Raw genomic sequence first — 144179 nt, forward strand, 5'->3', positions numbered from 1 at the left:
ACTAGTGTTCGTGTGGCAGAATTACTACGAAAGCTTTACGCAACAATATCCAAAACAAGAATCGAAGAACATTTTAGTTGTTTTCTGATCCACAGGTTCATGCTATTAGTACTGCAGATGCACACTCGTCATATGTACAATAGGCATCTGCTGAAAAATATGTCCCTTTCTTAAATGAACTAGAGTCATAAATATTCTATTTTAGAAATAAATTTATGTAAGGGATATAGAGTCTCATTCTTACTGTTAGCAGTTACAAGTAAATACGAGGGCCGTTCAGAAAGTAACCTCCGGTTGATTTAAAAAAATACACCAAGTTAAATAAAAATATTTTAATATATACATCTTACAACTACATCTTTGCACTATTTTTCTACATAGTCTCCATAGCGATTGAGGCACTTATCGTATCTCTTCACAAGCTTTGAAATTCCTTCTGCATAAAAATCACCCGCTTGTGCCTGGAGCCAGCCTGTGACCGCATCTTTGAGCTCTTCGTCGTCATCAAACCGCTGTGACCCGAGCCACTTCTTCAAATGCATGAAGAGGTGATAATCACTTGGCGCCAGGTCTGGGCTGTAAGGTGGATGGTTGATAACGTCCCACTTGAAGGACTCAAGAAGGGCCGTTGTTCTGCGAGCAGAGTGAGGACGGGCGTTATCGTGCAAAAAAACGATACCGGAAGTCAGCATACCACGGCGTTTGTTCTGTATAGCCCGTCGTAACTTTTTTATTGTTTCACAGTACACGTCTTGATTAATGGTCGTACCACGTTCCATGAATTCAACCAACAACACCCCTTTGGCATCCCAAAACACCGTTGCCATCAGTTTTCTGGCAGAAAAATCTTGCGAGGCTTTTCTTGGTTTGGTAGGCGAATTTGAATGTGCCCACATCTTTGATTGTTCTTTTGTCTCAGGGTTCACGTACTTAATCCAGGTTTCGTCACCGGTCACGATTCTGTTTAACAATGGTTCTCCTTCGTCCTCATAACGTGACAGAAAGTCTAATGCAGTGGCCATTCTTTGAGTTTTGTGGTGGTCGGTAAGAATTTTGGGCACCCATTGTGCACAGAACTTACGGTAACCCAATCTTGCTGTCACTATCTCGTACAAGAGAGTCTTAGAAATCTGTGGAAAACCAGTAGACAACTCCGACATTGAGAAACGTCGATTTTCACGAACTTTTGCATCAACTGTCTGAACGAGTTCGTCAGTCACCAATGATGGTCTACCACTCCTCTCTTCATCATGAACGTTTTCTCGTCCACTTTTAAATAAACGTACCCATTCACGGACAACTCCTTCACTCATAACTCCTGGTCCGTACACGGCACAAAGCTCACGATGAATAGCTGCTGCAGAATATCCTTTGGCTGTAAAAAACCTTATGACAGCACACACTTCACATTTGGCGGGGTTTTCTATTGCAGCACACATTTCAAACTGCCACAAAAACTAAACTAGCGCAGGTACGACGTCCACTCGACCACGGCTTGATGCCGACTGACCTGTTGAATGCGTGAACGCACAGATGGCGTCGCTACTCCCCCCACAACCCGCACTGTGACCAATCGGAGGTTACTTTCTGAACCGCCCTCGTATCTTTTTGTTATACTTCGGGCTACATCTCTTTGTATCCCTTTTCAGAGTTTAGAAATCGGATCCTTAGTTCGCTGTTTTGTACGTGATAATTTTAACCGACCAAGTTTGCAAACTTATTAAAAAATAGAATTAAGGTTATAAATCTGTTTAAATCTTACGGTCAACAATGTTAAAGAAGACAATTAACATTTTACACTTTCTTCTTTTTCGAGGAAACGGTTTTGTCAATGTTTGGTACAATATTCCCTGAGACTGATAACCTCAAAGAATTAGTCAAATTCTTATCGCCAAGTACTGAACGGGTCTTAGTTTTAGCAAGCTTTAAAAGAGAGAAAAAGCGCTCACAGATATACGTGGAACCAAACATTGAGAGAACTTAGGCCGCGTGCTTGTGCAAAAGAGGATATTTCCCTCATGGAAGACAGCTGTAAAAGTCATCCACAGTTTTACACATGAGGAAGCGGTTCTTCAGGCGGATATTGCACTGCAGGTCAATCAGCTCTAGTTGAAGCACTTGTGAGACGTCCTATGCCGAAGGGAAAACGGGCGAACAAATTTGTCTAAGGCCGATTGAAGCTCTCTTATCTCCAAAAATCTGTTTTCAAACCGTTCTTGTAATTCGCAAATGATTTCAACATAATCTGAAAAATCCACATCTTCTTTAACGCTGTCTAATGCAGGAAAGTGTCCACAATTCTTCTCGCGCAATTGTTTTTCCCATAAAATAAGTTTTTATTTTTGAAATGCTTGAATCGTCTGCACTAAATCAACGACATAGTGATTTTCGCGTTGGAGTGAAATGTTCAAAGTATTTAAATGACCAGTAAGGTCACTCAAAAAAGCCAAATTCGCCACCCACTTAGGATCATAAAGTAATTCTTCTGGACGTCCTTTCATTTCCAAAAAGGTATTTATTTCGCCTCTCAAGGAGAAAAACCGATGAAGGACCTTTCCTCTGCTCAGCCATCTTACTTCCGTGTAGTAGGGGATGTCCAGGTATTCCGCTTCGATATCAGACAGAAATTCTTTAAATTGGCGATGTGTGAGTCCATGTGAGCGAAGATAATTAACCATTCGAAGAACTGTGTCCATAACATTTTTTATGTTGACAATCTTCGCAAGAAGTGCCTCCTGGTGTATCATAAGAAGGAACAGCCAACTTCAGCCATTTTTGACCTCACGTAACTCAGAAATCCGGTGAGTATCTCTTGTAGCGCAGGGGCTCCATCCCATTTACACTGGTCAAGCGTTCCCATTTTAAACCCACTGACTCTAACACGTTTTCCACGGCTAGAAAAATATCCAAACCCGTGGTTGTGTCTAATGTTATAGGATAGAGAAATTCTTCGGTGACACGCAGATTGTCGTCGACACCTGGAATGTATATGACGAGCTGAGATATGTCCACAACGTCCGCGGACTCGTCAAGAGCGATAGAAAGTGAAATGAAGTTTGCCGCTCTCTCCATTCATTGCTGCTCAGTATCTGAGACCATATCTTCGACTCTGTGAGCAACAGTTTGAGGCGAAAGAGCTATTTTTTCAAATTTTTCCGTAAGGTCTGGTGGACAAATACAAGCCGCCGAGTCGACCAGGCAATCCTTGATGAGATTCCCAGCAGAAAAGGGTTTCCCTGCTTTCCCAATCCTCAGCGATCATTTGTAACTTGCGCACAAACTTTGCCCACCTGTTTCCTGCTCGTACCTCGCCAAAAAAGAACATACAATAAATTTTGTACAATCCCGTTTTTAAAACACTTATCACTTTAACAATTAATTGTTTCATTCATTGAAACTCAAATAAGTCCGCAGCTCGTGGTCGTGCGGTAGCGTTCTCGCTTCCCGCGCCCGGGTTCCTGGGTTCAGTTCCCGGCGGGGTCAGGGATTTTCTCTGCCTCGTGATGACTGGGTGTTGTGTGATGTCCTTAGGTTAGTTAGGTTTAAGTAGTTCTAAGTTCTAGGGGACTGATGACCACAGATGTTAAGTCCCATAGTGCTCAGAGCCATTTGACCCATTTGAACTCAAAAAAACTAACAAAAAAGATTGGTTTTAGATGCGTTTTCCCCCAGTTCCGCTGAAAAGGACAGCGATGTTTGTTCGCAAAATAAATTTTTATCTATTTTAATATTTGCATACAGCAGCATAGCGAGGCTCGGCGGGCGGTCTGCACGGCCAGTTGAGCGACACGGCTCGGCCACTGCGACAACATACGAATTCGCCCGGGGCGCTGGTCGCGGGCGATCGCGGGCGCTAGCGCCCCAGGGGCACAGTTTGGACGAGTCTGACCTAGTGTCTCAGCACGTTCCTTTTCCTGGAGCTGATGCACTCTGTAATGTATTCCAGGACCTGTTTTCACTGGGCATTGGCTGCGCCAAGGACTTTGAGGCCTCGCTCCAACTCTGTCCCGCTGCCCGGCCCCGCTACTTCTGGGCACACCAGGTACCAATGGCACTACAACAGCCGCTGAAAGAAGAACTCCATCTTCAAGATGAAGGGGTTCTGCAGCCTGTGCAGAAGCCAGGCAGCCGCCTTCGCCTCTGCGGTGACTTAAGTCTACAGTCAACCCTCAGCTTCTCGTTGACGACTATCGCCTTCCACAACCGGAAGATCTTTTTAGCAAATTGGCAGTGGGCTCCTACTTTACCAAAATCGACCAAGCGGAAGCGTATCTCCAAATTCCTCTTGATCTTCCCTCATGGCAATACACGGTTATAAATACTTCTTTCGGCCTCTTCCAACTAAACCGACTCATGTTCGGTTTAGCCAGTACTCCTGCAATCTTTCAAAGATACCTTGAACAACTTCTCACTGATATCCCGGGCTGTATAAATTACTTAGACGACATAGTCGTCACGGGATCCTCCTCCAAAGAGCACACAGCCAACCTCCGCCTCCTCTTCCTACGCGTTTGAACTGCAGGTCTGAAATGTAATATTTCTAAATGTTCATTTTTCCAACAATCTATTTCCTATCTGGGTCACATCATTTCCCAGAATGGCATTTCTCCATCTTTCTCTTATATCGACGCCATTAACAACCTGCCCTGTCCCTGGGACCTTCATCAGTTGGAATCCTTCTTGGGCAAAATTTCGTATTACAGGAAATTCGTTCCTGTACCACCTCTGCCGCAAAAATGTCCCATTCTGTTGGACCCCAGTCTGTGAAACCGCCCTCCATACCCTCAAACAGCAGCTCCAATTCGCTGCATGCCTCATACCTTATGATCCAAATCTTCCTTTGATACTTGCTATAGACGCCTCTGAGTATGGTGTGGGCGCCATCCTGTCTCACAAACTGCTGGATGGCACAGAGCGCCCCATAGCATACGTCTCAAAAGCTCTCTCCACAGCACAAATCAAATATTCTCAAATCGAGAAAGAAGCGCTTGCCATGGTTTTTGCCTGTTCCAAGTTCTATCCCTCTCTCTATGGCAAGTCCTTTCACATTATTACTGACCAAAAACCGCTCCTCTCTTTATTTGCGCCTCCCGTGCGATTACCGACCAAAACATCCCAACGTCTCCAGCATTGGGCGTTGTTCCTATCCCAATTTCGCTACACCAGGCATTTCTGTACCACCTACCAGCACGCCAATGCGGACGCCTTGTTGGGTCTACCACAAGGTCTGGACCCTGGTTTTGACCAGTTGGACCTCCTCGTTTTTCAGATTGATGATCACAACCAAGACGCCCTGAAGGCATTTCCTGTTACAGCTGTCAAAGTAGCTGCAGCCACCACGACAGATTCCCTCCTCCGAGTCGTCCGACACCGCGTTCTGCATGGTTGGCCATCCTCGCCGCCTCCTCAGGATCAACGCCACCTCCGGTTGTACTATTCCATCCGACACCAGTTTTCGGTGGTGGATGGAGTCCTCCTTCTCTTAGATTCAGCAGAACTGAGGGTCATCATTCCGAGATCCCTGCAGCCGATGATCCTCCACATTCTTCATCAAGGGCATTGGGGGATCGTTCGCACCAAATACCTCACAAGAAGGCATGTTTTTTGGATCAGCCTCACATCTGACATCACAGAGATGGTGCGGCGCTGTACCGTCTGTGCACAACAATTGCCCCATCCCCCCCAAAAAATTACTTCCCTGGCCTATGCCGAACGGTCCCTGGGAACACATCCACTTTGACTTTGTGGGACCATTTCCAGGCCACCAATGGCTTCTAGTCATGGATGCATTTCACCATTTCCCGTACGTCATTCGGTGCTCAGCAATCACCATGCACGTTACCTTATCAGCCCTCACAAAAATATTTTGCTTGGAAGGATTACCGAAAGCCGTAGTCACGGACAATGGACCACAATTTCAAAGCCAGGAATTCCTCTCCTTTTGCACCGACAATGGCATCTAGCATCTTCTTACCCCACCCCTCCATCCCCAATCCAATGGGGAAGTGGAATGCCTGGTCAGAACTTTCAAGACACAAATGCTCAAATATACCAAAGACCACTCCCTTGAAGATGCTCTGGCTCTATTCCTCAGTTCCTATCGAGCCACTCCGATAAGGGACAAAAGCCCAGTGGAAGCACTCCACGGCTGCCAACCCAGGACCCTCCTACATCTTCTCTTGCCCTGTCTGAGAATTAGGATTCCTCCTGGACAGTCCCGGTTCTTCCCTAGCACCTTAGTCTGGACCCGAGGTTTTGGCACTAACGCAGGTTGGCTGCCCACCATCATCCAGCATTCCTGGGGTCGCCAACTTTTTGATGTCACCTTGGATGGCCACATAGTCCGTCGCCATCGAAATCAATTGCGTCCTCGCCACCCTGCGCCACCTGCACTGCACCCTCTGACACAGACCACTGCCACCTCTACAACCCATTCTGCACCATCTACACAGACCCCTTCACTAATGCCGTCTCATTGCATGGTTGACGTTTCAGGGCATCAGTCGCTGCCACCAGCACCACCAACACAGCAGCCGCGGCCTCTTCGGCACCTCCCCAACAGCCAAAGGCCACCGATGAAGACGAACCGATGCCACTGGTCCCACCCATGCCGCCATCACAACCAGTACACCAGTCAGCCCGCATCGCAGTACATACAGCGCCATATTCTCCAAGAGGCAACCCCCACAGACTCCTTCAGGGAGCCACAGCCGCAGAGCTCCGCGACGTAGCAGTTATCGATCTTTTGCGCAGTTCCACCTCCCCCTGCCCCCCCCCCCCCCCGCCCCAGAAGAGAGGTATGTTACGTCTGCCACAGACGACCCCTGCCAGGCAGACTACACTCAAGACACCCCTGTGTACCATATAACATACACAAGCACTTGCAGGCGCAACCAAGAGGAAAATAATTCTTCAAAATAAACAGAACTTGTTAGAGACTAATGCAAACCTTTTTCTGCAGAGGTCGCCTCACAGACACAGGGAAAGTTGGAGTACTCCGCCGACCTCCGCCGGCTTTATAAGGTCAGCGCAGAAGCAGAACAGCTAGTTCCTGACCGAGCTAGGACCAGCTCTGACGGACCTCACCGACGCTCTTGATGAATAGTCGTCTACATGTTATTTGTTTTCATTGTGTGTATATACTGATTGTTAGAGAAGTGTAGTTCAGTTTCAATAAACGACATTATACTGAGTGTTCTACAATACTGAGTAGTCTTCAAATAGTGTCCCATACCCTGTCTATTCTCAGTTCCTTAATACACACGGAAAAAGTTACAGTCCTATTTTGGAATACATTCAGACTTCTAGAAACAGAAAGTCTTTTCAAAACTTGGAGAACTGCAACGGCCGTTCAGTACCCAGATCCTATCACCGACATGACCAAATATCACACCCTACCACAGGCAGGTCTGCCTTCTCCCAGAACAAACCTCTAAGTGTCCAGAATCGCGACCTTGAACTGGAAACTCGAAAAGATGTCTCTCTCCACTTGACTCACACAAAGTTCAACTACTGTCGGCTTTTCCATTGGTTAAAGGCTATCCCCACCTAAAATAAATCGTTCTTAAGTTCTAAAAACATCATTTGACTCAACTTGACCACTTCACAGTGGAAATTAATATATTGCAACAATATTCAAATAAAGAAATGTTATAAACATTCAGTTATATTCAAACCAGTCACAGTAAATACAAATAAACAATTGTCCCTAAATCACAATAAATACGAATAAAGATTTGTTCCTAATTAAATAAAACAGGTTTCTTTTGCAAGTGTGGTCACAATAAATGACAACAGATTCTTGTTAAATATTCTTTAAGCAGTTATTTAGGCTTACTTGTCAGAGGCATCTTTTGGCACTCTTTTATAAAGGTGGTCTCAGCTAGCACATGTGATTCAGATTACCATGATTTTGTATTATCAGTTGTAATTAATATTCAAATACTGGCAAAATAGTAAAATGTTCATTAAATACACTCCTGGAAATTGAAATAAGAACACCGTGAATTCATTGTCCCAGGAAGGGGAAACTTTATTGACACATTCCTGGGGTCAGATACATCACATGATCACACTGACAGAACCACAGGCACATAGACACAGGCAACAGAGCATGTACAATGTCGGCACTAGTACAGTGTATATCCACCTTTCGCAGCAATGCAGGCTGCTATTCTCCCATGGAGACGATCGTAGAGATGCTGGATGTAGTCGTGTGGAACGGCTTGCCATGCCATTTCCACCTGGCGCCTCAGTTGGACCAGCGTTCGTGCTGGACGTGCAGACCGCGTGAGACGACGCTTCATCCAGTCCCAAACATGCTCAATGGGGGACAGATCCGGAGATCTTGCTGGCCAGGGTAGTTGACTTACACCTTCTAGAGCACGTTGGGTGGCACGGGATACATGCGGACGTGCATTGTCCTGTTGTAACAGCAAGTTCCCTTGCCGATCTAGGAATGGTAGAACGATGGGTTCGATGACGGTTTGGATGTACCGTGCACTATTCAGTGTCCCCTCGACGATCACCAGTGGTGTACGGCCAGTGTAGGAGATCGCTCCCCACACCATGATGCCGGGTGTTGGCCCTGTGTGCCTCGGTCGTATGCAGTCCTGATTGTGGCGCTCACCTGCACGGCGCCAAACACGCATACGACCATCATTGGCACCAAGGCAGAAGCGACTCTCATCGCTGAAGACGACACGTCTCCATTCGTCCCTCCATTCATGCCTGTCGCGACACCACTGGAGGCGGGCTGCACGATGTTGGGGCGTGAGCGGAAGACGGCCTAACGGTGTGCGGGACCGTAGCCCAGCTTCATGGAGACGGTTGCGAATGGTCCTCGCCGATACCCCAGGAGCAACAGTGTCCCTAATTTGCTGGGAAGTGGCGGTGCGGTCCCCTACGGCACTGCGTAGGATCCTACGGTCTTGGCGTGCATCCGTGCGTCGCTGCGGTCCGGTCCCAGGTCGACGGGCACGTGCACCTTCCGCCGACCACTGGCGACAACATCGATGTTCTGTGGAGACCTCACGCCCCACGTGTTGAGCAATTCGGCGGTACGTCCACCCGGCCTCCCGCATGCCCACTATACGCCCTCGCTCAAAGTCCGTCAACTGCACATACGGTTCACGTCCACGCTGTCGCGGCATGCTACCAGTGTTAAAGACTGCGATGGAGCTCCGTATGCCACGGCAAACTGGCTGACACTGACGGTGGCGGTGCACAAATGCTGTGCAGCTAGCGCCATTCGACGGCCAACACCGCGGTTCCTGGTGTGTCCGCTGTGCCGTGCGTGTGATCATTGCTTATACAGCCCTCTCGCAGTGTCCGGAGCAAGTATGGTGGGTCTGACACACCGGTGTCAATGTGTTCTTCTTTCCATTTCCAGGAGTGTAAATACAAAAGTTTGACAAAATGTGAGGTATTCATGCTGTATTCATTTGTTGCATAAGTGTGAAGGATACTATGCTCTGACAAAACTTCCATAATTAAAAAACCTGAAACACGTAGCAAATCAAGAAATAAAATTAATTCAGATATGTAGCTTTCAGAAATGGTATCTACAGTGCAGTGCTGCCATCTGAGATGTCGTATGTTGAAATCACATGAAGCTTTCCAAAGTTGTTAATTCAGCGGTTCATTGTGAAAATGTTTATTCACTGTGAAATATTAACTTCTGCAGTTTTAAAGATACTGAAATATTGGTGTGGCATTCGACGCACCTCATTTTTCTTAGTTTGCAGATGTATTCAGATTTGTTGTCGTACTTGACTGTAAACTATTATAGATTACTGAAGAGCTGTAAGAAGCCATCTTTCAGCTTGCCTGATACTTCGGCATTTCTTGGAGCATTGTCTGTCCTCTTAAGCATCAAAGTTCTCCATACTGGGATTTAACCATTTCCCGCCAAGCGCTCCTTGCTTCTGCACCCGAGCTTTCTTGGAACAGCAGCTAGCTGTTCCCGTCCCGTCGACTTATACCCAGTGAAGCAAGTAAATTCAACTCACCTCAATAACTCGCCCACATACTCGTAATGTTACAAGTACCACGAGCTTCGATCATTGCCCCACTACTGTTCTTGGTTTATGCTAATGATCTACCATATTTTTAAATTACGAGACAGAATTAGTTGTGTCTGCAGCAATGTTGTAATACAGAGCAAAGAAGCTTAGACAGATACAATAGTAAATAATGTGTTTGTGTTTGTTACTGACTGGTTTTGCACAAATGGACAAGCTTTAAACTTTGAAAAAACGTAGCTCTTCTAATTCTGTACTGCCAAAAAGATCCCACCTCCTCTTAACCTAGTATACCAACAAGAAATAATAAACAGGGCAGAAAGTTATAACTTCTCCGAAGCGCTTATTGTGAACTTAAACCGAAAAGCCGGCCGTGGTGACCGAGCGGTTCTAGGCGCTACAGTCTGGAACCGCGCGACCGCTACGGTCTCAGGTTCGAATCCTGCCACGCGCATGGATGTGTGTGGTGTCCTTAGGTTAGTTGGGTTTAAGTAGTTCTAAGTTCTAGGGGACTGATGACCTCAGAAGTCCCATAGTGCTCAGAGCCATTTTTTTTTAAACCGAAAAAACCGGTTGCCAGTCTAAAATACTGTGGTCGGTAATTGGAATAAATATAAAAACCCTTTCCTGGGTCACTGTGGATTTTTGCTCTGACTACGCTGCATCGCAACTCGTGATTTACTGTATTGTGGGTAACTCCCCATTTAGGGAAAAAAGTGTTTATTACCCAAAAGAAAGCCGTTAGAATTATATGTGGAGTTCATGCACATATAGCTTCCTGGCACTTTTTTAAGCAGCCTTGCAGCACAGTTATTCTCATATGAAATTTGTCATCAACAATCCATCAGAGTTTAGGAGTAATCGAGACATTTACAAGTACGATATTAGAAGAAAAAATGAACAGCATTACCCTTTAATGAATCTAACTTCCACACAGAAATAATTAGTCATATAAGTAGACAAAGCCTATAAATTGCCAGCATACAGCCGTATAAACAATGTTTTCATTTATAAATTTATAAATTATAGAGCGCAGCAATCAGCCGCCCTTTTTTTTTGCAGGTTTTATTTGGCAAATTCAGATATCGGCTACTGCCTAACCATTATCGATGCATGTCAAGGGTTGTTCAGACGAACTGTGAATGACGCCCGAGCAACAGGGAACTGACATGCACCGAGACTAGAAAATAGAACATTGATAATGGCTGGGCACTAGACGAAATCTGGATTTGCTGCGCTCTATAATTTATAAATCATATCACAGTCGCTCGGTGTACCAACTTTCCTAATGGGAGGTAACCTGATGAATGTTTTCATTTCCGTTCTTAAATGTGCGTTCTGTTTTTGTTTAGTTGACACGTTGCATATCATAAAGTTTAAAACAAATATGATCTATAGATAGTGTAACTAACTAATTAGATAGCTATGTTAGTGCTAAGAATGCTCAGTTACAGTTATCATGATCTTGTCTCGCCTATAATTGCCTCGAATAATTTGTCCCGAGTTCCTCACTATTCGTCTGTTGCACACTATATTCCTTGAGCCTACGTTGGATCTGTGTTCAAGAACGACCTACATCACTGAGAAAAATCACAACTACATCTACCTACGGACAATTTATGTGGCAAAAAAACAAATACGGTCACTGTCATCAGCCCCCTCCCCCCTTCCCCCTACCTGGTCGAAATCGAACAAAGAGTGGTACCCCTGCTCCCAAACATTTATTCGTAGAACTTAAAGTACTGAACACACCGTACGAATATCAGCTCCCATCAATAAGAAAATTATTGGTGGTTTGACGAGACGTTCATTTGGAAGAAGGTCAATGCAGTCGCTTAGCAGTATCATCCAAGCAGACAAGCACCTAATGCCTTTTATGTTGTCAGCTCCCAAATATACGTAAAGGCAACCACAAGATAAGCACATTAGGAAATGTCCCGCTAACGACAGAGACTGTAGGCTGAGGGTTCGGAGAGGCTCGGAGAAAAGAAGAACAACAGCGCGAATGCTTAGAAGCGAATAAAAATAAGTCTGAAATACGGAACTGTATCTGATCTACCATAGATCAATGCAACTGGCCTGTGAAATCTGCTTTTAGCTACAAATGATGTTTGAAGGTTGACAGATCCAAAGATTATAAAAGCAAATTTCACTGGAGAAACAATAACATGTAACAGACAGTTATGACCAGCAGATTCACAAAAGACAGAAATGAAGTATTATTTGCCAGAAAGCTAAACATTTTCTTGAAGCAGTAAACTATAACACTCTCAGCACGTGCAGAGTCACATTACCAAAAAATGGAAGTTGTTTTGTCACAGGCTATTCTCTTATTCCTCATCGAATTACATATATTGAGTTCCAATGAAGTGATCAAAACTAAGAAGAATGGAATAGTACGCACACTTAACAGCGGAATGTAGACATGTTACATCATTTTATTTGCATCCGCGCTACCGTAGTCCAGAATCAAAAGCCACAGTGATTTCATTATCCAGAGTTTTGCGACAAATTGTTCCATTCCGTTGTGTTTTAATCAGTTTTCGGAAACTCCACTTTTGTACTTCGATGACGAATAGGGGAAAATGTAGGACACTACAGCTACTTCCATTTTGGGAAATACTGCTCTGTAAGTACGACATGTGTTAACAAAAATAGTTACAGACCAATCTTTATGCCAAATTATACGTCGTTAATGACTTGTGAATCTGACTGTCATCATTGTATGTTTCGCGGTATTGCTTCCTCGATGACTTCCGCTTCTATAGTCTTTACTTTAATTGATCTTCAAACATCGTTTATAAAAAAAGGCAGAAGTTTTTAGGCAATGACGTTGATTGGTCGTATTTTAACGCCGTTCACAATAGGGTGCTTCCCTTGTTAATGCGGAGTGTAGTAGTAGACAGTTCATAATGCCCATTAATTTTTGATTCCCTATACCGTAGGATTCTCTCCAGCGTGTAAACATGTAGCAGCTGACGGAAACTGTACTCCAGAAATTTCATTTTTTAGCATGACATTTGTAACTGATGACAGAATAACCTTTCCTAAAGAAAAGGTTATCGCAGTTCACTTTCCATGCACTTGGGTGCCGTTATTGGCATAGTGCATTGTTATGTGCAGGCTTTACCGACCTTTAATGCTATTTCTTCTTCTTCTTCTTCTTCTGTCTCCTCACCAATCAGCTACATGCACAGCCCAGTCACATTAATGTGATCACCGCCTTTGTTCGACGTCAACAGGCAATAACCACTCACAGGCAAATAGATAACAGGTGGCAGCACTAGCAGTGGAGGGTATATAAAGCGTGTCGCGAGGACGCGGAAAACACTGCAGACGTTGTCATAATGCGGAAACTCAGTGAGTTATCTGATGTCCAAAAGTGCATGATCATTGGCTTTCGGATAAAAGTGGTAGCATTTCCGAAACGGCTAAGTTTGTAAACTGTTCACGTGCTGCGGTGCTTAAAGTATAACGTGCATGGCAGACTGGCGATATGCCAAACAGGCACCGAGGCAATAAGGTATTCGATTCTTTTCTGGAAATTGCCTTCAATGATTAAGATGTCACTTTATGCTCCTAACATGTTTTTCTTCCTCTTGAATTTCAGTATTCTTATAAAAAAACGGAAAAAATTAAAATAATTTGAAAGACCGCTAAAACGTTCCGTTCGAGTCATGCATATGACGTCACTGGCTGGCTCGCTGCTCCTACCGTCATAATGCTAATTGACAGTGATGTCTTTTTTTGGAATTTACGTTTCGAAAGATGGATTACAAATGATGGGTACAAATACATCTATAAAAACTCCTCAAAGTTGTTTTTGAATGTTCCACGGAATGAGAAGATGCATAAAATGTGGTTGCACTGTACCAGCAAATTGCCACCACGTCGACGAACAAGTCCACTCATTTAATTAAAAATGTGATGCACTGTGAAGTTAACATTACGCTTTACTCTGTTACAAAGAAGGATAGCATCATTTAATGAAATTAAACTCCTAGTGAAAATTGTCGTTTCACCCAACTAGACCTTAATTGTTCGGTAGCTCAGTTGTTAAAGCTGTAGACCATCGATTTTTGCGAGCTGATGTCCGTAGATCGCTAGTTTGAGTCTAACCCAAAAGAACATTTTAAGTTAATTGTAAAACGACTATATAGTCCTTCCATATGATAACCAAATAACGATCACAAAACTTCGCCACACCGATCAAAAAGAGAACGCTATTGTGTTTTCCTTGCTGTTTACATGCGCTTACATTTGCAATCGCTGTTCACACAGATTACGTTCAAAAAAATATTTTCCAGTTAATGTGACCACACACTTTTTACTTTATGTGAAACTGTTTTTATCTTTGTCCTATCCAGCAAGGAGCCTTCTTGCTTAAACTTCTGAAGTTTCATCACCTTACGAAAAGGTGAAAAGTCAGCATCAGACGCCAACTTTATTTTACACTCACAAACACCACAGCCCTTTCGTTTATGTCATCTGCATGTTGTACACGCTTTATATCTCTCCATGTAACCTCATCATCCTACACCTCGTTGTATTGTGGGCGTATGGTGATGTCTTCACAGCTAGCAAAGCTTTCCAAAAAAGTTAATTGTTTGTTCGCAAAATGAAAGCGTTTAGCCTCCGTTGTCCATTTCTCAGACTAAACTAATGTGAAGCACAATCGAAGCAACTGCTACAATCAGTTCTTGTTAATGTTATTATTGTATTTCGTGTAAAACCTTTGAAAAATCGATGACACTTCCATTGGACATGGTACTTTCCTTTTCGTGGACGATGGGGGAAATGTGCGTTTTGATAGAGCTGACGTGGGAATTTTACGCGCTTAGTAAACAGTGTGATTTACGAACTAGAAACATCACGCAACTGCCGCTGGAGTGCGTTGTGATCGCGTATGCCACCTTGGGGCCCACGTACCGTATGTACAAGTCGCATGACCCCTCTCCCTGCGGTAGGATGCATTACCCATTGCGCCATCGATTCTATGCTGAGTGTCTTCTGGAGGAAATCAGCACGAAGTTTTGCCAAGAGTAATTTTATTGTGCTCTGGGTCATAGCTCATGACTGATAGTCGACAATCTACTTATAATATACAAGGCTTCCACTATCAGTGTTCACAAAATTCCTTTCTATTGTTACTTAAAAATTGTAATTGCGTTTTTCATCTCTAAATAGCTAAACTGTTTGCAGAAAAAGTACTTAAAAACCTCGTAACTTCGGCTAACACTCCTGTAACACACGTATAGATCCGTCTTAATCCCAGCCTGTGACGTCACCAGAGCATCAGCCAATAACATAGCGTTTTCGATCACGTGACCAGATCTTGATATTTAATGAGAACATTGACGGTAAATGCTGTTTAAATGTAATAATCAATCAGAATAACAACAATCCGAAACATATTTTTAACATGGGAAGATAGCCTATTGTGATGCACTGTGGGCCATAGACGACAAGAGTGAGCGACGACTGCGGAATGCGTACGGGCGAACAGAAGTGCCGCTGTTGAGCAACTGACTGTCCAGGTGAACCAAGGAGCTACCATCAGTGCAGCGAACGTTAAGCCGTCGGCACACGGACCGTGCATCAGAACGTTGAGCGTTGAGCGTGCTGAGTTTCTGACGTTATAGCGTGCAGAGCAATATATAGCATGTCAGATATTCTGAGCATGCGTCTGAGTGTCGTCCAATGAGATGGCACAACGCCATCTACGTCACATGCACGTCATCTCCCTTCAGCACAGAGTTATGAGGCATTCATTTGAAGCCTATACGTATATATGCCGTTTCTGAGAACGAGCAAATAGAGAATCACTGAAAAACCTGTTGTTAACTGTGTGATTTGTTCCAATGAAATAATGAGAAACATCATATTCGTGGCAAAAGAATTATTGTAACTTGCGTATTATGCGAGTATGCTATTTGAAGGCAGCGACACACTGAAGATCCACCCAAAACCCATTGTTCTTGGTATAATTTGTTACAATTAAATTTCAATTAGTAACATATCTACCATTAAAGTTTTCAGCAAGTGGGAATATGCTATGATTGATTGTCAGCATTGCGTTGTTGGTTTAGCCTAGTGAGTAGCGTGAGTCATCTGCATCAAGATTGGTTCTGATATTTTATTATTAGTTTAATTTAAGTATATACTATAACATTTGATGTTATGTAAATATAAGTGCACCTTTTTTAGAGGGGTGAGTTTGTTCGATTGGCTTAATCTACAGGACAGCTTGCGTTACTTGTATAAAGACATTTTGCTCCTTTCTCTTTTATGCTTCGTCATTCACATGTTGCAAAGATTCTGCCAGTGAGTAGGAACAGTGATCAAGTAAGCCTGACCTTGGGGTTCTACTAAAATGTGGGAATGATGAAATAATGTTTATATTATGTGGAGAAGTATTGCAAATTTGTGTCGCACTGTTTCTAATGGAACTTTTATAAGCCTGTGTTCTTATCGATTGGACATGGTACTTTCCTTTTCGTGGACGATGGAGGAAATGTGCGTTTTGATAGAGCTAACGTGGGAATTTTACGCGCTTAGTAAACAGTGTGATTTACGAACTAGAAACATCTCGCAACTGCCGCTGGAGTGCGTTGTGATCGCATATGCCACGTTGGGGCCCACGTACCGTATGTACAAGTCGCATCATTTTTTAGCGTTCAGCAGCACGTTGAACTTAGCACTCTCAACGTTGACGTTCGACAGCACGGTCCGTGTGCCGACGGCATACTGCGTATGGGCCTCAGTAGCAGGCGCTTGCTTCATGCACCCATGCTGACTGTTGTTCAACGGCGACTAAGACTGGAATTGTCACGCAAATTCCGCAACTGTACGTCCATTGAGCGGCGACAGGTGGCATTTCAAATGAACCACGATTTATACTCCATTGGACAGACGGCCGTTGGGGTGTACGGCGTGGAACGTCTGAAAACACACTACAACAACCGACGGAATGATCCAGGCTGGAGGAGAGAGTGTCATGGTCTGGGGAATGTTTTTGTGGCATTCTCTGGGTGATCTCGTCATTCTGGAAGGTACAATGAATCAACACGAGTTTGGATTCATCTACGTGGCCCATGTCCAACTGTACAAGCATTTTTTTTCCCTCTGCGACACGATAGCATCTGCTGGTAGGACATTGCAGCGTGTCACACGGCTCACAGTGCCGTTCGTGGTTCGAAGACCACTGGGATGAATTTACCATACTCTTCTGGCCACAAAACTTCCCGGATTTAAACCTAACAGAAAATCTGTGGGACCACGTCGATCGGGCTGTTCAGCAGAGAAATCTAGCGCAGCTGCCTACGACACTGGAGTCGACATGGCTCCACATCCTTGTCGTACCTTCCAGAACTTAAGCCATTCTCTCCCTGTACGCCTCGCAGCGGTTCGCGCTGCAGAAGGCGGTTATTTAGGCTTTTGAGAGATGTTCACATTAGTGTGAATGGGCGGTGTGTATAAAGAACAAACTGCCGTAGGAAGGTGAAGCGCAGTTGCTTCAGTGCTGTTAGTAGGAGTCCGTGAAGTCATCTAGTAGATCGCACATCTAATTATTTTACCAAACACAGTCAGAAAGCGGAATGGTGCCAGGTTTTCAAAACTAGACACCCCACACAGCCGAAATTATGCGTTTTCGGACAGGGATTCCCTCTTTACCAATTCGCACAACATTCTGCAGCATAATAAGCGTTGTCGCTGTATTTTTAATACTCCTTGTACTATCACTGTTCATATGACCACGTCAGTCCAACATCAAATTGTATCAAATTCAATGCAGAAATATTAAGACAACAGGCTCATTAATGCTGGAAGTCAACAAAATTTTCTCACACCTAGCAATATTTCCAACCCTTTTGGTGTCATGGGTAGATTATTATGTACCATACTAAAAGGATTTTTACTGCTATTCTAAAGGATGTTTTCAAATTTTAGTTGTAATAGTCTAAAAGTGTAGAGCAGCTTTCGGGTAGTATCAATGATATTTACTTCTGTATTAAAAAACAATAAAACCTGTTACCACACAGGTTATTACAAGTAATTTTTCTGTCAAAAACAACCATTCCAACAAGATTTGTGTTTCTCAAATATTTTTCTTGTGAAGATTTCCTTCACTATGCTGAAGACTTTATTTTTACTGTCAGGTATTTGCTTTTACTGGAACGAAATGGTAATTCAAATTTGCACTACACTCATGCTCATAAATTAAGGATAGTTGCAGGATGTGGTGCCACACAACGTGGCAGTACACAATACTGGCGCCAATAGGATAGGCACATAGGGAACACACACGACACACATCTGTAAGTCCACGGTATTGGTGATAAGTTGAGAAAACCGTCCCGAAACACATGTGCTACAAAACGCCACTGTTTCCTGCGCATGTACGCCGACATCAGTATGGGATATGATCACCATGCACACGTACACAGGCCGTACAACGGGTTGGCATATTCTCGATCAGGTGGTCGGGCAGCTGCTGGGGCATAGCCTCCCATTCTTGCGCCAGTGCCTGTCGGAGCATCTGAAGTGTCCTAGGGGTTTGAAGAGGTGCAGCGATACGTCGACCGAGAGCATCCCAGACTTGCTCGTTGGGGTTTAGGTCTGGACAACAGGCAGGCCACTACATTCGCCTGATATGTTCTGTTTCAAGGTACTCCTCCACGATGGCAGCTCGGTGGGGCCGGGCGTTATCATCCATCAGGAGGAAGGAGGGACCCACTGCACCCCTCAAAAGGCGGACATTCTGGTGCAAAATGACGTCTCGATACACCTGACCTGTTACAGTTCCTCTGTCAAAGACATGCAGGGGAGTACGTGCACCAATCATAACCCCACACCACACCATCAAACCACGACCTCTACACAGGACCTTTCAAGGACATTAAAGGGTTGGTATCTGGTTCCTGGTCCACGCCAGATGAAAACCAGGCGAAAATCACTGTTCAGACTATAGCTGGACTCGTCCATGAACATAACCTGGGACCACTGTTCCAATGACCACGTACTGTGTTCTTGACACCAGGATTTATGGGCTCCCCTGTGAGCAGGGCTCAGTGGAATGCACCTTGCAGGTCTCCGGGCGAATAAACCATGTCTGTTCAGTCGTCTGTAGACTGTGTGTCTGGAGGCAACTGTTGCAGTGGCTGTGGTAAGGTCCCGATCAAGGTTACCTGCAGTACTCTGTGGCCGTCTTCGGGCACTGATGGTGAGATATCAGTCTTCTTGTGGTGTTGTACACTGGTGGCGTCCAGTACTGCAGCGCCTGACACGTTTCCTGTCTGCTGGAATCGTTGACATAATTTTGAAATCACACTTTGTGGCACACAGAGGGCCCATGCTACGACCTGCTGTGTTTGACCAGCCTCCAGTGGCTTTAGTTTTCTACCCCTCATAAAGTCATCAATATGTGTTCTTTGAGCCATTTTCAACACACAGACACCATTAGCACGTCTGAATACGTCTGCACACTTACTCGATGCACCGCACTCTGACATGCACCAACACACCTCTTCGTATGTGGACTGCTGCCAGCGCCACTGTACGACGACTGCAGGTCAAATGCACCGCATGGTCATACCCCGAAGTGATTTAAACCCGCAAACTGCCCACCAGAGCGTTGTTTCACCATGTGTTAACATTATCCAGACAGCGAGGTCATCGGTCTCATCGGATTAAGGAAGGAAGTTGGCCGTGCCCTTTCGGGGGAACCATCCCGGCATTTGCCTGGAGTGATTTAGGGAAATCACGGAAAACCTATATCAGGATGCCCGGACACGGGATTGAACCGTCATCCTCCCGAATGCGTCTTCCTTAATCCTCATGCTCACCTCCAGGGCACTTTTCATCAGAAGAATAGTTCGCAGCTCTGGTCTAGGGGCTATCGTTGCTGCCTCTGGATTACAGGGTGCCGGGTTTGATTCCCGGCCGGGTTGGGGATTTTGGTTGGTTGGTTGTTTGGGGGAAGAGACCAAACAGTGAGGTTATCGGTCTCATAGTATTAGGTAAGGATGGGGAAGGAAGTCGGCCGTGCCCTTTTCAAAGGAACCATCCCGGCATTTGCCTGGAGCGATTTAGGGAAATCACGGAAAACCTAAATCAGGATGGCCGGACGCGGGATTGAACCGTCGTCCTTCCGAATGCGAGTCCAGTGTGCTAACCACTGCGCCACCTCGCTCGGTGGTTGGGGATTTTCTCTGCCCGGGGACTGGGTGTTTGTGTTGACCTCATCATTTCATCATCATCATTTGTGAGAGTGACTAGATTGGATTGTGAAAAGAAAATGGACTGTGTAAAAATTGGGATTTTGTACGGGCGCTGTTGACCGCGCAGTTGAGCACCCCACAACAAACACCATCATCAGAGGAATAAGTTTTCCCTCCTGCAGCTCATCGTGAAAGTTTTGAGGAGGCACCAAGTGCAACACTACCTGCAGCCTGGACAGACCCGACTGGTTTCCTGGAATGAGCATAAATGAACATGTTGTTGTCACTGGAAATGATTTAGATTTTTTGTCGAGTTGACATAGAAGCTAATGTAAATATCCCAACAGTGTCAGGACTATCGTATTTGGTGGAAATATTAAATTTTGGGATGAGTCACATCTCAAATACAAGCACAATACTTAAAAATCATAAAGAAACCTGAATCAAAATTATTCCCAAGTTCATGTGTTGGACCACAGGACAGAAGCATCTCAAAATCGACGGAATTAAAATCAGGGCGCCCAGTTTCAGGTATCCTGTAGAAGAGATTTCACTTGAATTAATTGTGACCGTGAACAGTTTCAGCTCTGGGGGGCAGGTATTCGGGCCATGAGACCCACCGGTGAGGTATGGGAAGGGGGGGTTTGTGGGGAGGGGGGGGGGGGGCGGCAGCAAGCAGCAAGGAGGCGGCAGCAGCAGCGAAAATCAAGTGAGCAGAAAGTTGACGTAGCGAGCTAAGATCGTACACCTAATATCTTAGGATACCGGAACAGAAATATAATATTTACTGAAACTACGTGAAATGCTTCACAGACCTGCTATGAAAAAACTAAATACATGCGGTGCATAGCGGCTACAAGACGAGCTTATTGCAATTTAAACCATGCTTGTAAACATATTATTTGTAAATTTATTAAAATTTGTCATTATTATTGTTTATAAAATTCATAGCAGATGAAGCAGACACGCAAAGTACACATACGACTCATCGTTTAAAAGCTATTGACACCTCCTCCGCCTTCGACCCTTCCGACGATTATTGCAGGTTGTTTATTTTCAGACGTTTCACGCCGTACACGCCAACGGCCATCTGTCCCATGGACCACAAAATGTAATTCATCTGAAAACGCCACCTGTCGCCACTCAGTGGATGTTCAGCTGCGGGACTGGCGTGCGAATTCCAGCCTTCATCAAATGGTTCAAATGGCTCTGAGCGCTATGGGACTTAACAACTGAGGTCATCAGTCCTCTTGAACTGAGAGCTACTTAAACTTAATTAACCTAAGGACATCACACACATCCATGCCCGAGGCAGGATTCGAACCTGCGACAGTAGCGGTCGCGCGGTTCCAGACTGAAGCGCCGAGAACCGCTCGACCTCTTCGGCCGGCCTCCAGCCTTCATCACCGATGATCAGCAGTCAGCATGGATGCATGAACCAGGCGTCTGCTGCGAAGGCCCGCATGCAGCAACGTTCGCTGAACGGTCCTGGAGGAGACACTGTTGGTAGTTCCTTTTTTTCACCTAGGTATTGTATGTATTGTATTGTATGTTAACCAGGCACCTAGAAACGACAGAGACGCTGCGTCCCCGCCTTGGCCGCAGTGGTACACAACCCCAAGACGACTACCACAGTCCACTTCACCCCTCCGCCGCCCCACACCGAACCCAGGGTTATTGTGCGGTTCGGCCCCCGGCGGACCCCCAGGGAACGTCTCATACCAAACGAGCGTAACCCCTGTTTGCGTGGTAGAGTAATGGTGGTGTACGTGTACCTGGAGAACTTGTTTGCGCAGCAATCGCAGACATAGTGAAACTGAGGCAGTATAGGGAGAACCAGCCCGCATTCGCCGAGGCAAATGGAAAACCGCCTAAAAACCATCCACAGACTGGCCGGTTCACCGGACCTCGACACAAATCCGCCGTGCGGATTCGTGCTGGGGACCAGGCGCTCCTTCCCGCCCGGAAAGCCGTGCGGTAGACCGTGCGGCCAACCGGGCGGGCTTCATCTGGGTTGTCAGTTTCTCAAAAGTTACACGTCTATTCGCCTGTAAACATCTCCGCAGCTGTCATTCGCCCCTGTGATTTATGGCATGTGGTGCACGACAGTTACCTTGGCGCCGGTTTTGGAGACGCCATTTTGCACTGCACAGTATACTTTAACCACGGCGACACGCGAACATTTTACAAACTTGGTAATTCCGAAATGCTTCCACTCTTGGCCTGAAAGCCAATGATCATGTCCTTGTGGATATCAGATAAATCGTTCCGTTTCCGCTTTGTGATAACGTCTGCACTGTTTTCCGCGTCTCCCCGGCACGCCTTATATACCGTCTACTGCTAATGCTGTGAGTGGTTATTGCAAGTCGACGTCGACCTTTGGCGGTGGTCACGTGAATGTGACTGGACTGTGTAATTGAGTTGTGTACCAACCAGCGGAGTGACGTTGACTACATTACGGCATGCACCAATACACAAATATCGAAGTTAATGGTATGAAACTTGCTTACGGCGATGTTGTGCAAATCGCAGGGCTATTGTTCGATTGTAGGTGGAAAGGTTTCCCAATACAGCAGTTGTATCAAATTTTCTGTCTGGAGTTTAGCCAGACTTGCATTGTGTTACATTTTCCTCTACGTATAGTTGTTCTATATGGTAGTGAGAAATTTACTTCAGGTGTGTTAGTCTTTCTGAATATTGTATCTATTATTCTATTTTTGTGTGTGCCATTAGATGCCAATAACTAACGTTGACCCGTCCATATTCGGTTCGGAAGATTGTATTTGAAGAGGACGTTTTCGAACACTTGGAAGGGGAACCACCCACCAGCACCATCAATGGGGCGCAAGAGTTGGGCAGATCTCCTGCTAACGAGAAGAAAGTCATCTGAACAGGAAGTCCAGGTAATAATAGCGTGGGGCAGGGGAGCGCGATGTTTAACGTAACTATTGGAATAACACTGTCTCCGAAGTGAACCTACTAAACAAATAATAAATTTCGTGTTGGCCTTTATTAAGTTTAATATGCTAGGATTCACCACTAGGAATGTGACTTTTCGAATAACAATGAGAACTATTGAGATCTTAGTAGAATGCTTTCCTTCTTGTTGTTGCAATTTCAATAAATTTAAAAAAGTCAGTGTCAATTGTGCCTAGCCATTGTAATAGGCACTCTGAGTCCTTAACATGTTGTTTTGTAGGGCGGGCAACCACAGCCAAACTTCTCTGGCTGAATGATTTTTATTAAATCTGCGACCGGTTTCGCACCACTTATCGGTGCATCCTCAGGCAATCTGTACAAAAGATAATATAATAAGAGCTCATATAAACTATTCGATCTCCCAATTCTGAGGTGTAAATTAAACTTTTAAATAGTCAGTTTTTTGAATGAAACAAGAAAGTACTCACATACGCTATTTATAACATACTAACGTTGAACATTGCCCTGCAACCACTCCCCACCACCAAACAAACTGAGTCCTGTCTCACAATCTTTACGCACGGATAGCTCTGCGTGTGAACGGTGTTACTCGCGCTCCTGCAGCTTTCTATCGCAGGCGTTTCACGCAGTAGCTGTAACTGACCGATAGCTCCACAGGGGTAGGGCGGCTGGAATGTATTCATCCTCATTTGATCTCGACTGGATTATGGTTCCATGCTGTACCATAGAGCGCCTAAGGTTTTCCCTCCAAATTAGATATTCTTCAATACAAAACCCTTCCTACGTACCTGTCTATGAGCCATCCGTTCGACACCCACAAATGTCCTTTTACTGTGGGCAGGGAAGATGTCCTTGTTGAGCATTAGGCGTCAAACGTCAGATAAATTTTACATTCAAGGCACAGCCTTCATGGATAGTTCTGTAGACTGCAGAGACTGTCTTTACCGATTATGGACTTCCTCCTGTAGAAGAAACAAAATTCCGGCCGTCTGTACGAGCTTTGACACTCTGTCTCCTATCGCATATTCTTTACGATGTCCTTCGCATCTGTCTTTATTTGAATATGATCTCGAAACACTCAGCTGCCAGATGCCAGCCTATTATTTTAATTCAGCCTATTCGGAAAGTGTTGTTGTGAATAGTAGCTTTAACAGTCTCGTTGCAGCTCAGTGGCCTGCTTATATTAGTATATATACCGACAGATCCAAAATTTCACAAGAAGGGTCTATGGGATGTGCTTTTCTATGCTCTCAGTTTCAGGTCAGGACAGCCTTCAAACTGCCTAAAAGGGCTTCTGTTTTTACGTTGGAGACAATGGCACTTTTGGAAGCACTCAAGTTTGTATCTTCAAGTCCCTTCTCAAATATATTAATTGTGTCTGACTCGCCTGCCGCGGTGGCCGAGCGATTCTACGCGCTTCAGTCCGGAACCATGCGGCTGCTACAGTCGCAAGTTCGAATCCTGCCTCGGGCATGGATGTGTGTGATGTCCTTGGGTTAGTTAGGTTTAAGTAGTTCTGAGTTCTAGGGGACTGATGACCTCAGATGTTAAGTCCCATAGTGCTCAGGGCCATTTTTAGTTAGGTTTAAATAGTTCTGAGTTCTAGGGGACTGATGACCTCAGATGTTAAGTCCCATAGTGCTCAGGGCCATTTTTGTGTCTGACTCCCACTGTTTCCTCAAAAATTTTGAACACAGAAGATGTAGTTGAAAAAGTTATGTATTGGATGTGGTATTTGAATATGTTCGCAGGAAACGTAGATATAAGATAACACCAACTACTGTGGGTGCGTTACCACGCTGGTATCCGCTACAGTGAGAAAAATGTATGTGTGAATTCCTGAGAGACCAAACTTCTGAGGTCATCGGTCCTAGACTTACTTAAACTATCTTATACTAAGAACAACACACACCCATGCCAGAGGGTGGACTCTACCTTCCGGCGAGAGGGGTGTCGCAATCCGTGACATGGCGCCTCAAACTGCGCGTCCCCTCCGCTCGGCGCTACAGTGGGAAAGCTGACGTACTAGCGAAGCACGCTGCTGCATCTATAGGAGCTGTGCTTCATTTGAAATTATCGTAATCGGACTACTTACGTGAGGTCAAGAGCAACGGAAAACATCAATGGCAATAGGTGTCGAACGTGTTACAACAAACGAAAGGTGGTTATTACACGGTGTTACAACCTCAAATCCTTATAAGGCCGCCGGCCAGGGAGGCTGAGCGGTTCTAGGCACTACAGTCTGGAACCGCGCCATCGCTACGGTCGCACGTTCGAATCCTGCCTCGGGCATGGATGTGTGTGATGTCCTTAGGTTAGTTAGGTTTAAGTAGTTCTAAGTTCTAGGGGACTGATGACCTCAGAAGTTAAGTTCCATAGCGCTCAGAGCCATTTTAACCATTTGAACCTTATAAGGCCGTGGTTTATGTAAAGCATTTGGACATATAAACTGTTGCCACCATCATTCGACTCCACCTCAACGACACATCTTTTCCGCTCCATCTACATCGAGTGCACACTTGGTTCTCTTGCATGCGAGTGTGATTCTAAGTTGGACGCAGATGTAAACCTTATCTTGTTTTCGTGTTCCAGATTCGACTGTGAACGACTGGAATTTTTTTAGGCATTGCTGAGTATGGGATACGACAGCCCTCAGTCTGCTTCTTCTCTTTTGCTTACTGTAGACATTCGCCATTACGAAGTAATTGTTAATTTCCTTAAAACTAATGCATATGTTTTAATGGTACTCGTATTTCATTTTCATGTTTTGCTTATGGTTAAATTTGAGTCATGGTGTGAATTGATAAATCAAAACTGTCTAATTTAGCTCTAAATCTATTTGTTAACAATCTATAGTGGACAAAATTGTGACTACTTGACCTCTTATATCTGTAACTATACAGGGTGTTACAAAAACATACGGCCAAACTTTCAGGAAACATTCCTCACACACAAAGAAAGAAAACATGTTATGTGGACATGTGTCCGGAAACGCTTACTTTCCATGTTAGAGCTCATTTTATTACTTCTCTTCAAATCACATTAATCATGGAATGGAAACACACAGCAACAGAACGTACCAGCGTGACTTCAAACACTTTGTTACAGGAAATGTTCAAAATGTCCTCCGTTAGCGAGGATACATGCATCCACCCACCGTCGCATGGAATCCCTGATGCGCTGATGCAGCCCTGGAGAATGGCGTATTGTATCACAGCCGTCCACAATACGAGCACGAAGAGTCTCTACATTTGGTACCGGGATTGCGTAGACAAGAGCTTTCAAATGCCCCCATAAATGAAAGTCAACAGGGTTGAGGTCAGGAGAGCGTGGAGGCCATGGAATTGGTCCGCCTCTACCAATCCATCGGTCACCGAATCTGTTGTTGAGAAGCGTACGAACACTTCGACTGAAATGTGCAGGAGCTCCATCGTGTATGAACCACATGTTGTGTCGTACTTGTAAAATCACCTGTTCTAGCAGCACAGGTAGAGTATCCCGTATGAAATCATGATAACGTGCTCCATTGAGCGTAGGTGGAAGAAACTAAAATGAGCTCTAACATGGAAATTAAGCGTTTCCGTACACATGTCCACATAACATTTTTCTTTATTTGTGTGTGAGGAATGTTTCCTGAAAGTTTGGCCGTACCTTTTTGTAACACCCTGTTTGCATATATGTATTCTCTTCGTACTACACAGTATACACTGTAACCAAGCGTTTAAAATGGTTAAATAGAGTACGCACTCTGGAGGCCAAATAAAATAAAGTATTCACTCCTCCAGTAAGAGTTAACAGGGATGGACTGCCGGATGCAGAGTCATTGCATCAACTAAGCAGTGCCTCTATTGCAACGTCAAAGTCGTCACAAGGTTACAGCTCCAAGTATATTGCGCGTTCTTGACTGCAGTCCTGCATTCGCGTATTGCGCAAAAGTAATATACCACAGGAAAGTGAATGATATAAATTTTACGTTTAATTTACCGTGTGGTTGCTTGTGGTTGTCAACCATGTATAAGAAACAGAAATCTAATGAAGTCTCGAAGCATTTTTCTGTTAGAGGCAAAAGTAATTAAATTCCAAAGTGGTACGTTTCTGATCAAATATCATGGAGGAACTTACAGTGAAATGTGCTGTCATAGCTACATAATTCTTATTATTTTTAGACGTCCATGTATCCGTGGTTAAGCTCACGCATTCAACCGAGAGTTTTCGTTCAGTAATTATACACTTTTCATTTTCTGCTTTCATGAGTCACAGGTTTTAACATGCTTCACGGTCTTTGTGGAACATACACTCCTGGAAATGGAAAAAAGAACACATTGACACCGGTGTGTCAGACCCACCATACTTGCTCCGGACACTGCGAGAGGGCTGTACAAGCAATGATCACACGCACGGCACAGCGGACACACCAGGAACCGCGGTGTTGGCCGTCGAATGGCGCTAGCTGCGCAGCATTTGTGCACCGCCGCCGTCAGTGTCAGCCAGTTTGCCGTGGCATACGGAGCTCCATCGCAGTCTTTAACACTGGTAGCATGCCGCGACAGCGTGGACGTGAACCGTATGTGCAGTTGACGGACTTTGAGCGAGGGCGTATAGTGGGCATGCGGGAGGCCGGGTGGACGTACCGCCGAATTGCTCAACACGTGGGGCGTGAGGTCTCCACAGTACATCGATGTTGTCGCCAGTGGTCGCCGGAAGGTGCACGTGCCCGTCGACCTGGGACCGGACCGCAGCGACGCACGGATGCACGCCAAGACCGTAGGATCCTACGCATTGCCGTAGGGGACCGCACCGCCACTTTCCAGCAAATTAGGGACACTGTTGCTTCTGGGGTATCGGCGAGGACCATTCGCAACCGTCTCCATGAAGCTGGGCTACGGTCCCGCACACCGTTAGGCCGTCTTCCGCTCACGCCCCAACATCGTGCAGCCCGCCTCCAGTGGTGTCGCGACAGGCGTGAATGGAGGGACGAATGGAGACGTGTCGTCTTCAGCGATGAGAGTCGCTTCTGCCTTGGTGCCAATGATGGTCGTATGCGTGTTTGGCGCCGTGCAGGTGAGCGCCATAATCAGGACTGCATACGACCGAGGCACACAGGGCCAACACCCGGCATCATGGTGTGGGGAGCGATCTCCTACACTGGCTGTACACCACTGGTGATCGTCGAGGGGACACTGAATAGTGCACGGTACATCCAAACCGTCATCGAACCCATCGTTCTACCATTCCTAGACCGGCAAGGGAACTTGCTGTTCCAACAGGACAATGCACGTCCGCATGTATCCCGTGCCACCCAACGTGCTCTAGAAGGTGTAAGTCAACTACCCTGGCCAGCAAGATCTCCGGATCTGTCCCCCATTGAGCATGTTTGGGACTGGATGAAGCGTCGTCTCACGCGGTCTGCACGTCCAGCACGAACGCTGGTCCAACTGAGGCGCCAGGTGGAAATGGCATGGCAAGCCGTTCCACAGGACTACATCCAGCATCTCTACGATCGTCTCCATGGGAGAATAGCAGCCTGCATTGCTGCGAAAGGTGGATATACACTGTACTAGTGCCGACATTGTGCATGCTCTGTTGCCTGTGTCTATGTGCCTGTGGTTCTGTCAGTGTGATCATGTGATGTATCTGACCCCAGGAATGTGTCAATAAAGTTTCCCCTTCCTGGGACAATGAATTCACGGTGTTCTTATTTCAATTTCCAGGAGTGTATTAAATAACTAACAGGTTTCTGGAAGCTGTTCCCTGTTTGCAAGTGGAAAGTTGTAATCCATTTCTCGTAACTTATAGTTTATCCCTTCTCAAGTGTGAGACTGTCCATGACGAATACAGTTCCCGACTTCGGTTCGCAATGCTGTCTGTCTTAATGTGCAGTCATTGGTAAATAACGTCCAGTCCAGACGGCGCTGTGGACATAAACAACACTGATCTTCGGGTTGACCAAAATCGACGTAGGCATGCAGTTGGATGTACCCTGTGATAATTTGTAATCGGATCACTTTTTAGTATCTAATGCCGAACAGACTAATAGGACTGATCTAACTCACTCGTCTCAGAGATCTTCTTCCTATGCTGTTGGATGAGGTGCTACAAAGAATTTTTCAGATAATGTGAGCGCAAAACGAAGGACCTCCAAATCATTCTGGTGCTCGACGTGGACGTCACATTCACAGATGGATAGACTGGTAACGGAGGACCTGTCCCATGACCACCGCGGTCACCCGATCTTGCACTCTCTATTATTTTCTGTGGGTTACTACGAAGACTATGCTGGGCATTACTCCTGTCACATCAGAGGAGGATCTTTTCACATGAATCCACGCTCTGACCAACATACTGAACTCACAACCGCACTTACACTCCTGGAAATTGAAATAAGAACACCGTGAATTCATTGTCCCAGGAAGGGGAAACTTTATTGACACATTCCTGGGGTCAGATACATCACATGATCACACTAACAGAACCACAGGCACATAGACACAGGCAACAGAGCATGCACAATGTCGGCACTAGTACAGTGTATATCCACCTTTCGCAGCAATGCAGGCTGCTATTCTCCCATGGAGACGATCGTAGAGATGCTGGATGTAGTCCTGTGGAACGGCTTGCCATGCCATTTCCACCTGGCGCCTCAGTTGGACCAGCGTTCGTGCTGGACGTGGAGACCGCGTGAGACGACGCTTCATCCAGTCCCAAACATGCTCAATGGGGGACAGATCCGGAGATCTTGCTGGCCAGGGTAGTTGACTTACACCTTCTAGAGCACGTTGGGTGGCACGGGATACATGCGGACGTGCATTGTCCTGTTGGAACAGCAAGTTCCCTTGCCGGTCTAGGAATGGTAGAACGATGGGTTCGATGACGGTTTGGATGTACCGTGCACTATTCAGTGTCCCCTCGACGATCACCAGTGGTGTACGGCCAGTGTAGGAGATCGCTCCCCACACCATGATGCCGGGTGTTGGCCCTGTGTGCCTCGGTCGTATGCAGTCCTGATTGTGGCGCTCACCTGCACGGCGCCAAACACGCATACGACCATCATTGGCACCAAGGCAGAAGCGACTCTCATCGCTGAAGACGACACGTCTCCATTCGTCCCTCCATTCACGCCTGTCGCGACACCACTGGAGGCGGGCTGCACGATGTTGGGACGTGAGCGGAAGACGGCCTAACGGTGCGCGGGACCGTAGCCCAGCTTCATGGAGACGGTTGCGAGTGGTCCTCGCCGATACCCCAGGAGCAACAGTGTCCCTAATTTGCTGGGAAGTGGCGGTGCGGTCCCCTACGGCACTGCGTAGGATCCTACGGTCTTGGCGTGCATCCGTGCGTCGCTGCGGTCCGGTCCCAGGTCGACGGGCACGTGCACCTTCCGCCGACCACTGGCGACAACATCGATGTACTGTGGAGACCTCACGCCCCACGTGTTGAGCAATTCGGCGGTACGTCCACCCGGCCTCCCGCATGCCCACTATACGCCCTCGCTCAAAGTCCGTCAACTGCACATACGGTTCACGACCACGCTGTCGCGGCATGCTACCAGTGTTAAAGACTGCGATGGAGCTCCGTATGCCACGGCAAACTGGCTGACACTGACGGCGGCGGTGCACAAATGCTGCGCAGCTAGCGCCATTCGACGGCCAACACCGCGGTTCCTGGTGTGTCCGCTGCGCCGTGCGTGTGATCATTGCTTGTACAGCCCTCTCGCAGTGTCCGGAGCAAGTATGGTGGGTCTGACACACCGGTGTCAATGTGTTCTTTTTTCCATTTTCAGGAGTGTATTTCACCACGTCAGTCAGTCAGTAACACAATAGATGAAACCTCAGCGATCAAGTTAGACGTCAAAACTTTATCGTACATTTTTAATCTACAACATGGTGTGACACTTGTTGAGTTTCTTAATGAAATGTGATAGACTGACTCGTTATCAGATCCGAACCATTCTATAACTTCCCACAGTGCCTAAAACACCAATTTCCCAACAAGGATTCCGTTTGGAAAACAATCCGCTCACCATCGTGCTCAACATACACTATCTGATCAAAAGTATTCTGAAACCTTTTAGAGGACACTAATATGGGATGTCTCAACTATTAGCCTTTATGACGGTTTGAACTCTGCTGGGAGCACTTCCAGGGATGTGTTTGAATGTCTATGGAGGAATGGCAGACCATTTTTCCTCATGAACAGAAACCAGAGGATGTAGTGATGTTGGATCCTGGGGTCTGGAGCGAAGTCGACGTTCCAGTGGTTCTGTACTTTACTGTTCGCGCTACTCATGATGGAGCATAACTGTCTCCAGATATTCGCCAAACTCAGACCCTTCTGTTGGATTGCTACAGGCTGTAGCGTGATTCATCAGTCCAGATCACTCGTTCCCAATCTTCCACCGTCGAGTGGCGGCGCTCTTCACACCACCTCAAGGGTTGCTAAGCGTTGACTACAGACATGTGTGGCTTTTGAGGAGCTGCTCGATCATTGAACACCACTATTTTCAATTCCCTATGCACAATTCATTCTGTCAGCTGGACTGTTGGTAACGCTTTGGAACTCACGAGTGATTCCTTCCGCCTATTTAATGCGATTTCTTGCAACTACCCTCTGCAATGCTGTATGATCTCTATCTGTCAGTAGACGAGATTTTCCCGGTCTAGATTTGGCTGTGGTTGTTCCTACACGTTTTCGCTTCACAGCCACACCACCGAAAGTAAGCCTGGTCAGTTTTAGAAGGGTTGAAACGTACCTGGTGTGTATTTGTTATTCAGGTGACATCTAATGACTAGTCCACTTTAGAAACCACTGAGCTCTCTTGACTAACCCGTTCTGCTGGTACTGCCTCTCTGCTGACAACACGATAATCTCTGCCCATTTTTACATTGGTGGCTCCTTCTCTAGTGACCTCCAGCAGGTGACATCTAGTAGTAATTTCCGCATTACATGTTCATGCCCGTATGCTTTGTCCAGTCCGTGCATCTACTTCATGGTGAGGCCTAATGAGCTGCTTAAGCAATTACGGTACCAAATATAACCCCAAGGAGATTCGATGCCAGCGGCCAGCGTTATCAAACTTCAACGCCCCACAGCGCCGAAACTATACATTTCTGGAGAGTGGTTTAGTGAAGATATATGACCTGTTGATCGCCCACACAACAATCGGCGTTTTAACGCCGCTGTATATACATGTCAAAATACGTTCGTATTGTGTGTCCTTAAGAACAAGGTACCATTTACAAACTTTAATTATAATTGTAAAATATCTTTTGAAAATATACTCTCCTGTCTCACAGCTTCCAAGAAAGAGGTACAAGAATGTTTATTATAGATTAGACACGTTTTCAGCCTACCGGTGTGGCCGAGTCGCTTCAGTATGGAACCGCGCGACCCCTACGGTCGCAGGTTCGAATCCTGCCTCTGGCATGGATGAGTGTGATGTCCTTGGGTTAGTTAAGTTTAAGTAGTTCTAAGTTCTAGGAGACTGATGACCTCAGATGTTAAGTCCCATAGTGCTCACAGCGATTTGAACCATTTAGACGTTTTCAGCGGCTGTTAAATGCATAATAATAAAAATTCTGTGAAGCAAGCTTGGTGCAAGTCTTTCAAGTGAAAGCCACTTCAGCGACTTGTGTGTCCCTAAGCTACCGCACTTATACTGAGAAATCAGAAACACGTGTATTCTGGCTAATCTTCGCATACTTGATTGGTGAACGGTCGATTAAAATATTCCATGATCCGACAGGGATTCGATGACGAGACCCATTACATACATGAAGTCTTAGAACGTAATAAATTTAAATATTTGTTATTTAGCTTCTATGTTTTAAGGCGCCAACACACACACACACACACACACACACACACACACACACACACACACATGCGCTCGCACGCACACTCAAACAAGTGCTCGCAAATGAGCTTATTAATTACAGTTAAGGAATCACTCACAGAAATGGTGGTAGTTCGATCAACAGGACAACATCTTGTTTAGGCACAAAAGACTTATATTAAGTTAGTAAATAAATAGATGACCCAACCATTTAATCCTCTCCCACAGTTGCTATAAATGGATTTCACAAGCCATAGTTATGTATACAGTAGTTAATGTTCTACAATAACAGACATTAACGTGTGTCATAGATATACTTCGAACTCCGCAATCTAAAAAGAAATTGACAGTTCACTGCAAATACTAGCAAAGGTATATGAAGAATTTGACGTCATTGGAGAAAATCATCTACGTACCTCATATTTTAATAAAAAGCAGTAGAGACGGCAATATTTTATAAAAATTTTAATTTTGGTAACCGGTTTCAACATATAAGACCATTCCCAGACCAAAGACTCAAGATGACTTGTGGAGCAGCTGCACGGAGCCTCCGCTTAGTATCGGCTGGTGTCTGTTATGAATTACACAGTGGTTCCGTGCACCAGTTCCTCGCATAATCTTCAGTCTTTGGTCTGAGGATGGTCTTATAGGCTGAAACCGTTAATCAAGAATTAAAAATAGAAAAAGCTATTGCGATATGGGCCACTTTGCATTAAAATACACGAAAAATGAATGTATAAGCAATGGCGAAATTTTAAAAAAATCACTTTCTCTAGGCCATTTATTGCTACTTTTATTAATTAAGCATACAGCGATGAAAGTACAATAAACTATCCCGTGAGTTACAACCTCATAATTGTCAGTTTTGTTGGGTGATCTCTTGTTGTCAGAGGTACACGGATTATTGAAAAGACCGAGTAATGGATGTTGTCAACAATGTGCAATAACTATTCTACAAATTAACTGTAATATCTCAAAATTGTTACTGTCCACTTAGAATTATAATTATCATAGATGCTATAACTTCATGTGCCGTTCACTTTCTTACGCCAGGATGTTTGCTTACCACGAACTGTATCAGAACCGAACTTACTGCATTGTTCTTCCGTGTAATCATTATTGTCTAGCCACCCTTTTAGCTGAGTGGTCAACCGGTCTGACTCCCACGTAGCAAGCCCTAGTACGAACGATTCCCGGCCGGGTCGGAGATTTTCTCTGCCCGGGGACTGGTTGTTGTGTTGCCCACATAACCATTTCATCGTCATGAACCCGCAAGTCCCTCAATGTGGTGTCACCTGAAAAGACATGCAACTCGGCGGCCGACATTCCCCAGGTGGGGACTCTCGGCCATCAATACCATATACTCATGTCCTTTCAATATTATGTTATATACTTCACCCTCTACTAACGTGACAAAAGTCATGGGATACTTCCCAACATGGCGCCGGAACTCCTTTTGGCCGGCATAGTGCGGCAACTCGACGTGTCATGGACTCAACAAGTCGTTGGAAGTCTCCTGAAGAAATATCGAACGATGCTGCCTCTATATCTATCCATGATTGCGAAAGTGTTGCCAGTGCAGGATTTTGTGCTCGAACTGACCTCTCGATTAGGTCAATAAATGTTTGATGGGCTTCATTTCGGGCGATCCGGATGGCCAGTCAGTTCGTTTGAATTGTCCAGAATCTTCATCAAACCAATCGCTAACAATTTTGGCCCAGTGACATGGCTCGCTGTCATTCATAAGCATTTCATCGTTGTTTGGGAACATGAAGAACACGAATGCCTGCAAATGATCTCCGAATAGCCGAACATAACCATTTCCAGTCAGTAATCGGTTCAGTAGGACCAGAGAACCCCGTCCATTCCATGTCAACACAGCCCACACCATCATGGAGGCACCACCAGCTTGAACAGTGCCTTGTAGATAACTTGGGTACATGGCTTCGTGCAGTCTGCGCCACACTCGAACCCTACCATCAGCTCTTACCATCTGAAATCAGGTCTTACCCGACCAGGCCACGATTTTCTAGCACATTAGCGTCCAACTGATACGGTCAAGAGCCAAGGAGAGGCGCTGTAGGCGATGTCGTGCTCTTAGCAAAGGCACTCTCATCGGTCGTCTGCTGCCGTAGTCCATTAACGCCAGACTTCGCCGCACTGTCCTAACGGATACGTTCATCGTACGCCCCAAATTTCATGCATTCTTGCTTGTCTGTTAGCATTGACAACTCTACGCAAACGCCGCTGCTCTCGGTCTTTAAGTGAAGGCCGTCGGCAACTACTTTGTCCGTGGTGAGAGTTAATGCCTGATATTTGATATCCTTGGTGTACTCTTGGCACTGTGAATTTCGGAATATTGAATTCCCTAACGATTTCCGAAATTGAATGTCCCATACACAGCTCCAATTATCATTCCGCTTTCGAAGTCTGTTAATTCCCCTCGTGTGGCCACAATTACGTCGGAAACCTTTTCACATGAATTACATGAGTACAAATGACAGCTTCGTCAATGCAGTGCCCTTTCATACCTTGTGTGCGCGATACTACCGCCATCTGTATATGTGCATTTTGCTATGCCACGATTTCTGTCACCTCAGTAAGATTTATACTCCACGAATGGATCGCAAACAGTTTGAAACCTCTCTTGCTCTTTTCTGGGTTTAGTTTTTTAGCACGTCATACTTCTGTCTTAAATGTCTTCTCTGTCAGCGTTCAGTCCTTTGAGTATTGAAAATCTCGCATTATTTTTCCCGTGTTTCACTTTGAAGTTTAGAAATACACGACACATATCTTCTCGTTAAGCAGAAATTTTCTGATTCAATATTTAATTGCCTCAAAGATATAATGTTGTGTAACATGTAAACTTAGCTGTGAGGCATGGTAAAATATTTCTCATTTAGACTTTCAGTAGGTTCAATCGCATCAACTCTCTTATTTTATACAAAGCTCTTCAAGCCCGTCACGACATCCGTTAGTATTAGAATGTTCTTAAAATATATGACTTTTCGAATGCTTTTCGTTCCTGACGCTTCTTCAGGTGACAACGAAATCAATATTATTATATTCATGCAAAAAAAAAAAAATGCTCAGTGAGTATGATATGCAGCTGCAAGCAATACTAAAAAGTCTCTATTCCTAGTATAACTACACAGGATCTCCCTGGAGGAATGGTCAGTATTCAGAGATAATGTAGGAATGATAATTTGAAGCAGAAAAGTTAATATGGACACTTGCCCTATTCTGAATGGTTTCTGATATAGAACACATTGTATTTATTTATGTTCTGCATCATTCGGTTCACTGTTAAGTTTACACATCTACACATGTGTAATTGTTAGTACCCATTACGACAAGCGTTTTACAAAGTATCACAAGTCTTAAACACACAGGATATCTCCATATTCTTCATTAGTGTAGATGTGTGTCATTTAAGCCAGCGCGTGCACTAACACAGTTAATCGACGCTTTTCTCTGGTACTCTTCCTATCCCTCACTCTACTTCACTCGTAACACACCATGGACAACTGTGCGTTCAACGGGCTAATTTAATGATAGAACGTTCCTGCCATATACCTGAACATTGACCATTCCTCCTCGAACACCCCTTATACGTATTAAGAGCTGTTTACAGCTCTTTAGGGCGTTTCTCACAACCTAGTGTCGAATTATGTCTAACCTTATATAAATCTTCTTTGAAATCTTCGGAGAATATCCTCCACCACTTTTTTTCTTTTTTCCATCCCGCACAGGGTCTTCCTCTTTTTCTCCTGTATGGAGGTTGCTAATACAGAACTTTCGAGCATCGTTCATCCCTTAATCACATCATATGGCTGTATTACTTTAAACACCGTTTTCCCGTCTCTTCGCTTATATAAGTGGGAGTTCTCATTCGCTTCCTGATTTCTTTATTTGAGACCTTCTCTCGCCTTGAAACTCTTCTCAGAACTTCTTCTTAAAACATCCATTTTCAAGACTCCAAGACTTGACCTACCTTGTTTTGTCATTTCACAGCACTACGCTCCATATAAACAAATGCTTTGTAATGATTCATATGACTTTTTTTGTCTGTTTCTTAACTTTATCTGAGCAAAGGATAGAATTCATCTTATTCATTACCTGGCTAGTCTGAGTCTTCCTCTGTCTTATTTCTTGTTTACTGCAACCCTGGTGTGAGACTATAGCTCACAACTATTTATACTTGTGACATGACTCAATAGTACTTCCCCATGCCGGCCGGTGTGGCCGTGCGGCTCTAAGCGCGTCAGTTTGGAACCGCGTGACCGCTACGGTCGCAGGTTCGAATCCTGCCTCGGGCATGGATGTGTGTGATGTCCTTAGGTTAGTTAGGTTTAAGTAGTTCTAAGTTCTAGGGGACTGATGACCTCAGTAGTTAAGTCCCATAGTACTCAGAGCCATTTGAACCATTTTTGAGTACTTCCACCTATGATAATGCCATTTTGTTTACTTCCTATAGAGATATATTTTGTTTAAAAAATTGTTAGTCCTGCCTTATCGTATGTTTCTATGATTTTCTTCATAACGTACTCTGTATCATAACCATCTGCAGCCGATATTATTTGATCATCGGAGAATAGTTAACTCGACAGGTAATCGCCGTCTGTGCCAACGCTCATTCCTCCACACTTTTTCATCCATTCTTTAAGAACATTGCTCAGGTAATATTTAAACTTTATAGGTTCCTTACAGCACCCCTATTCAATGTTCTGGTTAGTCATCTTACCAGGGAGATATCTTTTCCTATTTTATTTATTCTCTCTAATCCCCCGTTAGGTCTTCTAAATGTAGCAAAGTATATAAGAGACAGTCAAATGAAAACGAGAAAGACGGAAAAAGTAAGTAATTTGTTTATTATTTCAAAAGTAATCATCGAAACTGTTAATGCTTTCATTGCACTGTCAGACATGATACTCAGTACCGTCATGGAAAAATGTTTGATGTTGTCTGAGCAACTATGATTGTATTCAGGTGTGCACTTCTTCGTCCGAATGGTCACAAATGTCGTCCCTCGGCGCTCCCAAAAAATGGAAATCGCAAGGGGAGAGATCGGGATTGTATGGAGAACTTGTAAGCGTTCCCCAGCGAAACTTCTGCAGACTAGTCGAAACAAACCTGGCAACATGTGTGCAGGCGTTATCCTGCAACTGAGTGATGCCACCAGTCAACATTCCTGGCCGTTTGGACTTTATGGCGCTCTTCAATTTTTCGAAACTGTCCATCTACCTCTGTTCGGTAAGTGTGAGGCTGTGTTCCAGAGTGTCAATGAGCAGCGGGCAGCTTCAGTCAAAGCAAAAATTCGTGACGGAGTTGGCGTGCACGGCCTTGGATTTTTGTTAGGTGAGGGTGAATCCATTGCTGGTAATGACGCTTGCTTACCGCGCAAAATGATGATATCATGTTTCATCTCCCGTGACAATACGGAAAAATCATATTTTTCATCGTGATACCTTTCCAGGTGCAGCAACGACGTTGACATTCTATTCAACTTCTTCTCCTCCGTCTGGCTGTAGGGAACTCACTGCGTACAGTTTTTCGGAACTTCAGATGCACAGTCATAATGACGTGAGCGATACTGGGACTGACGTTCAATGCAAGTGAATGTAATGATAATTAGCTCAAGACCTTAAGGTGTCGGCAGCCGTTGATATACATCAACTGGGACAGTTGAAAATGTGTGCCCCGATCGGGACTCGATCCCCGGGATCTCCTGCTTACACGGCAGAGGCTCTATCCATTTGTTTTTTTTTTTTTTAATCTCATTTTGCTCTATATTGTTCGTTGAATTTGTTCGGGGCGGACGTCCGATGACACCCATTTAGGTTGATCTGTTCACTCAGTTTTTTGTTACAGAGGGTAGCTAACCCGCTGAGCGAACACGCTGAACTAACGTGCCGTCGTCCACCGAGGGCACAGAGGATAGTGCGACTGCAGGGATTTATCTCTTGCACGTTCCCCGTGAGACCCACATTCCCAACTTAATGTCCACACACTACATTCGTAGTGCCCCTGCCCGTTACACTCATTACTCGCTGCAGGCAATCTTACCGAGTCCCGTAAGAGTTCGGGCAATGCGTGTGCATCTAGCACAGAAGAAGAAGGTCAATGGCCGGTTAGCCTTAACTATATGAAGATAGTATCTGTTCTTCCGGACATGTCCGAAAGAACAGATACCCTCTTCATACAAGTGAATGTGGTCCACCGTCGGTCATGTCTGACGGCAGCATTCACAGCAGCAGTGACAGAAGGGGTAGTGACACGATGAGCCACGCTTGGCCGACTGCTGTCTTTCAGTAACATCGGACACACACACTAGTCACTGACCACACGTCCACCACGTCTAACAGACAAGTGGCACAGCGGTGAACGTTCGTGTTGTTCTTGATTTGCAATAGGGAGCACTTCCTCCCCCCCCCCCCCCCCCCCCCCACACACACACACACTTGGGTTACCAACGTTCGCACCATGCTCGTTATACACTGAGGTGGCAAATGTCATGGAATACTCATATGCACATTTACAGATGGAGGTAGTATCGCGTATACATGGTATAAAAGGGAACCGCATTGGCGGAGCTGTCATTTGTATTCAGGTGATTCATTTGAAAAGGTTCCCGACATAATTGTGGCTGCACGAGGGGAATTAGCAGAATTTGAACGCGGGGTGGTAATTGGAGATAGATACATGGAACATTCCATTTCGGAAATCGTTAGGGAATTCAATATTCTGAGATCCACAGTGTCAAGAGAGTACCGAGAATAACAAATTTCAGGCTTTACCTCTCACCACCGACAAAGCGAGAGCAGCAGTGTTTGCATGGAGTTGTCAGTGCGAACAGGCAAACAACACTGCATAAAACGTGGGGCGTACGACGAACGTATCCGTTAGGACAGTGCGACGAAATATGAGGTTAACGGACTACGGCAGCAGACGACCGACGAGAGTGCCTTTGCTAAGCGCACGACATCACCTACAGCATCTCTCCTTGGCTCGTGACCGTATCAGTTGGACCCTAAACTTCTGGAAATGTGACCTGGTCAGATGAGTCCCGATTTCAGTTGGTAAGAGCCGACGGTAGAGTTCGAGAGTGGCGCAGATCCAAGTCGTCAACAGGGCATTGTGCAAGCTGTTGGAGGCTCCACACTGGTGTGGACTGTGTTGACATGGAATGGACTGGGTTCTCTGGTCCTACTGAACCGATAATTGACTTAAAATGCTTGTGTTCGGCTACTCGGAGGCCATTTGCAGCTGTTCATGAACTTCATGTTTCCAAACAACGATGGAATGTTTATGAATGACCATAAGCCATATCTTTGGGCCAAAATTGTTAGCGACTGATTTGAAGAACATTCTGGACAATTTGAGCGAGTTGACTGGTCACCCAGATCACCCGAAACGAATCCCATCAAACATTTATGGGACATAATCGAGAGGTCAGTTCGAGCGCAATATCCTTCATTGCAAATGTGAAATGCTAGTACACTAAAACCTAGTGTAACAGTCAGAATGTTGAATGCAAGCATGCAAACGTGCATGCATTTTTTTGTACAGGTACCTGATGTCAGTCTGTGGGATGGAGTTCCATGCCCGTTGTGCTTGATATGTCAATACAGGATGATTAATGCGGTTTTGGGATGACTTTGAAGCCATCGTCCGATGATGTTCCTTATGTGCTTGACTGGAGACAGATCTGGTGATGGAGGAGACCAAGGCTACATGTCGACGCTCTGTAGAGCATGTTGGGTTACAACAGTGGTATGTGGTTAAGGTTTCTCCATTTGGAAAACACCCACTGTAATACTGTGCACCCCAACAGGTTGAATCTCCAAACTGACGTACGATAGCTCCAGGTACCTGTCGAGTGTTTCTAACACGATGATAGGTTGGTTGCAGGCCCTCAACTGGCCTCCTTCTAAAAATACACGACCATCACTGGCACCGGGACAGAACCAGCTTCCATCAGAAAACGCAATATCCCTTCACTCTGCCCTCCAATGAGCTCCCGCTTGACACCACTGAAGTCCCAAATGGTGGTGGTTTTGGGTCTGTGAAACTGGACGTACTCTACAGGATTTTCGGCTCCGAGCTGTCTTTGAAGTAACCCATGTGTAACAGTTCCTTTTGTCACTGTGACGACAACTGCTGCTCAAATTGCTGCTGCAGATGAGATGCTATGCGTCAGAGCCACACGCAAAACATGATGGCCTTCCCTTTCGGTAGTACCATGTGGGGCTGGCCGGAGTGGCCGTGTGGTTCTAGGCGCTACAGTCTGGAACCGAGCGACCGCTACGGTCGCAGGTTCGAATCCTACCTTGGGTCATGGACGTGTGTGATGCCCTTAGGTTAGTTAGGTTTAATTAATTCTAAGTTCTAGGCGACTGATGACCTCAGAAGTTAAGTCGCATAGTGGTCAGAGCCAGTACCATGTGGCCGTCCGGAGCCCGGTCTCTTTGCGACTGTACATTCTCGTGACCACTGTGCCAGCAATCATGTACAGTAGTTAGATTCCTGCCAAGTCTTTCTACAACATCGCAATGGAACATCCAGCTTCTCGTCCCCTTAAAGGCATTCTTGATTAACGTCAACGTACCACGTCCAATCCCAAAGATAATTATCGCTCACGACCGTTACAACGTGTATTGAAAACAAACCTGATTTGTATCTTCATTGTGGTACTACTAGCGCCACTGTTATGAGAGTGGTGAGAACTCGAATAGACATCGGTTTTCAGATGTGGAAACACGCCTAAAAACTTCCGTTTATTTTGCAAAATTCCTTCTTGGTGTTGCGACTGCCTGAGGCGTCTTGTCACAGCCCGCGCGGCTCACCCCGCCGGCGGTTCGAGTCCGCCCTTGGGCATGGGTGTGGGTGTCGTCCTTAGCGTAAGTTAGGTTAAGTTAGATTAAGTAGTGCGGTAAGCTTAGGGACCGATGATCTCAGCAGTGTTTTTCCATAAGACCTTACCAAAAATTTCCAAATTTTGTTGCGACTTATTTCCGTCAGTGTACACTACTGGCCATTAAAATTGCTACACCAAGAGGAAATGCAGATGATAAACGGGTATTAATTGGACAAATATATTATACTAGAACTGACATGTGATTACATTTTCACGCAATTTGGGTGCATAGATCCTGAGAAATCAGTACCCAGAACAACCACCTCTGGCCGTAATAACGGCCTTGATACGCCTGGGCATTGACTCAAACAGAGCTTGGATGGCGTGTACAGGTACAGCAGCCCATGCAGCTTCAACACGATACCACAGTTCATCAAGAGTAGTGACTGGCGAATTGTGATGAGCCAGTTGCTCGGCCACCATTGACCAGACGTTTTCAATTGGTTAGAGATCTGGAGAATGTGCTGGCCAGGGCAGCAGTCGAACATTTTTTGTATCCAGAAAGGCCCGTACCGTACCTGCAACATGCGGCGTGCATTATCCTGCTGAAATGTAGAGTTTCGCAGGGATCGAATGAAGGGTAGAGCCACGGGTCGTAACACATCTGAAATGTAACGTCCACTGTTCAAAAAAATGGCTCTGAGCACTATGGGACTTAACTTCTGTTGTCATCAGTCCCCTAGAACTTAGAACTACTTAAGCCTAACTAACCTAAGGACATCACACACATCCATGCCCGAGGCAGGATTCGAACCTGCGACCGTAGCAGTCCCGCGGTTCTGGACTGCGTCCACTGTTCAAAGTGCCGTCAATGCGAACAAGAGGTGACCGAGACTTGTAACCAATGGCAACCCATACCATCACGCCGGGTGATACGCCAGTATGGCGATGACGAATACACGCTTCCAATGTGCGTTCACCGCGATATCGCCAAACACGGATGCGACCATCATGATGCTGTAAACAGAACCTGGATTCATTCGAAAAAACGACGTTTTGCCATTCGTGCACCCAGGTTCGTCGTTGAGTACACCATCGCAGGCGCTCCTGTCTGTGACGCAGCATCGAGGGTAACCGCAGCCACGGTCTCCGAGCTGATAGTCCATACTGCTGCAAACGTCGTCGAACTGTTCGTGCAGATGGTTGTTGTCTTGCAAACGTCCCCATCTGTTGACTCAGGGATCGAGACGTGGCTGCACGATCCGTTACAGCCATGCGGATAAGATGCCTATCATCTCGACTGCTAGTGACACGAGGCCGTTGGGATCCAGTACGGCGTTCCGTATTACCCTCCTGAACCCACCGATTCCGTATTCTGCTAACAGTCATTGGATCTCGACCAACGCGAGCAGCAATGTCGCGATACGTTAACCGCAATCGCGATAGGCTACAATCCGACATTTGTCAAAGTCGGAAACGTGTTCGTACGCATTTGTCCTCCTTACACGAGGCATCACAACAACGTTTCACCAGGCAACGCCGGTCAACTGCTGTTTGTGTATGAGAAATCGGTTGGAAACTTTCCTCATGTCAGCACGTTGTAGGTGTCGCCACCGGCGCCAACCTTGTGTGAATGCTCTGAAAAGCTAATCATTTGCATATCACAGCATCTTCTTCCTGTCGGTTACATTTCGCGTCTGTAGCACGTCATCTTCATGGTGTAGCAATTTTAATGGCCAGTAGTGTATATTATCTATGTTTTGTCTAGACAAGACAGCCTAGACACAATGAGAGGAAGCCGAAAGGCACGCGCTAAGCTAAAGCAGGATGGCGTGAGGTCTGAGACAGGATACGTAATGAATGCTATAAAGAAAAGTACGTAGCTTCTGGAATACTTAACTTTAATCCATCCTTTTGGTACATCTGGAGATTGTGGCGATACAAGTGAGACTCTTTAGATACATGCAATGTTACTAATGGCGCCTTGCTAGGTCGTAGCTATTGACTTAGCTGAAGGCTATTCTAACTATCTGCTCTGCAAATGAGCGAGGCTTCGTCAGTGTGCAACGCTAGCTACGTCGTCCGTACAACTGGGGCGAGTGCTAGTCCGTATCTCGAGACCTGCATTGTGGTGGCGCTCGGTCTGCGATCACACAGTGGCGAAACGCGGGTCCGACATGTACTAATGGACCGCGGCCGATTTAAAACTACCACCTAGCAAGTGTGGTGTCTGGCAGTGACACCACAATCTATACGGAATCAGCCTGCGCTAAAGGTGCTCTGTTCTTCCCCTATTATGATTTGATTCTCCAGACGTTATTTTATAATTCGACCATACAGCCCTCAAGTGATGCGGTAATGGTATTGCCTGTATAGTAATAACTGACACAGGAATAAGATAACGTCATACAACTGATGTTAGCCTATTCCACGTGATCCTGTCGTTGTACCACACAAACCCAAAATCATGAGCACACTAATGTTACAGTTTTTCTTAAGCATCTTCGTCATAAAATTAGATTATTACTTATTCTATTTAAGATATCAGCACCACGTCGCATTGGTGTTAAATTTTAACATCTTTAAGACGAACTTGGAAAATTAGCAGTTGGACATCCACTCATATGCACTAGTGCATCTTATCAGAGAATTGTGACTGGAAATTGCAGCAGGATGAGATACTTTGTTTCCACAAAGCTATTGTGACGAGTCGGCACAGCGATGTGTTTTAGCTGCAGGCGGTCGGTTAGAATGCGTTATAGATTCTGCGGAAGTCTGTAGGTAATTTTGTCCCAGGGTATCTTTGGGAAGTTCATGTTTGTATTATTGCTTTATGTTTTCAGTGCAGATAGCTGAATAAGAGTGAAGTTTACAAAGACTTATATATTTTGCTGTGCGTTTCTAGCGGCGACATCTGTATATTGTCTCCACGTTTATTTGTGAACGCTTTCGCACGCTTTGTCTACTCATGTCGTTGATAACAGTTTTCGATGGTATATTTCGTTATCTACTGACGTCATGGATCCCATTTTGGAGACACTGAACCGCGATTTGCACTATTGCGCAGTTTTCTATGTTGTAACGTTTCTTTTGTGTAGTAGCGTTTTCGGCCGCTGGCTGTGCTGGGTGCCCCGTTCAGCGTCACACCCGTAACATATCATTAACGTTTCATGCAATCGAAACAAAGTTTCCGGCAAGTGATGTTGCGCAAAAAGGAACGAATATGTCTGTATTGTCCGTATTATAATGTATATGATTTATTTTCTTTATTAAATAGAGAGATGTACGAGGGCGTACTGAAAAGTTATGTCTCCGAATTTTTTATGTGAAAACTCTTAAAACTTTTTAAATAAAACAAATGTTATGAGCATTCCACATCTTTATTCTTCATGTCTACATATTTGCTGCCCTTTGCCGCTAGATGGCTTCAAATTGTAGCGTGTGACATGGAGGTGTCTAATGTAACTACCTCGGTGCGTGAGAAACATCCTGGTGTAATCAAATTTCGAATTCGAAGAGTTTGTCCACGCGTGGAGTACACTCTCCTTTAGAACGACAATGCCAGACCACACACGAGAGCTGCGCCATCGGCAGTTATCAGACGCCTTGGGTTCACTTCCATCGATCATCTTCCTTATGGTCCCGATCTGACCACATCCGATTTTCATCTGTTTCCAAAACTTAAAGCACACCGAGGACTTCACTTTGATATCGATGAAGCGCTGCAAGCAGAGCTGAGGTTGTGGCTCCGTCAACAAAGTCATTCTACAGTGACGGTATCAACAAAGTGATCTCTCATTGGAAAAAATGTGTTCGTCGTCAGGGTGACTACATTGAGAAATAAACATGTAGACATGAAGAATAAAGATGTAGAATGTTAATAACGTTTGTTGTATTTAAAAATCTTTGAGAGTTTTTACATAAGAAATTCGAAGGCATTTTTTTCAGCATAGTATTTTAACTGCCTGCATAGGTCACTGAATGGCGATGTCGGTGATCTAAGAAGTGTCAATGTTCGCATAAATGTTTTTGTGGAAACTGAGGCATAAATACCAGCATTCGATCACAAAGGTGGTTACGATGTTGTTACTTGTCGAAAACTTAGTTTCTGAGTTTTGAATTGCTTACGAAATGTGGGACTCTCCACATTACTCTGGGATCCCAGTACACTGATTTGTGGGTGCTTCGCTGATGTGTCGGCGTACGTATTCTTCACCTGAAGGTGTTAGGAAGCATTGGAAATAAAGTGAGTGGGAAAAAATATGAAAAAACCGCGAGAAATACATGATTGAACATAAATGCCGATGCTAGCCATGCCTGCAGGCTCCGCTGTTGCATTTGGCAACAAATGACACCCGTGCAATGTCCTCAATACGATGCAAGTATCAGTTGTGGTATGAAAAGTGTTCTGTGAAGTTGTGAGTGCATTATGTCGCAGGTACGTAAAGTCAAACATGGAGAAATTGTTGGTGCTCATACGGTAGGCGCTTCCGTAACCAAGCTAGCCGAAGTGTTTGGTGTTTTACGAGGCACCGAAGATTTATATCGTATTCAGGGAACACGGAAAAACATCATCCGTTATGTCACAACGCGAACCGAGGTGTGTACAGAGTTATTGTGACGGAAGGCCATTGAAGAGGATTCTGACGAACAATAAGAGGATGACAGCTGCAAAGAATTACTGCAGAACTGAATGTAGCACTCGCGAACCCTGTCAGCAGCAAAACAACGCGAAGGGATCTCCATTGGCTAGGAAATGCAGGGTGAGATGGAATTAAAAAACCACTCATCTGTGTTTCAAGTGCCCGTGACAAGAAAACGTGGTTCCGAAGCCATAAAAACTGGACTATGGAGCAACGGAAGAATACTAGTTGGTCGGATGAATCTTGTTGCACACCACTTCCAATTTATGGCCTAGTTTATGTCCAAAGAGTGAAACATGGAAGGGGTTTGGTGATGATTTGGGCAGCCATATCATGGTGTTCCATAGGCGCCATGGTTACCCTGCAAGGTGGCATTACTACCAAGGATTATGTGCTCATGTTGGCTGATCAAGTCCATCCAATGATACAAAGTTTGTTTCCACGCGGTGATACTGTGTTGCAAGACTACAGAACTCCTATTCACACAGCTCGCGTCGTCCAAGACTGGTTTTGTGAACACGAGTATGAATTGGAAATTTGGAAATTTGTGGCAAGGTCTTATGGGACAAAACTGCAGAGGGCATCGGTCCCTAAGCCTACACACTACTTAATCTAACTTAAACTAACTTACGCTATGGACAACACACACACCCATGCCCGAGGGAGGACTCGAACCTCCGACGGGGGCAGCCGCATGGACCGCGACAAGGCGCCTGAGATCGCGCGGCTACCCCGCGCGGTGAGTATGAATTACTGTATTTCTCCTTGCCACCACAGTCACCAGTTCTAAATATTATTGATGTTCGCTACCCACCTCCATCCTTTTTTACGTACATTTGCCAGTATTCTGCGGGAAGAATGGTGTAAGATTCCACTGGAAATCGTGCGGCACCTGTATTTACCCTCTCCGAGACGACTGGAAGCTGGTCTGAATGCACCGTCTTAGGTATAGTAATGCGTTTTGTTTTGGTGTTTTCATATTTTTGTCTACCCTCTGTAAATTATCGGCGAAACCTACATTGTGCGTAGTGCCTAGTATATTAGTTCCCTTGTGGTTTCGAATTCTGGAAAAGCATGCACCTACCTGCTGAGATACTCTTATCAAAGAAGCCGTTGAAATCAGAATGTAAAACAAAACTTTTAACCGGACGGCGGCTATACTCTTGATGGTACACGGGAAAAGGTTACAGAGAAATAAGCTGAGTTATCCACAATTTAACAGAATCAGCATATATTGACATAATCTCTGGTGGCGTATGTGAGTTCTGTGAGTTGGTGAACTTGCCGACGACATACTTCGGCCAGCTACACACGGAACTAAGACGTGGCGTGATAGTTCAGTTAATTCTTGACGACGGCGAAGAAAGAGGAAGTCGTTGAAATCTTGAGTTTACAAACAAATATGACGCGGCAAGAAATCCGAGAAACATTTCCCTCCCACAAAGTGATAATTACCTTACAGTGAAGCTTTACATACTTGTGTGTTTTGGTTTTCGTTTGATTTTGTATTCAATAACTGATAAATGGCGGGGGGAATTTTTTAGTGGAAGACGGGGCTTTGAACCTCCCAAGCACGAGCTGAGTGCCTTGCATTACTATTATGCTACGTCCCTCGGTGGTTGTGTATTTGGTGTGTCTGAGAGTGCACCAGATCGTATCATATTTCAGTGTCCCAAGTACGAACAGATCTCCTATTAGTGGAACCAGATGGTAAGAACGAGGAGTATTTAGGGCATGGTACGAGAAAAGGATAGCCTTAAGACTGCAAAAAGCCCATCGGAACGAATTTGATAGGACTGGTTGTTAAAAAGAGAGGACCACACCGTGCAGATATGGAAAACCACCTTCTGCGGGGCCAAGAAGCCAGAAGTAGGCAACCGGTAGAAATCACTTGTGGTATCAACCACTGAAAGAAAATTAAATATTGTGCATTAGTATAGCATCAGCGCAGAACGGTTTTGCAGTTGGGTGAGGGGCTATATTGTAATACTAAAGGCATAAATCTATTCAGATCCACACTACCAAATCCGCTTTGTGGCTGGTAAATTCTCCACCTCTTGCATTCTTTTACACTTCAAGTATTTTCTAAGGCGATTTTCCATTCAACTGATCCAGAAACTTAAAGTAGTATTGACCTAATATTGCTTTAACTTTTGCAAAATCATAACGATCGCTTTTTCATTTCGGAAAACACTTGGCGTAGGTTTTCTAGCAGATGAAATCAACTTTGTCTTGAAATAGGGCCATCTCCTGTCGCGCAACACTTTGACTCTCGCTCCGTTTCAAACTCGGCGAGGTGCACCAGTGTCTCATCCACAGTATCAAAACGCTATATAAATTCGATTGCTTTCTTCTTAGAATCATTCAAACGTAGATGCGGAAATTTCTTTTCTGATTTGTCGGCATTCAATAACTGCGTCGCCCATCATGCATAAAGCTTTCTCAAAACTACTTCTTCGTGTAAAATGTAGCGCAGTGTTTCTTCTGAACTGTCTATGGAGTGAGCTGCCTTTCTCTTTTGCTGAAGTTCTTCTGCAAACGAGGAACTGATTAGAACAATGAAAGTAATAGCAAAATGATGTGCAATCGATATGCCTAAAGGAAAGTTATAAAAATTAATTGTGAAGTTATAGAAACAGTATGCGTGGGTCAACTGAAAACAACAAACGGATGGGCACTTCAAGAAAGAAGGTAAAAATGGCTTGAAGTTCATTTGGGAAACTGATTGATGTATTCAAAAGTAAATTCCAGGTGTGACTTAAAGAGAGAGTCTATAACTAGTGTGTAGTCAGCACTAACCTGTGGGAGTGAAACGTGGAAACAGATCAAAAATTAAGCAGTGGAACGAAGCACGTTGAGCATAACAACAAGGGACAGAAAAACAAGCAGATGGATAAGAAGAAAGATAAGAGTTTGGTGATGGTAAGTTTCTATGGGACCAAACTGCTGAGGTCACCGATCCCTAGGCTTACACACTACTTAATCTAACATAAACTAACTTACGCTAAAGACAACACACACACCCATGCCCGAGGAGGACTCGAACCTCCGACAGGGGTAGCCGCGCGAAGCGTGGCAAGACGCCCATGACCGCGCAGCTGCCCCGCGTGGCGATAGGAGTTGAGGCAGTGGCAATGACAGTCACAAAACTGAAATGGGGATTGACCAGGCATGTAGCGAGATTAAACGAAGGCAGACGGACTAAGCCGATTCTGGGTTGGATTTCTCTTAATAGGAAAAGTCCTTTAGGACGACCTAAGGCGAGATGGATTGACGACCTAAACGAACAAGCAGTGTGGGAACTTCCATTATTCTGTTGTAATATACCATTTGCTACGCTGGTTTCGAAGGGTATGAGAAAGGGGTTAATCATTCTCGCTCCGTATAGGCGAGCATTTAACATCCGTTCAAAAATAACCAAATCAGTCTTGTTGTCATGTCCAGTAGCTTCAGCCGATTCAGTGTTGGATTTCTATCAATAGGAGAAACCCTAGAAGACGACCTAATGCGAGATGGATTGACGACATAAATGAACGAACAGTTCTTGCGGTATTCTGTTGGAATATGCCATTTGGTATTACCAAATCAGTCCTGTTGTCATATCCAGTAGCTTAAGTCGATTCTGTGTTGGATTTGTCTCAGTAGGAGAAGCCCTAGAAGATGACATAATGCGAGATGGATTGACGACATAAATGAATAAACAGTGTGGGGTCTTGCGGTATTCTGTTGGAATATGCCATTTGATACACTGGTCATGAAGGCTATGAGACAGGGGTTTACCATTCTTGCCCCATATTGGCGAGCACTTAATCTTCCTTCAAAAATTCCCGAATCAGTCCTGTTGTCATATCGAATAGCTTCCGACACCATAATCCCAGGAGTTGGAGAGATATAAGTCTCGAGAATCGCTGGTTCTTGTGACGTTCACCAAGTCATCTACGGTCACACTGTCGTCGATCTGACCGCCAAAAACAGAAGCCCAGGTGACTCCGGCTCTACAGTACGCAATTCTCTGTTGGATTTGTTCGTGCGTAAGTTCGTAGCCTTTTTTTCCATAAGATTAATAATCACAACAGATAAACACAACAGAGACTATAGTCATCAATAATATGTTCTCCTTCACTATTTACAACAGTCTGCCAACGTTGGAGTAAATTTTCAATGCCGCCACTCTCGTGGTTTTGAGGCGGAGAACTCGTCGAGCTATGATCGGAGCGTATTATCAAGTGCTTCAAATGGCTCTGAGCACTATGGGACTTAACGTCTGAGGTCATCAGTCCCCTAGAACTTAGAACTACTTAAACCTAACTAACCTATGGACATCACACACATCTATGCCCGAGGCAGGATTCGAACCTGCGACCGTAGCGGTCGCGCGGTTCCAGACTGTAGCGCCTAGAACCGCTCGGCCACTCCGGCCGGCGGAGCGTATTATCATTCGAAATGGAAGTCCATTGACGGTTGTTCTGTAGAGATGGGAAAAGATGAAAATCTGAGGGTGCAAGATCAAGTGAATAAGGTGTGTGCGGAATGACGTCCCAACACAACTCCTGTATAGTGTTTTTTGTCAATGTAGTAGACTGCGGGTGAGCGTTATTGTCGAGTAGCATCACTTCAAACAGTCTTACTGCTCGTTGTTCTTGGACCGCGTGTGCAAGACGTCTCAGTTTTTGACATTATGTCAGCAGTGGTGGTTACACCTCGGGGAGGTAGTACACGACACCATCACTGTTCCACCAGATGCATAACATTGTCTTTTGTGGATGCGCGCGCAGGTTTGTTTGGGCTCAACCATTCCTTTCTTTTTCTTATGTTAGCTTAAAGAGACCATTCCTCATCAATAGTAACGATACAGGGTAGGAATGGTCGGTGTTGTTCACGAGCCAACTGATGATGAGCAAGCAGAGACGCGCATTGGGCCACCCGCTCATTTTTGTGATTTTGGCTTGGAGCATGTGGTACCCATACACTCGATTTTTGAATCTTCTCAACTGAATGCAAATGTCGCACGATGGTGTAATGACCACAGCTCCTCACATTTACCAGTTATCGAGTTCACTGACTTGGATCATTGTGGGTTAATGCTTTTAAACGAACTTAATCACACCCGAAGATGTTCCTGAAAGGGAAGAGTCACTAATGTAAAAACGATCCTCCTTGAAACGAGAAAACTATTTCTTGCCGTGCTCTGTCTAATGGCACTATCCCCATACATGGCGCAAATGTTTCTGGCTGCCTCTGCTGTTGTCACCCATCTATTGAACTCAAACAGGAGAATATGTCGGAAATATTTCAATTTTTCCTCTTGGCGCCCCAATTTCTAGTGTCCACAGCTCGACTCGCTATCTCCAAATGACGAAATGATAATATGTACAGTCAAATAGCTACAGGAAAGTACAAAAAAATTACAGTTGATAAATACACCTATGGCAACATGAATGCCAAAATGCCAATCAAAAACGCTACGAATTTATGTACCAACCTAAAGTATGATACGGTCTGAGTTGTAAAAAGACGCATGACAAATCGAGATCTCAACCCAGTTTCCATTAATGTGTTCTCAACGGTTCGTGTTGACACTCTGGCTGTAACATCTCGCTAAACTTGAATTGTTTTCATTCTTTCCAAATAGAACGATTGTAAGATCTTCTCGTGGTGCCTACTGTTTGCCACACTGTTGTCCAGAGTCCAGTTCGTCAGCTCTCGGTCTCCGGTCATTGGCCTACAGCTTATATGCTCTAATGTCTGTCATGCCAAAGATTCGACCCGTCTCAAAGTCAGAAAGATGGTGATAAACTGCACTTGCACATCCTATGGGCATGCTGTGTTGCAATCTCCGCTTGGAAAGTGCCACTAACGTTACACACACCAACTTGGATGCAAAAAAGTTAAACTTGTAGTGTATGAAGGAATCTGGATGAGACCTATGTTGAGCAGTGATGGCCGATGACCGAGTTAGGAAACTGCTGCGGAAGCAAAGGGAACTTCACAGCAAACATAAACATAGCCAAAGCCTTGCAGACAAACAAAAATTACGCGAAGCGAAATGTAGTGTGAGGAGGGCTATGCGAAAGGCGTTCAATGAATTCGAAAGTAAAGTTCTATGTACTGACTTGGCAGAAAATCCTAAGAAATTTTGGTCTTATGTCAAAGCGGTAGGTGGATCAAAACAAAATGTCCAGACACTCTGTGACCAAAATGGTACTGAAACAGAGGATGACAGACTAAAGGCCGAAATACTAAATGTCTTTTTCCAAAGCTGTTTCACAGAGGAAGACTGCACTATAGTTCCTTCTCTAGATTTTCGCACAGATGACAAAATGGTAGATATCGAATTAGACGACAGAGGGATACAGAAACAATTAAAATCGCTCTAAAGAGGAAAGGCCGCTGGACCTGATGGGATACCAGTTCGATTTTACACAGAATACGCGAAGGAACTTGCCCCCTTCTTGCAGCGTTGTACCGTAGGTCTCTAGAAGAGTGTAGCGTTCCAAAAGATTGGAAAAGGGCATAAGTCATCCCCGTTTTCAAGAAGGGACGTCAAACAGATGTGCAGAACTATACACCTATATCTCTAACGTTGATCAGTTGTAGAATTTTGGAACACGTATTATGTTCGAGTATAATGACTTTTCTGGAGACTAGAAATCTACTCTGTAGGAATCAGCGTGGGTTTCGAAAAAGACGATCGTGTGAAACCCAGCTCGCGCTATTCGTCCACGAGACTCAGAGGGCCATAGACAAGGGTTCCCAGGTAGATGCCGTGGTTTTTGACTTCCGCAAGGCGTTCGATACAGTTCCCCACAGTCCTTTAATGAACAAATTAAGAGCATATGGACTATCAAACCAATTGTGTGATAGGATGTGTGCCGCAGGGAGTATCATAGGACCGTTGCTATTCACAATATACATAAATGACCTTGTGGACAACATCAGAAGTTCAATGAGGCTTTTTGCGGATGATGCTGTGGTGTATCGAGAGGTTGTAACAATGGAAAATTGTACTGAAATGCAGGAGGATCTGCAGCGAATCGACGCATGGTGCAGGGAATGGCAATTGGATCCAATGTAGACAAGTGTAATGTGCTGCGAATACATAGTAAGATAGTTCTCTTATCATTTAGCTACAAAATAGCAGGTCAGCAACTGGAAGCAGTTAATTCGATAAATTATCTGGGAGTAGGCATTAGGAGTGATTTAAAATGGAATGATCATATGAAGTTGGTCGTCGGTAAAGCAGATGCCAGACTGAGATTCATTGGAAGAATCCTAAGGAAATGCAATCCGAAAACAAAGGAAGTAGGTTACAGTACGCTTGTTCGCCCACTGCTTGAATACTGCTTAGCAGTGTGGGATCCGTACAGGTAGGGTTGATAGAAGAGATAGAGAAGATCCAACGGAGAGCAGCGCGCTTCGTTACAGGATCATTTAGTAATCGCGAAAGCGTTACGGAGATGATAGATAAACTCCAGTGGAAGACTCTGCAGGAGAGACGCTCAGTAGCTCGGTACGGGCTTTTGTTAAAATTTCGAGAACGTACCTTCACCGAAGAGTCAAGCAATATATTGCTCCCTCCTACGTATGTCTCGCGAAGAGACCATGAGGATAAAATCAGAGAGATTAGAGCCCACACAGAAGCATACCGACAATCGTTCTTTCCAGGAACAATACGAGACTGGAATAAAAGGGAGAACCGATAGAGGTACTCAGGCTACCCTCCGCCACACACCGTCAGGCGGCTTGCGGAGTATGGATGTAGATGTAGATGATGATAGTCAACGCTTGCTTTGTACCAGGTCCAGGAATTTCCTACTCGCCTTCGTACATGGTGAAGACCAACTCTCCGTGGAGGTGGCCAAGACCAACTTGAACCGTGTGTGCTGCAGCCACGTGGCTGGGCTCGCGCTGGCGCAGTTGAGTGGGGATTGAGAGGCCGCTACCCCTCCTCCTCCTGCGACTCGGTGGCTCTCGCGTTCAGCGCCCAGAACTCAGTAGCGTGCCGCACTTCTAAGGAGACGCTCGCTAATGTCGACATCCACGTCGATCCGGAGATCCCGCTGTCTCGCTAACTGCAGCTAAGTCGAGTGAGTATTGTGGCAGACATTTTCGCGTGCTAGCGAGCTACGTTCGCAGTTCCAGTTCTTATTTTATCATCCAGCGCTGCTCTAACTACGGACATTGCTTAAATAAATCTGCAGATTCTCTCCCCGATATTGGTTTCGTTCGTGTAAGGGTTTCATTCGCAATGATGTCGCTCATGACATATACGAAAGAAGCAAAAATAATTTCCAGCTTACCGGCTGCATCCGTAGAATACGCGAGTTCCACAAAATGTTTGTTGCAGGCTACACAACTTCTTAATTGATAAGAGTCTCGCCAGGTCGTACGTAAAATCTATAAACGCTACAAATAATTCAATACCTCCTCTTGCTGACAGTACGGGTAATGTAACTGATGATGATAAACAGAAGGCCGAAATTCTAAACGTAGCTTTCAAAAACTCGTTTACGGTAGAGGACTGCAGCACCATTCCCCCTTTCAATTATCGAACAAACGAAAGGATGGCTTCCATAGTGTTTCGTGTATCTGGGATTGTAAAACAGTTAAGATCCTTAGACGCCATGAAGGCATCTGGTCTAGACGGTATCCCCGTAAGATTTTATGTTGACTATGCTACAAATATAGCACCATTCTTATCCATCATCTATCAGAGATCATTGGAACAGCGGAAAGTTCTACGGGACTGGAAGAAGGCCCAGGTCATAGCAATCTATAAAAAGGGTAGAAAATCGGATGCACATAATTACCGGCCAATTTCACTGACATCGATTTGTTGTAGAATCATGGAACATATTTTGTGTTCAGACATAATGACCTTTCTAAACTCTGAAAAACTCATCTGTAGAAACCAGCACGGTTTTAGGAAACAGCGGTCATGCGAGACACAGCTGGCCCTCTTTGTGCATGATATACAACAGGCTCTAGATACCGGCTCCCAGGTTGATGCCATATTTCTCGACTTTGAAAGGCGTTCGACTCAGTTCCGCACTGTCGCAAGTTACAAGAAGTGCGCGCTTATGGTCTATCCGATGACATATGCGGTTGGATAGAAAGTTTTCTAACAGACAGGGAGCAGTATGTCGTCCTCAACGGGGTGACTTCAACAGAAACAAGCGTAACTTCAGGTGTGCCCAGGGCAGCGTAATAGGTCCTCTGCTTTTTACGATTTGCATAAACGATCTGGTTGATGGTATTGACAGCGGCCTTAGACTGTTTGCCGATGATACTATAGTCTACAGGAAAATAGATTCACACGAAAGTTGTGAACAAATCAATGAGGATTTGCAGAAAATAAATGCGTGGTGTAATGACTCGCAGTTATCTCTCAATATTAGTAAGTGTAACCTGCTGCGTATAACAAGGCGAAAATCCCCATTAATGTACGAGTACAAAATAAATGCGCAGTCTTTGGAAGCGGTAACGTCCGTCAACTATCTGGGTGTGACTATTCGAAATGATCTCAAATGGAATGATCAGATTACACAAGTAACGAGTAAGGCGAACTTTAGATTGCGGTTTATTGGTAGAATCCTGAAGCGATGCAGTCCTTCAACAAAGGAAATAGCTTACAATGCGTTATTTCGTCCAGTCTTGGATTATTGTTCGTCTGTATGGGATCCTTACCAGCTGCATCTGATTCAAGAGATTGAGAAGGTCCAAAGAAGAGCGGCAAGATTCGTGACTGGTACATTTAGCCATCGCGAGAGCGTTACAAATCTCATAGAAAATTTGAAGTGTGACACACTTGCAGATAGACGGTGCGCTAAACAGAAGGGGCTGCTCACTAAATTCCAAAACCCGATCTTCACCGAGGATGAAGAGCATATACTGGGTGATCAAAAAGTTAGTATACATTTGAAAACTCAATAAATCACGGAATGATGTAGATAGAGAGGTACAAATTGACACGCATGCTTGGAATGATATGGGGTTTTATTAGAACCAAAAAATACAAAAGTTCAAAAAGTGTCCGACAGATAGCGCTTCATCTGATCAGAATAGCAATAATTAGCATAACAAAGTAAGACAAAGCAAAGATGATGTTCTTTACAGGAAATGCTCAATGTGTCCACCATCATTCCTCAACAATAGCTGTAGTCGAGAAATAATGTTGTGAACAGCACTGTAAAGCATGTCCGGAGGTATGGTGAGGCATTGGCGTCGGATGTTGTCTTTCAGCAGCCCTATAGATGTCGGTCGATCACGATACACTTGCGACTTCAGGTAACCCCAAAGCCAATAATCGCACAGACTGAGGCCTGGGGACCTGGGAGGCTAAGCATGACGAAAGTGGCGACTGAGCACACGATCATCACCAAAGGACGCGCACAAGAGATCTTTCACGTGTCTAGCAATATGGGTTGGTTCTAATAAAACCCCAAGTCATTCCAAGCATGTGTGTCACTTTTTGCCTCTTTATCTACATCATTCCGTGGTTTATTACGTTTTCAAATTTATACTGACTTTTTGATCATTGTGCGATTTGAAAGTTGGTGGTAATAATACCACCAACTTCGCACAATGATCACCATTCAAAGATAAGGGAAATAAGAGCTCGTACTGAGGCGTTCAGACAGTCATTTTTCCTTCGCGCGATCCGCTAGTGGAACAGAAGGGGGGAAATATGACTTCGGCGCGAATTGTGCCCTGCGCCACACACCGCTTGGTGGTTAGCGGAGTATATATGTAGATGTAGAAAGAGTTTCGTAGCTGCATGATAAATCCTGTACTGGAATTTCTCAACCAACAGTTCCTCAATTGTAATTACATTCATTTGATTTGCGACATGCGTTGAGTAGACATGTTCGACCACTACATCCGGTGCTCATGTCTCTGACTTAGTACGCGATCTCTACGAAATACACAGCTCTTATACGGCCGCACACTACTGAACTTCTTATTTTAATGTTCCTCCGTACTATCGTCGAGAAAATTATGTTCCGGTGAACTACAGAAAGTGAACATTCACATTTTTGCAGAGGTTTCCCCACTTCACAAACAGTGTAAAACATCCTCACTTACACAGTCTGTCCAAAGGTTTCCGAGACTGATTTTATTTCTGGAGTATAAGCGACGTCATGCAGTAACTACGGCGGCAGCTTGAAGGGACAGATGTAAACAGCAGATTTACGTTCGACCAGTCACCTGTGAACAGGCAGTGTTAGTTACGACTTGAACTCCGACGAGATCGTCTGTCTCCTGAAAGAATGGTTGGGAGTTAAACGTCGCAACGACGATGAGATTATTGTGGACATAAACTGGGATTAGACAAGGATGTGTGCTGCACCTCCTAGACCTATGTGTGTGGGACCAGCTGCAAATAAGACTAACGGGGGATAATCAACATATACTAAGAAGGACAGCACGAAATGTCACAGGTTTTTTGATCCATGGGAGAGCCTCACGGAGATGGTGAGAAACCTAAATTGACAGAGGCTTGAAGATGGAGCTAAACTATCCCGCGAAAGCTTGGTTACAAATCTCCAAGAAGCAGCTTTAAGGGCCAATCTATGAATTTACTACAGTACCCTCCGTATTGCTCCGGCGCTCTGTACGCGAATGGAAGGAGAAGAAGCCCTAGTAAGTGGTAGAATAGGAAGCGGGAGAGGAGGAGATTATTGTTTAACGTTCCATCGACAACGAGGCCATTAGAGACGGCGCACGAGCTAGGATCGGGTAAGGAAACAGGCCGAACCCTTTCAAAGGATCCATCCCGATAGTTACTTTCATCGATTTAGGGAGATTACAGAAAACCTAAATCTGGAGGCCGGACTTGGACTTGAACGGTCATCCTTCTGAATGTGAGGCCAATGTGCTGGCCACTGGGCCACCCCACTCGATACAATAAGAAATACCTTCTACCAACACTTCACTGTGGTTTGCACAATATAGATGCAGATCGTTAGGGAGCATTATCGCCCATGATCTTTTGAACGGCATATCGGGATTCGGCTTCAGAGATTTAAAGAAATAACGGAAAACGTATAACTGAGTGCGAATCCAACTTCTTAAGCACCTCGCTAGGTGTGTCTCTGTAGTCGTATACAGAAGTTAAACCGAGCGACATCTTCTCACGTAGCGCCTGCCTGCCATTCAACCATAATTTTGTTGCGCATATATCGCTTTTCATTAGTGATATTTGAAAGTCTTTTACTATGTAAGTTTCTTATTTATTTATATCAACCTACCTGGATATTTAAATTTCTCTCTTGTTGCAAACACAAAAGAATTGCTAGTAAACAACAGAAGACATGACCTTTAACAGAAAGACGTCGTATATCTACTCATCAACGTGAACTTTTCTTCAGTAAACTTGCAGTCTAATCAGTGAATATGGAACGTAAGAAATTTCTATGGAAAGCAATAGCTAAATTTTTAATGCACCAATTAAGCCACCACAACTGTAGTTGAAGTGGAAACCACACAGATGTGATAATAAAAGGTTAAAACCAATAAAACTGTTTCCCATTACATAAGAAAGAAATGGTTAAAATGGCTCTGAGCACTATGGGACTTAACATCTGAGGTCATCAGTCCCCTAGACTTGAAATACTTAAACCTAACTAACCTAAGGACATCACACACATCCATGCCCGAGGCAGGATTCGAACCTGTGACCGTAGCAGTCGCGCGGTTCCGGACTGAAGCGCCTAGAACCGCTCGGCCACCGCGGCCGGCACATAAGAAAGCAGTGTGTTTTTTGTTTTATTCTGAATGACTTTCCAAGGGCTCTCCTTAAAGACTTATTATTTCACCTGCGTGATCTGGGTCACCAGGTTGTGTTCAAAATGACCACCGGCAGCGGCAATACATGCTTCCAGTCTGGTATGGAACGACTGCTGCACACGTGCTAGCATTTCAGCGAAGATGATCGAGCAGTCTGAAATACTAAACACCTTTTTCCAAAGCTGTTTCACAGAGGAAGACCGCACTGCAGTTCCTTCTCTAAATCCTCGCACAAACGAAAAAATGGCTGACATCGGAATAAGTGTCCAAGGAATAGAAAAGCAACTGGAATCACTCAATAGAGGAAAGTCCACTGGACCTGACGGGATACCAATTCGATTCTACACAGAGTACGCGAAAGAACTTGCCCCCCTTCTAACAGCCGTGTACCGCAAGTCTCTAGAGGAACGGAGGGTTCCAAATGACTGGAAAAGAGCACAGATAGTCCCAGTCTTCAAGAAGGGTCGTCGAGCAGATGCGCAAAACTATAGACCTATATCTCTTACGTCGATCTCTTGTAGAATTTTAGAACATGTTTTTTGCTCGCGTATCATGTCATTTCTGGAAACCCAGAATCTACTATGTAGGAATCAACATGGATTCCGGAAACAGCGATCGTGTGAGACCCAACTCGCCTTATTTGTTCATGAGACCCAGAAAATATTAGATACAGGCTCCCAGGTAGATGCTATTTTTCTTGACTTCCGGAAGGCGTTCGATACAGTTCCGCACTGTCGCCTGATAAACAAAGTAAGAGCCTACGGAATATCAGACCAGCTGTGTGGCTGGATTGAAGAGTTTTTAGCAAACAGAACACAGCATGTTGTTATCAATGGAGAGACGTCTACAGACGTTAAAGTAACCTCTGGCGTGCCACAGGGGAGTGTTATGGGACCATTGCTTTTCACAATATATATAAATGACTTAGTAGATAGTGTCGGAAGTCCCATGCGGCTTTTCGCGGATGATGCTGTAGTATACAGAGAAGTTGCAGCATTAGAAAATTGTAGCGAAATGCAGGAAGATCTGCAGCGGATAGGCACTTGGTGGCAACTGACCCTTAACATAGACAAATGTAATGTATTGCGAATACATAGAAAGAAGGATCCTTTATTGTATGATTATATGATAGCGGAACAAACACTGGTAGCAGTTACTTCTGTAAAATATCTGGGAGTATGCGTGCGGAACGATTTGAAGTGGAATGATCATATAAAATTAATTGTTGGTAAGGCGGGTACCAGGTTGAGATTCATTGGGAGAGTGCTTAGAAAATGTAGTCCATCAACAAAGGAGGTGGCTTACAAAACAATCGTTCGACCTATACTTGAGTATTGCTCATCAGTGTGGGATCCGTACCAGATCGGTCTGACGGAGGAGATAGAGAAGATCCAAAGAAGAGCGGCGCGTTTCGTCACAGGGTTATTTGGTAACCGTGATAGCGTTACGGGGATGTTTAATAAACTCAAGTGGCAGACTCTGCAAGAGAGGCGCTCTGCATCGCGGTGTAGCTTGCTCGCCAGGTTTCGAGAGGGTGCGTTTCTGGATGAGGTATCGAATATATTGCTTCCCCCTACTTATACCTCCCGAGGAGATCACGAATGTAAAATTAGAGAGATTAGAGCGCGCACGGAGGCTTTCAGACAGTCGTTCTTCCCGCGAACCATACGCGACTGGAACAGTAAAGGGAGGTAATGACAGTGGCACGTAAAGTGCCCTCCGCCACACACCGTTGGGTGGCTTGCGGAGTATCAATGTAGATGTAGATGTAGTCTGCAGTAACACGTCGTTGTGTATCATCGGGTATACGGGTATAGTTAGTATGTTCTTGTAGACGAAGTCTTTTAGCTTTCCCACAGAAAAAGGTGTATAGGCGTCAAATACCGGGTACGGGCTGGCCAAGGTACAGGTCCAGTTCGTCCACTCCAACGATTTGGAAACAATTCTTGAAGACATGCTCTAGTACATCGTGCACTGTGGGCTGGACAGCCGTCATGTTGGTACCACAGTTTCCTCCTAGTCTGTATAGGAACGTCTTCTAGCATCCGTGGAAGATGGTGTATTAGGAGGCTGCAACACGTGTGTGCATTCAGTGTTCTATATGTGATAAACGGGCCCGAGAGCAGATGGTTTACTATCCCACACCACACATTTACACTCCATGGACGCTGGCGTTCCACCTGACGAAGTCAACTGTGATTGTCAGGAGACCAATAGTGCATGTTTCGGTGGTTTACCTGGCTATGATTGGTAAATGGGGCTCCATCACTAAACAAGATACATGATACACCTGGAGTATTCTGTCGTAAAGACCATATACAGAAGTAATACGATTCTCATAATCATTTCCATGCAGTTCTTGATGGAAAGAGCTGTGATAGGGATGAAACCTTTATCGATGGAGGTTGCGAAGACCTATATCATTGCAGTAGGGTTTTGGAGCATATACTGTATTCAAACATTATGAATCACCTCGAAGGGAACGATCTATTGAAACGTAATCAGCATGGTTTCAGAAAACATCGTTCTTGTGCAGCGCAGCTAGCTCTTTATTGGCACGAAGTAATGGCCGCTATCGACAGGGGATCTCAGGTTGACTCCGTATTTCTGGATTTCCGGGAAGTTTTTGACACCGTTCCTCACAAGCGACTTCTAATCAAGCTGCGGGCCTATGGGGTATCGTCTCAGTTGTGCGACTGGATTCGTGATTTCCTGTCAGGAAGGTCGCAGTTCGTAGTATTAGGCGGCAAATCATCGAGTAAAACTGAAGTGATATCAGGTGTTCCCCAGGGAAGCGTCCTGGGACCTCTCCTGGTTCCTGATCTATATAAATGACCTGGGTGACAATCTGAGCAGTTCTCTTAGGTTGTTCGCAGATAATACTGTAATTTATCGTCTAGTAAGGTCAACCGAAGACCAGTGTCAGTTGCAAAGCGATTTAGAAAAGATTGCTGTATGGTGTGGCAGATGGCAGTTGACGCTAAATAACGAAAAGTGTGAGGCGATCCACATGAGTTCCAAAAGAAATCCGTTGGAATTCGATTACTCGGTAAATAGTACAATTCTCAAGGCTGTCAATTCAACTAAGTACCTGGGTGTTAAAATTACGAACAACTTCAGTTGGAAAGACCACATAGATAATATTGTGAGGAAGGCGAGCCAAAGGTTGCGTTTCATTGGCAGGACATTTAGAAGATGCAACAAGTCCACTAAAGAGACAGCTTACACTACACTCGTTCGTCCTCTGTTAGAATAATGCTACGCGGTGTGGGATCCTTACCAGGTGGGACTGACGGAGGATATCGAAAGGGTGCAAAAAAGGGCAGCTCGTTTTGTATTATCACGTAATAGGGGAGAGAGTGTGGCAGATATGATACGCGATTTGCGATGGAAGTCATTAAAGCAAAGACGTTTTTCGTCGCGGCGAGATCTATTTACGAAATTTCAGTCACCAACTTTCTCTTCCGAATGCGAAAATATTTTGTTGAGCCCAACCTACATAGGCAGGAATGATCATCAAAATAAAATAAGAGAAATCAGAGCTCGAACAGAAAGGTTTAGGTGTTCGTTTTTTCCCGCGCGCTGTTCGTGAGTGGAATGGTAAAGAGATAGTATGATTGTAGTTCGATGAACCCTCTGCCAAGCACTTAAATGTGAATTGCAGAGTAGTCATGTAGATGTAGATGCAATTGCGCTGGAGATAACGGGCAGAACAGTTGCACCAGCATCAAGAACATTAATTTCTCCATCTTTAGCCGTCGCTTGTTTCCTTCTGTTACGTTGTCTAGATGTTACACTACTACTTTCGCGCACCTGGTTGAAGAGGCTGATAAATAATTTCCAAGATGGTTGACGTCTATTGGGCTATCTTACCGCATCCACATAAAAGATCGAATTGCGTTCTCCGTACATCATGAGCATGTCGGCTTTTTCTGCATTGGTAAATCTCATTGTCCACTCACGACCTATTCCTTGGACTGTCACACACTATCTGACTAGCAAGTCGCAATGCACTCAAGAAACACACAAGCATACTGAAGAATCCTGCAACAAACACCGATGAGATTCTAATTTACTCTACTTTCAATTTGTTAATGTCAATAGGCATCGTTCAATTTAAAAAAATTATGTTTGCACAAAAAATAAATTTTCTAAGTATTATTACAATTTGTTGATTGGCTAAAAATACGAGGCCCTGACTACTATTGTTCTGTGAAAACCTCACATCAATAGCACTTTCCATTTCGGAAATATTTAAGGTGCACGTTTTAGGTGATTGACCCCGTGTAGAGAAACTGGAACAGTTTTCAGGTCGACGATACGTTCTCTTACTACGTACTTGGTAAAGTTTACGTTTTCACTCTTCCACTTTACGCCGGTGTCCACACTATTAAATGCAAAAATATCTCTTCCAATTAATTAATGAAGCGAAGACCATTGTCAGTACCATGAGACTAGTCAGGAATGGTAGGATTGCGAACCCAGGCTTAACCCCCTCAACCTCTCCCCCCCTCCCTCCCCTCTCACAGTACCCACCATCCTTTGTCAGCGAATGATGCTGTTCGTGTCAGAGTGTACAATGATTTGCATCATAGTGCGCCCGTGAGCTGGCAGTCGCTAACGTTAGGTAACGTCACAGTCTCACGTAGAGTCTAGTTGCGACATTCACTTCTGTGAGAATTGTTACTGTCTGATAGGTGGAACGACACTAGGGCCTCTAGCGGCGAGAAAGCCGACCGTAACATTAATGTGTGTTTTTAGTTATTTTTCTTCCTATTTAACGAAACAGTAGCTTTATTTTGCGTTCCAAGCATTAGTAGATAATTAAGACACATGAACGATGATGATTCAGTGACATACTGATTCACTGATTCAATGACATAACCAATAATTTGTTCATGAAGAAATACTTCCGAATATGTGTACGATTGAAGCTTAGTCCGCTGAAAGCAAGAGAATACAAACACAACTTTCAAGCATGAGAAGCATATATTTCTGTTGTTGTCTGTTTTTATTACGATAGGCAATTTCCTTAACACGTAACAATTTTGAATAATTCACACATCCTCACACGTCACTCGACTTTATAACACGTGAATATTATTATAAAAGTAATTACTTTTGCTTCAAAAGTGAATGTGTTGAAATTCTTACCTTTTGTGGCGCAGATGTAGCAACAATTGTGGAACTGCTTTCTTATGTGCCGGCCGCGGTGGACGAGCGGTTCTAGGCGCTTCAGTCCGGAACCGCGCGACTGCTACGGTCGCAGGTTCGAATCCTGCCTCGGGCATGGATGTGTGTGATGTCCTTAGGTTAGTTAGGTTTAAGTAGTTCAAGTCTAGGGGACTGATGACCTCAGATGTTAAGTCCCATAGTGCTCAGAGCCATTTTAACCATTTCTTTCTTATGTAATGGGAAACAGTTTTATTGGTTTTGACCTTTTATTATCACATCTGTGTGGTTTCCACTTCAACTACAGTTGTGGTGGCTTAATTGGTACATTAAAAAATTTAGCTATTGCTTTCGATAGAAATTTCCTACGTTCCATATTGACTGATTTGACTGCAAGTTTACTGAAGAAAAGTTCACGTTGATGAGTAGATATACGACGTCTTTCTGCTAAAGGTCATGTCTTTTGTTGTTTACTAGCAATTCTTTTGTTCTTAAAAGTAAACAATGTTATTCGGTAAATATCTGTAGGTTACAAAAGCATCATAAATAAACTGTCCTGGAGTGAAATTTTCACTCTACAGCGGAGTGTGCGCTGATATTAAACTTCCTGGCAGATTAAAACTGTGTGTCGGACCGAGACTCGAACTCGGGACCTTTGCCTTTCGCGGGCAAGTGCTCTACCAACTGAGCTACCCAAGCACGACTCACGGCCCGCCCTCACAGCTTTACTTCTGCGAGTACCTCGTCTCCTACCTTCCAAACTTTACAGAAGCTCTCCTGCGAAACTTGCAGAACTAGCACTCCTGAAAGAAAGGATATTGCGGAGACATGGCTTAGGAATTTACTGTTTCATACCTCCCAAGGTTCTTAGGAAACTAAATAAAGAAGAATGTAGTGTTGTTTTTTAGTTAGTGCCGATTTTTTTGGCAATGCTTAAGCTCCCTATTGTATAAACTCGATTTTTATGTCAATGCATATGCTCCCCATTGTAAAAACAGTGCTACGAACCAATACAAAATCTCACTCATCCTCTTTCTGTTCTCTTGGAGCGCTGCTGTTGCAGTGTATAACAAAAAAGAGTAAGTGTCCTGACTGTGGTAAAGTCTTGGAAGCATTCAGTTCGTGGAAGGAAATGAGCACATAGTCAGCGTGCAGGTACCTCGCAGTTGCAGTCACTGGAGATAAATGTACGACTTTGCTTTACAGAAGATAATACGCAATAGGTCATTTCGAAAGTGTGTTTGAGGGAAACCGTATATTAGATCCTCTTTTATGTCCAGTTATGCGAAGTCTAGATGGTATCTGCTTCATTTACTCTAACAAAGAAAAACTGTAACATAATTTACGTGCCATTAACAGATGGTGGCAGGTTCTGTGTGCAGCGCATAAGGTTATTAAGTCTGCCCCGAAGCCTCACTGTTTCTACTACAATTTGGTTCAAATGGCTCTGAGCACTATGGGACTTAACATCTATGGTCATCAGTCCCCTAGAACTTAGAACTACTTAAACCTAACTAACCTAAGGACATCACACAACACCCAGTCATCACGAGGCAGAGAAAATCCCTGACACCGCCGGGAATACTACAATTTGGAAGCACGGAGTGGACACACAGTGCATCTGGCAAAGCCCACAGCGCAGATGATATTCGTAGTTCCGTCGCCTTCTCCAGATTGTGCAATACAAATATAGACGTCTCGCGTCTCAAGTACATCGCAGGACTACTGCAGCAAACTGCAGACTATAATTTTATTCGCAGTTCAGTGGTAAGGACGGTAACATGTGTATCAGAGCAAGATGGAAAGTGCAAAACGCTGAACAGATATACGGTGGAAATATTTTGCCACGGTGTACATAAATAAATATTACAAATGGAATATTTGAAACGTTCTGGAGAACCATCATTGACAGGACGGTGGAGACGTTGATTTGTTATTTCACTTTAACAATGATGGCTAAGAAGTCGGAAATAGTCCAAAGTATTTTTCTTTCGATACTCATCGACTTCTTGAAACGCTGTTTCTAGTGAACGTTCACTTGACTCCGGGTTTGAGCTGATTAACGCATGATGGTAAGGTCTCGGACTGGAAGTAGTCGGATCGAATCCTCTTGATCGGAGAAATTCTCATCACCCTTATTTTGCCAGCAATGGGAAGCGAGGCGACGGCATAAAGTTTGCAATCACCAGAAATTACATCTTAACCTCTCCACAGTCCCACTCTGTCCGATAGAGACTTAATACGCAGCCCCTCTTGGTGGTTTTCGAGAGTAAGACAAATTAGGGCGTAACGTCCGGTCGACGACGAGGTAATTGGAGACAGATCTCAAGATCAGGTTGAGGAAGGAAATCAGCCGTGTCTTTTTCAAAGAAACCATCCCGGAATTTGCCTTCAGTTATTTAGGGAAACTGCGGAAAATCTAAATCCCTCAAGCGTGTGTGTGTTTGCGATTTATGGGCGGTCGACAGCGAGGTTATCAGCGACCTTTCGAAAAGTAATAGGAACGCATGTGGTTGTAACACCTAAAGTGCTATAAAACTGCTAATAGTAAGTCTGATACAATGACATTCACTCTCTCCCAACCACACTTATTGTCTAAATCTGGATAGCTAGACGGGGAGTCGAACCACAATCTTCCAGTGTCTTACCACTGCACCAGATTATTCGATGCTCTTGGAGAGGAGTGTGCCGTATGCCGGCGCCCGGTATAGCTTCCTCCCGTCCTTCCATTCTATGCTCATCCACAGCAAAACAACCGCAATATTACAATGCGCAAGCACTCGTCACAGTCAATTACAAGATGTAGATACGAACTTGACTTTCTGTAAAAAGTGTCTGGAAATCACCTCCACTGTGTACTTTTCCAGGACAGTAAAGCGAGATTTATGCTCTGGGACAGTATTTCTTATTTTCCCCTGCACTCCTCCTCCCCCGCTTCCTCCCCCCCCCCCACACATATATTCTCCCCCCCCCCCCCCACACACACATACACACATACGCCTATGAGGTTTTTTTTTCCCAACCTCGGATTTGCCGTTAAATTAAAACCACCGTGGATATCCGACAGCGCTTTGCGCAGATGTGTTGCACAGTGGCTCTAGTATCCCGTCGATCGCACCACGTTGCGCTTTTCAGTACTGAGTGCACAGTGAGCACGTAAAAATGCTTAAAATAACAGTTCCCCGCGAACCATGAGGTGCTTGATGAGGGTTTCCAACTAATTTCATACAGCCTGCATAACGTAAATGTCATGCATTTCCTTCTTCATGACAATGTTCTGCCACATACTGTACGTGCAACAAAGACTCTCCTGCAACGTTTTTGATGGTAAGTGCTTGGTCACCCACCATACAGCCTCTGCTTTTCATATCTTTGCTCATATGAATAGCTGGCTAAGAGGAGAGCATTTTGGTACAGACAGGGAGATGCAGACCGTCGTAGGAAACTGACAGAAAGCAAAGGCGGCTAGCTTCTATACGACGGTATGGGAAAGTTGGTTTCACACAACGACGAAGTCGGAGCGGCGACTAGTTAAAGAAATAGCTAGAAGGAGTGGCTAAATGTTGCAAATACGTTACTGGCCATTAAAATTGCTACACCAAGAAGAAATGCAGATGATAAACGGGTATTCATTGGACAAATATATTATACTAAAACTGACACGTGATTACATTTTCACGCAATTTGGGTGCATAGATCCTGAGAAATCAGTACCCAGAACAACCACCTCTGGCCGTAATAACGACCTTGATACGCCTGGGCATTGAGTCGAACAGAGCTTGGATGGCGTGTACAGGTACAGCTGCCCATGCAGCTTCAACACGATACCACAATTCATCAAGAGTAGTGACTGGCTTATTATGACGAGCCAGTTGCTCGGCCACCATAGACCACACGTTTTCAATTGGTGAGAGATCTGGAGAATGTGCTGGCCACGGTAGCAGTAGAACATTTTCTGTATCCAGAAAGGCCCGTACAGGACCTGCAACACGCGGTCGTGCATTATCCTGCTGAAATATAGGGTTTCGCAGGGATGGAATGAAGGGTACAGCCACGGGTCGTAACACATCTGAAATGTAACGTCCACTATTCAAAGTGCCGTCAATGCGAACAAGAGGTGACCGAGGCGTGTAACCAATGGCAACCCATACCATCACGCCGGGTGATACGCCAGTATGGCGATGACGAATACACGCTTCCAATGTGCGTTCACCGCGATGTCGCCAAACACGGATGCGACCATCATGGTGCTGTAAACAGAACCTGAATTCATCCGAAAAAATGACGTTTTACCATTCGTGCACCCAGGTTCGTCGTTGAGTATACCATCGCAGACGCTCCTGTCTGTGATGCAGCGTCAAGGGTATCCGCAGCCGTGGTCTCCGAGCTGATAGTCCATGCTGCTGCAAACGTCCTCGAACTGTTCGTGCAGATGGTTGTTGTCTTGCAAACGTCCCCATCTGTTGACTCAGGGATCGAGACGTGGCTGCACGATCCGTTGCAGCCGTGCGGATAAGATGCCTGTCATCTCGACTGTTAGTGATACGAGGCCGTTGGCATCCAGCACAGTGTTCCGTATTACTCTCCTGAACCCACCGATTCCATATTCTGCTAACAGTCATAGGATCTCGACCAACGCGAGCAGCAATGTCGCGATACGATAAACCGCAATCGCGGTGGGCTACAATCCGACCTTTATCAAAGTCGGAAACGTGATGGCACGCATTTCTCGTCCTTACACGAGACATCACAACAACGTTTCACCAGGTAACGCCGGTCAACTGCTGTTTGTGTATGAGAAATCGGTTGGAAACTTTCCTCATGTCAGCACGTTGTAGGTGTCGCCACCGGCGCCAACCTTGTGTGAATGCTCTGAAAAGCTAATCATTTACATATCACAGCATCTTCTTCTTGTCGGTTAAATTTCGCGTCTGTAGCACGTCATCTTCGTGGTGTAGCAATTTTAATGGACAGTAATGTTAAACGTTTTTGAGTTTCACTGTGGTTTCCCTTTTGTGACCGAGCAGAGATTGAAAAAAATAGTCCTCGTACATAGGCACCATTTTTTAAAATAATATTATCCTTAGTTTCACGATTAAACATCAATATTCTGTATGCGCTGGAAATATCTCTATACCACTGCCAATAATGGTAGGATAGGATACATTTTTGAACCACTGCCAATAATGGTCTCCAATTACTCAGTCTATAATAAATCTGCTCTACTTGATGTACGTTAGACGTTAGTGACAATGACACATAGGGGTCACCCCTTTCTCCTGGTAGTAACTTCTTACTACCACGACGTAAATTTTTTTTCCTGATGATATGAGGCAAGAGAACTACGATTACGTTGCTATGTTAAACTTTGCACTAGGATGTGAGGATAACAGAGTTCTGTACTTTTCAGCAACTTAACGTTTTGATATTGTTGTCACAAAGAGGAACAGAAACACTGTTTTAATAAAATATCCGTAACTACGAGATTATCTTGAACATTGTTTATAAATATCATTGGACACATTGCTGAACGTTGATGAAGTAATGCTTGAGCAACGTTTCTTAAATCTGTTCATGTCATCTACTGCAAGCAGCAAATCAGTCGACTGAGTGGAAATGTTTCTTCGCTTAACCCATAGTTACCTTATAACTAACGCTCCAGCCATGGAATTTCATAGGTCTTTTTAGGAAGTTCCATTGTTTTTGAGGAATTAACTGTATCTAAGAGATGGGAAGATTGTTTAGTTAAGAAAACGGTATGCAAAACATAATTTAAGAACAATTACAACACTGCAAAATACCTCTTATGTTATTTTATAGTGGGCTTCACAGTACGTTCAAAAGATACAAAAAAAACTTTATTATGTCACACTTTTTGCAGAAAAGAAGATCAGTATTGCATATTTTCATCCAATCAAGAGACAAACGAAAGCTTCGAAGGATTACAATCATGAGGTGTCATAACGTTATTCCTTCGTTACACAATGTCGAAGAGCAATACTAGCATTTACTAGCGATTCCGTTGTCTTAATATTTCATTGTACTCTTCATTTCCACTAATTAAAAAAATTAACGCATCTTCGATATGATTACTACGCCAATGTAGATGGTTCACTTAAAGCTCTCAAAAAATTAGGTTTCACTCTGTTCGTGTACTAACTGAAACCACTACTTATTAGCTTTACCCCCCCCCCCCTCTCCCCTCCACCCCCTTGATTTGAACTTTGTACATTTTCCCTGCCGAAACAATCTTGTTGCAATAGATTGGTATTAATGACTTATCATGTATCTGATAATGGATTTGATTTTCGGTAGAGGGTATAATTTAGATGTGTATTGGACAAGAGTGATACACATTGCCGCCGGTGACTCTTAAATGAAACAGGAGCTCCGTACAGCTGGTGTTTCCTCGCGTCTGCAACGGACAAGTGGCTCCGAGAATCAGGTTTACGTCGTCAGCGTCGCCTGAAGACCTCTTGTACGCTCCATGCAACACGGCTCCGCCGATGTTGCCGTAACACTAACGAAATAAAGTGCTCTTCGTATGAGCAGGCTGAGAAACTTTTCCTTATTATATCGAATTATGTTGTTTGTCTCTTTGTGAATTCTTTCGACTGAGGTAATGTCGACGGACTCTAGCCTACACGCCCACAAGTTAGGTTGGACGTTGATGTCTCCTATATTTCAAGTCCATATCGCAAAGAACTGCAGCTATTAGATGTTTTACATCTACATCCATACTCCGCAAGCAACCTGACGGTGTGTGGCGGAGGGTACCTTGGGTACCTCTATCGGTTCTCCCTTCTATTCCAGTCTAGTATTGTTCGTGGAAAGAAAGATTGTCGGTATACCTCTGTGTGGACTCTAATCTCTTTGATTTTATCCTCATGGTCTCTTCGCGAGGTATACGTAGGAGGGAGCAATATACTGCTTGACTCCTCGGTGAATGTATGTTCTCGAAACTTCAACAAAAGCCCGTACCGAGCTACTGAGCGTTTCTCTTGCAGAGTCTTCCACTGGAGTTTATCTATCATCTCCGTAACGCTTTCGCGATTACTAAATGATCCTGTAACGAAGCGCGCTGCTCTCCGTTGGATCTTCTCTATCTCTTCTATCAACCCTATCTGGTACGGATCTCACACTGGTGAACAGTATTCAAGCAGTGTACTGTAACCTACTTCCTTCGTTTTCGGACTGCATTTCCTAAGGACTCTTCCAACGAATCTCAGTCTGGCATCTGCTTTACCGACAATTAATTTTATATGGTCATTCCATTTTAAATCACTTCTAATGCCTACTCCCAGATAATTTATGGAATTAACTGCTTCCAGTTGCTGACCTGCTATATTGTAGCTAAATGATAAAGGATCTTTCTTCCTATGTATTCGCAGCACGTAACACTTGTCTACATTGAGATTCAATTGCCATTACCTGCACCATGCGTCAATTCGTTGCAGATCCTCCTGCATTTCAGTACAATTTTCCATTGTTGCAACCTCTCGATATACTACAGCATCATCCGCAAAAAGCCTCAGTGAACTTCCGATGTTATCCACAAGGTCATTTATATATATTGTGAATAGCAACGGTCCTACGAAACTCCCCTGCGGCACACCTGAAATCACTCTTCGGAACACTTCTCTCCATTGAGAATGACATGCTGTGTTCTGTTATCTAGGAACTCTTCAATCCAATCACACAATTCGTCTGATAGTCCATATGCTGATAAGAAAACGGTGATTGCTATCTCTCTCTCCCTCTCCGCTGTTGAGTTTATTATTAATTATAATATATATCTTCCAGTCCCAAACGTGATAAGGTGTTGCAGACAGCTTCTAACTCGAACTGAGCCGACATGCCTCTTCGTTCCTCTAGAGAAATTGTCCTCTAATCTGAAAACAGTTCTTACTACATTTCTCGCCCAATTGTCTTGTACTCCAGCACAAACTTTGGAATTCCGTTACTGTCCATTCCTTCAACATTTTCTTTCAGTTTTAATTTATTATTCTGTAGTCTGCCATTTATACTGAAAATGATCCCTTCTTTCCGTACAGAACCTCTTATTTATCCAAGAGTCTATAGCTTGTCACAGAGCTTAAATATCTCATCTTGGTAGCTTCTTATTTCCCCTTACCAACCAAAAATCTCGTCTGAGTATTTCATATACCAAGGGAACTAACGACATTACCATTAGTAAGCCATTCTGGGAACTGGCAAAATCTATGGCCATGTTATCTGGATTTAAAACAACAGTGGTTTCTAGTATTGCGTTCCTCTGATCGGTATTGTAGGTTAATGAGTTGATTCTCTCATACACGGTGCTCAAACAGCTTTTTGATTCTGATTCCGATGACTACTACCTCTGGAACTTGAGTTCACCACACGAATTCACTGGATTCTCACATTGTCTACATCACACTTGCTTCTTGAGCTAGAAATGTAACTACAAAGCTTTAGAGATATTGTTAATTTGTTAATAACTGCTGATTAATTCCTTTGTCTCAAATTAGTTAGGCAGCATACATTTGTAGGAGGTTTCCAGTTCTGATAATAAAATGCTGGAGAGGTGAGGAAAAGGCAGGGGAAGGTGGCCATGAAGTGCCTATGCTAAGAAATGTTTTTGTCCTCGACACTGGAGGTCAGAGGCCTACGTCTCAAGATTCTTCTGAAATAATACTGTATTGGTTGTTACTGGATAAATATAGACCATAGTCCGACGCTTTGCCTGCCTACTCCGTCAATCCAAATCGTTTCAAGACTGGCTCGATAAAAAGTAGAGATAATTTAAGATACTTTCTTTAGTGCATCCCCTTCTTGAGTACAAAACACAGCACGTTCATACAGTCATGTGAAACTGTCATGAAAGTTCTTAATTTGGATGTTGTTCAACTTTTTCGTCACATTGTCTTCAGTGTCTGTTATTTACTCAAACCGCTGCCCCTTGATGTGAATTTTTATTTTTGAGAGTAATAAAAAGTTACTCGGCGTGAATATTGGTTGAGAAATGTCACTTATTCTTTCGCTAGGAACTGCACTACAGCTGCAGACATATGAGCGGGCGCATTGTCGTGCGGGAAGAAGCAAACCATCCCGTTCATTGCTGCGGACGAAACCTCTGCAGCCTCTTGCATAACCGACTAATGGCACGCAAATAATACTGGGAATGTACAGAGGTGCCGGTGCAAAGACATTCACTGTGGATGATGCCGTAAGCGTCAAGAATGACGATGAGCATTGTCTTTAGCTTGGATTTGTCTTTTGCACCTTCTTCGGTCTTGGCGAAGCAACGGAAACTCATTCTGTACTTTGTCATTGTGTGGTAGGTTCGTGTTGATAACGCCAAGTCTCGTCACCCTTGAGGATTTTTTTTTTTCAGATAAGAACTGTTCGCGTTTTTCATTTCAATCAAGTCGCGACAGATGTCCACGCATCGTCGACAGACTATTCTCTTCTAGGAAACATTAGTTAGAATGTCTTGAACACTCGATTTAGAGAAGTCCACTTCCTCACCTATAGTTCTGCATGAGAGATAACGATCAGTCTTCAAAATATCACGAATTTTCTCACCGTTTCCATTGGATGAAACGTAGGTGAACGTTTAAACCACTCAGACTCCCGCACACGACTTAAACAAATGTAATCGTAAGCCTTTGTCACGGACTCAAACGTCTCCATAGCCGTTTTACCGAGTAAAACGTGAAATGGAATTGCTGTTTGTTGCTTCAGTGTCATTTGTGACACTACTACGTTGACAAACTACGAGCGCACGTCCACTACTTAAACACTGGTTGTTTGCAAGTGACTGGACTAATCTACGTGTGTTGTTAGACCAATCTGCACCGTAATTACAGCACTGATGTTGCTTGTACACCAGGAATAAAATCAGTCTCGGAACTTCTTGGACGGACGGTGTACGTTTAACTGATTAGTTCTATGACCAATTTGTTCGTAGGGTGAGGTAATTAGATTTCTGGTCTGACTTACACTACTGGCCATTAAAATTGCTACACCACGAAGATGACGTGCTACAGACGCGAAATTTAACCGTCAGGAATAAGATGCTGTGATATGCAAAAGATTAGCTTTTCAGAGCAATCACACAAGGTTGCTGCCGGTGGCGACACCTACAACGTGCTGACATGAGAAAAGTTTCCAACCGATTTCTCATACACAAACAGCAGTTGACCGGCGTTGCCTGGTGAAACATTGTTGTGATGCCTCGTGTAAGGAGGAGAAATCACGTTTCCGACTTTGATAAAGGTCGGATTGTAGCCTATCGCGATTGCGGTTTATCGTATCGCGGCACTGCTGCTCGCGCTGGTCGAGAGCCTATGACTGTTAGCAGAATATGGAATCGGTGGGTTCAGGAGGGTAATACGGAACGCCGTGCTGGATCCCAACGGCCTCGTATCACTAGCAGTCGAGATGACAGGCATCTTATCCACATGGCTGTAACGGATCGTGCAGTCACGTCTCGATCCCTGAGTCAACAGATGGGGACGTTTGCAAGACAACAACCATCTGCACGAACAGTTCGAGGACGTTTGCAGCAGCATGGACTATCAGCTCGGAGACCGTGGCTGCGGTTACCCTTGACGCTGCATCAAAGACAGGAGCGCCTGCGATGGTGTACTCAACGACGAACCTGGGTGAACGAATGGCAAAACGTCATTTTTTCGGATGAATCCAGGTTCTGTTTACAGCATCATGATGGTCGCATCCGTATTTGGCGACATCGCGGTGAACTCACATTGGAAGCGTTTATTCGTCATCGCCATACTGGCGTATCACCCGGCGTGATGGTATGGCGTGCCATTGGTTACACGTCTCGGTCATCTCTTGTTCGCATTGACGGCACTTTGAACAGTGGACGTTACATTTGAGATGTGTTACGACACGTGGCTCTACCCTTCATTAGATCCCTGCGAAACCCTACGTTTCAGCAGGATAATGCATGACCGCATGTTGCAGGTCCTGTACGGGCCTTTCTGGGTACAGAAACTGCTGCCCTGGCTAGCACATTCTCCAGATCTCTCACCAGTTGAAAACGTCTGGCCAATGGTGGCCGAACAACTGGCTCGTCACAATACGCCAGTCACTACTCTTGATGAACTGTGGTATCGTGTTGAAGATGTATGGGCAGCAGTACCTGTACACAGTGGACTCGCATTCGGGAGGACGACGGTTCAATCCCGCGTCCGGTCATCCTGATTTAGGTTTTCCGTGATTTCCCTAAATCGCTCCAGGCAAATGCCGGGATGGTTCTTCTGCAAGGGCACGGCCGACTTCCTTCCCCATCCTTCCCTAATCCGATGAGACCGATGACCACGCTGTCTGGTCTCCTTCCCCAAACAACCAAACCAACCTGTACCTGTACACGCCATCCAAGCTCTGTTTGACTCAATGTCCAGGCGTATCAAGGTCGTTATTACGGCTAGAGGTGGTTGTTCTGGGTACTGATTTCTCAGGATCTATGCACCCAAACTGCGTGAAAATATAATCACATGTCAGTTGTAGTATAATATGTTTGTCCAATGAATACCCGTTTATCATCTGTACTTCTTCTTGGTGTAGCAATTTTAATGGCCGGTAGTGTATATGATAATATTCAGTATGATCAAGCTAAGCCTGTTCTCTTATGCTCCTTTTTTTATTTAACATGACGGACAAAGACTAGAATATGTTTATCATTTTTTCGAATTTACAGACCAATACTCACCGTTCACCGATGATAAGAGTACTCAGTTGGACTCTATTAACAATACGCAGCGCAACAGCGAACAGCCCTAGTATTAATTAAAAATGAACTAGAAAATTCTAAGGAGATGGTGTTTATCTTTTCTCTTCCGATCTTGATTTCCAATCGTTTTGATAATCCTCCAGCTTCTCGTTGTGCTTTCTCGGTAACCTAGTACTTGTTATTTTATTGATGATATTGCTGCTACTACCGCAGTGCAGTCAGTAGGACGTTATCCTATGTTTGCTAGTTAGCCAACTGGATTGTTCAGAAGCCTCTTGCTATAACTGAGATATTTATTATTTTGTGTTTAATTGCTGAACGTATCAAATTATCGAATATGAACGGTTAAAATGATATAACAAATGTTGCGTCGCATGCACAGTGCACGCACTGCTTATCTACTAACGGAAAAAGTACGTTTTCCCTTCTGTGGCTTGAATCACTTGACATTGATAAATGCGTGTATATTTTATTTCCCCATCGCCACAATGATCAGATTAGTCTTCCAGAAAATCCCATTTTCTAAGACTGACCTTGAATTTGCCAGAAAAATTTCTCAAGTGATTCATTGTTTTTCATGTTGTCCACTCAAGCTGAGGTCTCTAGCATCATGATTCAGAGGCACAGCCCATTATATGGGGTGTCCTGGACTGGCTCGCCACAAATCACGACTTGCTGTTCTCGATGGTTTATCCAAGAAACTGTTGCTAGGAAAGAAACTTTTACTGGACTTGAGTCATCTTGGGCGAGGTCGATGACGAAGCTGTAGGTGAGATGTACACACGACTACGGATCTTACCGCGTTGGGGTAGCTTGTAAGTGTTAACGATCCAGATAGCCGTACCGCAGATTTTGTACAAGGTAGGCACGAGCGGATAAGGAATGGGCATCCGGATTTTAGGTAGTCTGAATCATGAGCAGAGACTGACTGGTAAAAAACTGGCCCCCGAAGAGATTTATTGCAAAATGTCGGTATACACTGATAAGTAAAACATTATGACCACCGCCCACAGCGACGTGTGATGCCGCCTGGTGGCGTTGCGGCCACGTGACGCGGTAACAAAAGTGAGTGTGCGGAGCAGACACGGACGGGGGATCAGCCTAGCGAAGATGTGGGCTGCTAATGGGGAAATACTTTGAGATAAGTGACTCTGACAAAGGGAAGGTTATTATTATGCAAAGCCTGTGAACGAGTATCTCGAAAACGGCGAAGCTGGTCGAATGTTCACGTGCTACTGTCTTGAAAATCTACGGAAAGAGGTAGGACAGTGAAACTACCGCTAGGAGCTAATTGGTTGGATGTCCACGACTCTTCACAGAACATGATGTTGTGACCGTAATCGAAGACACAGTGACAGCTGAAAACCACCTGCATCCCTTTATGCTTGATATCTTCCCCGACGCCGATGTCATCTTTCAGCTGTATAGCTGTCCATGGAAATGCATTGTAAAATGTTAATTATATCCGGAGATATTGTAACCTAAAGTTGGCGCTTGAGTACCACTCCTCCGCTGTTCGATCGTGTGTATCGGAGAGCACCGAATTACGTAGGGATCCAAAGGGAACGGTGATAGACCTTGGGTACAGAAGAGACTGGAACAGCACATTACGTCCACATGCTAACACCTTTCTATTGGTCTTTTTCACTGACGCACATGTACATTACCATGAGGGGTGAGGTACACGTACACACGTGGTTTCTGTTTTCAATTACGGAGTGGAATAGTGTGTGTCCCGACATGTCAGGCCAATAGATGTTCAATGTGGTGGCCATCATTTGCTGCACACAATTGCAATCTCTGGCGTAATGAATGTCATACACGCCGCAGTACATCTGGTGTAATATCGCCGCAGGCTGCCACAATACGTTGTTTCATATCCTCTGGGGTTGTAGGCACATCACGGTACACATTCTCCTTTAACGTACCCCACAGAAAGAAGTCCAGAGGTGTAAGATCAGGAGAACGGTCTGGCCAATTTATGCGCCCTCCTCGTCCTATGAAACGCCCGTCGAACATCCTGTCAAGGGTCAGCCTAGTGTTAATTTCGGAATGTGCAGGTGCACCATCATGCTGATACCACATACGTCGACGCGTTTCCAGTGGGACATTTTCGAGCAACGTTGGCATATCATTCTGTAGAAACGCGATGTATGTTGCAGCTGTTTGGGCCCCTGCAATGAAGTGAGGACCAATGAGGTGGTCGCCAATGATTCCGCACCACACATTTACAGTCCACGGTCGCTGTCGCTCTACCTGTCTGAGCCAGCGAGGATTGTCCACGGACCAGTAATGCATGTTCCGTAGATTCACTGCCCCGTGGTTTGTGAACACGGCGGCTCTTTTTGCTAGGTATGCTTCTGTTCAAGACGCTATACACTTGTCTTCCTCTGAATGACCCACCCAGTTAAGGAGTTACCTGCACCTGAACATGGAATCTCAACAATAATGTGGTTTGCATTTTTTAGGTACACTGAGGAACTGAACGTCTTTTCAAGTGAGAGAAAAAAATCTTCAAAGCAAGTACAGTCTGACACCCACATAGGTAGCCGTTCCCTATTTACAGTCCCACAAAGGGAATACGATCGCTTCCTGCGCCGTACTGCAGCTAGCCTCTAGCATGTTTAACATTGCCGGGATACAAACAGCATAATACAAAAAGCTACCTAGTATAAGAAATGCTGCAGAAGAAACATTAGAAGTAGTAACAGAAGTAGTAGTAGTGACAGCAGTGACAGAAGAAGAAACAAGCACAAATGAAATATTATGCGCATCATTTCTAAGTTCGAAAAGCTGCATGATTAGTAGGATGGAGTGAAATGAGCCTCTTTCGTAACTTGTGTAGTCGACGTTTGTTGGTCTTTCCTACGCACGCAGAAGATTCGTAGAAGGCTATGTAGCTGGGGGTCCCTCGGCAGAAAGAAGTCATTTCCTATTGGGAAACGAATTCGTTCGCACCGCAGAACGTTCTCGTATCTGGTGGTTTCCCGGATGCGGAAGGCAGTGGCGTACACAGGCAGCCCCACCGTGCGCAGACGTCAAGCGGCGCTTCCGAAATAGTGCAGTCAGCACAGCTGATGACGCTGGGAGTCAATCCTTTTTCCACATTTTGGAACAGATGCCGTCCGAATTGCAGCTAGTTGACATTTACAGTTATCGGGAAACAACATCTGTGTGTAAGAAATCTGTTTCACCTGGTGTCGAATGGCAGACGAGGTAAGATGTAGAATTAATTTTCCAGGACTCTTTGGATGACTGCCTTCTGTATCAGTTCAGTTTTGTATGTGAAAACGTCAAAGGCTTACCAACGTTGGGATTTCCGTCAATTATAGATCATCAAGGGATGAACTCTAGGTTAGTTCTGTGGAAGCGGAAAGCCAGGGACACGGCGTTTCCGGTAGGATCGTAGCTGCTGAAGCGAACATTGGGGACGATGACTACTTCATTTAGAGAAACAATGGATAATCTTTATCAGAATGTTTTTCTGTTTTAGTAATTGACTACGAAGCATGCAGCGAACGGTAGTCAGCAAATAGCTACCTGAAGCTGCCATGTTGAAATACAATGTTTTCACAGCAACATCTAACGTACGTCCGAAAAACAGCTTTGCCAAATCTTCTTGAGTGTTTGGCGTGTCGTATGGTGACTTCTTTTCTGTACGTGTAGGGTGACTGAACTAAATTCTCCATGCCTCCGAAGAAATGATTCTGGGACGATGTTCCTACGTTTCCAATGGTTCCGCTTCCAATAAATGACCAAGACTTGCAGATATTTGCTCTGATGTAGACATAATAACAAGAAACTGTGATAACTGGCGGAAAATACCAAATAAAAATCAGTGGAGGGCAATGGAAAATTGTCAGAAAAATCTTTGGACCAGTATCCGAAAATGGAATTTGGATGAAAAATAAATCACAAGAGATCTATCAAATTACAGCAAATACCGCAGATACCATCAGTAAATGGCGATTACAGTCTTATGGTCACTTGTATAGGATGGACAACTACACACTTACAAGGATAATCTTACTGACGAAAAACTACGACTGGCTAATATATAAATCAAGACCTAAAGGAAACTGGCAGTCACGAAGAAATAATTCGCGGTAAAACATTCACGAACGAAAATTTGCTAAGGAGACTATGCAACAAAATTCATAACGGACACTAGAAAGTAGAAAGAAAACAGTAAACTAATGAGGAGGCACTGGCAGAAAAAAGGTTAAATAAGCTTAAACGTAGTTCTTAGTTGGGCAAAACGAATAAAAAACCGTTTTATTCGTATTTAAGCCTTTGTAGTAAACGTACCAATACCAAAAATGCACACACCAGTATGTATATGATATTCTGGTACTATTTTATTTCGATAGAAATGCCAAATTGTTGAGACTGTCATACATAATAACGCAGCTACCGACGTTCTCGCAATTGTAACGACTTGCACCAGCTCAAGCGTTGCTAGTAACCTTCTTTTATTTTAGGTAACCTGGTACATTTACTCGTACACATCTTTCAAGTATCACTATAAATAACTTAAATGGTAGGAAATAATTAATGACTTTATTTTCTTTGCTCAAATTTTAGATGCGAAGATGGCATAATCATGCTGAAACCAGTAAATACACTGAAATAAAAGAAACCTAATATCGAGAGTTTTGTTCATAAAATTATAATAACAAGTCCATGTAATACCGGAAAAACTGGCGTCACATGTTCAGAGGAACCTAATACTGTGCAGTGAGTGCCTCTTTTCTGTGAAGTGAGAATGTTCTTTCGATTTTGGAGCATACATCCCTCCACTCGTTTGGACCTGCTGATATAGCTTAGTGCGCAAAGTTAAGTTCTAAGATACGCCATAAGCCAGACGAAGGACGAATCCACTCGACAAATTATAAACATAACGACCGTAGGATTTTTACATCATCTAATCTTGGATTAGTAGGCGGTTTCCCACACGTTTTTGCCAAATTATGGCTTGGTTCCTCGTCCACGCCTCAAGAACAGCCTCCTCTTTCACATAAAAACGCACAAACACCCAGTATACGAGGTGCCCGAATCGTTGGCAGATGTTGTGTATGACACTCCTAATCCGTTGATTAAGACAATACAGTGTCACAAAGGGCATCCTGCCACAGAAATATGCAACAGATATGCCACGAACGGATCCTAGAGTAAGAGTGGGAAAGTGCCGCATATGTAAAAAAAGTAATAGTCCTTATGAGCTTGTGACATTCGGAATTGAGGAGCTCATCAACGGCTTTGTTGTCTGCCATTTGGTGCATTCTGAATTCGAGGATTTTATTATCGCCCTCAGTGAAGCAAAGCTAGGTAACCCTGTTTAAAAGGAAGAATTCTATTACCAAGCCTTATGTATATGATACTTTTACTCTCGAATTTTACGAGTCTCTATTAAAACAGTATCGGCTTAATTTCCTTCAATCACAGCAGACGAGGACACAAATGCTCCCTTTTTATGTTGATTTTGTCATTAGGTGGATGTGTTTTTCAATTAATATCATTACAAGTGCAACATTATTTTTGCGGCAACTGGACCAGTACTTTAAACGAGAATGTAAAACATTATTTGGTAAGAAAGTGAATGCGACAGTTATACACACCGATTAATTATCATTATTTTCAATTTGAAATCTACTTTTTGAGGTGACAAGGGATTTCATAGCACTGTTAGTTAAGAAGGTGCAGACTGGTCGTAGCTTTTATAGAAGATTAGTTGAAGAATGTTCGACAGAGTATAAAAGGGCCCAAGTCTCAAGGCACTTAATAGAAAGACGTGGTTGGAACTACTCGATATTCTTAGATTGTTCGCCGAAATCTGATCAAATGTCGCAACTCTTTCCCAAGTCCACGAGATCGGCTTCTGCCAGTTTTACCATTCTTCTGTAAATAATTAATGTCAGTATTTTATACACATAACTCATTAAACAAATATTTCGGTAGTATTCACATCTGAAAGCACGTGCTTTCTTTAGAATCGGGGTTGTTACGTTCCTCTTGAGTTCTGAGTACCCTCGTCTGTCTCATATGTCCTACACACCGGGCGGAATAGCTTTTTAATGACTGGCTCTCCGAAGGATGGCAGTTATTCTGAGGGAATGTCGTATACTCCATGGGTCTCTTTTTCGGCTCCGACCTCTCTGTGCTCTGTCAAATTTTTGTCGCTGTATCATTTCTCCAATCTCATCTCCACCTACTTCTTCTTTCAATAATATTATCTTAAAGTTAATTTCCTGTGTAGAACCCTTCTGTAGAAGTCTTTCTTCTTGCTGTTCTCTCTTCTTTGCTTAGTATTGGCTTACTATTTGATCTCTCCGAAGGTATCTTTAACATTCCTACAGACAGTCTCTATCTCTCCCCTAATTACACATGGTTCTTTAGACTTGCACTTGTTCTCTAGCCGCTGCTGTTTAGCCATTTTGTACTTTACGCCTATCTCATTTTTTTAGAAGTTTGTATTCACTTTCACCAGCTTCATTTGCTGCATTTTTATGTTTTCCTCTTTCGTCCAGTACATTCAGTAAGCTGTGATATCTGGCGTTCCCCAAGTACTTGTTACAGGTCCTCTGCAATTCTAATTTATGTAAACGATTTAGGACACAATCTGAGCAGCCCTCTTTTATTGTTGGTGGATGATGGCGTCATTTACCGTCTAGTAAAATTATCAGAAGATCAAAACCAATTGCAAAACGATTTAAATAAGATATATGTATGATGTGAAAAGTGAGGAGGCAATCTGAACAGCCCTCTTATATTGTTTGCAGGTAATGATGTCATTTACCGTCTAGTAAAGTCATCAGAAGATCAAACACAACTGCAAAATGATTTGAATACATGCAATAATCAGAGGCTCAACATATGACTTCTGTTTATTTCTCCATGATCTGGGAGCGTATTTAAGAACTTTTAAACAGCAAAGTCGCAAATTCGCACTGGTCCACTTTTATCAGACGTCGTATAGGTAGAGTCTGTACTATTGCTGTGCGAAAAGTGGCAATTGACTCTAAGGAATGAAAAGTAGGAGGTCATCTACATCATGAGGGATCCTTTAAATTTCGCTTACACGATAAATCACACAAATGTAAAGGGTGGCAATTTAACTAAATACTTAGGAACTACAGTTACGAATAAATTAAATTGGAACAGTCATATAGATAATGTGGGCAAAGTGAACCAAAGTCTGCCTCTGCAGTGTACTGAGAGAACACTTAGAAGATGCAACAGATGTACTAAAGAGACTGCCTGTACTACACTTGTCCGTCCTTTTCTGGAGTACTGCTGCGCGCTATGGAATCAGTATCAGATAAGGTTGACAGAGGACATCGAAAAAGTTCAAAGAAGGGCAATTCGTGTTTTACTATCACAAAATAGGGGAGGGAGTGTAACGGATATGCTACACGAACTGGGGTGGCAATCATTAAAACAAAGGAGATTTCGGTTGTGACGGAATCTTTTTACGAAATTTCAATTACAAATTTGCTCCTTCGAATGAGGACATTTTTTGTTGGCGGTCATCTACATAGGGGAAATGATCACCGTAATAAGATAACAGAAATCAGAGAAGGGCAGCTAGTCTTGTATTATCGCGAAAGAGGGGAGGTTTGTAACGGATATGATACGACTTAAAACAAAGGCGACTTTCGTTGCACCGAAATATTTTTACGAAATTTTAGTCACTAACTTCCTCCTCCGAGTGTGAAAATATTTTGTTGCCGCTCGCCTACGAAGGGTAAATGATCATCATAATAAAATAACAGAAACCAGAGCTCGCACCGAAAGATTTAAGTGTTGTTCTCCTGCGCGCTTTTCCAGATTTTTAACATTAATATATTTCCCAGAGGCAGGGGATTAAATCATTTAACAAAAGGGAATCTTCCGGCCCAGATTGTATATCAATTAGATTCCTTTCAGAGTGTGCAAAGAAATGCTCTTAAAGTGGTTCGATGAACCCTCTGCCAGTCACTTAATTTTGATTTTAGATTAGTCATAAAAATGTAGATGTTTATCTAAGAATTTCTAATAGGTCTTACCTTTTTACCTATTTGATCCTCTGCCCCCTTCCCTATGTTGTCTCTCAAAGCTACCCATTCGTTGTCTGTTGTACTCATTCCCCCTGTTTCAGTCAAACGCTACCTAATGCTTCCCCAGAAACTCAATAATATTTGTTTTTCTCCTTATCCAGGTCTCAGCTCCTCAGTTTTATACCTTTTTGCCAATTCTTAAACTTTAACTTACAGTTCGTGACCAATAATTTGTGACCAGAGTTTACATCTACATCTACATCTACATGGCTACTCTGCAAATCACATGTAAGTGGCTATCAGAGGATTCATCGGACCACCTTCACAATAGTTCTGTTTTATTCCTTTCTCGAACAGCCGCGGAAAAAACGAACGCCTATATCTTTCTGTGCGAGCTCTGATTTCCCTTATTTTATTACGATGATCGTTTCTCCTTATATAGGTCGGCGTCAACAAAATGTTTTCGCATTCAGAGGAGAAAGTTGGCGATGGAAATTTCGTGAGAAGATCCCGTCACAACGGGAAACACCTCTGTTTTAATGATGTCCACCCCAAAACCTGTATATGTCCGTGACAATCTCTTCCCTATTTTTCGATAATACAAAACGAGCTGCCCTTCTTTGAACTTTCTCGATGTTCTCCGTTAATACCATCTGGTAAGGATCCCACACCGTGCAGCAGTACTCCAAAAGAGAACGGATAAGCGTAGTGTAAGCTGTCTCTGTAGTAGAGCTGCTGCATCTTCTAAGTGTTCTACTTATGAAACGCAGTCTTTGGTTCGTCTTCTCCACAACATTTTCTGTATGTTCTTTCCAATTTAAGTTGTTCATAATTGTAATTCATTGGTATCTAGTTGAATTGATTAGACTGATCTGTCTTGTAACGGTAGTTTAACGGATTCCTTTTAGCACTCGTGTGAATGACTTCACACTTTTCATTATTTAGAGTAAATTGCCAATTTGTGCACCATTCAGATATCTTATCTAAATCGTTTTGCAATTGGTTTTGATCTTCTGATGACTTTACTAGACGATAAAAGAGTGTCATCTGCAAACAACCTAAGACAGCTACTCAGATTGTCTCGTAAATCGTTTACATAGATAACGAAAAACAGAGGGCCTATACCACTACCTTGGGCAATGTCAGAATTCACTTCTGTTTTACTCGATTACTTTCCGTCACTTACCAAGAACTGTGACCTCTCTAACAGGAAATCACTAATCCGGACGCATAACTGAGACGATGTTCCATACGCACGCAATTTGATTCCAAGCCGCTTATGAGGCACGGTGTCAAAAGCCTTCTGGAAATCGAGAAATATGGAATCAATTTGAAATCCTTTGTCGATAGCACTCAACACTTCGTGTGAGTAAAGACCTAGTTGTGTTTCAGAAGAACGATTTTTTCTAAATCCGTGTTCGCTTGACCGTTCTCTTAGAGGTAATTCATGATGTTCGAACACAATATATGTACCAAAATGCTGCTGCCTATCGATGTTAATGACACGGGCCTGTAATTTAGCGGATTACTCTTACTACCTTTCTAGAATATTGCGTGACCTGTGCAACTTTCCAGTTTTTGGGTACAGATCTTTCGTCGAGCAAGTGGTTGTATATGATTGTTAAGTATGGAGCTATTGCAGCAGCATACTCTGAAAGGAACCTAATCTATACACAATCTGGGCGGGAAGACTCGCTTTTATTAAGTGACTTAATCCCTTGCCTCTTGAAAATGTATTACTGTTCAGAATCTGCATTCGAAATTTCTGTCTCATCATTATATAGTCACCGTCTTCGGCTCTCTTCCACATATGCAGCTTCCTTGTATGATTCTTAAACAAAATGTTAGCAATTATTAAATTATGCTGTGTGCAAAATTCTACCAGGTGGCTTCCTCTTACATTCATTTTCCCCTAGTCTATTTTCTCCCACAATTTTTTGTTCTCTTCCTACTATCGAATTCCATTCCCCATCACAATCAGATTTTTGTTCCCCTTACGTAAACTCAGCAATTTCTTTTAACTCGTCATAAATTCTTTCAACCTTTTCACTACCTGCGGTGCTAGTTGGCGTATAAACTTGTCCTACCGTGATGGATGTTGACTTTGCGCCTATCTCGTTTACAAAAATGCGTTCAGTATGCTGTTCATAGACGCTCACCTGCATTCTTATATTCTTATTATTATTAGACCTACTTCAGCATTGCCCCTATTTGGTTTTGCACTTACAACAGTGTGCTCACCTGATCAGAAGTCCTGTTCTTCCTACCACTGCAGCCGGCCGCTGTGGCCCAGCGGTTCTAGGCGCTTCAGTCCGGAACCGCGATGCTGCTGCGGTCGCAGGTTCGAATCCTGCCTCGGGCATGGATGTGTGTAATGTCCTTAGGTTAGTTAGGTTTAAGTAGTTCTAAGTCTAGGGGACTGATGACCTTAGATGTTAAGTCCCATAGTGCTTAGAGCCATTGAACATTTGAACTACTACTGCACATTACCAATTCCCACTATATCTTACGTCAACCTATTCATTTCTCTTTTTAAATTCTCTAACCTCTCTAGATGATTAAGGCATCTGAAATTCCACGCTCCGACCCGAAGAATGGCAGTTTTGATTTTCCTGATAACGGGTTGTTCCTGAGTAGTCCCCGCCCTGACATCCGAATTATCTCTGGAGTATTTTACCCAAGAGGATGCTATCACCGTTTCATCATAGAGAAAACCTGCATACCTTCGGGAAGAATAACGGCTGTACATCTCCCTTACTTTCAGCCTTTTGCAGTATCAGCACAGCAGGGCCACGCTGGCTAACGTTACAAGGCCAGTCAATCATCTAGACAAGGTCGGTCAATCATACAGACTGTTTCCCCTGCAACTATTGAAAAGGCCGCTGCCCTTCTTCAGAAACCAAATGGTTGTCGGCCTCGCCACAGACACCCCTTCGATGTGATTACAGCAACAGTATGACTGTCTATATTGTTGAGGCACTTAAACCACCCCACTTTGGCCAGGTCCATGGTTCACGGGGGGCGGGGGGGGGATATGGGAGAAGGGGGGGGGGAAGAAGGGATGGAGCCTATGCAGAAAAATATTACATGTAAAAGAAATGTCGATCGACACACTGAAGATACCAAAGAATCTGGTACACTTGCGTAATATCGTGTAATGTCGCCGCGAGCACGCAGAAGTGCCGCAACACGACGCGGTATGCACTCGACTAACGTCTGAAGTAGTGCTGGAGGGAACTGACACCATGAATCCTGCAGGGCTGTCTATAAATCCGTAGGAGTACGATGGGGTGGAGATCTCATCTGAACTGCATGTTGCAAGGCATCCCCGATATCCTCCATAATGTTCTTGTCCGGGGAGTTTGGTAACCAGCGGAAGTGTTTAAACTCAGAAGAGTGTTCCTGGAGCCACTCTGTAGCAATTCTCGAATTGTGGGGTGTCGCATTGTCCTGTCGGAACTTCCCAAGTCTGTCTGAATGCACAATGGACACGAATGGATGCAGGTGATCAGAGAAGATGCTTACGTACGTGTCACTGTCAGAGTCGTATCTAGACGCATCAGTGAACCCATATCACTCCAACTACACACGCCCAACAGCGTTACAGGAGCATCCATCGGCTTGAACAATCTCTTGCCGACATGCAGGATGCATGGTTTCATGAGGCTTTCTCCATACCCATACACGTCTATCCGCTCGAAACGATTTGAAAAGAGACTCATCCAACCAGGCAACATATTTCCAGTCATCAACAGTCCAGTGTCGTTGTTGACGGGCCCAGGCGAGGCGTAAACCTTTGTGGCGTGTAGTCATCAAGGGTACACAAGTGGGCTTTCGGTTCCGAAAGTCATATGGATGATGTTTCGTTGAATGGTTCACACGCTGACACTTGTTGATGGCCCAACATTCAAATCTGCAGCGATTTGCGGAAGGGTTGCACTTCTGTCAGGTTGAACGATTCTCCTCAGTCGTAGTTGGTCCCGTTCCTGCAGGATCTTTTTCCAGCAGCAGCGATGTCGGAGATTTGATGTTTTACCAGATTTCTGATATTCACGGTACACTCGTGAAATGGTCGTGCTGGAAAATCCCCTCTTCATCGCTACCTCGGAGATGTTGTATCTCATCGCTCGTGCGCCGACTATAACACCATGTTCAAACTCACTTAAATCTTGATAACCTGCTATTGTAACAGCAGTAACCGATCTAACAACTTCTAACAGCCGTGTACCGCAAGTCTCTAGAGGAACGGAAGGTTCCAAATGATTGGAAAAGAGCACAGGTAGTCCCAGTCTTCAAGAAGGGTCGTCGAGCAGATGCGCAAAACTATAGACCTATATCTCTGACGTCGATCTGTTGTAGAATTTTAGAACATGTTTTTTGCTCGAGTATCATGTCGTTTTTGGAAACCCAGAATCTACTATGTAGGAATCAACATGGATTCCGGAAACAGCGATCGTGTGAGACCCAACTCGCTTTATTTGTTCATGAGACCCAGAAAATATTAGATACAGGCTCCCAGGTAGATGCTATTTTTCTTGACTTCGGGAAGGCGTTCGATACAGTTCCGCACTGTCGCCTGATAAACAAAGTAAGAGCCTACGGAATATCAGACCAGCTGTGTGGCTGGATTGAAGAGTTTTAAGCAAACAGAACACAGCATGTTGTTATCAATGGAGAGACGTCTACAGACGTTAAAGTAACCTCTGGCGTGCCACAGGGGAGTGTTATGGGACCATTGCTTTTCACAATATATATAAATGACCTAGTAGATAATGTCGGAAGTCCCATGCAGCTTTTCGCGGGTGATGCTGTAGTATACAGAGAAGTTGCAACATTAGAAAATTGCGACGAAATGCAGGAAGATCTGCAGCGGATAGGCACTTGGTGCAGGGAGTGGCAACTGACCCTTAACATAGACAAATGTAATGTATTGCGAATACATAGAAAGAAGGATCCTTTATTGTATGATTATATGATAGCGGAACAAACTCTGGTAGCAGTTACTTCTGTAAAATATCTGGGAGTATGCGTGCGGAACGATTTGAAGTGGAACGATCATATAAAATTAATTGTTGGTAAGGCGGGTACCAGGTTGAGATTCATTGGGAGAGTCCTTAGAAAATGTAGTCCATCAACAAAGGAGGTGGCTTACAAAACACTCGTTCGGCCTATACTTCAGTATTGCTCATCAGTGTGGGATCCGTACCAGATCGGGTTGACGGAGGAGATAGAGAAGATCCAAAGAAGAGCGGCGCGTTTCGTCACAGGGTTATTTGGTAACCGTGATAGCGTTACGGAGATGTTTAACAAACTCAAGTGGCAGACTCTGCAAGAGAGGCGCTCTGCATCGCGGTGTAGCTTGCTCGCCAGGTTTCGAGATGGTGCGTTTCTGGATGAGGTATCGAATATATTGCTTCCCCCTACTTATACCTCCCGAGGAGATCACGAATGTAAAATTAGAGAGATTCGAGCGCGTACGGAGGCTTTCAGACAGTCGTTCTTCCCGCGAACCATACGCGACTGGAACAGGAAAGGGAGGTAATGACAGTGGCACGTAAAGTGCCCTCCGCCAAACACCGTTGGGTGGCTTGCAGAGTATAAATGTAGATGTAGATGTAGATGTAGAACAACTGCTCCAGACACTTGTTGTCTTAAATAGGCGTTGCCGACAGCAGCGCTGTATTCTGCCCTTTTACATATCTCTGTTCTTGAATACACATGCCTATACCAGTTTCTTTGGCGCTTCAGTGTATATGTTCTTATAAAAAAAGTTGTGGGGCATTATTTATTGAACTATCCCTCCTGGATATTCCCCATTTAGGGATGCAAATGGGAGATGTTATGCTGGAGCGAAGGTAGCCCCTGAGGGCCGGCAACCTATATTACACCATAGAGGACGGGGTTGTCTTTGTCCAAGGCGTACCAAAAGCACCAAGGTAAACACTGGCTATTTATATACAAGATAATGGAAACAGACATTCCGAGCACTACTTCCTGCAGGGGGAGCTCGACCCACGGCCTGCAAGAAGTATCACTACGCCAAAACCTGATTGGCTGGAGACAGCTATTTAGGGGTTCGACCCAGCCCTGATGTTCAGTTCACTCTGGATGCCGACCTCGTGTACTTCGACCGCTGAAGATTACGTCTTCGTCTCTGAATTGGACTGTTACTACTGTGTGTGATTAGGAGACTTTTACTGGCATCGTTATTGTTACCTTGCTTTTGTTGTTCAGCCATCAACCTTGTAAACTTACATAAATAAAAGTTGTGTTTGTGAAGAATTGTGAATTGTCAGTCACAACAGGAGACTATTTTACCTCTGGAATACTTTACCCAAGAGAATGCCACCATCTTTTAACTATTCAGAAGAGTTGTACACCCTCAGGAAGAATAACGGCTGTAGTTTCCTGTCACTTTCAGCCGTTTTCAGTACCAGCTCACCAAGGCCAATTTGGCTAACGTTGCAAGGCCAGATTAGTCAGTCATCTAGGTTGTTGCTCCTGAAACTATGGAAAAGGTTACCGTCCCTCTTCAGGAGCCACATGTTTGTCTGGTATCTCTGCAGAAGTCCCTCCGACATGGTTTCACCTATGGTACGGCTATCTGTGTTGTTGAGATGCTTGAGCCACTATACCACGCCCAGCTCCACGGTTCGTAGGAGGTGGGATGGAGGCTACATAGAAAAATCATGCTTGTAAGACATGTTGACTGATACTGTCACCAAATTGTAAATATTAAGAATATATATGTTCTGAGAAAAACTGGTGGGTAGGTGGAAGGCATTGTTTATTGAACGAGACAGTTTGGTCAGTTTGGCTTCCAGAAAGGTTTTTCAACGGAAAATGCTATATATACTTTCACTAATGAAATATTAAATGCTCTGAGTAACCGGAAGTCACCCGTTGGGATTTTCGTGATCTCTCAAAGGCTTTTGATTGTGTAAATCATGGAATACTTCTAGATAAGCTCAAGTACTGTGGTATGAATGGGAGAGTGCTGAAATGGTTTAAATCATACCTAACTGGAAGAGCGCAGAAAGTTGAAATAAGCAGTTCACATAATATGCAAAAAACTGGTGATTTCTCAAACTGGCGAACAATCAAGAATTGTATGCCGCAAGATTCGCTCTTGGGTCCTCTGCTATTCTTAATATATATTAATGACTTGCCATTCTATATTCACGAAGATGCAAAGCCGATGATACAAGTATAGCTATCACACCCAACAGACAAGTATTAACTGGTGAAATGGTAAACCATGTTTTTCAGAAAATCATTAAGTGGAGGAACGATCACCCAGATAAAATAAGGGAAATCAGAGCTCGTACGGAAAGATATAGGTGTTCATTCTTTCCGCGCGCTATACGAGATTGGAATAATAGAGAATTGTGAAGGTGGTTCGATAAACCCTCTGCCACGCGCTTAAATGTGATTTGCAGAGTATCAATGTAGATGTAGATGTAGATGTGGTTCTCTGCAAATGGGCTCTGATTAAACTTTGACAAAACACAGTATATACAGTTCCACACAGTAAATGGAATGACACCATTAATAAATATAGACTTCGATCAGAAATCGGTAGCTAAGGTAGAATATTCAAAATTTCTAGCTGTATACATTAATGAGGGGTTGAACTGGAAAAAACACACTGAAGATCTGCTGAAACGTTTGAGTTCAGCTACTTATGCTATTAGAGTTATTGCAAATTTTGGCGATATACATATCAGTAAATGAGCTTACCACACCTATTTTCATTCTCTGCTTTCGTAATGCATCATATTCTGGGGTAACTCATCACTGAGTAAAAGAGAGTTCATTGCACAAAAGCGTGTAATCAGAATAATTGGTGGAGCTCATCCAAGATCATCCTGCAGACACTTATTTAAAGAGCTGGGGATCTTCACTGTAGCCTCACAATATATGTATTCACTTATGAAATTTGTTATTAACAATCCGAACGAATTCAAAAGTAATAGCAGTGTACATGGCTGCAACACTAGGAGAAAGCATGATCTTCACTGTTGTTGTGGTCTTCATTTCAGAGACTGGTTTGATGCAGCTCTCTATGCTACTCTATCCTGTGCAAGCTACTCCATCTCCCAGTACCTACTGCAACGTACATCCTTCTGAATCTGTTTAGTGTATTCATCTCTTGGTCTCCCTCTACGATTTTTACCCTCCACGCTGCCCTCCAATACTAAATTGGTGATCCCTTGATGCCTCAGAATATGTCCTACCAACCGATCCCTTCCTCTAGTCAAACTTCTCTTCTACAAATCTTTAACATATTGCAGCGTGTCAGCAACTGTGAAATGTACAGCAAATAAACAATTTTTTTTTCAGCCTTCAGTTGCAAGGTAATTTTAATCGTTTACCTAGGTTTCGATTCCAGTAATGGAATCTTCTTCAGAACCTATAAATTAAACCACATACGGACATATATTACTCACTAAAATGCATTATCTGTCTAATGATTGAATATTAAAGAAATTGTGATACTTACAAAAAATTAAATTATTTTGTGAGCCAAACACTGGCCATGTCACAGAGTAAAAATTAAAACATTAAAGACGCATAATCATAAAATTATGTCAGTCAAAATTAAAACCGTTAAGGCGAATGTAGACGGAGCTACGCCGGCCAAAAATCAGGACGACAAGTAAGCGGCTCGAAAACTAGGCGTTGTGAGCAGTTACGCGACGAGGCTCGGCCGCGGCCAAGCGCATGCGCAAGCGCAAGCGCAGGGGCGAGAGACAAACTGTCTCAAAATTACTTAGAGCAAATATACATATAAACAAAATGTGACTATAGCCGTCTTACAATTGGACAAACCTATCTATTGGTATAGCAACATTAAACAATTTACCTGAGAACAAACTACAAAGCCAAGGTATAAATTTTTTTTTTTCAATATTATAGTAAGAGGGCGTAGTCCCGCTACAGTAACTAAAAATTAGTGTCAAAACCATGCGTGCTAAGCCTAAAATGTCTTTAACATAAAAACGCCTTAGCAACTATGTGTCATTACCAGGCATATAACGAAATACAAAGACACACATGTACAATCGCATATAAAATACAGGGACAAAACAGATAGGGAAACAGCATCGGCCATTCGAGGCGGACTGTTGGTTAACTCCACTGGAGTAAAGGTTGAAATCCTTTGAAATAATTTCTATTTTTTAATTGCAGCTGATCATTAAGTAAGTTGTCTCTATCAATACTAAGATGTTTAAAAATTTGCAATTCTTCGAGGGTGTCTAGCCTACATCCCTTTACTTCATTATGCAACAGCTCTGCGTCTTTTAGAGGCTTGGGAGCATGCGCCTTTTGGACCAGATGTTCAGCAAATGTAGAGCCTCGAGTTCCATCACCGCTTTTTGTCGGCAGATGCTCTTTAAACCTAACAGACAGGGCCCTTCCTGTCTGGCCAATGTAATAAGAAGGACATTCAGCACACGTGATTTTATACACACCTGACAGCGATGATTTATCATTACCTTTATCCAGGGAATTAACTAAGTTCTTTTTGAGGTTGTTGGTGGTAGAGTATGAAACTTTACACCCTAGGTTTTTTAATAAACGACCTACCTTATAGGATATGTTACCTATAAAGGGAACTGATATGTATTTCGTTGCCTGGTGTTGATAGTGAGTGTCTGAACTGGAAAGGGTAGTAGTCTTCTTTCGTGTTTTTTTATTGAACAACTGTCTCACTATACTGGGATTATATCCATTATTCTGAGCGATGTTTTCGAGGACTTTTAATTCGTTCTGAAAGTTGACTGGCGAAAGTGGAATGGAAAGAGCTCGATGGATACTCGAGTGAAAAAAGGCCATTCTTTGGGCCTGAGGATGGGTGGAATCAGCTGGGATGATGATGTCGGAATAGGTTGCTTTCCGAAAAATTTTGAACTCTATTTTGTTGCCAATAATGGATAGAGTCAGATCGAGATAGTCTAAGGTCCTATCAGCTGTCTGATTTTCTTGCGTGAAACTGATTTTTTCATGTAGGTTATTGAAAGTGGTAAATAACAGTTCTAGCTCTTCATGGGAACCTTCAAACACAAACAGCAAGTCATCTACATATCTCGCATAGAATATTAAATTATTTGCCAAATCTGGATAATTCCGAAAAAACATCTGCTCCATAGAGTTTATAAAAATATCTGACATGATACCAGCTAACGGGCTGCCCATCGCTAGACCACAGGTTTGCGAATATATTTTATTATTGAAAGAGAAATAATTGTACTTGAGGGTGGTGCGCAACAGAACCATTAGTTCATCGATCTCAGGGGCCGATAATTTTTTATAGTGTCGCAAATTGGTTTCTATAATGTCCATCGTCTGTTCAACGGGTACATTAGTGTATAAATTTTTAATATCAAATGATACGAGTTTTGTGATGTCAGAACAGGCTGAAGTTTTAAGTTTGTTGGCCACGTCTACCGAATTTTTGACGAAGAAATTTTTTTCAAACACAAAATTCTCTTTCAATTTACGATGTAGGAACCTAGCTAGTTTGTGGTATGCACTTTTGGTACTGTCAACGATCGGACGGATAGGATGGGAATTTTTATGAACCTTAAACTGGCTTCTCAAAATAGGTGGTTTCGGATTCATGTTTATAAGGCATTTTTTATAAAACTCGCCGATTAACATTTTTTTGTACTGCTAAGAGCCGACCTTATCTCTTTTTGGATCACGGGTGTGGGGTCCACCTCGATTGGCACGATGCCATTTTCCTCAAAAAACATTTCCGTTTTACGGATGTATTCGCTTTTGTGGGCGATAATTAGGGAATTGCCTTTGTCGGCCTGAGTTATTAGTGCTTCATTATTTTTAAGCTTAAGATTAATGCTCTTCAACGTTTGATGTACAGTAGAAACAGGATTTTGAACAGAGTAATCTTTTTGGACGATTTTACAGGCGTCATAAGCTATTCTTGTTTGCGCATTTTTTGCTATTTTAGAACAATCAAGTCCAACTTTGAGGTCGACAATTAAATTTTCTACACTTTGAGAAGTACATTTAGGTTGTACATTAAACTTGAAACCTTTACATAACAGCTCGTTCTCAGCTTTGGAGAAACAATTTCTTTAATATTCAATCATTAGACAGATAATGCATTTTAGTGAGTAATATATGTCCGTATGTGGTTTAATTTATAGGTTCTGAAGAAGATTCCATTACTGGAATCGAAACCTAGGTAAACGATTAAAATTACCTTGCAACTGAAGGCTGAAAAAAAAATTGTTTATTTGCTGTACATTTCACAGTTGCTGACACGCTGCAATATGTTAAAGATTTGTAAATTTGTACCTGCCGAGGCAAGTAAAGCAGCTAACAGATATATGGGCATAGTGTATAAAATACTGAAAACAGGTATGGCAATATCTTTCATTAAGCAATGCAAGCTGTCAAATGTAGTACCTGATTTTGTAAAAGGCTATATTAATAACAAGGTTTGTAATAAGTCCCCTGGTCTTAAAAGGAAACTCGTACACCAGATTTTAAATGAAAGAAGTGCTGAGTTGTACTCCAAGAAAGACAGCCTGAATGAAGAAGCTTATGAACTGTATCTTGAACTTTCAAAAATTTTTAAGACTACCTATAATTTTCAAATTGATTGTTTTTGGATGCATATTAGTTTATGGTTAGCAAACCGTAAAACCGAAATTAGTATTAGACATGAAAGAAAGCTAGCCAAATTATTAAAATGTGTTGAGGTTTCTGGCGTTCATAACACATGCAAAGGGGCGGCCGCCCTAACCCAATTTTACGAACGCGTAGTGAATAAGACTAATATTTGTTTCTCCAAAGCTGAGAACGAGCTGTTATGTAAAGGTTTCAAGTTTAATGTACAACCTAAATGTACTTCTCAAAGTGTAGAAAATTTAATTGTCGACCTCAAAGTTGGACTTGATTGTTCTAAAATAGCAAAAAATGCGCAAACAAGAATAGCTTATGACGCCTGTAAAATCGTCCAAAAAGATTACTCTGTTCAAAATCCTGTTTCTACTGTACATCAAACGTTGAAGAGCATTAATCTTAAGCTTAAAAATAATGAAGCACTAATAACTAATGCCGACAAAGGCAATTCTCTAATTATCGCCCACAAAAGCGAATACATCCGTAAAACGGAAATGTTTTTTGAGGAAAATGGCATCGTGCCAATCGAGGTGGACCCCACACCCGTGATCCAAAAAGAGATAAGGTCGGCTCTTAGCAGTACAAAAAAGTTAATCGGCGAGTTTTATAAAAAATGCCTTATAAACATGAATCCGAAACCACCTATTTTGAGAAGCCAGTTTAAGGTTCATAAAAATTCCCATCCTATCCGTCCGATCGTTGACAGTACCAAAAGTGCATACCACAAACTAGCTAGGTTCCTACATCGTAAATTGAAAGAGAATTTTGTGTTTGAAAAAAATTTCTCCGTCAAAAATTCGGTAGACGTGGCCAACAAACTTAAAACTTTAGCCTGTTCTGACATCACAAAACTCGTATCATTTGATATTAAAAATTTATACACTAATGTACCCGTTGAACAGACGATGAACATTATAGAAACCAATTTGCGACACTATAAAAAATTATCGGCCCCTGAGATCGATGAACTAATGGTTCTGTTGCGCACCACCCTCAAGTACAATTATTTCTCTTTCAATAATAAAATATATTCGCAACCCTGTGGTCTAGCGATGGGCAGCCCGTTAGCTGATATCATGTCAGATATTTTTATAAACTCTATGGAGCAGATGTTTTTTCGGAATTATCCAGATTTGGCAAATAATTTAATATTCTATGCGAGATATGTAGATGACTTGCTGTTTGTGTTTGAAGGTTCCCATGAAGAGCTAGAACTGTTATTTACCACTTTCAATAACCTACATGAAAAAATCAGTTTCACGCAAGAAAATCAGACAGCTGATAGGACCTTAGACTATCTCGATCTGACTCTATCCATTATTGGCAACAAAATAGAGTTCAAAATTTTTCGGAAAGCAACCTATTCCGACATCATCATCCCAGCTGATTCCACCCATCCTCAGGCCCAAAAAATGGCCTTTTTTCACTCGAGTATCCATCGAGCTCTTTCCATTCCACTTTCGCCAGTCAACTTTCAGAATGAATTAAAAGTCCTCGAAAACATCGCTCAGAATAATGGATATAATCCCAGTATAGTGAGACAGTTGTTCAATAAAAAAACACGAAAGAAGACTACTACCCTTTCCAGTTCAGACACTCACTATCAACACCAGGCAACGAAATACATATCAGTTCCCTTTATAGGTAACATATCCTATAAGGTAGGTCGTTTATTAAAAAACCTAGGGTGTAAAGTTTCATACTCTACCACCAACAACCTCAAAAAGAACTTAGTTAATTCCCTGGATAAAGGTAATGATAAATCATCGCTGTCAGGTGTGTATAAAATCACGTGTGCTGAATGTCCTTCTTATTACATTGGCCAGACAGGAAGGGCCCTGTCTGTTAGGTTTAAAGAGCATCTGCCGACAAAAAGCGGTGATGGAACTCGAGGCTCTACATTTGCTGAACATCTGGTCCAAAAGGCGCATGCTCCCAAGCCTCTAAAAGACGCAGAGCTGTTGCATAATGAAGTAAAGGGATGTAGGCTAGACACCCTCGAAGAATTGCAAATTTTTAAACATCTTAGTATTGATAGAGACAACTTACTTAATGATCAGCTGCAATTAAAAAATAGAAATTATTTCAAAGGATTTCAACCTTTACTCCAGTGGAGTTAACCAACAGTCCGCCTCGAATGGCCGATGCTGTTTCCCTATCTGTTTTGTCCCTGTATTTTATATGCGATTGTACATGTGTGTCTTTGTATTTCGTTATATGCCTGGTAATGACACATACACTCCTGGAAATGGAAAAAAGAACACATTGACACCGGTGTGTCAGACCCACCATACTTGCTCCGGACACTGCGAGAGGGCTGTACAAGCAATTATCACACGCACGGCACAGCGGACACACCAGGAACCGCGGTGTTGGCCGTCGAATGGCGCTAGCTGCGCAGCATTTGTGCACCGCCGCCGTCAGTGTCAGCCAGTTTGCCGTGGCATACGGAGCTCCATCGCAGTCTTTAACACTGGCAGCATGCCGCGACAGCGTGGACGTGAACCGTATGTGCAGTTGACGGACTTTGAGCGAGGGCGTATAGTGGGCATGCGGGAGGCCGGGTGGACGTACCGTCGAATTGCTCAACACGTGGGGCGTGAGGTCTCCACAGTACATCGATGTTGTCGCCAGTGGTCGGCGGAAGGTGCACGTGCCCGTCGACCTGGGACCGGACCGCAGCGACGCACGGATGCACGCCAAGACCGTAGGATCCTACGCAGTGCCGTAGGGGACCACACAGCCACTTCCCAGCAAATTAGGGCCACTGTTGCTCCTGGGGTATCGGCGAGGACCATTCGCAACCGTCTCCATGAAGCTGGGCTACGGTCCCGCACACCGTTAGGCCGTCTTCCACTCACGCCCCAACATCGTGCAGCCCGCCTCCAGTGGTGTCGCGACAGGCGTGAATGGAGGGACGAATGCAGATGTGTCGTCTTCAGCGATGAGAGTCGCTTCTGCCTTGGTGCCAATGATGGTCGTATGCGTGTTTGGCGCCGTGCAGGTGAGCGCCACAATCAGGACTGCATACGACCGAGGCACACAGGGCCAACACCCGGCATCATGGTGTGGGGAGGGATCTCCTACACTGGCCGTACACCACTGGTGATCGTCGAGTGGACACTGAATAGTGCATGGTACATCCAAACCGTCATCGAACCCATCGTTCTACCATTCCTAGACCGGCAAGGGAACTTGCTGTTCCAACAGGACAATGCACGTCCGCATGTATCCCGTGCCACCCAACGTGCTCTAGAAGGTGTAAGTCAACTATCCTGGCCAGAAAGATCTCCGGATCTGTCCCCCATTGAGCATGTTTGGGACTGGATGAAGCGTCGTCTAAAGCGGGCTGCACGTCCAGCACGAACGCTGGTCCAACTGAGGCGCCAGGTGGAAATGGCATGGCAAGCCGTTCCACAGGACTACATCCAGCATCTCTACGATCGTGTCCATGGGAGAATAGCAGCCTGCATTGCTACGAAAGGTGGATATACACTGTATTAGTGCCGACATTGTGCATGCTCTGTTGCCTGTGTCTATGTGCCTGTGGTTCTGTCAGTGTGATCATGTGATGTATCTGACCCCAGGAATGTGTCAATAAAGTTTCCCCTTCCTGGGACAATGAATTCACGATGTTCTTATTTCAATTTCCAGGAGTGTAGTTGCTAAGGCGTTTTTATGTTAAAGACATTTTAGGCTTAGCACGCATGGTTTTGACACTAATTTTTAGTTACTGTAGCGGGGCTACGCCCTCTTACTATAATATTGAAAAAAAAAAAAATTATACCTTGGCTTTGTAGTTTGTTCTCAGGTAAATTGTTTAATGTTGCTATACCAATAGATAGGTTTGTCCAATTGTAAGACGGCTTTAGTCACATTTTGTTTATATGTATATTTGCTCTAAGTAATTTTGAGACAGTTTGTCTCTCGCCCCTGCGCTTGCGCTTGCGCATGCGCTTGGCCGCGGCCGAGCCTCGTCGCGTAACTGCTCACAACGCCTAGTTTTCGAGCCGCTTACGTGTCGTCCTGATTTTTGGCCGGCGTAGCTCCGTCTACATTCGCCTTAATGGTTTTAATTTTGACTGACATAATTTTATGATTATGCGTCTTTAATGTTTTAATTTTTACTCTGTGACATGGCCAGTGTTTGGCTCACAAAATAATTTAATTTTTTGTAAGTATCACAATTTCTTTAATATTCAATCATTAGACAGATAATGCATTTTAGTGAGTAATATATGTCCGCATGTGGTTTAATTTATAGGTTCTGAAGAAGATTCCATTACTGGAATCGAAACCTAGGTAAACGATTAAAATTACCTTGCAACTGAAGGCTGAAAAAAAAAAAATGTTTATTTGCTGTAAACTTCTCTTCTCCCCAATTCTGTTCAATACCTCCTCATTAGTTATGTGATCTACCCATCTAATCTTCAGCATTCATCTGTAGCACCACATTTCGAAAGCTTCTATTCTCTTCTTGTCTAAACTGGTTATCGTCCACGTTTCACTTCCATACATGGCTACACTCCATACAAATACTTTCAGAAAGGACTTCCTGACACTTAAATTTATACTCGATGTTATAAATTTCTCTTCTTCAGAAACGCTTTCCTTGCCATTGCCAGTCTACATTTTATATCCTCTCTACTTCTACCATCATAAGTTATTTTGCTCCCCTAATAGCAAAACTCATTTACTACTTTAAGCGTCTCATTTCCTAATCTAATTCCCACAGCATCGCCCGATTTAATTCGACTACATTCCATTATCACCGTTTTCCTTTTGTTGATGTTCATCTTATATACTCAAGGTTAAATCTAACTTTGGCTCAGAAGGGGGTAAATTATACTGCCACAAAAGTCTTTGGTGAAAAGTCTGACAGATAGCCATATAGCATTTAAAAGGAAATTAACAGAATTTCTGAATGGCAACTCCTTCTACTCATTAGATGAATTTTTGGATGTAGTAAGTGGGTAATTTCCCCACCTCTCATCCCCCAAAAAAATTAAGTGTCATGTAATATTTTGTGTAATCTAATATCTTGTATAGACACCTTTTATTAACCTGACACGTTCCACATCACTACGAAGCTTCGTATTCATGATCTATGGAACAAGTAACAATCTGATCTAATCTAGTCTACATCTACATCTACATTTATATTACGCAAGCCACCCAAAGGTGTGTGGCGGAGGGCACTTTACGTGCCACTGTCATTACCTCCCTTTCCTGTTCCAGTCGTGTATGGTTCGCGGGAAGAACGACTGCCGGACAGCCTCGAATCTCACTAATTTTACATTCGTGGTCTCCTCGGGAGGTATAAGTAGGGGGAAGCAATATATTCGATACCTCATCCAGAAACGCACCCTCTCGAAACCTGGACAGCATGCTACACCGCGATGCAGAGCGCCTCTCTTGCAGAGTCTGACACTTGAATTTGCTAAACATCTCAGTAACGCTATCACGCTTACCAAATAACCCTGTGACGAAACGCGCCTCTCTTCTTTGGATCTTCTCCATCTCCTCTGTGAACCCTACCTGGTACGGATCCCACACTGATGAGCAACACTCAAGTATATGCCGAACGAGTGTAGTCCTTTGTTGAAGGACTACATTTTCTAAGGACTCTCCCAATGAATCTCAACCTGGCACCAGCCTTACCAACAATTAATTTTATATGATCGTTTCACTTGAAATCGTTCCGCACGCATACTCCCAGATATTTTACAGAAGTAACTGCTACCGGTGCTTGTTCCGCTATCATATAATCATACAATAAAGGATCCTTCTTTCTATGTATTCGCAATACATTACATTTGCCTATGTTAGTCTCGTATATGCACGGTAAAATGAACCATCTGCCACGCATTTTGCAGTGATTTGTGAAACGTAGATGTAATTAAGCTAGAAATGATTTGTTGGGGGGTTTCCAGGATGCACGTGTGCTGGCGGCGGTTGATGGTGGCGATGGTGGCGCTGCCGGTGGTGGCGGGCGTGGTGATCATCCTGGTGTGCTTCGTGTCGTGCCCGCTGCTATGGGCCAAGCTGCCCAAGTCGGAGGGGGGCGACTACTTCCGCGTGCCGCTGTACGTAGTGTCGGCGCTGGCGCTCTGGGTGCTGCTCGCCGTCGGGGTGTTCTTCCTCTGGTGGCGCCGCCAGCCCAAGGCGGTCACCGACGAGCCGTCCCCACTCGCCGCTACCGAGGCCTGACGGCCTGCCCAGTAGCCGAAACAAATGGACTGATTTGTCATGTTGTGGTATATCAGCGAGATACACATCTCTTCCGAAAAGCAGCCTTTACATTGACGACGCAGAATTATTTGGAATAATTCTACATATTGTGTTGAAACTTTTCCGCTGACACACATATGTTTGTGGATACGTTAGACTCTAGTCGAGATTCATTTTATAAGAATCTTTTTGTCAATGGGCAACTTCTCTCGGCGCAAATAAGCCCAAAAAGAAGAAAGGGAAAAATCTTTCAAACTCAAACGATTTACCCTGTTGTCTCATACCGAATACTGTATTCTAATACCAAATGAAATGAATCCTAAAAGTGACATTTATAATTTTCTAAAAGTGCGGCTCGCCAGAAACCTGGTGCTTCCATGATGTATCATTAAAATCTTTGTATTATAATTTTATAAAATATAGACTGAGATATTACTGCATGACATAGATGAATCAAGGACATATTTATGAACTCATTGCCACTATATTCACAGAGGCAAAGAAGATGGCCATTGTGTTTTAAAGTGTTGTATGTGACTATGGATTTCTCTCACTGACGTTCATTTTCTGATAGTTAGTCAGATACCTTTAATAACACTAAAATAAATGAAGTAATTTGTGCTTCAGTATCTTTAAGTTACAAATTGTTGTTGTTGTTGTGAATAACATTTTAAAAAATCAGTGTACGCTCTCCGCTACAGCATTCAATAAAATGTTTAAAGCAACAGTATAAAGATATATTTACGTCCTAGGAGAGCCACCTATAAAAAAGTCAAAGTAACTGGGGTGAGCAATAAAGTAATACTAACGTACAAAGCTTTGATACATGTATTGATGCCGGCCGGAGTGGCCGAGCGGTTCTAGGCGCTACAGTCCGGAACCGCGCGACCGCTCCGTTCGCAGGTTCGAATCCTGCCTCGGGCATGGATGTGTGTGATGTCCTTAGGTTAGTTAGGTTTAAGTAGTTCTAAGTTCTAGGGGACTGATGACCTCAGAAGTTAAGTCCCATAGTCCTCAGAGCCATTTGAACCATGTATTGAAAACGAAACTAACGCCTTCTACGATAAGTGCAGTTTCCAAAATAAGCCTCTAAATGATACAAGCTGCAGCACAATGTATTTTATGCGTATTATGACTGAGAAACAAGTTATGAATTATTTATGAATAAAGAAGACGACTCACCCAAAGGCAGAAGCGCTGCGTCGTCGATAGCTACACAAGGAGAAGGTACAGAGCTTGGCTATCTTTCGGAATGCACTTCCTTTTTCCAGCTGTAGGAAAAAGATGTACACAAAACACACACACACACAAACACACACACACACACACACACACACACAGGCACTCACTCACATGCACACAACTGTCTCCCTACATTATGCTCATTCGACCTTGTTTACGAAAACTTAAAAGAAGGCAGATTATGCACGGAAATCAGTGTTTAGTATGAGTAATCTTGAGGCATTTAGTTCTGGATTATGATGTACGAAGATGTCGCGTCAGTTTTAGAAAACAATTTCAGGATGTGAGGTGGTCCGAGGTTCAATGAAATACACTAACTCATGACACAGAGGCCAGTTACTATACCATTTGGAGCCTACCAAGACACTGCAATACAAAATGACAACTCAGATAGAGGAATGCCACCGAAATGTCAGAATCGTGCCAACGGCAGTCGTGGATAGCAAAAAACTATGCAGTTATTCATACTGATTGTGCAACGACTTCTCTTTCATGTATTAGCTAGGACCCTGACCACCATTCATCAGCAATTTCCACGTCTAATAATGGAGAACTTGCCATTCTGTGAGAATTTGCCTCTCATACAAATGTTCTCTATCATCTCAGAGAACAATTCACTCTCACACGTTTTTGATGACCACACCACGAAAGTTCTAAGAATTGAATCTTTATTTACAAAACACATCGTAAAATGGGGCTAAAAGAAGCAATTTTCAACTTTAAGGAAAATAACTGTTAATTTTTAAAACAAACATGAAAAACAAAATTATGTTGAAGTATTGGTTTTGTGCCTAACGTTAAGCTTATAATTATATTTGGGACCAACGCCATGTTTTTATAACAAAAAAATAATAACTTGATGCTCCTATTCATCCCACAGAGATGGGCCAATATAAACAGTGGTGTTAATCTTATCATTTTATTAAAATTATTGGTCTCTGCGGTGAATAGAGACATGTCAAAATCTGTTTTATTTGCAGGAGAATAAGAATAAAATTTATCTGGTTAAAAAAAATTTCATTTAATAAAAAAACTAAAAATATTGCATGAACTACGTCTTTTTGTACTGTTTTTCAAATAAAAATTGTTATATCTCTAATTACTTTACTGCAACATTAAATTCCTGAACTTGGTTTTTTTGTTAATATATTACGTCACTGAAATCATGATTAAAAATATCTTCAAATCTACAGTCATACTTCCAGAAATAACGAAGAACTTTCGAACAACAACTCTTTGACTGAAAAATGGTTCATCATCTGTTAAAATAATGCGTTTAATCGACGTTGATATTTCAAAAACACATCAACATAGCCTTTGCTTTTTCAATAACAAATTTTACATGTATACAATCTAAATGACTGCTTAGTTTTTCCTTATACTGTCATCTCAGCATAAAGTCTTCGATTGAGAGCACTGCCACCTGGTACTTCATTTCCGTCAAATTCTTCGTCTTCTTCTGAAGAAACACTGACGATTACTGTTTCTATTCAACCCAACAAATTCCAAAAACGCAACCATACATGTTCTATATGCCGAAACAAAGCTAGATGAAAGTATACTTTAAAACTGAAATTTTGGTTACTGAAACGGGATTGCAATTTACCTTACCATGTCATAAAGTTAAAACAACGCGATCCAGATTACAAATAAAGTTCTAAGTATTCGGTTTGACATCCGATGTTTTTATAGGTTGAACGAAGCATTAACTATGGTGTCACCAATTTCATAATTTCCCTGTTAGATTTGTTCACTAGCAACCAAAACAAACGAATCTCTAAATTATATTCCCATTTATCTTCCGACACAAGAGCATAGAACTTGTTTAGAAGTTACGTTTCTATTCACTTCACGGTAGTATTCGTTTTCCTCTAATATATTAATAAACTATTTAAAATAAAACTTGGTGCTAACATCAAAAGTATTTAAGGGAGAGGGAGGGAGGGAGGGAGAGAGAGAGAGAGGGAGAGAGAGAGAGAGAAAAGGGGGAAGAGAATTCTGTTCACCTGGCAAGTTGGCAGGTTATAATTCTTGTCACGGCATATTATCATGTGATCACCCAGTAGTACATACGAGGGCTGCTTTTGCTGTACACTTAACAGCAACACAGCTCGGAAACGATTCAAATCGCCTACTGATACCTAGAGACATGCTGCATTCAGTATGTCACATAACTATACAAGGGTGCGTGGGGAAGGATTAACACGACAAACACGATTCCCAGTGAAGATAAGTGGTTTTCGGGGATCTCGTAAGAACTCCGGAGCCCTATTGATAGCACTCTTCCAGCCATTTAGGAACACTTTTAGTCGTGTTGACAGGCACTTTCTTCTACTAAAACCTCCCGTACTCCATATGGAAGACAATAATCTGAATAATCTACATCTACATGATTACTCTGCAATTCACATTTAAGTGCTTGGCAGAGGGTTCATCGAACCACAATCATACTATCTCCCTACCACTCACTCCCGAACAGCGCGCGGGAAAAACGAACACCTAAACCTTTCTGTTCGAGCTCTGATTTCTCATATTTTATTTTGATGATCATTACTACCTATGTAGGTTGGGCTCAACAAAATATTTTCGCATTCAGAAGAGAAAGTTGGTGACTGAAATTTCGTAAATAGATCTCGCCGCGACGAAAAACGTCTTTGCTTTAATGACTTCCATCGCAACTCGCGTATCATATCTGCCACACTCTCTCCCCTATTACGTGATAATACAAAACGAGCTGCCCTTTTTTGCACCCTTTCGATGTCCTCCGTCAGTCCCACCTGGTAAGGATCCCACACCGCGCAGCAATATTCTAACAGAGGACGAACGAGTGTAGTGTAAGCTGTCTCTTTAAAAGGACTTGTTGCATCTTCTAAGTGTCCTGCCAATGAAACGCAACCTTTGGCTCGCCTTCCCCACAATATTATCTATGTGGTCTTTCCAACTGAAGTTGTTCGTAATTTCTACACCCAGGTACTTAGTTGAATTGACAGCCTTGAGAATTGTACTATTTATCGAGTAATCGAATTCCAACGGATTTCTTTTGGACTCATGTGAATCACTTCGCACTTTTCGTTATTTAGCGTCAACTGCCACCTGCCACACCATACAGCAATCTTTTCTAAATCGCTTTGCAACTGATACTGGTCTTCGGATGACCTTACCTGACGGTAAATTACAGCATCATCTGCAAACAACCTAAGAGAACTGCTCAGAATGTCACCCAGGTCATTTATATAGATCAGGAACAGCAGAGGTCCCAGGACGCTTCCCTGGGGAACACCTAATATCACTTGAGTTTTACTCGATGATTTGCCGTCTATTACTACGAACTGCGACCTTCCTGACAGGAAATCACGAATCCAGTCGCACAGTCCAGTTACCTTCAAGGACAGTTAGTAAACCAGTCGATCAAGAGTAGCTTCCAAGTAGACTAATGGTTCCGCATAATGTCACGAAAACATTTCCCAAACCATAATGCTGTCCCCACTACTTTGTGGCCTATCCAAAATTGGGTGAAAATTATTTTTTTCCGTTTTTCTCGTCGCACACGTTCGTCCGCCCCACGAAACAGAAAACGCGACTCGTGTGAAAAGATGATCTTCCATTAAACTTGTCGAGTTTCAGTTCTATCAAGCATAATCATGTGTTTTCTGTGGGTATTGTCATTGGTGTGGATAAAGATGCCATCTCCCTGTTTCGGAGTGCTACACGATATAGTGTTTGCTTAACTGCTATGGAAGACACATGCGACATCAATGGCATGTGGTACTTCGCAGTTTCTACCGATGTTTATTCATGCAGTTCCATCAGTTCACCCATGATACTCTCTGACAATAGAAGCACGTAAACAGTTCAATAACTTCACCAATCCAGATACTCTGTTCCCCTAGACCCGAAAATCGATTATCAAGCCTTTTTACGGTTCGTAAAAATCGTGTTGAAATTTACGAAGACAGCTTTCTGATCCTTAGTCCGCACTGAACATTACGTAAGACACACAATGAGCTACACGCTACAGGCATCACATCAAAGACGGGTCTATAGTAACGTGTGATTCTTGAGTCAGAGTTCTTCTTTACAATATATCATCTACCACTACGTTTCTTTCTTTGGCGGTTGGTTAACTCAATACAGATTCTAACAGAGATTTGTGGAACAAAAACCGCCTCAGTTTCCAGTAATTTTCTTAATTTATTTTACGACTGCTGTCGAAGCTTAAAGCTTTCATGTCTAGCTGTCCAGGCGGGTGCTGTGGTTCCTGGTCTCACGCTCCTATACGTTTGCTGGACGTGGGTGTGATCCCCCACGACTCACTGGCCAAACCGCCACACATTTATGGTCCCATAATTATGTGGTGGCGCCTGCAGATAAAGTTTAAGCTTCTAAACCGCTCGTGGAATAAATTAAGAAAATTACTAGGAACTGAATCGGTTTTTAATCCATAAACGTATTCCTCAGTTGCGGATGTTCGCCCGATCAGGTTCACTTCGATGCCACAACTATAAGAACATATCCAAAAGAAGCATTCGTGTATACCATTCGTATGTGACCTGTATTATCCGAATTTCATAATTTAGGGTGTATTATTTACATGTGTGCTGCGTGAGAGAGAAAATTTGTGAAGAAAGCAGGGGATCTGATATGATGCACATTAACACTATCTAAATCTTATAGTCCTCTTGACTAGTACTTCATACCATGTTCCATACCCGGCGCGTCTATCAAACCATGCTCGCTCAAATTTTTCGGGATAACTCACAATTAGTTGCAGAGTATCTCCTTGCAGACACACATACCTTTCACCAGTATGCTTCTGCTGATATGGAGATTTCATGTCGACCATCGTCTCCTGCAGAACATGTAACTGGACCATACCTTTCCGAATAACGTCGCTATGCCTGTTTTCACAGATGCATGAACTTTCCTCCAAATGATGACAGTGTATGAGGAAACGCTCCCTATTAAATACAGTCATCTCCAGTCTGGAACAACTTCCTTATATTCTCAATAAGATAAAAAAATTATGATAAGAAAATAACACAATCTTGCATAACAAAACCGCGAACACAAGTTTATACAGAATGGCCTACAAGGGTCTCCATTTTGAAACTTCCTGTCAGATTAAAACTGTGTGCCCGACCGAGACTCGAACTCGGGACCTTTGCCTTTCGCGGGCAAGTCTTGCCCGCGAAAGGCAAAGGTCCCGAGTTCGAGTCTCGGTCGGGCACACAGTTTTAATCTGCCAGGAAGTTTCATATCAGCGCACACTCCGCTGCAGAGTGAAAATCTCATTCTGGAAAGGTCCCCATTTTATCTCAAAATGAGTGGCTTGATAAGAAACCCACTAACGCTGTCATTGGGAGTTCACGTAAGCAAGCACGCCGCGTTCGACTGTATTTCGAAGCAGCAGAAGAGTTTAAAGCACACTGTATAGACCGTCTTGGGAGACAAAGAGGAAACAAGCTTAGGATTTAGCGTCTCCTTGGCTTCGACTTTGATTTCATAACAGAGAAATGGAACTTTAGCACCCTCTGATGTAGATGTGAGGATGGAAAGAGCTAGCAGTGCCTTTGTTCAAAGGATCGTACTGACATTTACATGAAGATGTTTAGTACTATCACTAACTATGACAAGTTGTTCCATCTTTGTACCGTATATTAAATTCGTCAAAATAAAATTTATAAAAAATGTGTTCTATAATATTAAACAACACACCTAAGCACTACTCTTGATCTGATTTACAGCTTAAAGTCCATTTGTGGAACAATAGTATTAATAGTATTCCCACAAGATTGGCACTGACAACATCTTATGGTTGCAAAAAACAGTTTCAGCTAGCTTACCATTCATCTGCAAATATTCCCATGATTGGAATGCGTTTAGCATACCATTATGATCAGAGTGCTTAGCACTACCAAGTGCTCTTCGTTGATACGTCACATGGCGATTGTCCATACCAGTAACAATAAACTCAGGGAAGGTGGAGCTGCTGAAACATGTTTTCCCTGCATCATCATCTTACCCAGTCTTGGTGCAGTCGGGAAATTAGCAAGGATTAGTCTAAACAGAGAAAGTTCGCTATTCTTTATCTAAAAACTTCATTTCTCTAAGTAAGACTTAATGTTCTCATTAGCAACTTCCCAATTTTGCAATTGAGTGTTTCACTTTACTTTCTGCTGCCATTGTAAACTTCAAACAATAAACAACTGTTTTCACAATTACTCTTAGTGGACATCGTTTCTTTATATCATGTGAATTACTGCGTACCAATTTCGAAGTTAGCAAGGAAACTGAACGCTTCATGAATTCATTTGTATTATTCCAATAATAAACCTCGAGGGCATTTTTGTTCTCACCCATACCGATTTATGTGTCATCAGCTGTCGGTAAAGATCCACCACTTTTATTTAAAGCAGGTTTAACGATTTGGATATATTTACAGCGCCTTTTTGAATTTAATGGTCTGCAGGATAGAGAGCTTTTTTATGGGCAGTCGTGGCCCTGAGAATTTTCTTTTGTGACTCTTCATCATCACCATCACCCATGTCATATTCATCATAATCATCATCTTCTTCTTCCGCTTTCTCATCTTTTCTGGTTTCTGCCTTTATAAATACATTGTTTTCTTTGACTCCATCTCCTTTTTTACTGTTCTGTCTTCTTCCTCATTTTATCCTTGGACAAAATATGGTGAGATGTTTTGTATCCAACATTAGGCGCATAAGGATTAGGATCTGAAATTGAGAGTTGTAAAATATCTCGATTAAGCGATCGTAAGAGACTACATAAATTTTGTGTTTAACGTTCTTTTCCATATCTGTTCATCTTGTTTTTTGTCGATTGTAGCAATAAATTTGAAAATTAACTCGCATTAAAATATTACGTTTTCTTAGCTAACTAAATCATAGAAGTACATGTAACTATAAATATTATTACCAGGAGAATAAGTTTTCATTTTCATCAGAATTATCGTAGTGTCATTAAATTTAATTCGTATTTATTAGTGGTCTTTCTGAGGAGGGAATCCGCTATTACTTCTCTTGCTTCTTCGCTATATGTTTCTTGGTACTGCGCTTCTGTTTGTCTTCTTATTATAATTTTTCATGTTGCCTTCACAAGGAAAATCACGTTATACCACAAAAATCGTAACAAACCGTAATAAACTGCACATGCAGTGCGGCTGGTCCCGGCGGAGGTTCGAGTCCTCCCTCGGGCATGGGTGTGTGTGTTTGTCCTTAGGATAATTTAGGTTAAGTAGTGTGTAAGCTTAGGGACTGATGACCTTACCAGTTAAATCCCATAAGATTTCACGCACATTTGAACATTTGAAACTGCACATGTGTCATTATCATTCTATATTCGGTTATAGATAAGCATGAGAAAGGCAATGGCAAACCACCTCCGCTAGGACCTTGCCTAGTCGGCGGTGCGGGTCTCCCGCATCGTTCCCTACGCTCCTCGGAGTATGGGGCTTCATCATCATCAGATAAGCATTGGCCTATTCATCGCCATTGTTGCTATGTTGCAGCAATATTGCCACATTGTCAAATTAGTACAGGGTGCATCCATCCTTTGCCCTTATGGTGGCTTGAAATCTGCTGGGGATGCTTTCAGTAAGCTATGTTAATGTCTGTGGAGGAATGACAGCCCATTCTTCCTCGTGACTCGAAACCAGAAAAGATAAGGGTTTAGACACTGTTTTCTGGCACGAAGCCGACGTTTCACCGCATCCCAAAAGTATTCCATTGGGATTAAGTCAAGACTCTGACAAGCCAGTCCATTTCAGGAGTATTATCATCCACAATACATTGCCTCACTATGTGTGGCACTTGATAAGTTTTGCAGTAGCATGGAGGGTAGCTTGATACTTTGTATTGTAATATGGTGAAAATCATTACCATTTCAGTGTAACGTGAGACAGCTTGTTACAGGTCCAGGTCAAATCGTGGGGCAGTGAAGGTCAGTTGACATGTTGTCTATCATCACCCCATACTTGTATTTATCTTGACTTGGCAAAATATGATGTACTTGGAGATTACATCAATGCATATGCACAGATACAAGCATGTGTAATTATGACATTGACTAGGCAAGCTAAGACTTGTGTAGCAAGTGGTGACTTGCTCCAGCAGTTGCCCTCATATTACAGTGAAACTGTAGCAACTTATTCCAAAACTGTAATAAATTGCCTCCAAAAACTGTGACAACTTACCCCAACACCGTAACAACTTGCCCTACAACAGTAACAACTTACCCACGGAACTGTACCAACTTTCCCAGGAAATGTAACAACTTTCCCTGAAACTGTAATAAGTTGCTCCTCAAAACTGTGACAGCTTGTCCCCACAGCTGTATCAGCTTTCCCCACAACTATAACTTGTCTCTAAAATGGAACAGGTTGTCCTCAAACTGTAACATATTTCCCCAAAACTGTAACAACGTATTCTGAAACTGTAACAACTTGACTCAAAACTGTAAAACCTGCCCCTCAAAACTGTGACGATTTGTCCCCTCAACTGTTAGAACTTGCCACACAACTCTAAAAACTTGCCCCTAATGTAAGAACTTGTCCTGAAACTGTAACAAGTTGACTTAAAACTGTAAGAAGTTGGCCTAAAATTGACCATCATTGCACCAATTAATATTATCTGGAAAAGGGGGGGGTAATGAAATTGGTTACAGTTTTGGAGCAACTTCTTACAGTTGTAGGGCAAGTTGTTACAGTTTCAGAACAAGTTGTTACAGTTGAAAGGCAGTTTGTTGCAGTTTTGAAGGGTTAGTCGTTTCAGATGTGAGGCAAGTTGTTACAGTTGTGTGTAAGGAAATTGGTTACAGTTTTGAGGGACAAATTATTACCATTGTAGTGCAAGTTATTATAGTTTCAGGGCAAGTAGCTACTGTTTCAGGGACAAATTGTGTTTCAGGAGCAAGTTGTTACATTTTTGGAGCAAGCTGTAACTGTTTTGAGGCAAGGCTGTTACAGTTTTGCTATAACATGGGGCAATAGTAAAACAATTTGTAACTTTCTGGAACAAGTCTCAATTTGCTTAGTTGATATCATGATTATATTTGCTCATATCTGCACATGTTCATTGCCACAATCTCCGAGAACACCACGTTTCATCAATTGGAGATACATGCATGTGTTGGGTAATGACAGTCACCATGTCAACTGAAAATCGTTGTCCCTAACGTTGATGTGAAACTGTAACAAGTTGTCCCATATTACAGTGAAAATGTGTTAAGTTACCCACCAAATTGCAGTAAAACTGTAACACATGTCCCCCATGGTAAGGCAAAGTTTTGTGGACAATAATATTCCTGAAATGGATGGGCCTGCCTAGAGTATCAACAGGAACCTGATGGAAAACACTTGGGGTGATTTAGAATGTCGATTTAGCTCTAGACCCTAGTGTTCAACATCACTACCCTTTCTGGTTTCAGCTTTTGTGGAAGAATGGGCTGCAATTCCTCTTCAGACATTCACAAAGCTCACTGAAAGCATCCACAGAAGATTCCAAGTTGTCATAAAGGCGCCGGCCATAGTGGCCGGACGGTTCTAGGCGCTTCAGTCTGGATCCGCGCGACTGCTACGGTCGCAGGTTCGAATACTGCCTCGGGCATGGATGTGTGTGACGTCCTTAGGTTCGATAGGTTTAAGTAGGTCTAAGTTCTAGGGGACTGATGACCTCTAATGTTAAGTTCCATAGTGCTCAGAGCCATTTGAACCAATTTATCATAAAGGCGCTACCCTCCAACGCTAAATTTGTGATCCCTTGATGCCTCAGAACATGTCCTACCAACCGGTCCCTTCTTCTTGTCAAGTTGTGCCACAAACTCCTCTTCTCCCCAATTCTATTCAATACCTCCACATTAGTTATGTGATCTACTCTTCTAATCTTCAGCATTCTTCTGTAGCACTTCCTTTCGAAAGCTTCTGTTCTCTTCCTGTCCAAACTATTTATCGTCCATGTTTCACTTCCATACATGGCTACATTCCATACAAATACTTTCAGAAACGACTTCCTGACACAAATCTATACTCGATGTTAACAAATTTTTCTTCTTCAGAAACGCTTTCCTTGCCATTACCAGTCTAGATTTTATATCCTCTCTACTTCGACCATCATCAATTATTTTGCTCCGCAAATAGCAAAACTCCTTTACTACTTTAAGTGTCTCATTTCCTAATCTAATTCCCTCAGCATCACCCGACTTAATTCGATTACATTCAATTAGCCTCGTTTTGCTTTTGTTGATGTTCATCTTATACCCTCCTTTCAAGACACTGTCCATTCCGTTCAACTGCTCTTCCAAGTCCTTTGCTGTCTCTGACAAAATTACAGTGTCATCGGCGAACCTCAAAGTTTTTATTTCTTCTCCATGGATTTTAATACCTACTCCGAATTTTTCTTTTTTTTCCTTTACTGCTTGCTCAGTATACAGATTGAATAACATCGGGGAGAGCCTACAACCCTGTCTCACTCTCTTCTCAACCACTGCTTCCCTTTGCTGCTCCTCGACTCTTATAACTGCCACCTGGTTTCTGTACAAATTGTAAATAGCTTGTCGCTCCATGTATTTTACCCCTGTAACCTTCAGAATTTGAAAGAGTGTATTCCAGTCAACATTGTCAAAAGCTTTCTCTAAGTCTACAAATGCTAGAAACGTAGGTTTGCCTTTCCTTAATCTATTTCTAAGATAAGTCGTAGGGTCAGTATTGCCTCACGTGTTCCAACATTTCTACGGAATCCAAACTGATCTTCCCCGAGATCGGCTTCTACCAGTTTTTCCATTCGTCTGTAAATAAGCTGTGAATTATTAAACTGATAGTTCGGTAATTTTCACATCTGTCAACACCTACTCCATTGGGATTTGAATTATTATATTCTTCTTGAAGTCTGAGGGTATTTCGCCTGTCTCATATATCTTGCTCACCAGATGGTAGAGTTTCGTCAGGACTGGCTCTCCCAAGGCCGTCAGTAGTTCCAATGGAATGTTGTCTACTCCCGGGGCCCTGTTTCGACTCAGGTCTTTCAGTGCTCAGTCAAACTCACGCAGTATCGTATCTCCCATTTCATCTTCATCTACATCCTCTTCCATTTCCATAATATTATCCTCAAGTACATCGCCCTTGTATAGACCCTCTATATACTCCTTCCACCTTTCTGCTTTCCCTTCTTTGCTTAGAACTGTGTTTCCATCTGAGCTCTTGATATTCATACAAGTGGCTGTCTTTTCTCCAAAGGTCTCTTTAATTTTCCTGTAGGCAGTATCTATCTTACCCTTAGTGAGATAAGCCTCTACATCCTTACATTTGTCCTCTAGCCATCCCCGCTTAGTCATTTTGCACTTCCTGTCGATCTCATTTTTGAGACGTTTGTATTCCTTTTTGCCTGCTTCATTGACTGTATTTTTATATTTTCTCCTTTCATCAATTAAATTCAATATTTCTTCTGTTACCCAAGGATTTCTACTAGCCCTCTTCTTTCCCGACTGTCGTGGATGCAATTGGTTGTCACATTGAATGACGATTGTAGCCTGGGCTGTAAACATAGCAGACATTTAACAAATGTTAACGCCTCATGTGAAATCTGAAATGTGTTTTTATTAATGGTTTATTCGTTATTTATTCGTTATATCTCTTCTGCATGTCCTTACAAATGTTTCCATAAAGTTTCATTGTCCTACGAACAGTCGTTTTCATGGGAGCCTCTCGAGTAACGAAAGTTGACTTATAACCACACAATGTATTGAAATCGTTAAGACTATTAAATAAAAGTAGTGGACCTTTATTGAGTGTTGAGGACATACACATTCGATATGGGAGAGAAAAAAAATGCAATTGGTGTTCAGGATATAGGTCAATGTTTTACAGAGCCTCAAATTTCCACTTCAAGATACAGAATTCCAACAAGAAATAGATACCACAAAACTGACTGCAATCAACTGCAAATGTTTCTTCCCCTCATTAATACAGTGTTACAGTTGATAAAAAACAAACTGGACAAACCACAACAAACTACACTCACAATTGACAGCACTTCAGCAGTGAAAGGTGTAAAAATGTCATAGCTTTGTATAATGTCTGATAAATCAGATAGGTTAGTCAGAAACACAAATGCAAAAAACCACCAATAACTTAACTAGGACGCTTGCTCACAATATAAAATGGCCAGATGCAGATATTGACGCATGTAGCATTTATAGAATGACCTGAAGCCAATGCTACAAATATTATACAGCCCAAACAGGTTTAAACTTCAGAACTCGATTTAAAGAACGTATAGACTGCTACAGACTGAAGAAATGTAACAAATCAGCAGTAGCTACACCCCATTAATGACACAGGCCACACTTGAAAATTGAGGACAACCTTGAAATTTTGCACAAAACCGAAAGAATTAAAGAAATGGATATCATGGAAAATTAATATTCAGAATACAAAGAATGGTGTAGATATACATAATAAGATGACTGAATCAAAATTCTTCGGTAGCTTTAAACCAATTCTAATGCAATAGATGAAAGATGTGGCAAGCTGAAACAAACGCCTACTAGACTGTCGGTATTACGAATATCGTCAACACGCATCCACACACTGCAAGGCCGCCATATTTTAGTTAAGGTATACTATTTACATCTATAGAGAAACGTTTACACAGTGAAAGTACGTCAAAAATGCTTTGGGAAATCAAAATCATAAGTGAACAACAGACACCTAAAAAGTATATCGTACGATTATCACAGTATAACAACTGATGCAAAACCACTTACATCCTTCCCAGGCTGTGCCATCACTCACAACAACGAGGCACAGCTGCAAGCCAGCAGAAGGCAAAACACTGGACGTCGATTTCCGGCCACCCACTGCCCACATCCTCCCCATGAATACACTGATAATTACTCAAGCAGTCGAACAGTGAACAATATTGTTTTAAGTTAATATACACCACGATTAAACTGTGTCCTGATATAAAACTAAACATAATTGTCAATACCAAAACCTGGCACGCAAATATACAAAAACTGAGACAAACAGGTAACTACCTCAGCACTATTTGCTAAATTTAGAAGCGAGAAATTCTTCTGAGGTGTAACCTGAAACAAGTGTATAAGGAGAAAGAACACCTCAATCGATTAGCTGAGAGCACCTATCTGGCATTAGTATTAGTAGCATATCCATTACAGATCCCAGTTGTCTGTGATATCACTGGAAAAATAATAAAAAAAAACTTATGACAAAAATGTAGCACTCATCAAAGGAAGCTTAATAATTAGAAAAAGAAAAACAGGCTACATATAAATAAATACATAAATAAGAACAACAACCGCCACAATTTTTTCCAAGGGTTGTAAATGTAACTGACATTCAGTTGAATTAGATTGAAATTGCACTGCTAAATAAGGGCATGAAGCATAATCTAAATATAGTAATAACAATCACAATAACAGAAACGACGCCATATGCTCAGTAAAAACGTTTTAGAGGAACAATATGACCCAGGATCGATTATCAGCTCTTGCTTGTACCTCAGCTGAAAAACCAGTACATCGAGTTAACGACGCTCAAACGTCCAATCTACTATTTCGCTTATAAATAACAGTCAGTGTCATTGTTGTTGTTATTATTATCAGTTGTGGTAGTAGTAGTAGCGGTAGTCGTCTTAGTAGTAATAGTTAATTGTAGTAATGGTCATTAGAAACGATAGGTCTGCGTGCATTAAAAGGGAAGGAGAGGGGATCTGCCAGTATGTTTCCTGGCCTACCCAGAATTTAGGCCCATGATCCGCCACTGGTCAAAACTCATCCACATGCTGCAAGGCTACGCCATATTGTGGTTATGGTATACTATTTACATCTGTGGAGAAACGTTTGTGCAGTGAAAATACGTCAAAAACAGTGTAAGATTCAACAACGAAATGGTGTAACTTCTAACAAGAGCTCCGCTAGTGTACCAAAGATGCGGATGAACCTTTGGGAAATCAAAATCGTAAGCGAACAACAAACACACAAAAAGTATATCACATAATTGTCACACCATAGCAACTGATGCGAAACCATCTACATCCTGCATAGGCTGTAGTGTCAATCACAGCAACGAGCACAGCTTCACTCCAACCGAAGGCTACACTTGACATCGATTTCTGGCCACCCACTGCCGGCACCGCTCCTCCCGCCCCTCCCCACAAATATTTCAATATCTACTCCAGCAGCAGAACAGTGGAAAAATCAGTTCTAAGCTAATTTATACTCTTTATAATCTTTAATTGATAGCTGTATATGTAAATGCCTGATGGTGAGCAAAACATGCTTAAAAACATTTCACAATGTTAATTTAAATATAAAATAAATAAAAGTGATAGGTAGCGAAATACACAAAAATTAAACCAACAATAACATATTCTTAGATTCAAATGACAACAAGCTCTACATATGGTAGAATATTGCTGCGCGGTGTGGGATCCTTACCAGGTGGGACTGATGGAGGACATCGAAAGGGTGCAAAAAAGGGCAGCTCGTTTTTTATTATCACGTAACAGGGGAGAGAGTGTGGCAGGTATGATACGCGAGTTGGGATGGAAGTCATTAAAGCAAAGACGTTTTTCGTCGCAGCGAGATCTATTTACGAAATTTCAGTCACCAACTTTCTCTTCCGAATGCGAAAATATTTTGTTGAGCCCAACCTACATAGGTAGTAATGATCATCAAAATAAAATATGAGAAATCAGAGCTCGAACAGAAAGGTTTAGGTGTTCGTTTTTCCCGCGCGATGTTCGGGAGTGGAATGGTAGAGAGATAGTATGATTGTGGTTCGATGAACCCTCTGCCAAGAACTTAAATGTGAATTGCAGAGTAATCATGTAGATGTAGATTTAAGATGTGCAGATACCATTGCAACACTTGATAAGCATCAGAGAAGAATTTAGATGCGGGCATATTTAATTTGAGGATACTTTGTGTCTTAGACCAAGTGTAGCTCTAAAATAATTTAATTACATTCTTCCAGAAGTTGGCAGTAATTCAGATTGCTTGTTTGTGTTCTTGCCTGCTTAGCAAAGCATTTTAGCCTACCTTTTCTGCAGTTATAAGCCTGGTGAGATTAGTTTTAGAACATCACCTAAATTAGGCCTAAACTTGAAGTTCACATGCCGTAACATGTTATTTTTAGCCAGATGTGTTTGTGGCTGAAAACAGCATTGGGGCTCTCAACTTGAGAGTTCACAACCATGTTTTAGGCACATCTCTTGCTCTCGGGCTCTTAACTCGAGAGTTCACAAGCATGTTTAGCACACATCTCTTTCTCTCTCTCTATCTGTGTATGTGTGTGTGTGTGTGTGTGTGTGTATGTGTGTGTGTGTGAGAGAGAGAGAGAGAGAGAGAGAGAGAAAGAGAGAGAGAGAGAGATTATGTGTGGAAGAAAACATTGTGACACTTGACTTAATTATTGTATTTTTCCTCCTGTTGATCTATTTTTGCAGACATTTTAGACTTGGAAGGAACATGGTGACACTTGATGGGTGTTTAATTTGAGGGAAATAGTGAATACTTGAACTAAGAATTGCATTTTTGTACTGATGGTCTATTTTGACGATATTTTAGTGCTGGAAAGAGCAAATTGACATTCGGTAAGCGTCATAGAACAATTCTGATGTGAAAAAAAAGTAATTTGAGGCTGCATTGTACCATACACAATGTATGATATAAACATTGTACGTGTGTGTGTGTGTGTGTGTGCGTCTTTTGCTGACGTGTTGTAGATGTTCTAGTACTTCAAGATACACCCTTTACATAATTTTTTGGATAAATACTTTTGAACATGGTGCAGAAAAGTCAGATAATTCGGATACTTTTGAATATAGCCAAGATGGCTGCTCTGGGAGCTGCATTATGATTGGTCAATAAGCAATAAAGTGACATTGAACATAAACAATAAACATGAATTGCAGTTTGAAGAGGAAAAATGACAGTATTAAATTGAATGTAGATGGCACCTCTATAGACAGTGTAACAAATGCAAAATTTCTAGGAATAAATAGTGATTCTCAGTTGAAGTGGTGTGAACACACAAAGGTACTTGCAAACAGAATGTCATCAGCATGTTATGCCCTTAGAATCCTATCATCAGTGCGTAACATGCAGTGTCTTTTAGTTAGATATCATTCATTTGTACACTCAATTCTTAGCTATGACATTCTTTTTTGGGGAACAAATGCATAAAATAGAACACAATTTTCAAACTCAAGGAAGTAACCATAAGAATAATAATCAAAAATACTAGTCGAGCTCATTGTAAAGATCTGTTCAAAACACTGTGGATCTTAACTGCTCCATGTTAATACATTTACACATCAAAAATGACATTGGTAATTATTGCACAAACAGCTCTGTCAGTGACCATGCAACAAGAGATAGACTCAACTTACATTTACCAAGAAAAAAATAAACATAAGACTCAAAACAGCATTTTCTATCAAGGAATAAAACTGTACAATAAATTACCAAAGGAGATTAAAGAAATTGCAAAAATACACTTATTTAAAAAGGCAGCTAAAAAGTACCTGTTATGTAATATATTTATACATTGAAGGATTACTTAGCTAAAACAGAGTAGGGGTTTGATAAAAATTTTATACAAATAAATAATAATGATTATAAAATATCCAACATTCCACATAACACCTTCACTTTATGTTTTTTCCTTCTTTTTTTCCTTTCTAGAAATACTTACCCCCAAGCTATGCATAGCACAGTACTAACACCTCTTCCTCTTTCTGAGTTCAACATCTCACTTATTATGGAGTGATGCTGACTCAGTTTTTCAGGATAGCCAATGGGAAGTTGCGGTGCAAAAACGGCCCAGAGATCACCAGTGTGTGTGTGTGTGTGTGTGTGTGTGTGTGTGTGTGTGTGTGTGTGTGTTCAGTGCGTCAAGTGATATGAAACAATGTGTGTATAGCGGGTGCAGTGACTGATAGTGAGATACGAGTGAACAGTGTGGCATTACGTTATTTAATTAGTTATTTGTAAAAATAGTATTGTATACCGGGAGTAAATCTAATGATAGTCTCTAACTAGAAGTCTGTAAACATATGTTATGCGATTAGCTTATTTTAAATTGATCTAAATTTGTAAATACTTTGACATGTCCTATATCCTTGTAAAAAGAGATCTACAGATGAATAAAGCTACTACTACTACTACTACTACATTGTGATTTCATTTTAATGTCCACTGATATACTATGCCGTGGTTGGTTATTTCATTTTAATACTATGGTGGTTTCCACTGGAGTGGTGAGGGTTACAGGGAGGGAAGGAGAAGGGGAAAGTATGGCTTGATAGGCCATGAAGATGATGATGATGATGGCTATGATGATGATGATGATGATGATGATATCACATGTAAGGAGGGTATGGCTTATGACATCATGGGTTGGGGGCATGTGATGAGCACCTGTATTTCCTTCACTGACCTTCAGCAGATGGTTGAAGATCAATGTGAGCCAGATAGTTGGTAGCTACACTACTTTTATGTGATGTCTGCAGAATTACGTCGACTCGAATTCAGTGACAAAATTTGGTTTTATTTTGAAATAGATGGCAACTGTTTCAGAGTGCAGAGTCATCACAGGTAGTATGCAAACTATATCCTGACTTTGGAGTGCTACACTGTTGTATATCTTGCGTTATAGAACTGATTCACATACAATTTCTCACCTTTCTGGTTGAGAAATGGGAACAGTATACAGTGAAATGACATGATTGGGAAATAGTACAACTGTGTGTTCCTCTTTTCACAGACAATCTCTAAAATTTCAAATTTTATCAAGTTATTTTCCCCCTTTTTAGAACTTTAGGCTTTCCCCATCTGTGACAAGGTTAGACTGAGTTATCCTTCTTTAGCCTAAAGACTGGTGAAATAAAAATAGGTTCCAACTAGTTTAAAAGGTTTAAATTTTACTTGTGTTGAAAGTGGGTACAGTTCTTTCAGTTTACTTACTGCGTCAAGTTAAAATTACAACTCAGGCATTCGATAACTCCCTTCATCGTTGTTTACTGTAGCTTACAGTCATAACAGATTATCTTGTTGTAGTTTACTTCTACGTCTACAGATAAATCCATACTCTACAAACGACTCTCAAGTGCATGGCAGAGAGCGCTTCCCACTGCACAACATACACTGCTCTGCAAAAAGCAAGAACGAGATAGATATTGTATCATAACATATTAACTACTCGGTGGAAATGAAAGTGCGGGAGAATGTGGCCAAACGTCTCCCAGTAGTGCATATAAAGCTGGACGTCACACGGATTGAGGTCGACGTGACTGTGGCGCAATGTTAATGCGTCAGGATTGGACAGGAGGGGAAAGCTGTAAGCACCCGTAAAGAAAAGATATTTTTATATGCATGAAAGTTTAATGCCATAAGCAGCAGGCCTAGAGAAGACGCCTGGACTGAATGGGCTACCGAAGAGGGCAGGAGAGGAGGGCGTCTGGTCGGTTTGGAAGCTGCCAGCAGAAGAGAGCGAACGGCGTGACCCGGCAGCTGGCCGCTGTTCCACCCCCACCTGACCACCTCCAAGCCTCCATATTTGTCGGTCAGATCGTAACACGCACAGTTCGGTAGCCTTACCTCGCCAGCAACACGTGAGTTTAGCTGCTGATGGTTCAACACGTGAGTTTCAGGGTGGTTCTATCCGGTTTTGGGCAACGTGACTAAGACGCTGCAACTTCCCGCCAGACGGAAGGCACTGACGAACATCAAGTGAAAAATAAAAATCAAATTTTTATACTAGTAAACTCATTCAGAACGACCCCCACTGTACAGCAAAATGAGGCTGGCTCTGCAACACGAAGAAGTTCAAGGAACGGGAAAAGACAGTGTTTATCAGTGAGTGAGCAGTTGTGGTGTATGCGGTGGTGTTCTTCATTAGAACATGATCCGGAGACTACTACTGGATGACGTCACAAGTCGAAGAACCATCGGAAATGTGGAAGAAGGATGAAGTGTGACGAGTGTAGCCCAAGAGGTTGGTATTGCTCACAGCATTGTTTCACGTGCATGAGGAGCGTTCCGAACCACAGGCACCGCAGTATCAACCACAGCAGCAGATGACCGCTACATCGTGCAGGCAAGAACGGACACACGTCAAACAGCGAGTGCAATTGAAAGCACATTTAGCAGACAGGCAGACAGTTTCACGCTTCATGGTGCCAGGGAGACTGCGGGGGTGGTCGCTTGGTTCGATGACCAGTACGTTGTGTTCTGTTGATAACCCCACATCGGCAGTACCGTTTGTGAGCCTACACGTGGTGAGAGGTGGAAACACGTAATTCATCCAGGAACACTGCTGAACATGATCGCTTTGGTGGCCCAGAAATTATGGTGTGGGGAGGCATAATGTTGCATTGGGCCGCTTACCTCCAGATCTTTGAACACGGTGCACTTATCGCTCATCGTTATTGTGACACTGTACTGTTTTCTCATCTGTGTATTCTTAGGGGTGCGTACGGCCCTGACATCATTTTTATGGATGAAAATGCGCGACCGCATCGAACTGCGTAGATGGAGGAGTTCATGGAACGAGACGATATTCGGCGGATGGACTGGCCTGCCCTTTGGACCGACTTAAATCCCACTAAGCACGTGTGGGATGCGTTGAGAAGACTCACTACAACACGTCCACATGCACCAACGACCATCTGGCACTTGTCACCCGCGATGGTGGAGGAATGGAACGCTCTACGATAAGGAGCAAGGCAGTTACTGGAAGAGGTATTACCCACACCATTTGATACAATTGAAATTCCACCAACCTCTCCTTCTGAAATTAGGAAGATAATAAACTCTCTCAAGAGTAAAAGCTCACATCGAATTGATGGAATTTCCAGCAGGATAATAAAACCTTGTTCTCAAGAGATAAAAAGTGGTTCAAATGGCTTTGAGCACTATTGGACTTAACTTCTGAGGTCATCAGTCCCTTAGAACTTAGAACTACTTAAACCTAACTAATCTAAGGACATCACACACATCCATGCCCGAGGCAGGATTCGAACCTGTGACCGTAGCGGTCGGGCGGTTCCAGACTGTAGCACCTAGAACCGCTCGGCCACCCCGGCCGTCTCTCAAGAGATAAGCGGGATTCTTAGCTGCATATGTAATAGCTCTCTGAAACAGGGTATTTTCCCAGCTAGACTGAAGTATGCCATTGTTAAACCACTGCATAGAAAAGCGGATACGTCTGATGTCAACAACTACCGTCCAGTCTCTCTTCTGACTGCCTTATCCAAAATTCTTGAAGAAGTAATGTATTGTAGAGTGGCTTCACACCTTTGTAAAAATAAAGTTTTAACAAAATGTCAGTTTGGTTTCCAGAAAGATTTTTCAACGGAAAATGCTACATATACTTTCACTAATGAAATATTAAATGTTCTGAGTAACCGGAAGTCACCCGTTGGGATTTTTTGTGATCTCTCAAAGGCTTTTTATTGTGTAAATCATGGAATTCTTCTAGATAAGCTCAAGTACTGTGGTATGAATGGGAGAGTGCTGAAATGGTTTAAATCCTACCTAACTGGAAGAGTGCAGAAAGCTGAAATAAGCAGTTCACATTATATGCAAAAAACTGGTGATTTCTCAAACTGGGGAACAATCAAGAATGTGGTGCCGCAAGATTCGGTCTTGGGTCCTCTGCAGTTCTTAATATATATTAATGACTTGCCATTCTGTATTCACGAAGATGCAAAGCTGGTACTTTTTGTCGGTGGTACAAGTATAGCTATAACACCCAACAGACAAGAATTAACTGGTGAAATTGAAAACTATGTTCTTCAGAAAATCATTAAGTGGATCTTTGCAAATGGGCTCTCATTAAACTTTGACAAAACACAGTACATACAGTTCCACAAGTAAATGGAATGACACCATTAATAAATATAGACTTCGATCAGAAATCGGTAGCTAAGGTAGAATATTCAAAATTTCTAGGTGTGTGTATTGATGAGGGGTTGAATTGGAAAAAAACACACTGAAGATCTCCTGAAACGTTTGAGTTCAGCTACTTATGCTATTAGAATAATTGCTGGAGCTCATCCAAGATCATCCTGCAGACACTTCTTTAAAGAGCTAGGGATCTTCACTGTAGCCTCACAATATATATATTCACTTGTGAAATTTGTTATTAAGAATCCGAATGAATTCAAAAGTAATAGCAGTGTACATGGCTAGAACACTAGGAGAAAGGATGATCTTCACTACTCAAGGTTAAATCTAACTTTGGCTCAGAAGGGGGAAATTATGCTGCCACAAAAGTCTTTGGTCACTTACCTAATAGCATCAAAAGTCTGACAGACAGCCATATAGCATTTAAAAGGAAATTAAAAGAATTTCTTAATGGCAACTCCTTCTACTCACTAGATGAATTTTTGGATATAGTAAGTGGGTAATTTCCCTAACCCCCACCAAAAAAAAAGAAAAATTAAAATATTAAGTGTCACGTAATATTTTGTGTAACGTAATATCTTGTATAGACACCTTTTATTAACCTGACACTTTCCATATCATTACGAAGTGTCGTATTCATGATCTGTGGAACAAGTACTAACCTAATATAATCTAAGAAATCCGTACCAACCCTGTGGCCAGCATGGGAGCATCCACTGCTGTCCGTGGTGATCACACACACTGTCAAGAACCACGTCCCATCTTTTTCAATGTCCAGGGGACCATCATAAATCGTGATGACTTCAATGTGATCATTATCTGTGAATGAAAGTGTAATTTCTGCTCGTCTCATTACGTATTCCTTTAAGTTTCCTTCTGCATATTGTAGCAGTTCTTTCTACGTGTGGTGCAAGTTTCATAGAGCTGTGTTACTTGGCACTGAAACATCATCCGGAAGTTACTTTCGTCCTTAAGTTTTGCACAACAGTGTATTAGGATTTCTTCCGCTTCATTCACGCATGGGACATGGGAACTGTGAGACTGTGTAACTGCCTCTGTGGGTACTGTAATTAATTTAACCTTGTTTTCGCGGTCCCTATGGGAGTAATATCCAGAGGGGTGTGATATATTCCTATGTTACTCTGTTAACACTTTTTCTTGAAACATTGTAAGTGTACTTTTGCAGCATAGTTGACGTCTATCTTCAAGGGTCCGTCAGTTAAGGGTTTTCGACAGTTTTCAAATGGTTCAAATGGCTCTGAGCACTATGGGACTTAGCATCTGAGATCATCAGTCCCCGAGACTTAGAATTACTTAAACCTAATTAACCTATGTACATCACACACATACATGGCCGAGGCAGGATTCGAACCTGCGACCGTAGCAGCAGCGTGGTTCCAGACTGAATCGCCTAGAACCGCTCGGCCACAACGGCCGGCCGACATTTTCCCAGTATCTTGCCCGTCAAGAGAATAATGGCAGCTGTTTTAATGACGATTGAGCCTATGTGATTATTCCATTTCATATTCAAATATGTTTTAGGCCCAGGTATTTGTATGAGTTGACTTATTCCAGTTTTGATACACTGGTATTGTAGACATAGGATTTTACGTATTGACGTGTTATGAAATGCACAATTTTCCATTTTTTAACATTTAAAGCAAGTTCTCTACCTTTGCAGCACAGAGATCTTATTAATACTGTGCTAAATACACTAACGGAAAAAAAATCGCAGCACCAAGAAAGAGTTGTGCGACATAAACGAAAGTTGGTACGTGTGTCTCTGCATCTGAAATATTTCGTGCCAGTCGCATAAGAGTGGCGCTACTAGGACGACTCTCAGAATGCAAATCAGGCTTGCTTTAAATGCACGTTGTAACTGCCGTGAACGTTAGTTATTTATGAGATTGGACGTGGTGAGATGATGTTAGTCAAATATGATTTTAAGGAGACAAGGACGCCATTAACAACACCTCACTAAGTTTGAACGAGGTCGTGTAATAGGGCTACGAGATGCTGGAAATTCCTTGTGCGATACTGGGCTCCGGACGGTCACGTATCATTAGCGAAAGGAAAGAGCATCGTGACAGGCGTATGGCTATTGGTGTGGGATGCGCTTTCGTATGACAGATCTGTCTCCAATCGAGCCCATACAGGACATCATCGGACGACAACCCCAGCATCATCCACAACCAGCGATAACCGTCCCTGTACTGACTGACTAAGTGCGACAGTCATGCAGTTCCATTACACAAACTGACATCAGCACCTGTACAGCCCAATGCATGCACATTGTCAGTGTGTGGGTGTTACGTTGACGAGTTGCGCAACGGATTGATCTGACAAGTACCCACCCTTTGGCTCCTGCAAGAAGCAATTTCCACCCCACACTACTACAGAAGTCAGACAGACGCTCCTAACGTACCAAAAAGAAATGCCTGAAAAACTTTCAGCAATAAATATTTTCTGGAGTCGTCCGCTGTAAGGAAAAAGACACAAAAATATTCTATTTTCTAACGTAACTAGTGGGATACTTGGATACAGGACTGTTGCTTGTTAGTGTAAGAAAAACATTAAACGAACGGAAAATATTATTTATTGCAAAATTTGAGAAAAATCAAATGAAACTTTTATTTATAAACAGATACACAAATTTTCGGGTTTTTTCAGAATAGGAGGTTACCTCTTATGGATAGGTAGCCTGTTAATGACATTTATATACAAAGTGTGGGAAGGCTCTTTTATCCCTTTTCTTTAAGAATGTTATGTAATTGGCAGAATGGTTGAGAGCAGTGCCTACTCAACTTGAATAATTATCCGATTGAATTTTTCTGAGTACGGCCGATACTGTCGCATGAGACATGTAATGGAGTGACGTGAATGAAATATGTTATTTCTAATGGAGAAAAGATGGGGCTTGCCTACGCTGTAGTGCACAATACCGTGAGCTGCGACGACTGCTATCTGCGTTGTTCGCCGCTGAAAAATAACAAAACTACCTCTTTCTCTCTGGAATGACCTTCGCCAATCGAACTCTCACTACGCCTTGATGAAGTCAAGGACTGCTATCTGCCCCTAGTCTAACTGTTGGCGTGGTACACCGGTCAGATAACCAGTCCACCATGATGCCACTCAATGTTCGCTCGCAGGCGCTAACTAACAGTCTGTCTGTGTTCACACCACACATTAAGTGTCATGGTCAACACAGTGAACAAACGGCTTAATCGCGAGCGACTCAGTATACAGTATCACTCCAATTCACTAGCGACAGAGGTGTTCTCTCAATGCAGTACTGAGTAGAGACTTTGTTCCTCGGTCTTTGCTTACACGCACGAGCGCATTCGCTCATGCTACGTGTTCCCGCTACAAGAGTGTCACCAGAACGACTTACCTCCACGCAAAAAAGCGAAAGGGTATATCATCCACTGTCTTTCCCTCACTCCTCCAGCTCATTGCATCATAAATAGCCCACCAATCAGCGTTACTCTTATAAACAGGAAAATGGCTAAGCCGACCAATCTGGAAATATATAGCATCTGCGTTAGGCGTTTACTGTCAACTTGTGAGAACTCTGAAACTGCGCACTAGGTCCTTCAAAAAGCGTATGCTGGGGCTCTTCCAAACAATACAGCGGGTTTTGCTTTTAAGGTGAACACGCAGGCCATTATCCCTTTTCTCTGGCAAAAACTATTTTGGTCCGTGGGCGGTCGGCCGGCCGGTGCAGCTGTGTGCTAACCCACCCTCTTATGGACTTTCCAGCGGGCTGGTTGCCTCCGCTGAATAAAAACTCCTGTGGCCGTTGTGCCTTGAATGTTTGTGTACGCCAGCTTTGACTTTTTAATCTCGGTGCGCACTTGCGATTTATTTATTATATTTGCATATCGATTAAATGGAAATATGTAAAATTGATCCTACCCTATCGAGTTTAGGCTCGAATGAAACGTTTTGATACGCAGAATACGATGGTGAGGTCGGAATATGTAAGAAATGAAGGTCAGGAGACCAAGCCACCTTACAACGTTCCATGCTTACACTCAATATTCTGGTGGTTACATCGGTCATTAATGTACCAGCATTTCACATTTGCAATGGCTTATCTCACACTTACATTAGACTATGATCTTGCAATGTTAATTATTTAAATATGTTACCTAGGCAAATATATTCCCGAAACTTCATTACTCTACATTAATTTTTTTTCTTTTTTTGGTGTTGCAATTGCTTTTCCCAGATACCGTTCTTTTAAACACAACTACATCACCTGAAAAAGTCTAATGTGGCTATTAATATAGTCTGCCTGGTCATTAACATACACGATGAATAGTAGAAGTCCAAGCACACTTCCATGGGTCACATCTTAAGCTACGTCTACATTTTGTCTATGACTCTTAATCTAAGATAATATAATATGTCCACCTTACCAGGAAATTCTCAGTCCAGGCACGAATTTCATTCGATACCCCATATGATCATACTTTCTATAGCGAGCGTTGGTGTCGTATGAGTGAGAAATTTTTTTTAAAAAATCAAGAAATAATGAATCCACCTGCTTGGGTAGAACAGTGGCTTTCGCGATGGAACGTTAGAAGGATACTTATTGGATATCACATGTCAGGTTTTTTGGGAATCTATTCCGACTGGCATGAAGGAGGTCACTCTGTTCTAGATACTTCGTTATATATGTAACTGTCAGTCGCTCTTTGTCGTGGAGACATTGTTTAATTCCAAGGAATTGTTATGTGCTACCAGACAGTATGCCGATATTGGCCAAGAACACCTATATACACCAAGATACTACGCCGGGCTTCTTGTAGCATTATTGAACTCGCTGGAAAGTAAATAGTCTGGTATACCTATCTGTAACCTCTCAAAATCGTGCAGTGATTTCCATGTACTGGTAAACTTACACTGATGTGGGAGAAGTCATGGAATATGGATAGGGTCATATATATGTGGCAGTAGTATCGCGTACGCAAGGTATGAAAAAGCAGTGCACTCGCGAGGCTATTTTGTACTCAGGTGATTCATGTGAAAAGGTTTCTGACGTGATTATGGCTGCACGACGGGAATTAATAAGCTTTGAGTGCGGAATGCTAGTTGGAGCTAGATGCATGGAAAAATCCATTTTGGAAATCGTTAAATAATTCAATATTCCGACATCCGCAGTGTCATGAATGTGCCGAAAATACCAAATTTCAGGCATTACCGCTCACCACGGACAAAGCAGTGGCCGACAGCCTTCACTTAATGACCGAGAGCAGAGACGTTCGCGTAGAGTCGTCAGTGCTAACAGACAAGTAACATTGATATAACATCTGAAATAAATGTGGAACGTTCGACGGACGTATCCATTACGGCACTGTGGCGAAATTTGGCGTTAATGGGCTATGTCAGCAGACGACTGACGCGAGTGCTTTTGCCGAGAGCACGACATCGCCTGCAGCGCCTCTCCTGGGCTCATGACCATATCGGTAGGACCCTAGACGACTGGAAAACCGTGGACTGGGTAGGTGGCTCCCTATTTCAGTTAGTAAGAGCTGATGGTTGTGCTAGAGTGTAGTAAAGACGTCATGAAGCCGTGGATCCAAGTTGTCAACAAGGTACTGTGCAAGCTGTAGTTGGCCGGCCGCAGTGGCCCAGCGGTTCTAGGCGCTTCAGTCAGGAACCGCGCGACTGCTACGGTCGCAGGTTCGAATCCTGCCTCGGGCATGGATGTGTGTGATCTCCTTAGGTTAATTAGGTTTAAGTAGTTCAAAGTTCTAGGGGACTGATGACGTCCGATGTTAAGTCCCATAGTGCTCAGAGCCATTTGAACACAAGCTGTAGTTGCCTCCATAATGGTTTGGGCTGTGTTTATATGGAATGGACTGGATCCTCTGGACCAACTGAACCTATCATTGACTGGAAATGGTTATTGTTCAAATGGCTCTGAGCACTATGGGGCTTAACTTCTGAGGTCATCAGTCCCCTAGAACTTAGAACTACTTAAACCTAACTAACCTAAGGACATCACACACATCCATGCCCGAGGCAGGATTCGAACCTGCGAACGTAGCGGTCGCGCGGTTCCAGACTGTAGCGCCTAGAACCAGTCGGCCACCCCGGCCGGCGGAAATGGTTAAGTTCGGCTACTTAGACACAATTTTCAGCCATTCATGCACATCATCTTCCTAAGGGACGATGTCATGTCTTTGTGCCACAATTGTTCACGATTTGTTTGAAGAACATTCTGGACAATTCTAGCGAATGATTTGTCCACCCAGATCGGGCGACATGAATCCCATCGAACATTAATGGGACATACTCGAGAAGTCAGTTCGTGCACAGTATCCTGCGCCTCCAATAGTTCCGCAGTTATAGACGGCTGTAGAATCAGCACGACTAAACATTTTACAGGGGCTTTCAATGACTTGATGAGTCCATGCCACTGCAAAACGCCGGGAAAAAGGAGGTCCGACACGGCATTAGGAGGTATCCCACGACTTTTGTCCCATCAGTGTACAACTGCTGTCACAATTAAATCTGTTGTTGTAAAATTATATTTCGGTTGCTACCTTATGACCGATGACCAATATATTTTTACGCTGGAGTAGATTTTTGGCCCATTCCTTTTTGTGATGTCGTGTTCTGCAACCGCGGGCTTTTACAAACTTATAATCAATATAGTGGCAACATTCTGAAGGACAGTTAGGAAGATTAGGGTTTAATATCCCGTCGACATCAAGGTCACTAGAGACGGAGCATGAACTCATATAATTGCAAGGACGTGGAAGGAATTCGGCCGTTCCCTTTCAAAGGAACCGTCCCGGAATTTACCTAGAGCGATTTAGGGAAATCATGGAAAACCTAAATCACGATGGCCGGATTTGAACCGTCGTCCTCCCAAATACGGAGGAGGACGAGGAGGAGGATGAGTTTAGTGTTTAACGTCCCGTAGACACCGAGGTCATTAGAGACGGCGCACGAGCTCGGATTAGGGAAGGATGGGGTAGGAAATCGGCCGTGCCCTTTTAAAGAAACCGTTCCGGCATTTGCGTGAAGCGATTTACGGAAATCAAGGAAAACCTAAATCAGGATAGCCGGTTGTGGATTTGAATCGTCGCCCTCCCGAATGCGAGTCCAGTGTGCTAACCACAGCGCCATCTCGCTCGGTGCAACAATAACATTCTGCAAAGCTCTCTGACACAGAGCACATGGACTGGCAAATCTAACGGCCGCTGTAATCATAAGTAATGCAATAAATCACACAAACAATGAAATGTTACAAATTACGAATAAATAAAACTGTATGGTTTACTATAGGCACATGAAAATTTTTGCTGGACCGGTGCTCGAACCCGTATTTCGTGCTTATCGCGAGCAGTCGCCTTAACCAGTCGTTTATCTGTGCACACCTGCTGGGGCGATGCAAACTTCCATATGTCATAGTGTCTACATCACATAGTACTCGCACATCGTTAGTGTGATTATCGCATAGGGAGAGAAATGCTTATCTCGTCAGTCTGCCACGCATGTATGCATGCAAGCTTAGCCTCACCAGCCAAGACGAGGAACTAAGAAGTAGCGGCTCGATGGCATAGAAAGGTAACAACGGCCGGGAAGGCGGTGTGCTGAACCCACGGCTATACCTACCATATCCATATGACGCCACTGGGCAGAGAATGGCACGGCAGCTTTCCTCCGGCCCTGATCGCGGAATAAAAAAATTAACATACTTTTAGACCACGATTTCAGAGCAGCTTGCCTCGTCTCGTCTAGTGCTTACATAGCAACGCGTCTGCGTGTAAATGGTATACGACGCGATTTGAGCAACTCCTTCAAAGCCGACTCAATGGGTATTACTGAGATTTACCTCTTACTATCATGTACAGTGTTTCCTGCTGAATGACAAGATATAAGAAGTTTAAACATTCTCCAAATTATTAGGATTGGTATAATATTTATGCAACACTTAGCGCTTCCAAGCCCAGAACCTCTTCCCGCGAGTGGTGGCACAGGAGAGGGAGGAATAAAACTGGTTAGAAATTATTTGTCTGAATCCGGATGGTAGCACCTGGTTAGAAATTATTTGTCTGAATCCGGATGGTAGCACCTAGTATGAGCTCCTCCATAGGGTTACAGGACGAAACAGACCATCATCTCACAGGTGGAAGACGATTTGTTTTTCAACGACAAAGAGAGTGGAAGAGCCTAGCAGAGTTAACAGAGAAAAAAATAATCGTGCACGCTTACGGTATGGTATACCAACGTATGCAAAAACCTAATTTGGATGCGACGAATTGACACTGTGGTGAACGACGTATACCGACTGCGAGAATCGGTCGTTGCTTGCTACGAACGCTTCTCTGTGTCTTACCGAACCAAATATTTTGTTTTAGGTACTCTTTGTGAAGAAAATGGAGAGATCGGACATGTGAGAGGAAGAGAGAGATTGTATTGTTGTGAGACGCCATTACGGTATATAGTAAATGCTCAAATAGTTTTTTGCACAAAATAAAATCCAATAACTAACATCAAGTACTCAAGGTGTGTATATCTCCATACCGAAATTAGCTCATTATCACTGTACAGGTATTACGAGACGTAGATCGCTCAGGTATGAAGTTTGGAATGATGGTGCGAACCTGCAGTTTCCACGTCAGAATTCGTCGGAAGATTATCTCGGAATTAATAAACTTTAACTTGCTAATTTGTTAGACCTCTCATCCAGACTCATCAAACAATATAGAACACAGTTGTGCCGAACGATCTGCGTAGTGAATAAAGGTTTTAGAGATTTCAGGTGGAGCACATAACGACGAGTAATTTACGCGAGATCGGCGCTGAGGAATACACTTCTTGCTCTCCTGCGGCATTTAACACGAATTATTTATATTTTTCCGGTTTTCAGGAGAATAAACATAAAAGGAAATAAGGAGCTAAGTTAAATCAACTAAACCAATAATTAAAGTAAAAGCACACGTAAAGAATATTAATTTATAATAATAAATAAATAAATAATATTTTTAATTAACTTACCAATAAAAATAATATTATAAAACGTCCGTGGCAGTGACAGGTTATTGGCATATGCAATAGAAGCCTCGGATGAGAAGGAAATACCCGTGTACGACATGCTATGAATTACGGACAGACTATCGGGTTACAGAAAAATCATAGCAGAAGTTTAACATATAGCGACATGGAATATCAGATGCTTTTCCTGTAAAGACCTAGACCTAGAAAGAGCACTGCTTAAGTGAAACATCGATAAAGATGTCTTTTCAGAGACGAAAAAAAAAAAACTGGATGGTTCAAAGGAATGTGTCATTCAGGTTTACCACAAAAACAGAGCGAGAGCTGGAATTTCAATGTTAATTTCAAGAAACTTTATGAACTGAAATCGCAGTTGTCCCCTTATTCACAGAAGACTAATGGTGATGTGCATCAGAGTGGCAATAGATTAATTGTGGGTGACTGGATTATGTACTTGGAAAAAGATAACGGAATAAGAAACTGGAACATTTTACCCAAATCCAGGAAAAAAGGAATTGGCTAAACTCAGTGTGTCAGGTTACTAGCATTGGCAGGAGCCTGTAATGCTACAGCAGATCATGAGAATGAAGTCTTTTGCGACGGCACTGTTATATAAAACATTTTAGGGCTTCTTGCCAAGTCAGTTCATGGTAAAACCTCAAGATTTCGACGATTACCTCCATCGACTTCGTCAGGAGCAACTGATTGTCAAAAACTGTCGCAAGTTCGCAAGATCGCAAGACAGATGGATCTGTCCTTTGGTCTGAGGTACTGGAGGCTAAGCAGAACGCTGCTATTCTTCCTCAATCTTCTGTGGTTGATGATAGTGGGCCTCTCTTAATGGATCATCCTGCTGCTGTACTGATGTAGAAAGAAACCATGGTAACTAGCAAGCTAGCGGTTAAATTATATTCGTTTTCTTCAGGTTATTGAAGTACTAGATGGCTGACACATCCTCAAGGCGAGGCTTCTTCCTGATGCTGTGTTAGCTTCATATTGTCCACAGATGGCTTCTGATTGCTCTGCAATTACGTAATGCTGTCGCAGATGGTGTCAGCGTTTGCACTGGTAATGCCACCGCTCCGGTAGTAGCGTACACATTGCGACGAATATATCTGCCTCTTCTCTACACCGAGGGTACGTTTCCATGCACCATTAAGATTGTATCCTTTGCCACGGTTAAAGTTCCTGTCGCACATTTTTATTTCTACAGCCTCTTTCATTACAGGAGCCCACTACGTAGGAGCGAGTGATAAATTTTTTTTTCGTCAAACACTATTTCGTATTTGTTCGTGAGGCTGTGCTCGGCAACTACACTTTTCTCCAGTTATCGAGATACCAGGGATCTTGAGGCAGAGGCTGTCCTTAATAGGGCGTAACATCTCCTTTATCTTCTTAGGAGGTCGGAAAATACGCCGTCTTCCCAGGGATGTTGCCTATTTTGCTGGACGTAGCGCCGCATTAAGGACGGATTGCAGTCGCTAGCTCATCACGTGAATATTCAACATTTTCCCGTTTCCTTTTCTTGGAGAATGTTGACTACGTATACATGAACCCTAGCCGTTGTTTCGGAACACGTGCTTCAGATCATTAATTTCGGAATCTACGTGGCTCTCCTCAGAAACAGTTTTTTCTCTGTGTACCAATGTATTTAAAACTGCTCTCTTCTGGACTGGATGATGAAAGCTCTCTGATCTAGAACACAAATCAGCGTGCGTCGGCTTCCAGTACACCGCGTGGCCGAGACGTCCATCCGACTTTCGTTGTACCAACACGTCTAAAAATGGCAGCCTTCCTTCTTTCTATGTCTCTACAGTGAATTGAATGTTTGGGTGCTTACCATTCATATTTTCAAGAAAGTGCTCATGAGCTTCCACGCTGTGTGTTCAGACCACAAACGTGTTCTCAGCATAGTCCAGAAGAGAGAAGTTTTAAATACTTCGGTACACAGAAAAAAAGAAAAAACTGTTTCTGACAAGGTCCATGTTGTGTCTAGACAAGACAGTCTAGACACAATGAGAGGAAGCCGAAAGGCACGCGCTAAGCTAAAGCAGGATGGCGTGAGGTCTGAAACAGGATACGTAATGAATGCTATAAAGAGAAGTACGTAGCTTCTGGAATACTTAACTTTAATCCATCCTTTTGGTACATCTGGAGATTGTGGCGATACTAGTGAGACTCTTTAGATACATGCAATGTTACTAATGGCGCCTTGCTAGGTCGTAGCCATTAACTTAGCTGAAGGCTATTCTAACTATCTGCTCTGCAAATGAGCGAGGCTTCGTCAGTATAGTCGCTAGCTACGTCGTCCGTACAACTGGGGCGAGTGCTAGTCCGTATCTCGAGACCTGCCTTGTGGTGGCGCTCGGTCTGCGATCCCTGACAGTTGCGACACGCGGGTCCGACATGTACTAGTGGACCGCGGCCGATTTAAAGCTACCACCTAGCAAGTGTGGTGCCTGGCGGTGACACCACAGTCCACTTGGATTCTGAAATTAATCATCTGAAGTACGTGTTCCGAAAGAACGGCTACAGTTCATGTGTGTGTAATTACCTTCCTCCAAGAAAAGTAAACGTGAAAATGTTGAAAATTTATGTGATGAGCTACCAACTGTATTCCTTCCTTTCTGCGGAGCTACATCTAGCAATATAGGCAAAGTCCTGGGAAGACTAGGTACAAGTCCTACTTTACGACCTCCTAAGAAGGTAAGGGAGATGCTACGCCCTGTTAGGACAGTCTCGACCTCAGGATCCCCGGGATTTATAACATTCCTTTCGAGTGCGGTAGCAATTACATCGTTCAGTCCATCCGCACCGTTTCCGATCGCTGTGCAGGACATCAGCGTCATATTAAAAATGAGATCTGGAGAAAAGTGTAGCTGTTGAGCACAGCCTCACAAACAAACACAAAATAATGTTTGACGAAAAAAAGTTTATCCCTCGCTCCTACGCACTGGGCTTCTATTATGAAAGAGGCTGTAGATAAAAATGTGCGACAGGAACTTCAACCGTGACAGGTGCATGGAAGCAAGCCCTCTATGCAGAGGAGAGGCAGATATATTCGTCGCAATGTTTACGCTACTACTGGAGCGGTGGCGCCACCAGCGCAAACGTTGACACCATCTGCGACAGCATTGCGTAATTGCCGACCAATTAGAAGCATTTTATGGACTAAATAAGGCCAACACAGCAGCAGTCTTCGATAGCCTGTTGCCCCTGACGAAGACGATGGAAGTAATCGGCTAAATCTTGAGCTTTTTACCCTGAACTGACATGGTAAGAAGACAGAGAATGTTTTATACAGTAGATCACGGTTTTAAATGAAGAGTGGGAGCATATGGAGGGTAGGTAAAAAACGACGGCAGACGAGTATTAACAGAGTTTCGCACTTACATTTGTCGCAATAAACCAAAAGCAAAAACATGTTCCGGAGGCAAAGGACTACTATCATTGATTGACTATTAGCGAAAGGAGATTGCCAGTGTTAAGTCAGAGACACTCACGTTTACAGAGATAGTGAAATGGGTTCAGATTATTCTACGATGATCGCAAAAATAAAAATGCTGGAAATTGTGCAGACCAAATACAAGAACTGCCCTTTCAAGACAAGCCTTTTTGAAGATGAAACTATGAAAAATCTGTATGAAAACAGAGTTCCACGAAAGGCCTAGCAAGTCATGATATAGAGCTAGTATGACCCAACACCACAAATATCTTACGGGGAGCAGCTGAACTAACTATGTGATTAAAAGTATCCGAATACCTGGCTGAAAATGATTTATAAGTTCGTGGCGCCCTCTATCGGCAATGTTGGAATTCAATATGGTGTTGGCCCACCCTTAGCCGTGATGACAGCTTCCACTCTCCCAGGCATACGTTCAATCAGGTGCTGAGAGGTTTCTTGAGGAATAGCAGCCCATTCTTCAAGGAGTGCTGCACTGAGCAGAGGTATCGATATCGGTCGGTGAGGCCGAGCACGAAGTCGGCGTTGCAAAACATCCCAAAGGGGTTCTATAGGATTCAGGTCAGAGTTCTGTGCAGACCAGTCCATTACAGGGATGTTACTGTCGTGTAACCACTCCGCCACAGGCTGTTCATTATGAACAGGTGCTCGATCGTGTCGAAAGATGCAATCGCCATCCCCGAAATGCTCTTCAACGGTGGGAAGCAAAAAGGTGCTTAAAACATCAGTGTAGGCGTGTGCTGTGATAGGGCCACGTAAAACAACAATGGGTGCAAGCCCCCTCCATGAAAAACACGACCACACCATTACACCACTGCTTCCGAATTTTACTGTTGGCATTACACACGCTGGCAGATGACATTCAGCGGGCATTCGCCATACCCACACCATGCCATCGGATCGCTGTACGTGTTCCTTCACGTTTCCTCTTCACTGTCACATCGGGAACAGTGGACCTAGGGATGTTTAGGGGTGTAGAAATCACGCGTACAGACGTATGAGAAGTGACACCCAATCACCTGAGCACGTTCGAAGTCCGTGAGTTCCACGGAGCGCCCCATTCTGCTCTCTCAAGATGTCTAATGACGACAGAGGTCGCTGATATGGAGTATCTGGCAGCAGGTGGCAGCAGAATGCACCTAATATGTAAAATGTATGTTTCTGGGGTGTCCAGTTACTTTTGATCACATAAAGTAGCTGTGGTGACGAGATTAAAAGGAATCAGGAAGGTAATACTGAGTATCTGGACCATTGATACAGAAACAGAAGAAGGATTACCTCAAAAACAACCATAAACTGTTTTTTTTCAGACGTACAGAATCAAAAAGAAACATGTTCAGAAACAGTAGTACAAAAAGAATGTTGTGATACCAGGGAGACATTCGTTACACACGCAGTACTAGATCTCCATGGCTAACAGCAACCCCCCGACATGGAAGCAATGTACCCCAGCTGTCTGTGTCCTGTGTAAACCATGAAATAATCCGAACGTGTTTCAAATGTCTGTGAGTCGTGTAATTGAGGCGGGACGTGGGGACCAGCCTGGTATTCACCTAGTGGGATGTGGAAAACCGCCTAAAAACAACATCCAGGCTGGCCGGCACACCGGCCATCATCGTTAATCCGTCGTACGGATTCGATCCGGGGCCGACACACCTACACGAGTCCAGGAGGCAGCACATTAGCGCTCTCGGCTAACCTGGTGGCTGAAATCAATCAAATGTAATGGCATGATATTATATCAGTGAAATCGGTTCAAAAATTCTGTCTAAACCTGTAGTGTCCTGAGAATATAGTGAAAAATGAAAGTTTGTGCCAGGCCAAGTTTAATACCCTGATTCCTGCTTTTCGAATAGTCGCATTGACAGTTAATTCACCAGAGTAAGCCCCCCAGTAATGTTAGCTCCCATTACTTTCAGCCACTACAACCGGCGGTTCTTGTATGGGGTGTAGGAACTGCGGGAATTAACTTGACAGAAGGTTATTGCTTACTCTGGAATAGGGACACATCGAACTGAGAAAACTCATGGATACCTTCTAATATCGTGTCGGACCTCCTTTTGTCTAGCGTACTGCAGGACTCAACAACTCGTCGGAAGTCCCCTGGAGAAATATTGAGCCATGCTGCTTCTATAGCAGTCCATAATTGTGAAAGAGTCGCCGGTGCAGAATTTGTGTATGAACTGACCTGTCGATTATGTCCCATAAATTTTCAATGGGATTCATGTCGGGAGGTCGAGGTGGCTAAATCATTCACTTAAAATGTCCAGAATGTTCTCCAAGGCAACCACGAACGATTGATTCCCGGTGACGTGGGACATTGTCATCCATAAAAATTCTGTCGTTGTTTGGGAACATGAAGTCCATGATGTAAACGCAGCCAGCACCACCAGCTTGCACAGTGCCTTGCTAACAACTTTTATCCGTGGCTTCGTGGGGTCTGCGCCACACTCACACCCTACCTTTAGCTCTTACCAACTGAAATCTGGCGTATCTGACCTGGACACGGTTTTCCATTCGTCTAGAGTCCAACCGATACAACCAGGAACCCAGAAGAGGCGCTGCAAGCGGTGTCTTGCTATTAACAAACGTGCTCACGTTGGTCGTCTGCTGGCATAGCCCATTAACAACAAATATCGCCGCACTGTCCTAACGGATACGTTTGCCGTACGTCCCACAACGCGGTTATTTCACGCGGTGTTGCTTGTCTGTTAGCACTGACAATTCTACGCAAACGTCGTTGTCCTCGGTGATTAAGTGAAGGCTGCCGGCCATTGCGTTGTCCGTGGTGAGCGTAATACCTGAAATTTTATATTTTTGGTACACTCTGAACACTGTGGATCTCGGAATACTGAGTTCCTTAACAATTTCTGAAATGGAATGTCCCATGCTTCTAGCTCGAACTACCATTCCCCGTTCAAAGTCCGTTAATTTCCTTCGTGCGGCCCTAATCACGTCGGGAATCATTGCACATGAATCACCTGAGTACAAATGCTTCGTCAATGCAGTGCCCTTTTTATACCTTGTGTACGCGATACTATCGCCATCTGTGTATGTGCATATCGTTATCCCATGACTTTGTCACCTCAGTGTATATTTACAGCAGTTTAATCAAAATCACTGGAATGAAATTAATGTAAACGATATATACAGAATGAATTAAAAGCAAAGACACGAAATATCAGTAAAATACCTTTCAGAACACATCGAACGGGTGGAGGAGTGGTTAAGACAAAAATGGTTCAAATGGCTCTAAACACTATGGGACTTAACATCTGAGTTCATCAGTCTCCTAAACTTAGAACTACGTAAACCTAACTAACCTAAGGACATCACACTTATCCATGCCCGAGGCAGGATTCGAACCTGCGACCGTAGCAGCCTCGTGGTTCTGGACTGAAGAGCCTAGAACCGCTCGGTCACAGCGGCCGGCCGTGGTTAAGACATGGAGTCGTTTTGGGGAAGAGCAAATTCATAATATGCGTCAGTCCTTTCTGATTTAAGATCCCATTGGTCTTCCAAGATTACTTCGGATGAATTTTGGGATGGTCCCTAAACAAGCAAACGGCAGCTTTCTTGCCAAATTCTTGTCCAGCTCTTTGCTGTGTCTCACCACTTCAACGCTGATGAGTCACTAAATACTAACCTCCTTTCTTATATTTAAAGATGATTATAATTCACTAAAATTTAACAGGAAATTAAAAAGAGAACAAGATCAGGCTTTAAAGACCCAAAGGTGACGTGAGACGGAGCACAAGTTCGGATTCTATGTCGATGGGAAAAGAAATCGATCAGGCTCAACTCAAATAAACTATCCTGGCATTCTCCTAGCTCTGCGCTACATGATTTTGGTTGCAGTGGACAGCTTTTAATGGTCACTTCTCTGTCCTTTCCAATCAGTCATGTGCATGCTGGGTACACCAGCAGATGGTGCCCACTGCAGTGGACTGTGTACATATGAGGCCTCAGGACTGATTGAAAACGCCAAAGATGCGACCATCAACTGCTGTCCATTGTAGTGGACGCTATGCGCCACAGGGTAAACGACTAGGTAAAACCATACAGAACATAATTGTCGATGGCTAGGTGAGGATTTGAACCTCGTTCTTTCAGAGCTGTCTTCCTCCTCTCTCATTCATAAGGAAAGTTAGACAACCTATTGTAATGGTAAACCGTCGGTGTGTTTCTCCGAATTGGAAACCAGAAGTAGCACGCTCTCGCGAGAACCAGTCTAGTGTACGATTTCGGGCAACGCCCCTCCTTGACCTCATTGAACTGCGTCGGCGACGTTCTGGTACCCGACACAGTCAAGGCGAGCTGTTCCACACGTTACGTTTAGACTGACATTCTACGAAGTGTTTCTGAAGATACCACACACAGCATGAGAACGCGAAAGCAAGAGAGGACACGGGTCGAATTATAGTAACTGTTTTATAGGTATCTTACGTATTATGGACCCAGCGCTGGGGAAACAGTGCGATAATTCTTTGCTGAAGGCTGCATCTGGAACTAGGCATACCATGCACTACCGAACGAATTCAGATTTGTTTGTTGCAAGAAAGTCATGCAGAAGTAAAGGAATAAGGATTCTTTTTATTAGAAGCAGATGTTCCAGAATAGATATGAATCGTAGTTTCGTTCGCCAGCGTACCTCGGAGAAAAGTGTGTCTAATCACGCCACGCAGAGTACCTTGGTTAAATCAACGGTGAGGGAGGAATTGAGGAGGGAGGGGGGGGGGGGAGGGGATGACTGAAACTGGATTCACTCTGCCTCGTGGAAACAACTGAAGAGTTACTTGAAGGTGGAGTGCAGACTGATCAGGAATCACTCTGCCCGTGGAAACAACTGAACAGCTACTTGAAGGCGGAGTGTCGATCTTAACCACCATAAAAGAGTGGAAGAGCGCTGATAATGTGTCTACGGTACTTCTTACAGTCACTATTCGATTATTGTACTCACGGACTCCGTTCTCAGCGATCCGCATACAAGTGTCCTGGCCATCTCGAATTCAAAGAGCCTGAACAAGGTGGTGCACTAAACTCAGGATTCGTATTCGCGAAGACGGCGGTTCAAATCCCCTTTAGGTCACCCAAATTTAGGTTTTCCATTTCTTCGATTCCCTTAAGGAGAAACACTGCATTGTTCCTTTGAAACTCCACTGCACGTTTCCTTCCTCAACTGCCCTAATCCGAACTTCTATTCATGTCTAAAGACCTCGTGTTCAATGGGTTGTTAAACCCCACTTATTCTTTCTTTTTTACGAGTTCAAATACAATTTTCCTTTTAGGACAGAGGAACGCGAAAATTAAGCAACGCGAATCAACCCCGAAAGGCAATAAGTGCCTGTCTTAGGAGAGAAAGTGTTTCGGCGCTCCAATAGAAAAAGTCCTTATTTTGAACCATCTCATTCTTTTTTCGTGTGATATCACAACTTAATCGAACGAGTTATGGATATATCTCATCTATTATCACCAAAGTATCCCCATCGCCCGTGAGGCCCTTGCCAGTGAGGGATGACGGTAGCTAGTAAGTTTTCTAAGCGCAGTTTGCTGGTCTCCATGGATCGTTATATTGACAAATGTCTACCACTTATGATAAACAGGTTTGATTCTCAGAAGTTGAAGCAGAGACAAATAGATGTATGTTTCCAACAGACTGCAGTTATAGGTACTGCATGTGATAATTTCCAGTATGATGATGATGATGAATTATACATGAAGAATATTTGTCCAGTTGTCCCTTGGAAGTGATTCAGCAAAGCTGCAACAAAGAAATTTATGTTTGCAAACTGTAAAACAGTATCCTTAAACACTGACCAAGATGACGCAGACAATAGCGTATTGAACTCTTATTCGGGCGGAAATGGATTCAAATCCTTGTCCGACCATCCTGACTTAACTCTTTAGTGGTCTCGCTAAATCGATTGAAGCTAATGCTTGAATACTTCTATTGTAAGGGATTTCCATCCACATCCCTGCTCTATCAGAAATTGAGGTCCTTGTTGTCGACGGGACGTTAAGCTTTCCTCCTTAACACGCTCTCGCTTTATTAGCATTGAGATCGAATGAATGTGATTGCAATTTAAAAAATGAACATTAATATTTTAACAATGCAGCAACAATAAATGAGAAAGTTGTGTAGACAAATTACATTTTGTTGTGTTGTATAGAAATTGAAAAATTTTGAAAAATTGAAAATGAAGATATTTAAAACGTATGAGAATTGGGATTGTTGATGGTATGCTTTAATTTTTATCCTCAGATACTGCCATCATTGCAGTGGGCAATGCGGTTTACCATTATCTTCCACATATCTGCGGATGATGTGCCAGATTTGTAACAGTGTAGTATGGGTGACTGCAGGGGGACGACGACAACGTTGCTATGGAGATGGATACCAACAGCAGCAGTCTCTGTCGCTCGACGTCAATACACTTTTCCACCAGTCACATCTGCTGCACCATTGCCACTGTGCCTGCCATCTGTCAGAACTGCTCAGAGAACCCTAGCATCAATAGCAGCAACATCATTATGGCAGCATCAGCAGTAATTCCAGCATGTCATACACCAAAGACAGCTCAACTAGCTCAGTCTTCATATTCTTTTCCTACACGTTCCGCGGTACTCAAGGTCTGGAAAATTTATTTAATTTAATTTTGTATCTGGATGCCCTTCTTATCGCCTAAGGGACGGATGTCGAATGCTCCACCTAACTGTGAATTGTGTAAACTGGGTTCTGTATGTGATCGTATTTTTACTAGTGTATCGTCTTTCCTTAGGTGAAAATTGAGGCCCAGCCCAGCATTTGTCTAAACGAGTATGGAAAACAGCCTAACAATCTTACTCAGGCTAGCCGGTGCACCAGCAACGATCGGTAATGAACCGCGCGGATTCTATCCGGGTCTGGTCCATCTTCATGTCTCAAAATGGTTCAAATCGCTCTAAGCACTATGAGACTTGACATATGAGGTCATCAGTCCTCTAGACTTAGAACTACTTAAACCTAACTAACCTTAGGACATCACACACATCCATGCCTGAGGCAGGATTCGAACCTGCGACCGTAGCAGTCGCGCTGTGCCAGACTGAAGCGCCTGGAACTGCTCGGCCACAGCGGCCGGGTCATGTTTCACAAGCTAGCGCGCTGCTCCTTACGCCGTACAAACAACTCAGTCCCAATCCTTCCATAACCTAATTCACATCCCATCTCTATCAAAAATGAAACAAAGACTTAAGCCTAGGTACGTTGTCTACCCCAGAACTCAAAAAGCCACGGAATAAAGTGAGAGGTGACGGATGTGTGAACTGTGCTCCGACCACTTTTGAAAACCCCTCCCCAACAATTAAACCTTTTGTTCTGATACCATATTCCCTAA

The 144179-nt window shown here is 43.2% G+C and overlaps 1 protein-coding gene across 2 annotated transcripts; it reads left to right on the top strand.

The window, feature by feature from the left end:
* The first annotated feature begins 54516 nt into the window (after window positions 1–54516).
* Window positions 54517–102828, top strand: LOC126471582 (uncharacterized). 2 transcript variants are annotated; one of them, XM_050099812.1, is made up of 2 exons: window positions 54517–54601; window positions 101840–102828. In XM_050099812.1, exon 2 carries the CDS (start codon window positions 101841–101843, stop codon window positions 102114–102116), a length of 276 nt encoding a protein of 91 aa, XP_049955769.1. In that variant the 5' UTR covers window positions 54517–54601; window position 101840; the 3' UTR covers window positions 102117–102828. The 2 variants fall into 2 exon arrangements, with proteins under 2 accessions (XP_049955769.1, XP_049955768.1); XM_050099811.1 differs by lacking the exon at window positions 54517–54601 and adding an exon at window positions 79289–79431.
* Window positions 102829–144179: the final 41351 nt, after the last annotated feature.

This window comes from Schistocerca serialis, chromosome 3 (genome assembly GCF_023864345.2).
Source record: "Schistocerca serialis cubense isolate TAMUIC-IGC-003099 chromosome 3, iqSchSeri2.2, whole genome shotgun sequence".
NCBI classification, from domain to species: Eukaryota; Metazoa; Arthropoda; class Insecta; order Orthoptera; family Acrididae; genus Schistocerca; species Schistocerca serialis.

Bases quoted from the DNA above. Each gene is read 5' to 3' on its own strand.
- LOC126471582 (XM_050099811.1), top strand. From the start codon at position 79,334: ATGCCGTCCGAATTGCAGCTAGTTGACATTTACAGTTATCGGGAAACA. The intron at 79,432-101,839 runs GTAAGATGTAGA...GGGGGTTTCCAG, and splicing joins GGTGTCGAATGGCAGACGAG to GATGCACGTGTGCTGGCGGC.